We start from the raw sequence: 144,179 nt of genomic DNA, 5'->3' as shown, positions 1-144,179 counted from the left end.
TGTCCTGCTTGTTAATAAAGCCTACAGTGTGATCAGGACCCTGGCAGCAATGAATTCATATTAGCTTCTCCAAGGTAGCCAAGGTGGGTGTATGTGCGCATCATATCTGATACCTAGCACACCTCATACACACGCAGTCACACACACACACACACACACACACACACACACACACACACACACACACACACACACACACGTGCTCACACACATACGTGCACAAACACACACACACACACACACGCACGCGCGCGCACGCACACGCACACACACACACACACACACACACTCACACACACACACACACACACACACACACACACACACACACACACACACACACACACACACACACACACACACACACACACACGTGCACATACACCGCTCAATGCATTACACTCCCGTACCCTGACACTTAGATATCACCTATACTATCTTTATTCCACAGTTAACCGTGCAATCATGCCAACCATGTACAAACCTCCCCATATCTCCAATTGTTCAGCTTTGGCAGACACATTGTCATTGACGTTTAGCCTTCTCTCATTTTCAGGAGGACAAGTACAGATTCATCCCTTCAGCATCCTGTAGGCAGTGGTACATGGAAACATTAGGATCAATGCCACACAGCCAATGGCACTTAGAGCTGCTGACAAACATCAACTGCTGCTTGTTGTACACTATCTACTTGGCCTGCAACCCAAGTCCTGAAAGCTATCATGTGCAGGCCATACAACTCTTGGCATTGATATCAATGAAGAATGTCAATATAGGCTGCATTGATAGTGGCCAGCAATGCTGCTAGATCCTGGCAAGTCTGTCTGGTATCAATTGAGGCAGGCCCTCTATGACCACAATGCAAACCCATCAAATACCAAGACAAGGATGCAAAAATGCCATAAAACATTAGTTCAATCACAACTGCACCAGGGCTTACAGATCCATGGAGAGTCCAGGTAAAATGAAATTGTGCTTCTTAGAGCCAAGGAGGCTAAGGAGAGATTTTATGAAAAATTCAGAATGGCTCTGATAAGACAAAAGAATCAGAACCTGTCTCCAGTAGCTGGAGGATCAGTAAGCAGATGACACAGAATTAAGGCAATTGGCAGAAGACCCCAAAGGCAATGTGAGAAGTAATAATGTTATACAACCTGTTCTTGCAGTCTGGAATGCAGTCCCTGAAGGATGCTGGAGGTAAATTCAACATTCAACATGGGAGTTGGATGAAATCCTGGCAAGGAACATAAAAGTAGGGCATTAGAGAGAGAGCAGGTTAGTGGGTCTGCTCGCATGGCTCTTTTCAATGGACCTTGGGTTAACTGGGTCCTTCAATACTGGGCCATTCCATCATTCAGTGACATGCTGCATTAGTTTAACAAAGGTGTGAATTTGTCGGTAGCACAAATTTATGTGCTTTAGTGCTCTGCGCAAATTAGTGCACCAATAAAGAACATATGCTTAAATAAAAATCTTAATGCATACCTACAGGTAATTGCCTATAAACAAACGTACACTAAGATTAGCTAAGGACCGGAGTTAAAGAACTATGATTAATAAGTTTCAGTTTCAGAATTTCCCACAGCATTCATTGGACTGGGATAAACTGGGATAAACACTAGGCCTGGTAGTTGGTGAGAGAACAATGTATTTAATTTGCTTTGGTTGGGTAGACAGTAATTGTTCCCTTTTTGTTAAACAAAGGCTGTCCATCTAAGTTAGCTGTTAATAAATGGGGAAATAAAACATTTAAGGGGTGGGTATGATAGCCATGTTTTGTGGGTGTGGGTACTTTGGAGTTCACAGATAGTGTGTCACCCCTGCAATGAAGGGGTTCTTTTAGATAAAATTATCCTGAGCACAGTCACACTACAGGGGAAAGCACCTGTTCTGGAAGAGGGTATTGTGACAGTCAGAGAGATGGAAAGAAGGGACTTAGAACAGTTTGAGAAGGAGAACCCATAGATACTGATCCACAGTCCAACAGGTACAGTCGTAGACTCATAGAGACACTGAGTCATACAGAACAGAAACAGACCCTTTGGTTGAACCAGTCTGTGCTGGTCATAATCACCAACTAAACCAGTCCTGCCCACTTGCTCCTGCTCCACATCCCTCCAACAGTGTTCGGACACACTGTCAGGCTAATTAGAATTCGGTCCAAGGTGGGGAAGAGCAGAATAAAAATGCAATAGTGATAAGAAGTTCTCCAGTTGTGAGATAGGCAGCTGTACATGAGAGCACTGAAAAGTGTTTTACCTCACTGATGGCAGTGTGAGGGAAATCTCAAAAGGGATTTAGAGATATTTGGAAAGTGGTGGAAAATCAGTCATTATCTGAGATAACAAGGTGTAGAGCTGGATGAACACAGCAGGCCAAGCAGCATCAGAGGAGCAAGAAAGCTGACGTTTCGGGCCTAGACCCTTCTTCTAGGCCTGAAACGTCAGCTTTCCTGCTCCTATGAAACTGCTTGGCCTGCTGTATTCATCCACCTCTACACCTTGTTATCTCAGATGCTCCAGCATCTGCAGTTCCTACTATCTCTGAAGCCATTATCTGTGGATAGGCAGAAACCAGGATGGCCTACTAAAGCAGTGTCAGAATTTAGGAAATTAAAAAGAAGGGTGTAGTTTTCCAATGTGTTAGACAATAGGAAGTGTGGTTAAAAAGAATCAGTGATTGGACTACTATCATTCAACATTTATACAAACAGTTTGGACTTCAGAATCAAAAGCATTATTTCTAAATCATGTAACACATGAAATTGGAAGATAGTCACCACTGAGGAAGACTGAAACAATTAGTAAGACATTAGTAAACTTGCAAAATGAACATATAATTGGAAAATGCACTTTGACCTTGCTAAGTGCTGTGAGATAACATTGACGGTGGCCTGCAATGCTGCTAGATCGAGGCAAGTCTGTCTGGTACCAATTGAGGCAGGCCCTCTATGACCATATTGTGTTGAGAAAAGAATGGAAGCTTCATGTTACATAGAAAATAAAAGTCTCAGTGGAGCAGAGGAGTAAGGGGATTTAGAAGTAGAAATAATAACGACATTGTTTACTAAAGACACTTTAAAAAAAAAGCAAACTCACCATCAGAGTTTGTCTCTAGAGAAATAGAATTGAAAAGTAGGTAAGTTTTGCTGAACTTGGATTGAACTTTGGTTAAAACACAGTAGGTATACCAGCCACGGTTCTGGTTACCATATTCTGAAGATGATATGGAGGTAATAGAGAAGATGCAAAACAAAATGATTTCAAGGAGTAATGACCAAAATATAAGATCATGTCCATCTTGAAAAGATCAGTTGCTTAGAGTTTTTCTCTCTGAAAAGAGGAATCTGAAGGATAAGCCAGTAGAGGTTTACAAAATGCTGAAAGGTTTGATATGGTGGACAGGGAGAGAATATTTTTACTGGTTAGGGAAGAGCAGGACTAGAAACCATTGGCATAAACTGGGCATGAAGAATACAGCCGGCAATTCGGAGGAAATCTCTTTATCGCAGAGAATAGTGAGAATACGAAACCCACTGCTATAGGGAGTGTTTGAGGAAAATGAGGTAAAGGCATTCAAAAGAAGGCTGGATAAGTTTATGACGGCAATGTGAAGCGAAGGTTATGGAAACAGAGGAGGGATGATGGGAGGAGGCTTGAGTGGAGTATAAATGTCAGTTTCAACTGGAAGGACTGAATGGCTGACTTTTGAGCCATTTGTTTGTCATAATTCCCTTAATAAATCCCATAATAAAATCTTAACTAAGACCTTGGCCTCCAAGAAACAAAGGCAGACACTGCAGGAGAAGCAGCTGTATTACATGCCCACAACTTGAGTAACAACACCATAGGTGGAAACTTACCGAGGTCTGAGTAATGTGCAACAGCATCAGGCACAAAAATCCACGTGGGGCCCATCTCAATGTGAGGAACAACTCGCTGCATCTTTTATGCTTTTCACAAGTGGCAAGGAAACATTCATGTTAGGCATGGGTGAGTTGCCATTTAAAGGGGATTACGGCTTAGTAGAGGCCTTGTTGACGTCACATCTAACCTCGTATTCTGAGATAACACGGTGTAGAGCTGGATGAACACAGCAGGCCCAGCAGCCTCGGAGGAGCAGGAAAGCTGATGTTTTGGGTCTGGACCCTTCTTCAGAAATGGGGGAGGGGAAGGGGGCTCTGAAATAGAGAGCGAGAGAGGGTTCAGCGGATGGAAGGTGGATAAAGGAGCAGATAGATGGAGAGGAGACAGACCGGTCAAAGAGGCAGTGATGGAGCCAATAAAGATGAGTGTAGGTGGGGAGTTACAGTGGGGATAGGTCAGTCCAGGGAGGACGGACAGGTCAAGGAGGCGGGGATGAGTTAGTAGGTAGGAGGTGGGGGGTGGGGTTGAGGTGGGAGGAGGGGATAGGTGGGAGAAAGGATGGGCAGGGTAGGGAGGTGGGGACGAGCTGGGCTGGTTTTGGGACGCGGTTGGGGGAGGGGAGATTTTGAAGTTTGTGAAGTCCACGTTGATACCATTGGGCTGCAGGGTTCCCAAGCGGACTATGAGTTGCTGTTCCTGCAACCTTCGGGTGGCTTCATTGTGGCACTGCAGGAGGCCCAGGATGGACATGTCGTCTAAGGAATGGGAGGGGGAGTTAAAATGGTTCGCAACTGGGAGGTGCAGACGCTTGTCACAAACCGAGCGTAGGTGTTCTGCAAAGCGGTCTCCAAGACTCCGCTTGGTTTCCCCAATGTAGAGGAGGCCACACCGGGTACAGCGGATGCAGGTGAACATCTGCTTGATGTGGAAGGTCTTCTTAGGGCCTGGGATGGGGGTGAGGGAGGGAGGCGTGGGGGCAGGAGTAGCACTTCCTGCGGTTGCAGGGGAAAGTGCCGGGTGTGGTGGGGTTGGAGGAGAGTGGAGTGGACAAGGGAGTCCCGGAGAGAGTGGTCTCCCTGGAAAGCAGATAAGGGTGGGGAAGGAAAAATGTCTTTGGTGGTGGAATCGGATTGCAGATGGCAGTAGTATGAGAGGATGATGCATTGGATCTGGAGGTTGGTGGGATGGTATGCGGGGACGAGGGGGATTCTGTTTTGGTTGTTATTGCAGGGAAGGGGTGTGAGGGATGAGTTGCAGGATATGCCAGAGACACAATCGAGAGTGTTTTCGACCACTGTGGAGGGGAAGTTGCGGTCCTTGAAAAACAAGAACATCTGGGAGTGGAATGCCTCATCTCGAGAGCAGATGCAGTGGAGACAAAGGAATTGTTAATAGGGGTGGCATTTTTGCAGGAAGATGGGTGAGAGGAGGTGTATCCTAGGTAGCTGTGGATGTCTGGCTTGAAATGGCTTTCGGTTTCTAGATGTTTGCCAGAGATGGAGACGGAGAGGCCCAGGAAGGAGAGAGAGGTATCGGAGATGGTCCAGATGAACTTAAGGTTGGGGAGGAAGGTGCTAGTGAAGTGGATGAGTATCCACATCGGGGAAACCAAGCAGAGACTTGGAGACCGCTTTGTGGAACACTTACTCTCGGTTCTCAACAAACGACTACACCTCCCAGTCGCAAACCATTTCAACTCCCCCTCCCACTCCTTGTCCGTTCCATACTCCCCACCTGCCCCACCACACCTGGCACTTTTCCCTGCAATCGCAGGAAGTGCTACACCTGCCCCCACACCTCCTCCCTCACCCCCATTCCAGGCCCTAAGAAAACTTTCCACATCAAATGTTCACCTGCACATCTGCTAATGTGATATACTGTATCCGCTGTACCTGTTGTGGCCTCCACTACATCGGGGAAACCGAGCGGAGGCTTGGGGACTGCTTTGCAGAACACCTGTGCTCGGTTCGCACTAAACAACTGCACCTCCCAGTCGCAAACCATTTTAACTCCCCCTCCCATTCCTCAGACGACATGTCCATCCTGAGCCTCCTGCAGTGCCACAATGATGCCACCCGAAGGTTGCAGGAACAGCACGTTATATTCCATTTGGGAACCCTGCAGCCCAATGGTATCAATGTGGATTTCACCAGCTTCAAAATCTCCCCTCCTCCCAATCAGATCCCAAAACCAGCCCAGCCCGTCCCCGCCTCCCTAACCTGCCCTTCCTCCCACCTGTCCCGTCCCCCCACCTCAAGCCTCAAGCTCCTTCCTATCTATTGCTCTTCTATCCATCTTCTATCTGCTTCCCCCTCTCTCCCTATTTATTTCAGAACCCCCTTCCCCTCCCACATTTCTGAAGAAGGGTCTAGGCCTGAAATATCAGCTTTCCTGCTCCTCTGATGCTGCTTGGCCTGCTGTGTTCATCCAGCTCTACACCTTGTTATCTCAGATTCTCCAACATCTGCAGCTCCTACTATCTCTAACCTCGTATTCTTGAACTTTCTGTCTTCTCAAAGTCACCTGACGAGCTCAATGTCAAAAGATTCAACATGAGAAACCAGAGCAGATACCTGGTGAACTCAGCTCGCTGCTGTTTGGAACATGCCTCACATAGATTACAACCAAGCTGCAGCTCAGGGCACACTCCATTGATGCCAGCATCTGCCAATCCCTTACGCCCATCAAGACACATCTACAGTACTCGTGCAGCGCTCTCTGGAAGTATAGGCTTGCATCGATGGGCGTACCATCCACTAGCATTGGAGCACTGCAGCAGGAACATGCAGCGCATGGCAGGCATGGGTTGGACAAGGCTGCGTAATAGGGCTGCTTGCTTGCACTATTAGCACCTACCTGCATTCACACAGTATCTACACCTTGCCATGTGTTGCCTTGCTCTGCCCGATTTAGCACAGGGACACAGGCAGACAGCTTATCGTGTTGGTTGGCAGTGCCCAGTCAAGGGGGCTGTACTGTTTGCTGTATGGCAGTGTGCCACATCAATCCCACTCCTGCACCATATACCAGCAGCTCAGACAGTAAACTCAATGTGTGTGCAGCAAGCAAGCAGATGGGCTCTTTCCCTAAGGGAAACTCTCACTGATATATCCATGGATTTCCTATAAGTAAGAGGGCCCCAGTAAGTCAAGGACAGTTTCTGGTACCAGGTGTCTGACTGGGATGTTCTCAGTCAGCAGGATGGCAGGAGTGTGCTGTGCCGACACAGAGCAGGGAGTGGGCTGCATTAGTGTTGTGGCTCTGTGGCAGTCAGTCCAGGGGAGGTGTGCCAGGGGCAGGGCTGATGCTGTCAGAGGGGTGCACACCTGTCAGCTGGAGCTGTCCTGCCAGGTAGCCCAAAGGGGCAGTTCGTCAGGTCTGTCCGCTGACAGAAAAGGGATTGGACATGGGGCTTGGCAAATTAACCTTCAGGGCTGGAGGCTGCAGGCTCTGGAGGAGGGAGAATTGCCATGGTTACAGTATCAGTAAGGGGACATACAGTCAAGCGTACCTGTGAAAACGGGGAGTGCAGGTCAGGCAGTAAATGACCATACCTAGCATGGTCACCTCAAGGTGTTGGGGGACTGAATAGCAGTTTGGTGCAGACTCACTTTGGTGCAGATGGGCTGGGTGAATAAGCCTGAGGAAGTCTGAAGGCTTTGGGGTTTATAGGATGGACTACTAGGAGGGAAATGGGGATGTTTAGGGTCTCACCAACACATTCCACTTTCTCTGCACAAGCAATGTAGCCATCGTTAAATGCACTATTTTGTAGATATCAGCATGACTATCTCCCCAATCCAAACTGAGCCAACTACCTCTTCCTGACACATTTCCAAATCTTTATTCACTGTTATGACCAAAGATAAGGTGACCAAACTTGTAGGAATGCGTGACTAAGGTATCTAATAATAATAGAGCAACATTGAAAGATGTGGAAAGAGAGCTTTAATATTGTCACTGTAACAATATACATGAAAACCTCCTCAAGACCATTCACCATGCATGTGTACATGTGAGACCAAGCTTGGATTGCTTGTTCAATAATATACTAGCCTTTGTCCTAGGTGCTAATCAAATGTATATTCAAAGTATCAGCAGATATGAGGTACTTGGAAGGGCTACATATGTATACAACATCCTTAATAGTCTGTCATTAAGGTGAGTTGATGTGAGAGTCACTGAATTTGACATCAAGGCAACGCATGACTAAGTCAATCGAGGATGCCCTCCGGAAAAACTGGACTCAACAGGAATCAAGGGGAAAACTGCCCACTGTTTGGAGTCAGTTGTAGCACAAAAGAAACCTAGAACAAAAATTGTGCTTATCGGAACAAAACAAAAGCCAAAGAGCTGTAGATGCTGGAAATCAGGAACAAAATCAGAAAAACACAGCAGGCCTGGCAGCATCTGGGGAGAGAAAGTAGATTCAACATTTTTGGTCCAATGACCCTCCTTCAGAATTTCTTCAGGTTATCAGAGGTCAGTCACCACAGTTCCATGAGTTTCTCAGGGTAGAGCCCAGGTCCAGGGGGCTGGAAGAACACAGCAGGCCAGGTAGCATCTGGTGGAAAGGAGCAGACAACAGTTCAGATATTAAGGCTTGGACTGATAAGTAGTAGATAACATTTGCACCCTATGAGTGTCATGCAATGCCCATCTCTAACAACAGAAAATCCAACCACCACCCCTTGACTTTCAGTGGCATTACCATCACTAAAATCTGCACTATCAACATCCTGTGGGTCACCTTTGACGAGAAACTGACTGGACCAGCCGTACAAATACTATGGTTACAGAGGCCAGGAGCCATGCAGCAAGTAACTCACCTCCAGACTCCACAAAGCTCCTCCATGATCTACACCATAAAAGTAGGAATGTGGATTTAAGGTTGCAATCAGGTCAGCCATGATCTTATTGAAGGCTACAGCAAGGGTCTATTGAAACACCAAGGGGTCGAATGGCCCACCCTCACAGTTTGTTTGCACGTTTGTATGTTTTTGGATATTCTCCATTGCCTGGATGAATACAGAAGGTTCAAGAAACTTGATGCCATCCGAGACAAAGCAGCTTGCTTAACTGGCACCCCATCCACAATCTTCAACATCCAGTCCCTCCAACATCGATGTGCAATGGCAGCAATGTACGCTGCCTACAAGATTCACCACAGAAATTTGCTGAGGCTCCTTCGACAGCATCTTCCAAATCTGCGACTTCCACCACCATGAAGGTTGAGAGCATCGGATGCGTGTGAACACCACCGTCCGCAAGTTGCCATCCAAACACGCACCATCAAGACTTGGAAATATATTGTCATTCCCCCATAGTGGCTGGATCAAAATCCTGGAGCTCGCTCTCGAGCAGCATTGTATGTGTTCCTATAGCCAAGAACTGCAGCAATTTAAGAAGCCAGCTCACCATCATCTTCTCGAAGGTAGCTGTGGAGAGGCAATAAATGTTGGCCTAGCCAGTGATGCTCACATCCAACAACTGAAGAAAGAGACATGATGAAGATTAGTTCAAATGTTATTGTTTGCGCATGTTGTCATTTCACTGTGGGTCGTCTAAACACAGAATTACCAACATACACCATATTGCAAGGAGGCAACAAATTGTTTCATTTGAAAGATTTATCAGTTATCAATTGGTATCTGAAACACCTTTCAAAAAAGGAATGTAACCCATTTGGATCAATGATACTTTCATTGTTTCCTGTGTATTTTACTGCTGCTGTATATTCCACTTGTAAACGTGTCACCAGGTTAAGACAGTAACCATTAGGTACAGTGGCCCTAGTTGGAAATCCAGCAGGAAGCCTATCAGTGTTCAACTCTGATGGCCTGAGCTTTTCTAGTTGTTTACATCCTAAGAGTGCCACTGCACAACAAAGGGGACCCTAAACTTTCTCTTTACTAATATGTATCTGGGCCTTCCAAATTTGAGTTTGCAGAATTCTTCCCTTCAATCCCTGTGCATTCCACATTATACTGCATATTTCTCGATTGTTCCAAAATGGAGACCTCTAAATGCATCATTAATATTCCGAATTTTGATTACCTGCAAAAACTGTAATCAACAGTATCATTATCATTCTGGGATTAAATAGTCTTAGTCACACACCAAAAATAAATTCCAATAGGATTGCAATTCCACATTTTAAACGAGATCAAGATCATGGTGATTTCACGCTACCCATTGCACACTATAGGTGGTGTCTTTGTCCAGTATCCCGTTTTGTTATCATACAATCCCTAAAGTGTGGAAGCAAGCCATTCACCCCAACAAGTTCAAACTGACCCTTTTAAATCATCCCACTGAACCCACTGCCCAACCCTATCCCCGTAACTCTACATTTCCCGTGGCTAACCCGCCTTGCCTGCACATCCCTGGACACTGTGGGCAATTTAGCCTGGAAAATCTACCTTAACTTGCATATCTCTGGGCTGTAGGAGGAAGCTGGAGCACTCGGAGGAAACCAGAGCACCCAGAGGAATCCAACGCAGAATTGGGAACACTCCACACCAACAGTCACCCAAGAGTAGAATCAAACCCAAATCCCTGGTGCTGTGAAGCAGCAGTGCTCACCACTGAGCCACCATTTGGTGGAAGAGGAGAAGTGGGACATTTCATCAGGATCTATGCGTTAGTATGATTAACTTGTCATTGCTCTCGGTGCAGTGCTATCACTGTGTGCTGAAGTGTTATGAATCATTGATGGTGCCCATCAACTTTGTGAGAAAGATGGAGATTATTTTGTATGACCACAAGTCGGTTTGCTGAAGATTCTGCTTTCTCTGCTTAAGGAGCATGCAACATCTCCTGAACAAAGTGAGCAAGTGAAAGGTTACAAATGCCCTCTACTCAAGTAATGGTGTCTGAAGTCTGAGAAGCCAAATCGTGTTTGGTCCATGATAATTTGGGCCTTGAGTAGCAATAATGTTCATTACACTTAAAACCTATCAGTGCTAGTCGAAGGAACAATCTTCAAAATGTTAGCTCAGTATGAAGTTCACATTGATTATAGACAATAGACAATATGTGCTGGAGTAGGCCATTTGGCCCTTTGAGCCAGCACCACCATTCATTATGATCATGGCTGATCCTCCACAATCAGTATCCTGTTCCTGCCTTATCCCCATAACCCTTCATTCCACTATCTTTAAGTGCTGTGTCTATCTCTTTCTTGAAAGCATCCAGAGACTTGGCCTCCACTGCCTTCTGGGGCCGAGCATCCCATATATCCACCACTCTCTGGGTGAAGAAGTTTTTCCTCAACTCTGTTCTAAATGGCCTACCCCTTATTTTTAAACTGTGTCCTCTGGTCCTGGACTCACCCATCAGCGGAAACATGCTTCCTGCCTCCACAGTGTCCAATCCCTTAATAATCTTATACATCTCAATCGGATCCCCTCTCATCCTTCTAAACTCAAGTCCAGTCGTTTCTATCTTTCAACATATGATAGTCCTGCCATTCTGGGAATTGACCTCGTGAACCTACGCTGCACTCCCTCAAAAGTAACAATGTCCTTCCTTAAATTTGGAGACCGACACTGCACACAATACTCCAGATGCGCTCTCACCAGGGGCCTATGCAGCTGCAGAAGGACTTCTTTGCTCCTATACTCAATTCCTCTTCTTATGAAGGCCAGCATGCCATTAGCTTTCTTCACTGCCTGCTGTACCTGCATGCTTGCTTTCATTGACTGATGTACAAGAACACCCAGATCTCGTTGTACTTCCCCTTTACCTAACTTGACTCCATTTAGATAGTAATCTGCCTTCCTGTTCTTGCCACCAAAGTGGATAATCACACATTTCCCCACATTAAACTGCATCTGCCATGCATCCGTCCACTCACCTGGCCTGCCCAAGTCACCCTGTATTCTCATAACATCCTCCTCACATTTCACACTGCCACCCAGCTTTGTGTCATCAGCAAATTTGCTAATGTTACTTTTTAATGCCTTCATCTATATCATTACTGGTAAAGGAAGGGAGAGCTTTAGATTCATAGGGTGCAGTGCTATTAGAAAAGGAGTTCCAAGGTTTTAACCCAGCAACACTGCAAGAATAGTGATCTAATCCAGGTGAGTATGGTGTGTGACTTGGAGGGGCAAGTTGCAGGTGGTGCTGTTCCTATGCAATAGCTCCCCTTGTCCTACTGGTTAGAGGTAGAGTAGGGGTTACAGCTTTGGAAGTTTCCATGAAAGGGTATTTGGTGATTTGCTGCATTGCACCTCATGAACAATAGTAATATTTCTGCCGCAAGGAGGTGAAGAGAATGAATATTTGAGGTTGTAGAGGAGAGACTACTTTGCCCTCGATGGGGCCGAGCTTCGTGAGTGTTAGAGGTGCACCCATCCGGACAGGTGGAGAGTATTCCATCATGCCCTTGAGTTATGCCATGGAAATGGATAGGCATTAAGCAGACAGGAGGTGGGTTACTACACATAGAATTTTTTGCCTCTGACCTGCTCGTGTAGTCACTGAATTTAAACAACTGGATCAGTTAACTGTCTCGCTGCGAGTAATCCGCAGGATATTGACAATTGAGGATTTAGCAATGGTAATGCCATTGAGCATCAAGGGACGATAGTTAGATTCTCTCTTAGAGATGGTAATTTCTGCAAAAGGAATCTATTTCAGTGTTTGACGAGCCATGAATAGTGCTGAACATTGCGCAATCATCAATGAACATCCCTATTTCTGGACTTAGGGAAGGTCATTGATGAAGCGTCTGAGGGTGTAGGGTGTCACCAATGAGGAGCTTTTGTAGTGACATCCTGGAGCTCCAAACCACCAACAGCCAAAATTGGCTTCCGTGGTTCTAGATGTGACAACAACCAGCTGAGAGCTTTCCCCCTGGGTTTTCATTGACTTGAAATTTACTGGGAGTCTTGGTACAGCACGTCATCTGATGGTGCCTTGTTGTGAAGGCAATCACCTTCATCTCACCAGAAAAAAAACATTGTCAACATAATCAAAATAAAATCTCAAAAGTTCTTTGTCATGTTTCTCCCCTCATTCCTCCCTCCGTTTCTCTGCAGCACAATCCATGACTCTAAGGCCATGCAGGTCCTCTGACTTGTGAACACACATAAATCATCCTGGAGTCTCACATGTTAAATCAGTATTTGAAAAACATCAGAGCGTCGCCCTGGGCATCCTGCAACTGAGACTTGAACATAATAATTTCTGCATGCTTTAACAAAATACAAGGGCTGCTATCAATAGGTGATTATCCCGTCATTGTATCATTCCAGGAAAGCCATTAGTTTGGGATTGCGCATTTGGAGAAAAACAGTGTCAAATATGGTGAAAGACAGTCAACCATACAGTGACATTGTATGCAATTCTGGACAAGTTGAGCAGAATCACAGAAGGCTTATGGAGCAGAAGGAGATCATTCAGCTCCTCATGTCTACATCAGCTCTCCAAATGAGCCTAGAGCCAATCTTCTGCCTTTCTCAATACCCTTACACATTGTTGATATTTAAATAACCATCTAATGCCCTTTTGAATGCTTCAAAATGAATCTGCTTCTATCACTTCTGTAGGCATTACATTCCAGACCCATGTCAGTCATTGTGTGAAAACGATTTTTGTTCTTTTTCTTCTTTTTTTACTTTCTTTTTCTTCTTTTTTTACATTTGTTTCTTTTTTTCTGTCACTTTAAGGCTCTGCCCTATCTCATTCTTGATTTTTTAATGAGTGGGAGCAATATCTCCCAGAAGGTGTCTCAACAACACCAAGGGAATTAGAGATGGTTACATTACACTGGCATTGCGATGGTGCTCCCCTTCAATAAAGGAATGTAAAAGTGAACAGTGGAGGTGAAAATGATCATGCACAGCTCAACAGCCCAATGCTTTGAAATATGTGAACTGTTGTCATCTAAGAGATGATGCACATAGAAAATGGCTACTTTAGGACACTTTGCCTCGTGCAGTAAATACTGTGAGCAAATGCCTTGAAAATTGCCATAAAGTTCTTGCTGTTCATAGTCTAAGAGCAGGTCTCCTTTGCAATGAAGTGCTGGAAGAGGAGTCATGGTGTAATAATCTCTTGGATAATCTTGATCGCTCTGGTGCTGATTCTGAAGAGGAAAGCAAAATATAAGGAAAAGATTTCAATGCGAGAATCTCTTTCCGGAACAGAGAAGTCAGGGCCTGAGAGAGTTTATGCTTGATTGAGTGCAGTAATGTCTTAGGGATTTGGTCAGAGTAGAGGAGGAACTGGTAGGGCACAGATCTGGGGCTACATGCTACGTAATGTCTCTGTGGTTAAGTGGGTCATATTCATATAAGCTGTAAATTGTTGCGATAGCATAATAAACTTCATATTGTTTATGCTTCAAGACTCTTCAAGTTAGACCAGAAAAATGGCTATTCTCATCCACATTTCACCATTCAGATTCGAAGGTAACCCCACACGTAAGACAGACAAGAGTGGATACGTCTAGAGGTATTTTGAAAGAGTTACTCCGCGTACCATCCCAGTATCCACAGCAATTACCTCAGAGATCTGAAGTAATAGACAAACCTCTGTCTAGATTTCTTGTATATCTTAAGGGTCCATACCTAGTCACCAGGAGAGATCCCAGCAGATTTGGATTAACTTTAGTTGATCTTTCACTGATTGGTTGACTATTTCTTTGCTCTTGGTTTATTTCGTTCCTGTAAATCGAAATATAGCAGAGAGGGGAATGAATTTAGCTTGTGAGATTTTGCTTAGCCTGTAACCTGACACTGAAGATGCGAAGAGATAACAAGGTGTAGAGCTGGATGATCACAGCAGGATAAGCAGCATCAAAGAAGCAGGAAGGCTGTCGTTTTGGGTCTGGACCCTTCCATTTCTGAAGAAGGGTCCAGACCTGAAATGCCAGCTTTCCTGCTCCTCTGATGCTGCTTGGCTTGCTGTGTTCATCCAGCTCCACACCATGTTATCTCAGATACTCCAGCGTCGGCAGTTCCCACTATCATCAAAGATGCGAATCTTGGTTTTGTCTTCACGTGACAGCTCCTTTTCCTTCCTAACCAAATGCCTAAATTGGTTGGATTACAATCACTAAAGAAGTCCTAGACATGCCAGTGACACCATTTCAAACTTTAATTTATAATACTTTGTATCCAAACCATTCTGCTGGATAAAGATTAAGCTTTGGGTGGAATGTTCAGAACAGAAGCTAACAACAAAAGCAGAAATCAGAGACACGGCCCAATCGATATCTTCGAACATCCGGTGAAAAATAATGGAAGTAACTTGATGGTACAGAACACAGTATGAATATCTTTATTTATTATGGATTTTATTCCATGCAATACAAGCCAACTCATGATTCAGAACATTGATTAAAATTCTTCAGGCCAAATGTAAACATGTGGGATGTGTTGGCATTTTCTGACACTGTGAGAAGCATCAAAGGAACTGCATAAAGAAACATAGCCTAGCTTGAAGACAATTTGTTTAGTTTGAGTCACTGTTATTCTAGGAGAGATATGAATGCCTACGAGAAATCATTCACATTGCAGCTGGAATGGAGACTAAGTGGTACAAGATTGCCACCAACTGGTATAATATAATATGACATGTAAGGATTATATGACAAATCTTAGATTTGACAGGTTCAGAGCAAGGCATCCAATTCTGTACAGAAACTGTCACCCCAAATGACATCGATATTTCAGCAGTTTTTAGCAATTCTTTTCAGTATTCAGTGCTGAAACCTAACTTGAATTGTGTCTAACCTGATGAATATCTTACTGATAATAACATAGACATTTGGATGCGTGCACTGTTTGTGAATATTAAGATGACCTAGTTCAGTTAATCTACAACATTTGAACTGTGTTATCGGGTTATTTGGACCTATTTCAAGAGCAACACACACTAAACGTACTCAAGACAGAAACTGACTTCAAAAGTAGACAAACAAAAGTGCAGAATTTGAGATAACAAAGTGTGGAGCTGGATGAACACAGCAGGCCGAGCAGCATCTCAGGAGCACAAAAGCTGACGTTTCAGGCCGAGACCCTTCATCAGAGAGGGGGATGGGGAGAGGGAACTGGAATAAATAGGGAGAGAGGGAGAGGCGGACCGAAGAAGGAGAGAAAACAAGATAGGTGGAGAAGAGAGTATAGGTGGGGAGGTAGGGAGGGGATAGGTCAGCCCAGGGAAGACAGACAGGTCAAGGAGGCGGGATGAGGTTAGTAGGTAGGAGATGGAGGTGTGGCTTGGGGTGGGAGGAAGGGATGGGTGAGAGGAAGAACAGGTGAGGGAGGCGGAGACAGGCTGGGCTGGTTTTGGGATGCAGTGGGGGGAAGGGACGAACTGGGCTGGTTTTGGGATGCGGTGGGGGAAGGGGCAATTTTGAAGCTGGTGAAGTCCACATTGATACCATTGGCCTGCAGGGTTCCCAAGCGAAATATGAGTTGCTGTTCCTGCAACCTTCGGGTGGCATCATTGTGGCACTGCAGGAGACCCATGATGGACATGTCATCTAAAGAATGGGAGGGGGAGTTAAAATGGTTCGCGACTGGGAGGTGCAGTTTTGAGGGACGGATAATGTGGCTTCTTGGGTCAAAAACCCTCTGTCAGCATGACGTGACTATAGTGCTTCCCAATATCTTTTCTTACGTAACATATACCACAAAGACTGGGTTCTTATTGAGGTGGATATCTTGAAGCATTCTGGATGTGAGTTTGCTCGCTGAGCTGGAAGGTTCGTTTTCAGACGTTTCGTCACCATTCGAGGTAACATCATCAGTGAGCCTCCGACGAAGCACTGGTGTTACGTCCCGCTTTCTATTTATCTGGTTAGGGTTCTGTGGGTTGGTGATGTCATTTCCTGCATTGGTGATGTCATTTCCTGTTCTTTTTCTCAGAGGATGATAGATTGGCTCCAAATCAATGTATTTGTTGATGGAGTTCCAGTTGGAATGCCATGCTTCTAGGAATTCTCATGTGTGTCTCTGTTTGGCTTGTCCTAGGATGGATGTGTTGTCCCAATCAAAGTGGTGTCCTTCCTTATCTGTATGTAAGGATACGAGTGATAGTGGGTCATGTCGTTTTGTGGCTAGTTGATGTTCATGTATCCTGGTGGCTAGCTTTCTGCCAGTTTGTCCAATGTAGTGTTTGTCACAGTTCTTGCAGGGTATTTTGTAGATGACGTTCATTTTGTTCGTTGTCTGTATAGGGTCTTTTCAGTTCATTAGCTGCTGTTTTAGTGTGTTGGTGGGTTTGTGGGCTACGCTGATGCCAAGGGGTCCGAGTAGTCTGGCAGTCATTTCGGAAATGTCTTTGATGTAGGGGAGAGTGGTTACGGTTTCTGAGCCCGTTTTGTCTGTTTGTTTGGGTTTGTTGCTGACAAATCAGCGGACTGTGTTCATAGGGTACCCATTCTTTTTGAATACGCTGTATAGGTGATTTTCCTCTGCTCTGCGTAGTTCCTTTGTGCTGCAGTATGTGGTGGCTCGTTGGAATAATGTTCTAATGCAGCTTCGTTTGTGGGTGTTGGGATGGTTGCTCCTGTAGTTCAGTATTTGGTCCGTATGTGTTGTTTTCCTGTAGACGCTGGTTTGAAGTTCCCCATTGACTGTCGCTCTACTGTGACATCTAGGAATGGCAGTTTGTTGCTGTTTTCCTCCTCTTTTGTGAATGTTATGCCAGTAAGGGTATTATTGATGGTCTTGAAGGGTTCCTCTAATTTGTTTTGTTTAGTGATGACAAAGGTATCATCCACATAGCGGACCCAAAGTTTGGGTTGGATGATTGGCAGAGCTGTTTGTTCGAGTCTCTGCATTACTGCCTCTGCTTAGAACCCTGATATCGGAGATCCCATGGGTGCACCGTTGGTTTGTCTGTAGGTTTTGTTATTGAAAGTGAAGTGGGTGGTGAGGCATAGGTCCACTAGCTTGATGATGTTGTCCTTGCTGATGAGGTTGGTGGTGTCTGATGTATGTGTCTTTGGTTCTTCTAATAGTGTAGTCAGTGTTTCTTTGGCCAGGTTGATGTTGATGGATGTGAACAGGGCTGTTACGTCAAAGGAGACCATTATTTCATCCTCTTCTATCTTGGTGTCTTTGATGGTGTTCAGGAATTCTTGGGTGGAGCGAATGGAGTGGTGGGAGTCTTCTACTAGGTGTTTTAGTCTTTAATCTTGAAGCATATTAACAACACCATCTATTCTGTTTTGGAACGTCAGACATACATAGTCTTGGCTCTTTGGTAACCATTGCATTACTACATGGCTGTTATAGTACCCATGGGTGACTACACTGCTAAGGGGAGGCAAGGATATTAATACCAGAAAGTTTCTTGCCATGATGTCATCTAACTGCCTTACAGAAACACTGCCCTTCTGGGATCTATACAATAATACAACAACCCCATTTTAAAGAATAAGAATCCTTTTCCATCAAATGCAGTCGGCTTGACATTCTGACATCGACATGCTCTAAAGCCTTTCTGAAATACATCTACAGATATCTAGTTGCAGCAGCGCGAGCGGGAGCTTGGAGCAGGAGCCTGTCGGGAAGCCGGTGAGTCTCTGTTTTTGAATCTTTAAAAAGCTTACCTCGAGGGTCAGTGCCTTCCGTTTCTGGTTGAGCAGCAGTGGATCATTCGGGAGGCAGAGTCAGTGATAGTCAAGAGTTTCAGGGAAGTAGTTACTCCTAAGTGTGAAGAAAGCTGGGTAACTGTTAGAAGGGGGAAAAAGCAGTCAGTGCAGGGATCCCCTGAGGTCGTTCCTCTGAAAAACAAGTAGACCGTTTTGGATACTGTTGGGGGGGACGACTTACCAGGGGCATGCAGTAGGGTGCAGGTCTCTGGCACAGAGTCTGTCCCTCTTGCGCAGAAGGGAAGGGGGGATAGGATGAGAGTGATAGTCATTGGGGACTCAATAGTTAGAGGGACTGATAGAAGGTTTGCTGGGAATGAAAGAGACTCACGATTGGTGTGTTGTCTCCCAGGTTCCAGGGTCCGTGATGTCTCAGATCGTGTCTTTGGGGTCCTGAGGGGAGAGGGTGACCAGCCCCAAGTCGTGGTCCACGTAGGCACCAACGACATAGGTAGAAAGAGGGATAGGGATGTCAGGCAGGATTTGAGGGAGCTAGGGTGGAAGTTGAGAGCTAGAACAAACAGAGTGGTCGTCACTGGTTTGTCACCCATACCACGTGATAGCGAGGCAAAGAACAGGGAGAGATTTTGGCTGAACACGAGGCTGCAGGGAAGGTGCATGAGGGGGGGCTTCAGGTACGTGGAAAATTGGGGCTCATTCTGGGAAAGGTGGAACCTCTACAAACAGGACGGTCTCCACTTGAACCAGAGGGGCACTAATATCCTGGGTGGGAAATTTGCTAGTGCTATTCGGGTGGATTTAAAGTAGCTCAGAAGGGGGATGGGAAACTGAGGTGTAGTCCTAGTACACAGGAGGATGAGTGTAGGGAGGACATGGTCAGGACCTCACTGTCACAGGAGTGTGCTGGCAGACAGCAAGCTGGATTGAAGTGTGTCTACTTTCATGCCAGGAGTATCTGGAATAAGGTAGGTGAGCTTGCAGCTTGGATAGGTACCTGGGACTTCGATGTTGTGGCCATTTCGGAGACATGGATAGAGCAGGGTCAGGAATGGATGTTGCAGGTTCCGGGGTTTAGATCTTTCATTAAGGGCAGGGAAGGTGGTAAAAGCGGGGGAGGTGTGGCTTTGTTGGTCAAGGTCAGTACAACGGCGGCTGAAAGAACCTTTGATGAGGAGTCGTCTACTGAGGTTGCTGCGGAAGGTTTGTCGACTGAGTCAGTATGGGTGGAAGTTAGGAACGGCAAGGGAGCAGTCACCTCACTGGGTGTTTTCTACGGACCCCCAAATAGCAGTAGGGAGATCGAAGAACTCATTGGCCAACAGATTGTTGAAAAGTGCAAACGTAGCAGGGTTGTTGTTATGGGTGACTTCAACTTTCCCAACATAGATTGGAACCTCCTTAGTGCAGATGGTTTGGATGGAGCCATTTTTGTCAGGTGTGTTCAGGAGGGTTTCCTGACTCAGTATGTGAACAGGCCGACGATGGGGGAGGCCATTTTGGATTTGGTGCTCGGCAATGAGCCAGGACAGGTGTCAGATCTCGTGGTGGGAGAATACTTTGGCGACAGTGACCACAACAGCCTCACATTTACCATAGCCATGGAAAGGGAAAGGAGCAGTTACCAGGGGAAGATATTTAACTGAGATAAAGGAAACTATGACGCTATCAGACAGGAGTTGGGAAGTACAGATTGGGAGCAATTGTTCCACAGAAGGGGCACAACAGACATGTGGAGACTGTTTAAGGAGCGGTTGTTGCGAGTGATGCATAAATTTGTTCCTCTGAGACAGGTAAGAAGGGGTAAGATTAAGGAGCCTTGGATGACGGGTACAGAGGTGCTTCTTGTCAAAAAGAAAAAGGCAGCATATGTAAGGTGGAGGAAGCAAGGGTCTAGCACAGCTTTAGAGGATTATAGGCTTGTTCGGAAGGAGCTCAAAAGTGGACTGAGGTGGGCCAGGAGCAGGCACGAAAAAGGCTTGGCAGGATGGATTAGGGAGAACCCAAAGACATTTTACTCATACGTGAGGAATAAGAGAATGATCAGGGAGAAGGTAGGGCCGATCAGGGATAGCGTAGGGAACTTGTGCGTGGAGTCTGAGCAGATAGGGGAAGCCCTAAATGAGTTTTTTGCTTCGGTTTTCACTAAGGAAAGGGACCTTGTTGTGAATGAGAACTTTGAGGAGCAGGAAAACAGGCTTGAACAGATCAAGATTGAGGAAGTTGATGTGCTGGAAATTTTGGCAAACATTAAGATCGATAAGTCCCCAGGGCTAGACCAGATTTATCCGAGGTTGCTCCGGGAAGCGAGTAAGGAGGTTGCTAAGCCGCTGGTGAAAATCTTTGCTCCTCACTCTCCACAGGAGTCGTACCGGAAGATTGGAGGGAGGTAAATGTTGTCCCTCTTTTCAAGAAAGGGAATAGGGAAATCCCTGGAAATTACAGACCAGTCAGTCTTACGTCTGTGGTCAGCAAGGTTTTGGAAAGAATTCTGAGGGATAGGATTTATGACTATTTGGAAAAGCATAGCGTGATTAAAGGGAGTCAGCATGGCTTTGTGAGGGTCAGGTCAAGCCTTACAAATCTTATTGAGTTCTTTGTGGAAGTCACGAGACAGGTTGATGAGGGTCGAGCAGTGGATGTGGTGTACATGGACTTCAGCAAGGCATTTGATAAGCTTCCCCATGGCAGGCTCATTCATAAAGTCAGGAGGTATGGGATACAGGGTGATTTGGCTGTCTGGATTCAGAATTGGTTGGCTAACGGGAGGCAGAGAGTGGTTGTAGATGGTAAGTATTCTGCCTGGAGGTCAGTGCTGAGTGGTGTCCCGCAGGGCTCTGTTCCTGGGCTTCTGATCTTTGTAGTTTTTATAAATGACTGGATGAGGAGGTTGAGGGGTGGGTTAGTATGTTTGCTGATGACACAAAGGTTGGAGGTGCCATTGATAGTATCGAGGGTTATTGCAGGCTTCAGCGAGACATTGACAGAATGCAGAGCTGGGCTGAGAAATGGCAGATGGAGTTCAACTTGGATAAATGCGAAGAGATGCATTTTGGAAGATCGAACTTAAGTACTGAATATAGGATTAAAGGCAGGATTCTCGGCATTGTGGAGGAACAGCGGGATCTTGGTGTTCAAGTGCTTAGCTCCCTCAAAGTTGCTATCCAGGTGGATAAGGTTGTTAAGAAAGCATATGGTGTTTTGGCTTTCATTAACAGGGGGATCGAGTTTAAGAGCCGCGAGGTTATGCTGCAGCTCTACAAAACCCTGGTGAGACCACACTTAGAATATTGTGTCCAGTTCTGGTCACCCTATTGTAGGAGAGATGTGGAGGCTTTGGAGAGGGTACAAAGGAGGTTTACCAGGATGCTGCCTGGACTGGAGGGCTTGTCTTACGAGGAGAGGTTGCCTGAACTCGGATTTTTCTCTCTGGAAGAAGGAGGAAGAGAAGTGACCTGATTGAGGTGTACAAGGTAATGAGAGGCATGGATAGAGTCGATAGCCAGAGACTTTCCCCAGGGCAGGATTGACTGCCACGAGGGGTCATAGTTTTAAGGTGTTGGGAGGAAGGTATAGAGGAGACGTCAGAGGGAGGTTCTTCACCCAGAGAGTTGTGAGCGCATGGAATACTTTGCCAGTGGTAGTTGTGGAAGCGGAGTCATTAGTGACATTTAAGCGACTGCTGGACATGCACATGGACAGCAGTGAATTGAGGGGAACGTAGGTTAGGTTATTTTATTTTTGGATTAGGATTATTCCACAGCACAACATTGTGGGCCGAAGGGCCTGTACTGTGCTGTACTTTTCTATGTTCCATGTTCTATTTCCAATGTGGTAGGCTCAGAGGGTTCATAACATTGAAATACACTCTTGCTGGAATATGAAAATGACCTAGTTCAGTTAATCTACAACATTTGAACTGTGTTATCGGTTTATTTGGACCTATTTTGAGAGCAACACACACTAAATGGAGATTGAAAAATATCCTGACAATTTTCCAGCCATATGCATGGTGCCTTTGCAAACAAGATTTTGAAGAGGAGAGATTTTGCTGTAAAATTCAGAATACGTAGGGACAAAGAGTTCAAGAGGCTAAGTTTTTGTTTAAAAGTAATTTTTGTCTTATGGTGTAGGTATCTTCTGTTTGTCTTCTTTTGTTTATTCATTCGAGAGAGATGGGCATTGCTGGCTGTTCCAGCATTTATTGCCGACTCCCAGTTGCCCTTCAGAAGGGGTTGGAAAATCACTAATGTGACACCCCTGTTTAAAAAGGGAATAAGGCAAAAGACTGAAAATTACAGGCTGATTAGGATAACCTCGATCATTGGTAAGATTTTGGAGTCCACTGTAAAGGATGAGATTTCTGAATATTTGGAAGTGTATACTAAAATAGAACAAAGCCACCTTGGCTTCATCAAAGGGAGGTCATGCCTGACAAATCAGCGAGGTATCTTTGAGGACATAATGAGCAGGGTAGACCAAGGAGAGCCAATGGATGTAATCCACCTGGACTTCAAGAAGGCCTTTAATAAGGTGCAGCATAGGAGGCTGTTGAGTAAGATAAGGGCCAATGGTGTTAGAGGCAAGGTGCTAGTAGAAAGCAGGGTTGGGGATAACGGGGTCTTTCTCAGGATGGCACCACAAGTGATGTTCCACAAGGATCAGCATCGGGACCACAACTTTTCACTTGGTACATTGTTGATCTAGATGAAGGAACTGTGGGCATTCTGGCTAAGTTTGCAGATGATACAAAGATAGTATTGAGGAGGTGGGGAGGCTGCAGAAGGATTTTGACAGGTTAGGAGAGTGGACAAAGAAGTGGCAGATGGAATACAACATGGGAAAGTGTGAGGTCATGCACTTTGGTAAGAAAAACAAAAGCATGGAGTGTTTTCTAAATGGGGAGAAAATGCAGAAGTCTGAAGTGCAAAGAGACTTGGGAGTTCTAGTCCAGGATTATCTCAAAGTAAGCTTGCAGACTGAGTCAGTAGTCAGGAAGGCAAACACAATGTTGGCATTTATTTTGAGAGAACTTGAATATAAAAGCAGGGATGTACTACTGAGGCTTTATAAGGCTCTGGTCAGGCTGGTGCAGGATATTTGGAGTATTGTGTGCAGCTTTGGGCTCCATATCTCAGGAAGGATGTATTGGCCCTGGAGCGGGTACAGAGGAGTTTCACAAGAATGGTCCCAGAAATGGAAAACTTAACATATGAGGAAAGTTTGAGGACTCTGGGACTCTACTCATTGGAGTTTAGATGGATGGGGTGGGACTCTAACTGAAACTTTCAGAATACTGAATGGCCTGGACAGAATGGATGTTGGGAAGATGCTTCCATTGGTATGAGAGACTAGGACCCAAGGGGACCTTAGAGTAAAGGGAAGACCTTTTAGAACAAAGATAGGGAGAAACTCCTCCAGCCAGAGAATGATGAATCTGTCGAATTCACAGTCACAGAAGGCTGTGGAGGCCAAGTCTTTGAGTACGTTTAAGACTGAGATAGGTAGGTTCTTGAATCAATGGTTACGGGGAGAAAGCAGGAGAATGGGGATGAGGAGCTTATCAGCCATGAGGGAAAGGCAGAGCAGACTTGATGGGCCGAATGGCCTAATTTCTGTTCCTTTTCTAATATGCGTGGAATGCCCTGCCTGCAACAGTAGTAGACTGGCCAACTTTAAGGGCATTTAAATGGTCATTGAATAAACATATGGATGATGATGGAATAGTGTCGGCTTGATGGGCTTCAGATTGGATTCTTGAGTCGGCGCAACATCGAGGGTCAAAGGGCCTGTACTGCGCTGCAGTGTTCTCTGTTCTACGTCTTCTAGTCTTATGAGTTGGTAAGCTGCCTTCTTGAACTGCTGCAGTCCACGTCCTGTGGCTGCTTTTGGTTTGAGTCAATTTTCAGATATAGTACTGCTTCGCATTTAAAGTTGCCAGCAACGTCAAACTTGTGCGGATTAAGGTTTGTCTGACCTTTACTAGTTGTGGTCTAGAATCCTTGATGTAGCAGGTTTTGTTACCTGATGGAGTGTAGTAATCTGAAGATCTGTGTATGCCAGCAGACTAGTCATAGCTGGCCCAGCTGCTTCAATGAGATAGAGTCTTTCTGGTGTCTTTTCCTAGGAGCCATACTGACATTTAAAATGGATGATGCTGGTATCAGATTCATGCTCAGATGTTAGGTTATCTTGTGTGGACTGCAGCATACTGTGCCAGTTTCCTGAGTAGATACTCATGCAAGATGTGTAAAGGGATGGTATTTACATTTGTACCCATATCAACCTTGGCATACAGTCCATGTTGCCCACTTCTTTTGAAGCATACCATCTGGATGCAGGGGGAAGCTTTATCTTTTCAGATGGTGCCCATGTGATGTGTCAAATTGACTCACATCTGTAAGGTGTCGTGCAGATACTCTTTTGGAGTTCATCATGTAAAGACCGTATCTTTTTATTTTTTTGCATTTTTGATTGTGGACTGAAATGGGAAAAGGACTGTTTTAAAAGCCTCAGATTGTTGAAGTATTGCTGCACTTTTTAAAAAAAGTATTTAACCTGAAACTCATTGTAAATTATGTTTTCACAGACATTGGTACGAGCAAGGATGAAAATCTCGTTACAGATAAACTGGAGCCAGGGGACTGCGTACCAGTGGAAATACAGCCAGGAACAGGTAGCTGATTGGTCTGTGGACTAGTGACCAGGCCTTCTGCTAGGTGTTTGTCTCCCAGCTAATTGAACAGCTTGGCAGATTGGGTGTTTGGTCTGATGCAATCAGGTTACCAGATGTGAAAAAGCTGTGTTTCGAGTCTACAATAAAAAAAATCTCAAGCTAGTCTACCTGACCTCATCAATTGTCGTAAACTCTGACTTTTAGATTAGTGAGTCAGAGACCTTTCTCAGTGAGAACAGTCACCCTGTGCCTCCTAAAAACAGTATCTGAAGATCAAAGATCAAAGTGCAATATTCTGCTCAGCAAAAAGATTGTTTCAGCGAACCCTATGGGCAGGGATCACTTAACTGGCCCAAATCTTTCTCTTCACCTGTAACACCCACGCTTTTGCATCTGTGTCTGTCTGTATGTGTGTGTAGCAGGGGAGCTTTAGAAGGAATCTTAACTAGTGGCATCATATGCTGATGTAATTGTTTATCTGTAGTTAGAGTCCATTTATTTGTAATGAATAGTAATACGTATTAAATATAATGGGGACTGCAGATGCTGGAGAATCTAAAATAACAGGGTGTGGAGCTGGATGAACACAGCAGGCCAAGCAGCATCCCAGGAGCACAAAAGCTGATGTTTCAGGCCTAGACCCTTCATCAGAAAAGGGTCTAGCCCGAACCATCAGCTTTGTGCTCCTGGGATGCTGCTTGGCCTGCTGTGTTTATCCAGCTACACACTTTGTTATCTCAGTAATACAAATTAAGTACAGAAATCTGGCCCATGACTTCTGACACCCTGAGCATAGAAGACAAGTAAATTGGGGAATTTTGCACATGTTTTAACATCTTCACAAATTCTACGTTGACTCTGGGAATGTTGAAGCTTGATTTCTGGCATGTAACCCCAGTGAGGTGCAATATTGACATGCTTGCGTGCCATGGCCGGAACTCTGGAAAGATCTTTAACAATATTCCTTGGTCAACTCCGCTTCACAAGCCACTGCGCAACATCATACTGGGCTTCTTGGAGGAATTGAATTCTTGCACGCTGTAGCAAAAGCTCCCTCTCAGCTGTGTAGCTCGCATCTGCTCCAACATTCCCTGTACAGCATCAGTGTGCCGACACGGTTTGCAACATTGCCTTCTGCTTCTGGGAATCAGTGCCCACAGGAAGAGAAAAAACTTAGAGTGAACACTGGCTGTAGCCCAATATCCTCTTGAGGGCCAGAGTTTGCATGTGGCAGGAAATGTCAAACACTGTTTTAGTGTTAATCAACATAACCAAACTGAAGCATCCAGAGAGGCTCGCCTCACCATATCATCCGTAAAAAGAAGTGTGAAAAGTGGTATAACGTGCCTCTTCGTGATCCTAGGAATATAAAGGAGTTGTGAAATGAAATAAACTCCTCCCACTCACTCGATAGTCACCAAGTAACTATTTCTTTATCTGACTCTAACAACAAACAAATTAACTGAACTATTAACACAACAAATAAATCCCCTATAACTACCAACTATTCCCGAATAAAGCAAAATTCTAGGTATCTTTAATTCAGATGGAACTTACTCTAACGCTTAGAGAATTCCATGACAGCCAATGATTCTTTCTTTTAGAGCTGAGGGCTATTCTCTTGGCTCTTACACCAATTTTCCAAATGCCCTCATCATTTACACCCTTGATAAAATACCAATTTTTTACAATAGGTTTGGTCCTATGTTGTCAAAACCATCAGATTAATTTAGTTTAGTTGGTTTTTGTAGTGAAGGGCCTGAAATTCAAACTTGTTGTCTTGATAATAATATAAAACTGTCGCTTGGTCTGCTAACTGTATTTTTTTATATACAAATGTTTTAATTCAAGTGCTCTGCACCCCTGCAAACTCACAAGCTGCTGTTGCTCATATACACCCAATTATCTTCTCTCCAAGCCGAGAAAAAAAGCATCATCTTTTAAAGGGATCATGCACCGCTCTCCCTCCTATCATTTTACAAACATCAATAGTTTAAAAACATCAAACTCTAATGCCCCTCATACATAATCTGAATGTTTCGTCAACCTTATTGATTGCTGCATTCATTTATCAAAGTCGATAACTTGAAGTAGCTGCTGACCAAGAACAACTGGTTTGAAATCGAGCCCATCATCAAACAGTATGTCAATTGTATATTCTTTGGGTTTGCCTAGAAGTGTCTTTCTGAAGGATTTAAGGGCTAGAGAGGTAATGACAAGATCCATAAGACTTTCAGCTAAGTTAACTTCGATCATATTCCATATCTTTGCATCGATACCTACTTACAAATTGGTCAATTCTTATGCCAGCTATTACCAGTATGAAATGAACTGTTTATCTTGAAGCTGATTCAAACTTTAAGCTGATTTTCTAAAACCTGGTAACTTTTGTCAGGAGCTTCACATTCTTCATTAGAAATACCTAAGGAATTGATTCTTCTTAATTCTTTATTTCCCAAAACAATGAGAGCTTGATTGCTTGTATTTCCTCATCAGCTACTTGTCTATCCATGAAATGAAGGGTTATTCTTTGTTCAAATAACTTGAACTTTTACAGGATATCAGTGGATTGTCAATCTATGCTCGGGTTTTGGCTTTCCATCTTTATTTCGCAAGTCAATGCATTTTAAAATGTTAGTGTTAAAACATTGACTTGTAGTGTAAAGCTTTTGCAGTTTTTTATTGTCTTATCCTTTTGCTTCTTTCCTATTTTTGCTGCTTTAAAAAGTAGAAGAACAAGCTCTGTATCTAGTGTTTACAATAAAATAGAAACTGGAGTGTCAACAGAGGTGCCTTTTTATAAATTTTGTGTCATTTCTGAGAAACAAGATGGTGAAATTAACTGACCTCTGGACAGAGGTAAAGTAGTGGCATCACAGAGAAAGGTATATCTCAGTGCTTTTACCTAATAATCAATTAACATTGAACTTACCCTTTGTGTAATTCTGGATCTTACAGCAGTATAAATAGTTGCTGTTGTTAATCACCTCAAGACATCCGTGTCAACATGAATCCAGTCAAAAACAGAGGAGAGAAGAATATACTCCTCCCAAATTGTCACGAATCAATGGAATTTACTTTCCCACAGTGTGGTAGATGTTGGGACATTGAGTAAATTTAAGTCAGATGTTTGATTAGTTTAATTAGGGTTATGGAAAGAGGGCAGGAAAGTGGCATTGAGACCAAAATGATTCAACCATCAATGTTTCAGATAGTAGAGCAAGCTAAGTTACCTCTTCCTGCTCCTGGTTCTTATGTTCTTATCTTCAGTCTTCCTAGTAAATATCCCTCCATCTGGGATTCAACAATTCCCCCACCAAACTCAACATCCCTCACCCATCCGACATATCATAAACATTGTTTCATTTATCTGCCCTATTGCCAACTTGCAATGGCCCACCTTACACCCTACGCCCTGGCACGCTACGCCTTACCCACCTAGTACCCTACTTACTTGGTATCTACTGCCAGTGGTTCTGGACATTTAAATTTAACAATATGGCGGTTGACAGTTGTGAAAAAGGGAGTATGATTGACTGTGTTGGTGCATTCTAAGTGATACAAGCCAAACATGGGTGCATTAAATCCAAGGAAATGTGGTAGTCAGCTTTGGATGTAGTAGATTTGGATGTAGGAGTGAAAGGGTGGATTAGTAAGTTTGCGGACGATACGAAGGTGGGTCACGTTGTGGACAGTGCGGAGGGCTGTTCTAGGTTACAAAGGGACATTGATAGGATGCAGAGCTGGGCTGAGAAGTGACAGATGGAGTTTAACCCTGAAAAGTGTGAGGTGATTCACTTTGGAAGGACAAACTTGAAAGCAGGATACAGGGTTAACAGAAAGATTCTTGGCAGTGTCGAGGAGCAGAGGGATCTTAGGGTTCATGTCCACAGTTCCCTGAAATCTGTCACCCAGGTGGATAGAGTTGTTAAGAAGGCAAATGGTGTGTTAGCTTTTATTAATAAAGGGATTGAGTTCAATAGCCGTGAAGTTATGCTCCAGCTATACAAAACCCTGGGGTTCGGCCACATCTGGAATATTGTGTCCAGTTCTGGTCGCCTCATTACAGGAAAGGTTTGGAGGCATTGGAAAATGTGCAGAGGAGATTTGCTAGGATGTTGCCTGGAATGGAGGGAAGATCTTAGGAGGAAAGGTTGAGAGAGCTAGGGCTTTTCTCTTTAGGACAACGAAGGATTAGAGGTGAAATGATAGAGGTGTACAAAATGATCAGAGGTATAGATAGAGTGGACAGCCAGAGGCTTTTTCCTAGGGTGGAAGTAGCTATTACGAGGGAGCATAGTTTTAAAGTGAGTGCAGGTAGATATAGGGGAGACACCAGAGGTAGGTGCTTTACTCAGAGGGAGGTAGGGGCGTGGAATGCATTGCCGGAGAGGGTAGTGAAGTCGGCCTCATTGGGGCATTTAAGCGGCTATTAGATAGGCACATGGATGATAGTATAAGGTTGGGGTGGAGGTTAGATAGACCTTAGGTTTAGGGTAAAGTTCAGCACAACATCGTGGGCCGAAGGGTCTGTACTGTGCTGTACTGTTCTGTGTTCTATGAAACAACTGTGGCATGGAGGATAGAAAATGCTTAGGTTGACCCAGATTTTTATGAGCAGTCAAAGGCTGTGATGAGCCAGCCTGTGTGAGGGCACAGGCAGTGAACAAACAAGAGAGGCCAGTCACCACATATTCGTACCAGATAGCAGGTACAGGCTGAGCTGGGAGGGGCATAAGGCAGAGGCATGCTGTCACCCTCAATGTTCTCAGCAATGTTGGGTGCCAGGGATCCCATCACAGCAGTGCATGCGATCCTGAGTGTGATCTCCTTTTCTGTGGGACTCAGGAGGCACACTTGTCTGTGCACCACCATCAACATCTCTCACCTCTCCAACAGTTCAATTCCACTCTCTTCTTCTGATCGCGACAATGTCCTACACGAGCAGAGTATCGCTGATTGGTGTTGCAATGCGTTCAGGTAATACAATTGTGCTAGTGAATAACTGGGGGATGTGTGGAGCTAGTGGGAGCTGGGCGTGAGGTTGGTAACATTGGAAGGTGGGAGACTGCGAGGTGGAGCTTCTGGATGTGAGTGCTGTTAGGTGAGTGCTGGGGTTACATTGTATCGAGCAGAGTGAGGGCTTGGTGATATGAGGGGTACAAAGCCCTTTGAAGATGTATTCTCTGACCTTGACATTTGTGGTCCTTAAGCTTTTTTGTGGCACTGCTGCATTTCCAGATCCTTAGTTCCTGAAAGCTGGAATTAACTCACCTGAACTTCTGTTCCCATTCTCTTTGGAAGGTGTTCCTAAAGGGTTTCCTGATTCCCAGCAAAAATGTGACGTCCCACCTCTGTCTTCCACCATGACCACAGACTTAAGCATGAACCTAGAACCTGCCTTCTTGGTGCTCCATTTGTGTAGCTCCTACATGCAGTCAATGCCAGGAAGCAACGGCAGTTGCTACTGTTATTGGCTGGACAATCAGCCAATCAGTATCTGCCACACCGCCAGATTGGCCTCTTCGAATGGGATCAGGCCCCAGTGGGAATCTGGGCCTGCATGGCAGCTTTGTGACCATTGATTGGTGGAGCGATCTCCACGTCGTGTGAGCAAAGCCCTGAGCAGCTTTGAGGCAACTTAGATCAGTCGTATCTCTGATACAACTGCTCTACCCAGGCCTAGCTGCAGCATGGGGCTCCCGGGATGTTAAGGGAAACACTTCAGAAATCTCATAAAAGCAGCCCTCAACGGGACAGACATCCCTGCCAACTCCTGAGAGTCCCTGACCTGTGACCAATCAAAATGGAGAAGGTTTATTTGGTTCGTTACTGAACAAAATAAGAAACTTCACTCAGGGACATACAGACATGAAGTTGAGGCACAGATAGACTAATCGTCAATACTTACCCCACATATGGTAGAGTCGACAAATTGCACGTTGAATTTTCATCTCAGAGCCAACTGTCATGGAAACAAATCACGTTTAACAGATTGATATCCAGATGATTTTGATTTTGATTTATTGGCATGTGTACCGAAATACAGTGAAAAGCTTTGTTTAAGAGTGGTACAGGCAGATCACAGCAAGCAAAAGATGTACAGATCAAAAAGACGTAGAGGCATACAGGTTACATTGTAGGGTACTTTATTTGAGGCTAGAGTCCATTCAACAGTCTGATAACAGCAGGAAAGCAGCTGTTCCTGAACCTGCTGGTGCGTTTGTTTAGGCATCTATACCTTCTGCCTGATGGAAGAGGTTGTACAAGATCATTACTGGGGTGAGATGGGTCTTTGATGATGCTGGCCGCCTTTCCTCATCAGCAAGCCATTTCAAATAGAGTGCATGGATGGAAGGTTGGCTCCCGTGATGGTCAGGGCTGTATTTACCACCTTCTGTAGTTTCTTACAGTGCTGGGCAGAGCAGTTGCCAGACCGAGCCGTTTGCACCTGGATAGTTTGCTTTCAAAGGTGCATCTGTAGAAGTTGGTGAGGGACCTTAAGGACATACCAAATTTCCTGAGCCACCTGAGGAAGAAGAACATAGAACATTACAGCACAGTACAGGCCCTTCAGTCCTCCAAGTTGCGCTGGCCTGTGAAACCAATCTGAAGCCCATCTAACCTACACTATTCCATTATCATCCATATGTTTATCCAATGACCATTTAAATTACCTTAAACTTGGCGAGTCTACTACTGTTGCAGGCAAGGCATTCCACCCCTTACTACTCTCTGAGTAAAGAACCTACCTCCGACATCTGTCCTATATCTATCACCCCTCAATTTATAGCTATGTCCTCTCGTGCTAGACATCTCCATCTGAGGAAAAAGGCTCTCACTGTCCACCCTATCTAGTCCTCTGATCATCTTGGATGTCTGTATTAGATCTCCTCTTAACCACCTTCTCTCTAACGAAAACAGCTTCAAATCCCTCAGCCTTTCCCCATAAGACCTTCCCTCCATACCAGGCAAAATCCTGGTAAATCTCCTCTGCACACTTTCCAATGCTTCCACATCCTTCCTATACTGCAGTGACCAGAACTATATGCAATACTCCAATTGTGGCCACACCAGAGTTTTGTACAGCTGCAACATGACCTCATGGCTCCGAAACTCAATCCTTCCACCAATAAAACCTAACACACCGTACGCCTTCCTAACAACCCTATCAACCTGGGTGGCAACTTTCAGGGATCTATGTACATGGACACCGAGATCTCTCTGCTCATCCACACAACCAAGAATCTTACCATTAGCCCAGTACTCTGCATTCCTGTTACTCCCTCCAAAGGGAATCACCTCACACTTTCCTGCATTAAACTCCATTTGCCATCTCTCAGCCCATCTCTGCAGCTTATCTATGTCCATCTGTAACCTGCAACGTCCTTCCGCACTATCCACAACTCCACCGACTTTAGTGTCATTCACAAATTTACTAACCGATCCTCCTACACCCTCATCCAGGTCATTTATAAAAATGACAAACAGCAGTGGCCCCAAAACAGATCCTTGTGGTACACCACTAGTAACACAACTCCAGGATGAACATTTCCCATCAACCACCACCCTCTGTATTCTTACAGCTAGATATTTTCTGATTCAAACCGCTAAATCACCCTCAATCCCATGCCTCCGTATTTTCTGCAATAGCCTACTGTGGGGAACCTTATCAAACACTTTACTGAAATCTATATACACCACATCAACCGCTTTACCCTCATCCACCTGTTTGGTCACCTTCTCAAAGAACTCAAAAAGTTTTGTGAGGCACGACCTACCCTTCACAAAACTGTGTTGACTATCCCTAATCAAATTATTCCTTTCTAGGTGATAATAAATCCCATTCTTTATAATTCTCTCCAACACTTTACCCACAACCGAAGTAAGGCTCACTGATCTGTAATTACCAGGAGTTTGTGCCTTTTTCACCATTGTATTTACGTGGGAAGTCCAGGACAGTTTGTCAGTTATCATCACTCTGAGGTACTTGATGCTTTTCACTCGACCTCAGTTCCATTGATGGAGAAGTCAATGATTAGTTCTTTAGTTTTAGTTTAGTTTTAGTGAGAGATTGTTTTCATTGCACCATGTCACCAAGCCCTCAGACTACCTTCTGTATTTTGACTCATTGTTGTTGAATATCCATCCCACTACTGTAGTGTTGTCAGCGAATTTGTAGATGGTGCTCATTTGGAATTTGGCAACACAGTCATAGGTGTACAGGGAGTACAGTTGGGAGTTGAGGATGTATCCTTGGGGTCTACAGTGTTGAACATTATTGTTGAGGGGTTGCAGCTACCTGTCCTCACTGATTGTGGTCTATGGGTCAGAAAGCTGAGAATCCAGTTGCTCAGGGTGAAGCCGAGACCAAGGTCACACAGCTTTGAGATCAGCCTGGAGGGGATAATGGTGTTGAAGATGGAGCTGTAGTCAATGAGCAGGAGTCTGATGTAGGTGACTTTGTTGGCCAGATGTTCCAGGGGTAAGTGCAGGGCTAGGGATATGGCATCCTCTGTGGAACTGTTATGACAGTAGGCAAGCTGTGGGGGATTGAGGCAGGCTGGGAGGTGAAGTGGATGTGGGCCATGACCAGCCTCTTGGAGCGCTTCATGATTATTCAAGTCAGAGCCGATGGGCAGCTCTCTCTAAGCAAAATAAACCACCGCCAAATTAACAAATCACCCAATACCAAACTGCAAATATTGTGACAAAAACAAAAAAATTCCAAAAGGGGGATAAAAACAAGGTGGGGAGGGGGGGTGGGGTTTGGACCTAATTGAAAATAATATTGAGTGGGGAGGGAAAGGACACAGTCCATTCTCCACAACACCCAACTGTTTTGAAAAGTTTCAAAAGTTACCAGTGGACACTGTGCATTTCCCCTCCAAGGGCATCCTGCTACAAACCCACGAAACAACCAAATGAAGTGACGTAGGAGCCTATTAATCACTTTAACCTACAATTGTACCGAACTGCTGAACGCAACACCCTCACATACAGGCCAGACCAGGCAAGGGCAATAGATTTCCCTTCCTAAAGATCTTTAGTGAACCAGGTGGGTATTTAGGGCAGAGATTTTATAGCCATCGTTAATGGGACTGATTTCAGCCTTATTCACTGAATTCACATTCTACCAGATGCCCCATGGTAGGTTTGAAACTATGCCCCTCAGAATGTTAGTCTGGAAGTTTGGATTTTGAGTACAGTGATGTTATCTCAACTCCACTGTGTCCCGCTAAGAGTCCAGTGTTTTTCTTATCTAAAGTTAACCCCATCACCAATTTCATAAATTAGTAAGCCACTTAAAAAAATATCACTGGCCACCAGTAGAGTAACACAAAAATACAAATCAAAAAGGGGGTGAAACAAGTGGGGGGGGTGGGAATGAAATGATAATGGCTTTGGTGGAGGGAAAGAACCCAACTCTTAAGTACAAGGTCCAATCAGCTTTGCCTGCTCTTAACCAACTTTGAAGCCACTCTGACCCTGAAAGGGAGCTGCATCTTTAATGTTGACGTCGTTGATCCTGCGTAACTGCTTAAGAACAGAAGGGGGTGGTATTTTCTGCATTTTTTTTAAAAAGTCTTTTGAAGTAACTAATATTAAAGTAGAGAATGCCATCCTTTGTCAGCCAGGGTATAGTCCCTGGCTATCTCTGAGATAAAAGATCAGGGTATATTCTGCTATAAGATACTAAAGTATGAGGCTGGATGAACACAGCAGGCCTAGACGCTCCCGAAACGTCAGCTTTTGTGCTTCTGAGATGCTGCTTGGCCTGCTGTGTTCACCCAGCTTCACACTTTATTATCTTGGATTCTCCAGCATCTGCAGTTCCCATTATCTCTAGGGTATATTCTGCTGATCATTTAAGCGCAAGTAATGTATTGTCACAGTGTTTGGCAGTTTGTAAGGATGTGAAGCCCAGAGGATATGTAAACTGTCAAGTTTCAAGTAGCATCACATTTGAGAAGCTCCATTCCATTCAAGCTTGATTGATAGTTCTGTATCTGGAGGTCCCTTAGGCTTGTGATGTATCAGTTAAGCAGATGTCTAATTTGCTTGTTTGAACTATGTGTCTCAGTCACTGTGATGAGATGAAACTCCTTAAGGATTCAAACATCCATCTTATGGATTTCTAAGGCATCATGACATTGGAAAGACATTCCAAAATGTTTGTTCATAGAAATGTTGCAACTTACAGCACAGAAAGAAATACTACCTAACTCATCAATGTTGTTGACGGAGAATGTGAAAGGGTTAATACTGAGGAATGTATTAAGCACTGCTCAATATGACGTCATGTGGGCTTGAACTGGAAAGGGCTGGGCTTTGCAATCGCCAGACATTCCATCAAGTTCTCCCTCACGGTCTCAAGAACAAGGTCTATCATATCTATGTAATTTTTACCAAGCTGATTTCAAGCAATAAAGTACATCTTGTTTAAGGTGTTACAACCAGATAAGTAGCAACAAATCTGCTCCTCCCTTTTAAACACACCATCATTAGTTGCAAAAAATATTGTTAATTTTTTTTAGTCTGCAGCTGTATCATATTTTGTTTAAAATGCAGGACTAGACAAACTGAAGGAGTTAATTACAAAATTGAAGTAAAGAAGAGTTCGGTCACATACTAATCATGACAAAAGGAATGAAACATGGCATCAAACATTTACACCTGAAATTTAGAAAGGGCAAAGCATCAAATACAACAGGAATTTGAAATGATTTTAGAATCATTGAGTGTTAAAGAGTCATAGAGTTGTACAGCACAGAAACAGAACCTTCAGTTCAATGCATCCACACTGACCAGATATCCCAAATTAATCTAGTCCCAAATCCCTCTATGCATGTACCCATCCAGTTGTATTTTAAGTGGCGTAATTGTACCAGCCTCCACAACTTCTTCTGGCAGTCCATTCCATACATGAATTCATCTGTGGGATGTGGGCATCGCTGGCTGGCCAGCATTTCTTGCCCATCCCTAGTTGTCCTTGAGAAGGTGGTGGTGGGCTGCCTTCCAGAACTGCTGCAGTCCACCAGCTGTAGGTTGATCCACGATGCCACAAGGGAGGGAGTTCCCAGATTTTGAACCAGTGACGGTGAAGGAACGGCAATATTTTCCAAGTCAGGATGGTGAGAAGCTTGGAGGTGGTGGTGTTCCCATATGTCTGCTGCCCTTGTCCTTCTAAATGGAAGTGGTCGTGGGTTTAGAAGGTGCTGCCTGAGAATCTTTGGTGAATTTCTGCAGTGCATCCTGTAGACAGAACACACTGCTGCTGCTGAGCATTGGTGGTGGAGGGAGTGAATTTTGTGGATGTGAGTGTAGTGCCAATCAAGTGGCCTCTTTGTCCTGGATGGTGTCGAGCTTCTTGAGTGTTGTTGGGGCTGCACCCATCCAGGCAAGAGGGGAGTATTCCATCCCACTCCTGACTTGTGCCTTGTGGATGGTGGACAGGCTTTGAGGGGTCAGGAGGTGAGTTACTCGCTGCAGGATTCCGAGCCTCTGACTTGCTCTTGTAGACACTGTGTTTATGTGGTGAGTCCAATTGAGTTTCCAATTAATGATAACCCGCAGGATGTTGATAGAAGGGGAATTAGTGATGGTAACACCACTGAATGTCAAGGGGTGGTGGTTAGATTGTTTCTTATTGGTTATGGTCACAGCCTGGCATTTGTGTGGCACGAATGTCACTTACCATTTGTCAGCCCAAGCCTGGATATTGACCAGGTCTTTTGCATTTGAACATGGACTGCTTTAGTGTCTGAGAAGTCACGAATGGTGCTGAACATTGTGCAATCATCAGTAAACATCCCCACTTCTGACCTTATGATGAAGGGAAGGTCATTGATGAAGCAGCTGAAGATGGTTGGGCTGAGGACACTACCCTGAGGAAGCCCTGCAGAGATGTCCTGGAGCTGAGATGATTGACCTCTCACAACCACGACCATCTTCCTATGTGTCCGGTGTGACTCCAACCACCAGAGAGAGTATGCTCCCTTATATCCATTGATTCCAGTTTTGCTAGGGCTCCTTGATGCCACACTCCGTCGAATGTACCCTTGATATCAAGGGCTGTCACTCTCACCTCACCTCAGGAATTCACCCATTTTTTTTTGTCCATGTTTGAACCAAGGCTGTACTGAGGTCAGGAACTGAGTGACCCTGGCAGAACCCAAACTGGGCGTCACTGTGTAGGTTATTGCTGAGCAGGTGCTGTTTGGTAGCACTGCTGATGATACCTTCCATCACTTTACTGATGGTCAATAGAAGACTGACAGGGCAGTAATTGGCCGGGTTGCGATTGTCCTGCTGTGTGTGTATAGGATGCTCGTGGGTAATTTTCCACATTGTTGGGTAGATATCAGTGCTGTAACTGAACTGGAACAGCTTGGCCAGGGGAGCCGCAAGTTCTGGAGCACAAGTCTTCAGTACTATTGCTGGAATGTTGTCAGGTCCCATAGCGTGTGCTCCATCCAGTGTCTCTAACCATTCCTTGCTATCATGTGGAGTGAATCAAGTTGGCTGAAGACTGCTATCTGTAATGCTGGGAATCACTGGGGAAGGCCAAGATGGATCATCCGCTCAGCTCGTCTGGCTGAGGATTGCTGTGAAAGCTTCAGCCTTACCTTTTGCACTGTTGTACTGGGCTCTTCCATCATTGAGGACAGGGATATTTGTAAAGCCTCCTCCTCCACTGATTTGTTTAATTGTCCACCATCATTCACAACCGAATGTGGCAGGTTTGCAGAGTTTAGATCTGATGCATTAGTTGTGGGATTGCTTAGTTCAGTCTAACACTTGCTGCTTTTGCTGTTTGGCGTGCAGGTTAGTCCTGTTTGGTGGCTTCACCAGGTTGATGCCTCATCTTCAGGTATGCCTGGTGCTGTTCCTGGCATACCTTCCTGTACCCTCCATTGAGCCAGGGTTGATCACATCAGCTTCTGTGCTCCTAAGATGCTGCTTGGCCTGCTGTGGTCATCCAGCCCCACACTTTGTTATCCCTTGATCCCCTGGCTTGATAGTATTAGTTGAGTGGGGGATATGCTGGGCTATGAGGTTACAGATTGTGCTGGAGTACAATTCTGCTGCTGTTGATGGCCCAAAGTGCCTCATGGATGCCCAATCTTGAGCTGCTAGATCTGTTCAAAGTCTGTCCCATTTAGTGCAGTGATAGTACCACACAACACAGTGGAGGCTATTCTCAATGTGAAGGCAGGACTTTGTCTCCATAGGACTGTGCGATTGTCACTCTTGCCAATACTGTCATGGACAGATGCAACGGCAGCTGGCGGATTGGTCAGGATGAGGTCAAGTATGTTTTTCCCACTTGCTGGTTCCCTCACCACTTGCCACAGAGCCAATTTAGCAGCTATGTCCTATGATGAGCCAACCAGCTCGATCAGTAGAACTGCTGCTGAGCCACTCTTGGTGGTGGGCATTGAAATCCCCCACTGAGACTACATTTTGTGCCCTTCCCATCCTCAGGTGTTTCCTCCAAGTGTTGTTCAACATGGAGGAATACCGATTTGTCACCTGAGAGAGGATTGTGTGTGGTAATCAGTTAGAGGTTTCCTTGCCCATGTTTAACGTGAAGCCATGACACTGCATCAATCCATAGTCAATGTTGAGGGCTCCTTAAACAGCACCCTCCCAACTGTATACAATTAAGCCACCACCTCTACTGGGTTGGTCTTGCCAGTGGGACAGGTCATGTCCAGGGATGGTATGGTTGGTGCCTGGGGCATTGGCTGTATGGTGCAATTCTGAGAGTGTGACTATGTCAGGCTGTTGATTAACTTGTCTGTGAAACAGCTCTCCCAATTTTGGCACCAACCCCCTGATGTTAGTGAAGAGGACTTTGCAGTGTCGACAGGGCTGTTCCTGTCATTGTCTTTTCCTATGTCTAGATTTGATGCCAGATGAACCTTCTGATTTCATTTCTTTGAGATTTTGTAGCACTTGGTACAGCTGAGAGGATTGCTGGACTATTTCAGAGGCAATTAAGTGTCAACCACATTGCTGTGTATTTTGAGTCACATGTAGGTCAGGCCAGGTGAGGGTGGCAGATTACCTTCCCTGAAGGACATTAGTGAACCAGATAGGTTTTTCTAACAATCAGCAATGATTTCATAGTGACCAGTAGATTCGTAATTCCAGACTTTTTAAAAAAATTATTGAATTTAAATTCCACCATCTGCCATCGTGGGATTCAAACCCAGGTCCCCAGAACATTAGAGATAATGGGAACTGCAGATGCTGGAGATTCCAAGATAATAAAATGTGAGGCTGGATGAAGATCAGAGATAGGGTCTAGGCCCGAAACGTCAGCTTTTGTGCTCCTGAGATGCTGCTTGGCCTGCTGTGTTCATCCAGCCTCACATTTTATTATCCCCAGAACATTAGTTGGGTTTCTGGATTAATAGACTGGCAATAATACCACTAGGCCATTGCCTACCTTAAGTTACCTCTTACGTCCCTTTTAAGTCTTTTCTTCTTGCCTTAACCAATTTTGTCTTGGTTTGGACTCCTCAATCTTGAGAAAAATACCTTGGCTATTCATACTAGCCATGCCTGTCATGATTTTATAAACCCCTGTACCTCAGCGTCCGACGCTCCAGTCCCTCCCTGTAGCTCGAACCCTCCAACCCTCACAACAGAGATAACAAGGTGTAGAGCTGGATGAACACAGCAGGCCAAGCAGCATCAGAGGAGCAGGAAGGCTGACGTTTCAGGCCTAGACCCTTCTTTGCCATTTCTGAAGAATGGCCTAGGCCCAAAACATCAGCTTTCCTGCTCCTCTGATGCTGCTTGGCCTGCTGTGTTCATCCAGCTCTACACCTTGTTATCTCAGATTCTCCAGTATCTGCAGTTCCTACTATCTCGGAAACAATTTTAAGCCTGGCAACATCCTTGTAAACCTTCTCTGAACCTTTTCACGATTCACAACGTCTTGCCTATAGCAGGGAGTCCAGAACTGAACACTGTGTTTCAAAAGTGGCCTAGGCAATGTCCTATATGGCTGCAACATGAGCTCCCAAATCCTTTAGTCAATGTACTGACCAACAAAGGCAAATGTACCAAATACCTTCTTCACTGCCGTGTTTACCTGTGACCCTACTTTCAAGGAACAATGGACCTATACTCCAGGGTTTCTTTGTTCAACAACATTCCCCAGGACCTTACCATTAAGCCTGTAGGTCCTGTCCTGATTTGCCTTTCCAAAATGCAACAGCCTACATTTATCTAAATTAAACTCCATCTGCCACTCCTCAGCCCATTGGCCAATCTGATTAAGGTCTCTGAGATGACCTTCTTCTCTGTCCACTATGCCACCATTCCATCCAAGTGATTTACATAAATGACCAAAAGCAATCCGATAAACAACCCTCCACCATTGCCCTCTGTCTCCAGCTTTCAAGCCAATTTTACCACCATGGCTGGCTCATGCAATCATGCAATCTAACCTTATTGACCAGTCTACCATGCAGAACTTTGCTGACATCTATGTAGATAACATTCTCCCTTCATCTATTTTTGTCACTTCTTCAAAAAACTCAATCAAGTTAGTAATCAAGTTATCATTAAAACTAAAAGCCACAGCTGTTTAAATGAATTTCTTGCTTCCTCAGCAGGAGCGAATTTGTAGAACGTTTGAGTCCTTTGTGAATGGATATTGCTCCTTTTTGACTTATTGTCAGTGCTGGCCTTCAAGATGAAGAAGAGGAAACAGGGAAAGAGGAGATATTTCAGTCCTCCCTCTCATACTTTCACATTTTCTCTCATGTCATTCAATGTACCATTCATTCTGGGTGGCTCCAGCACCAGGTTTTACTGGTTATTAATAGTGACGGTCTCCAGTTTTACATGAGACATCTTCTAGGTCCTTTCTGGCTTCAAGGAGTGTCGACTGTGGTTCAGATGGTAGCATCCTAGCCTCAGAGGTGGAAGGTTGTGGGTTTAAATCCACTCCAGAGACTCAATCAGAAAATCAAGGTTGACAGTCCGTTGGTATTCCCTTCTTGCGTTTCAGCTGAGTCATATAAAGGTGGGAAAGCTTCCTTTGTCCTGACATTCCCTGTCCATGGCCACAAGGATAGAAGAAGGCCCTTAATAAACCGTGAATGAGGGCTGGCTGAACCCTAACTCACCGACCATATGGTGGGGGACAGTTGAAGGATTGTTCAGGACACAATATACTAAGACATGAATGTGCTAATGATGATCATTAATACAATCTTTCAATAACAAAGCAGAGTGAAATATGAGAGCTTTCTAGAGAGAAACATGGAATGGAGCTGGAGTGAAGTGCTGCACTAAACAGCTGTAACCAGTAACATATCAAGGTGTAAATAAAGCAGATTACTGGACTGAACAGCGTACGAGAACCTTACTCTGGGATAGGACAAACTAGAGATGCTAGGACTCAGAGCTCTAGCAGCCTAGTAAATTGGAGCAGGCTCTAAGAGTATGCTGATGCGCCAGAGATGTAAGAGCGCAACATAGGGTAATCACAGTGTGCAAACAGGTAACAATATTCTCCTAAAGCAGGGAAAGAAGTGGATTAGCTGCCTACGTTATTTTAAGTACATGCCCCTTTCTGCCTCCAAATACACTGGTGACGGGAGAGCAGCAAAACTTTTCCCATGAGGGAGAACTGGTGAACTATGAATAGGAACAATAAAGGTAGTTCACTATCTTGTTAATGGTCATACATGAATACTGATGGCACCACAAGAGATCCAGCAGTTTTAGCAATTTAAGATTTGACCTGCAGGCAGTAATATCTCTAGACTAGTAATCCAGAACTGCAGGCTAATGTACTGGGAACTTGAGTTCAAATCCTATTACATAACTACCCAGTGAATCAATTTAAAAATAATCATTGAACGTTCTCGAAGGTTGACTTTCAAAGAGTTGGCCTTAACACTTTTAGGATTACATGTTAATTTCTGAAACAGGGCATTTGAGAAGATGAGATATGGAAGTTCCCTCCAAGCCAATGCTTATTACTGTCCCAAGGCTCACCACCAAACCTAGACATCACTTGTTTCTGAAGCTGAATGTGAGAAAGAGAAATTGATCCAATTTTCTGTTTTAAACACTAAAGAAAGGAAAGCTTACTTTAAATTTAAGAAGAGTATTACAAGTTCATTAAATGCGATACCACCAATTGTTGTGCATCAAGGAAGAATGTTCGTGGTGGTTGGGGGGTGGTGGGAGGGGAGTAAAATTGAACTTTGACAAAATTTGTCCATGTTTTGGGATCATTTTTCAACTTATAAAATAGACTTACGTGTGGTACAATTGAGTTATCTTGGTCAAAAAAATGTTCCTCCAAAATAGTCAATAAACAAACAAATAAACAAAACATCAGTGATAATGGGAACTGCAGATGCTGGAGAATCCAAGATAATAAAATGTGAGGCTGGATGAACACAGCAGGCCCAGCAGCATCTCAGGAGCACAAAAGCTGCTCCTGAGATGCTGCTGGGCCTGCTGTGTTCATCCAGCCTCACATTTTATTATACTAAACAAAACATGTTGATAGCTGTGATCAAGTAGGAAAATTCAATCTGTGACTTTTTTTTAAAGAAGTTCAGCATTGTATTGGACAGTAATGTCTCTCCAGGATTCATGAGTGAGAGAGAGAGGTAATGAGTGGCAATTACTGTAAAATTGAATGCAAGGAAGTGATTGAGGATATGAGATAGAAATTGGGAAAATTATGCGTTCAAATGGGATTTCTTCTAAAATAATTTTCTTTGATGAACTGGAATAAGGCACTTGATGGCAATTCATCAAAAGCTGTCAATCGAGTTTGAATGTACGTTCTGGTGAAAATTAGAAAAGTGAAGCTGTGAATACTAAACAAACAGCATTATCTTGAAAATACTTACATCCTTACCCATACTTTTATTGGAAAAATCCTCTGTTCTAAGGCATCAGGACCACACAAGGGGAGGTAAGATCAGAAATGAAGCAGTGTGGAGCTGGAGGAATACAACAGGCCAGGCAGCATCAAGAGGAGCAGGAAAGCTGATGTTTCAGGTTCAGGACTCTTCTTCAAAAAGCATGCAGTGTCCTCAATCTTTTGATAGTGTGGGTCTGTATGTGTTCTGAAGAATGAGATTCAGACATCTTCCATTGCTTGGTGATAAAACATGAAATGAAATCCATTATGTTGTTCAGGAGGATGGGGCAACCATATTAATCTCTAAGGCATAGAGACAAACACTGTAGATTAAAACTATAAAACAATCAAGATAGAGTTAAACACATTGATACCATAGAAGTCTAAAGTCACAAGATGCCATTCAGCCCCTGTGCCTGTAACAGCTCTTCAAATGAACTTAATTACCTAGTGCCAATCTCATTCATTTTCCCCATACACCTGCACATTATTTTTACCCGTTACTGATCCAAAGCTCTCTTGAAAGTCCTAATAAAAACCTGCCATGTCCATACTTCCAGGCAGTGTCTTCTACACAGTAATTACTTGCTGACGGAAAAAAAATCTCAAATTGCTCTTTTGCTTTGCAAATCACTTTAAATGTATGCCTTCCTGTTTTTGTTGCTTTTACGCGCGAGAGCAGATCCACCCCCCCCCCTCCCCATCTGCTGTCTCCAGCCCACTCATGATTTTGTAAACCCCTGCCAGATTTCCTTCTGGTTTCTTCTCTTCAAGGAGAACAGCCCCAACATCTTCAACCTATCGTCATCACTGCAGTTTTTCATCCCTGGAACCGTTCCTGTAAATCACTTCCGCAAGCTCTCTAATGCTTTCGCATTCTTTCTTTCATGTGGCAGCCATAACTGTACATAATTTTCCAGCTGAGGTCTAACAAGACTCTTGTGCAAGATCAACATCACTACTCCATGCCCCGACTAATAAATCCGAGGACACTGCATGCTTTTCTGAAGAAGAGTCCCGAACCTGAAACATCAGCTTTCCTGCTCCTCTTGATGCTGCCTGGCCTGTTGTATTCCTCCAGCTCCACACTGCTTCATTTCTGACTCCAGCTTCGGCAGATCTTGCTACCTCTGATGCCTTACCTACTGTTCTCTCTCCATCTGTCCTGCCACCTTCAATGATCTGTGTACATATACATCCAAGTGCCTTTGCGTCTGTGTTTTCTCTAAAATTGTACTCCTTATTTTATTGTGATCACAGATAATGGGAACTGCAGATGCTGGAGAATGTCAGCTTTTGTGCTCCTGAGATGCTGCTTGGCCTGCTGTGTTCATTCAGCTACACACTTTATTATCTCCTTATTTTATATTGTCTTTCAATCTTCTTCTTACCAAAATGCATCACCTCATACTTCTCCGCATTAAAATTCTTCTGCCTGGCAAACTAATGTATTTAGGTCCTTTTGGATTTCCACACTGCCTTCATCAGTTTACAACTCTTGCAAGTTTGAGCCATCTGCAAACTTTGAAATTGCCCCTTCATACCAAGATCTAGATTATTAGCACATAGCAGGACTCACAAAGATTCTGATAGCAATCCCTGAGAAACTCCACTATCTCCCTCAAATTTGAAAAATATTCATTGACCACTACTCTCTATGTCCTATCCATGCAGCCCGACCCTCTTATTTCAGGACTGATAACTTTCCTCACAAGTCTGTTGTCTGGCACTATATTAAACACCTTCCAGAAGTTCGTGTATACCACATCAACAGCATTACCCTTAATGAGCCTTTCACTCCTTCTTCAAAAAGCTCCAGCAAGTTAGTTCAACATGATTTCCCCTTTAGGAATCCATGCTGATTCTTCCCAACTGACCCACCTTCTTTTCCATGTGACCATTAATTCCATCCCAAATCATTATTTCTGGAAGGTTCCCCATTGCTGAAACTAAACTGTTTGAGGAATTAAAATTAAGCCGTTATGTCAAACTCGTACTGAGAAATTGAGAGCAAGAGGAAATAACACTTAGGAAAGAAATAGTCAAAAGATGTATCTGGGTAAAGGGAGAGGTAGAGAAGTGGAGTGTTGGAGAATGGCATCAGCGTGTGATTCTTTGCCGAAGTTTACTTGATTCCATGAGACTTCATCTGGTCTGGAGTCAATGTTGAGGACTCTGTCAGTCAACCCTGTAAAGTCCTCCTGGCTAACTGAACAGCTGAGACAGGGCATATTGGATAATGGTGATGGAGGAATATAAGCCTTTAGCCTGGACTTGTAGCCAATGACATCACTTCCGGCACAGCCCCACCAATGCAGCTAGGTGGGCATCCAATCTTGACCACCCTTGCCAACATTTTAATTTTGGAAACCCCTGGATGATCCTGGTAGAGTTCAGCCAATGCCTGGTGTGACTTTTATTTGGTACAATCACTCTTGCTCCCCAGAATAATATGCCGTCCTCTACGGTGAACTGGTCTTGCTGCGTCTGCATACCAGCAGCAACTACAATGGCTTGCCAGCCTGGATCCTGAAGAATATTTTAGCCACAAGGCAGAGGCTTGGCTTTGTTTCAGGGCTTTGCTTTGGGCTAATCTGGGTCCTCTCTGCTCCTGTGTGAGGCTCATTGATTGCTTTACACTCAAGTGGTGTTCCCCAAGCTCAGTTGGACAGGTAAGGACTTCCACTTCCACTGGGACACCCTGTGGTTCACACATTCCACTTGCTACATTTTCTAATGACAAAGCCAGTTGCAATGCCTGTTTGAAGTCCAGTTGGGCTTCAGCTCATAGATATTTCTGTATGGTTACATCATTAGTCCCACATCCCAAACGGTTTCTCAGCACCTCATTCAGGGTTAACCCAAAATCACATATCTCAGTCATTTTAACTTTGTCAAAAATCCCGATATGGATTCCCCTCATTCTCAAACTGCCAAAGAAAACCAATGGCGCCTCAGAAGGAGGAGCTTGGGGTCATAATATTCCTTAACTAAATCCATCAATTCTTGAAGTATCTGGTGCCTTAGGGAAGGCTCTGAATAACCAAAAAAGATGCGGGTCCACAAGCTGTCAGAAGAATTACCCTTTGATTTTCATCTGTTCCAATGTCATTTGCCCGGAAAAAATAATACATTCTTTCCACAAACTGGACACAGTCTTTGATTGCAGGTTCAAATGAGTCAAGCTTCCCAAATAAAGGCATGATGCCAGAAATGCTTAATCAAACTCAAACATGACTTTTAGAGGATATTTTCTTCAGGATTGTACTATTTTCTTTGGATGCTGCTAAAATAATAGCAGAGGCCAGTACCCATCAGGTTATGCTTTATTTGCACATGCAGAGTACATTGACAAGCTAGCTCAGAGCCAGTCCCTAGAGAGAGGAGACATTCTGAATCTCCTGTTTATATCTGTCAAGCAGGGCTGCCTGACTGGCACAGGTCAACAACCCCAATCAGGGATGTCACACTCAACGAAATCCATCAGGCCAACTTCATTCTAATCATTACAGTACCCTTTGCCTACTATCTGATGATGAAGCATGGAGATTAAAGGTAATTGTCATCCTCTGTTTCTCAATCTCAAGTTACATTCTACATTGTAATTTGGAAGCAGATGATTCAACACATTAAAGATCCTCTGAAAATAGAGTTGAGTTGTTGTCTAATGCAAAAATTAAATAGCCAACTTTCAATTGTATGTCTGTGTAATAATATTATGTATATTTATGTACTGTATAACAAAACAGTAGCTTATGAGAACAATACTGGTGCAGAGAAAACTATATTATGAGAAGACTCGATACAGCAGTCATTATGAAATTAATACAAACAAAATCCGTGGTTTTAATAACGCATAGTTGTTCTGACAGGTGATTTGGTGGAAATTGATTCTAGTTCCTCATCTTTGCACAGTTAAGCTTGTTACTGATGGTCAAGATGCTTCTCTAAAATAATGACTTTGAAAATTAAATTATTATTTCCCAGGTTCTAATGTGAGTTTTCTTGTCCTTTTCCACCCACAATACTCCTTGCAGCTTACAGAACTATTGGGAAATCACAAGGGAGCTGTTTGGACTCAGCAGTCAGATGATGTCTATAAACTGATGTAATGTTAGACCAACACTGGCTCCGATATGCTGTGGAATAGTATCGTTATCTTGCTACATGGTCAAATCCAATTCTGGGCAGAGGGAGGTTATTTTATTTTGTGGAATATTGAAATGTGGGATGACTTAAGAATGGAACCTGCACACATTTAGAACTGTTTGCCCCTATTTAGATAGCTCACATGAGCTTTCTCCATCTTCTCTTTCTCTAGAAGCACACTGTGGAGCCTTATTCTTTTGTTCATATAATATGGGTTGTACCTTACCTATATTTTGCTTGGTGGGTATATTCTGTTTGGAACATTATGTATGCATATATAACATACTTCATAAACCTTTAATGTTTGAGATTATGCAGGACTGAAAGCAAGCAACTTCTTGCACTTTTATAATTCCTTTCACAAAACATGGAGGAGTGGGCAGTTCAGATGAAACGGTCTCCTGGAATGCCGAAAGGGGAGGGGAAAACATAGAGGAGTGGGCAGTTCAGATGAAACGGTCTCCTGGAATGCCGAAAGGGGAGGGGAAAACATGGAGGAGTGGGCAGTTCAGATGAAACGGTCTCCTGGAATGCCGAAAGGGGAGGGGAAAACATGGAGGAGTGGGCAGTTCAGATGAAACGGTCTCCTGGAATGCCGAAAGGGGAGGGGAAAACATGGAGGAGTGGGCAGTTCAGATGAAACGGTCTCCTGGAATGCCGAAAGGGGAGGGGAAAACATGGAGGAGTGGGCAGTTCAGATGAAACGGTCTCCTGGAATGCCGAAAGGGGAGGGGAAAACATGAAGGAGTGGGCAGTTCAGATGAAACGGTCTCCTGGAATGCCGAAAGGGGAGGGGAAAACATGGAGGAGTGGGCAGTTCAGATGAAACGGTCTCCTGGAATGCCGAAAGGGGAGGGGAAAACATGTCTGATGGAGGCATCACACCTAAGATGGCAAAAATGGCAAGGCATAATCTGCTCAAAGTGACAGCTGTTGGTATGGAAGATGAAGGCAAAGGAAATTTTCTTGTTAGTTCTAGGACAGACGACCACAGATGACAGCACAAATATGGGAAATGAAAAAGCCACCTACCTGCTGTGCTCTGACTAAGTAAACATTAATGTGTAGCAAAATGCACAGCAATTAACAGAGTGATCATTAACTGTTGCCAACGCTCAAAGTTGCTCCTGGGAATCAACAGAAATAAAACACATAAATTGGGTTAATTTGTTTTATTTCTTAAGTACTTTCTAATTGGCAATTAATTGGTTTTGTGCTGAATTACTCAGATGTGACTATAATTGCATGCTGTGTTAACAGCACCATAATAAAAGCTTCTATTCAAGGAGCAGAGCTGCAGCTGGGCGCAAAACAGAAGGAGTTTCAGACATTCACTTGTTATAGATTGGGAGCTGTCTTCCAGAAAGAATATACCAACTGTCTTCTCAAGTAGCTAAATGGAAACATATGTCCATTCTGGTAACACAGTTTGCGGTGCCTCTGAAAGTCTGAGGATGGACTGTGTTGTGATCATGAGTGTGCCTTTAGAGGTCTGATGTTTACCTAAGTTGTGCTTTAACAGCATTGCTGCAGAGCAACCAGAACAGAACTGAATCAGACAACCACATCTCCCAAGGCTTTGCGGTTACTGTGTTTAACTAGTTAACTTGATTGCTATTAAAATCACCAATTGCCACTCTCTAAAAGTTGCCTTGCACATTTCTTTATTGGGAATAAAAGAATATCAAAGATTTCACAAGTGAGTCTGTAGTCTGTTTTGGACATAGGGACCAATTCTGGGAAGGATGGGATCTGTCTAAGTTGAATGGGTTACACACCAGCTGGATCAGGACCAAAATCCTTGCAGGAGTGTTTGCGAGTACTGTGGGGACGGTTTAAAATAGAGTGATAGTGAGACAAGAGCCTGAGTGGGGAGGCATGGGTGAGGGAAATGAAGATGAATGAAAGAAAAAAGCAAAAGTGGAAGGCAGAGAAAATAAGACTATCAACAAATAGGGCTGGATTACAAAAAGAATATGTATAAATGTCAAAAGGCATGTCTAAAGGTACTGTATCTGAATGCAGAAAACATTCACAACAAAGTGGTTGAATTAATAGTATAAATGGTTGTAAATTGTTACAATATGATTGTACAGGTAAACATTAATATGTAGCAATATAACAAAGTGTGAAGTTGGATGAACACAGCAGGCCAAGCACATCTTAGGAGCACAAAAACTGACGTTTTGGGCCTAGACCCTTCATCAGAAAAGGACTGAAGAGATGACAAGAGAGTTGCAGTGGGAGAGAGATCCCCTGAGGTTGGTCCAGAGGGAGGAGGGTAACTTCTTCAGGTTAGGCATCCCTGGAAGAGGCTTCACAGTGAGGTTAAAATTGTGGTTAAATATAATGGGAACTGCAGATGCTGGAGAATCCAAGATAACAAAGTGTGAAGCCAGATGAAGACAGCAGGCCAAGCAGCATCTTAGGAGCGGGAAAGCTGACGTTTCAGGCCTAGACCCTCCATCAGAAAAACAATATGTCCTGACAGGTACAACATGCCTTCCCACCAGCACTGATTTCTGTGACACTGCACTCCAGCTTGCCAACCTAAAAAAGACTCATTTATACCTACTGTTTCCTGTTAACTAACCAAACCATCTATCCATGCTGATATGATACCACGCTAGTAATTCTGCTGTTACTGCAATACAAACAGCTTTCCCCAAAGGGATTCTCAGAATGCTCTTGTGTAATCTTTGCTCGCTACCATTCCGACTATAGTTGTCAGTATTCAAAAAGATTCCTATTCCCTTCCCGAGCTAATCAGATGAGATTTATTTTCTACAATAGTTCAAGGGATAAGAAAGAATGGGACTCCACTCATGGAACAAACAAGGAGGCATCAAGTTAACTGACCTCTGAGGAAGTTTGTTGAGGTCACAGATAAGGCAGCCATTATATTCAAAGCCAGCTGATGATCCTTCTGACAGATGATGGACATATAGAAATGTTTGCTGAGCATACCTATCATTGAGGAGAAGGGTTATTTGCACAGGTGTTTTCTTTCCTTTTCAACATCCTCTTTTGATACAAGAAGAATGCAAAGGTGAAAGAGTGAGAGGAGAATTAGCTCCTTTTCTTCAACAGTCTTCCCAACATACTTTCAAATGCCTACCACTCTTACTGATGTTGAAGACCTAGCAATATGCATTATAGTCTAAATCACTGCCCAATTGCTTTGGCCCGTTGGAAGATTTTGCATTTGGCAATACACAAATATATTTGAGCAGAAACCTGAAAAAAACTTCTGATAACCAATACAATCTTGAGGGAAATCTGCATTTACAGTGCCAGTTGTGCCTAAAGTGAAAATTCTACCAGAGATGATAAGTAGAAGTATGTTTCTTCCTATCCATAGCATTTTCAGGAGTAAATTCTACTTTTTAATCATTAACAGTTAAACTATATATTACAATTCTGCTGCATAATCACACCTGCAAATTCAATAGAACAGCTCCTGTTTCACCTCTCGCTTCCCAACAGAAAATCAAAGCCAGGTTCACTTTAAAGGCAAAGTGAAATAGAAATGAAGGGCAAATACAGTACACAGCAGCCAACTGACTTTTTCCAAAGTTCAATCATTGCCATTAAGGAGCAATTAAAAAATATATATCTAATGACTGAAGAGATTCTAGCGGCCAAAAAGCATCATATTTGCTTTGAAGGGTGTACAGGAGGGAGGTGAAAGGAATTATTCCAGGCTGCTTTTGATGACATTAAGGAGTCCCCAGTCACCCCCCATTGCGCTCTCTCTGCCCTCCCCCCACTCTGCCTGTCTGGTCTCACCCGTTGCCAGCCATCCATTCTCGCATCACTAGCCACCGCCCCCCCCCCATCCATCCATTCTGTCACCACCAGACTCCTCCAACTCCTCCACTGGTCCATCATGTCCCCTCCAGCCTCATTCACTTCCCATTTCAAGGTCGCACGTGCTCTTTGCACGTGCATGGTGCACACGGTTGCAGATGACACAAAGACCTAAAACATCTGCAACCGTGTGCATGTGCTTTGCTATAGGAACACATAAGTGCAGTCATCCTAAAGTTCAATTGCCCCCACACACTGCCATTATTTTATGCATCAAACATTTGAGTACTTGACTTCAATTATTTAGTAGGTCTCCTACTGTCCAGAGCAAAGATAAATTTCAGAATATTTGTCAGACTAGCTGATTGGAGTGATGGACTGTGGTCAACATGGTTTCCTTAAAGATTTAGAAAGTGTTGTGACCTAGCTAATTCTAAATCTGGGACCCACTGATCACATGAATCTAAAATATCAAATGAGTCTTTTAGTTAGTTAAATCAAGTCGTTATTAAAGTTTACTTAACTTAAGTTGCTGAGATCTTGATATAGGATTTCTCTACCATTGAAGCAACACCATTACAACCATCCCTCAGGCACCCAAATTAAACAAGATGAGGTGATGTACAAATAAGTGTAACACATGAGACCAGGTGTCCTGGGCTTGGTTTTTGAACCAGAGACCTGGAGGATTTTTTTTCCCTTTCATTTCCTGATATAACACAAACAGGCTACCTAAGTTGGTTCAAGAAAACAGAACTAAACACATAGAAAGAAATAACAAGACTTAAGCAAGGTTGGAGATAAGAAATTTGTGCTAACCATTAGTTACTCAAAATAAGAGTAATATATCTGAAGGTGCTTTTTAAATGGTTTTATTCTACACTGAGTGATGAATATTTTTCGGTTTCTATCACTGCTTTCAGACTATTGTACTTGATGTTAATATCCCATTAATTTCATTTTCTTCCTAAGCCACAAATTGCATATGTTATCTATACTACAGGTCAAATTTGAATTAACATAATAAATCTGAGGGCACTTTGGTGCAATTGATACTTCCAGTACAAGTTCAGACCAACATCAATCAGTTTGAAAAGTGCTCTTTTTCTTCCAATGTTTCTACTGAAACTTAGTTATATACAACTGAATATAAAATCTGCCTTGACCCAGCATAACCAGGAGGTGTTTTATAAGGTAACGGAGTGTGAACCTGGTTGAACACAGCAGGCCAGGAGGCATTAGAGAAGCAGGAAAACTGACGCTTTGGGGGGGACCCTTCTTCAGAAATAAGGGTATCAACTCTATTCAGTTCTACTTTTGTCAGTCTCTCCACGTGAATTATAAAGATTACTTAAATCGTGCAGTGTCCTAATCATTTGCAAGTTGGTTGTTCCTCCGGTATCATCTTGTTTCTATGGTGATGTTTGCGATGATGCTGTCATTTTAAGAAGTTATTTTGTCTTGGTCGTAAGGCAGAGGCAATAAGCTGTCTCTTAGAAAGTAAACAATTTGTGAGGCCTTGGGATTTTTTTAAAAGTTGGAACAAAGGAAGCATCCTGGGTGTGGCCTGTTCTTACAGACCAGGCTTTCTAGTGTGTTTTAGTCTTTAGACTTAGTTTTGAGCTGAAGCCTTTGAGGTCTCAAAAGAGTTGGAAGCTTCAATGCATGTCTCCCAGCTGCTATTCTCTCTGAATCTTCTCTTCATGCTTTTTACCTCCTGGATTCTTGTGAGAGTCTGTGTCTGAATTTTCCTTCTTGCCAAGGGGTGCATTTATGGGAATGTTACTATACAGGAACAGTTAATTCGTAAATAATTACTATATCTATTATTTGGTGAAGTTTCCAATCTGTTGTTATTCTAAATTCCTCTTTCTTCGGTTATATTTTAACTATAGTGTTTAAATAAATTGTTTTGCTTAATATTGGGTAGTTTGAGCAGCTGTATTGCATCCGGAACACACTACTTCACATCTACCTTTAAAATAAGAAAAATGTTAGAATCTAAGCTAGCTTTTTAAAACATATTGAGGGAGTCTGGTCTGGCCCACAACATGCTCCTCCTCTAGGGAGCGTCAGTCTCTTGTAACTGTTATTGCAGATCCATTTCTGTTGATTCAGTCTTAAGTGGACCTCTGGGACTGATGGTCATTCTATATTTTGCACAGGTAATGAGACCACTTCTTCCTGTTCCACTGCCTGCAGGGAAAGCACAGCTTCTCTACTTGTATATAGATGTCCAGGATTGTGATAATATATCTGGCTGTTCACATTTACTGTGAATGATAAAGGTAATAACAGGTTAACACAGGTGCCAAGTTGTTACTTGGACTTACTCTTTTAGAGAGCATTAAGCATTTGCACTCTGACTAGCACTCCAATAACCCAGATCTGGCAATGACTTGGCAGCTTTATCAATGTGAAATTTAGCTTTCTGTTGTTTCACCTTGATCACTCATGCCTGTTATTACTTTTGGCTTCTGTAGTTTCTTTCACTAATGGAAAAGTAGTTTGAGTACAGTTACAGTAGTCTTTGGACTGGACTATTTTCCATGCCTTCAGTGTTGTCTACTTCTGCACAGTCGTGCTTGATTTGATTAGCTCCTTAGGCAATTTTCACTGTTGCCAAAGCCACTTCATTTGACTGTAAATAGTGTCGACATAATATATAGTTTTGAATTTCCCAACTCTCTATAAAGCATCTTCATCTTTTTCTCGTGAATTGAAGGGCATTGATGTTCATCGCAATGTCTGAATTGTCATAACAGCCGGTGTGTGCTTTTAATCTTTTTAATATTTTAGAAATTCTATGATTTATTTTTTATTCTGTCCAATCATCTGACCTGTCAACCATATTTACACATTTACTTATCTTTCCAAACACAATGATGACCATCAACATCAGCTAGTGCACCTGCTAGTAGTCAGAATAATAGCCAAAAGTGACAATATTATCAGTCTCTATGAGCATGAAGACATCTACTTCAAACTTCAGCATGATCTGTTGGGATATCATCCATCGCAAGCAGCTCTTTAACTTGCTTAAAGATAGAACAAACTGCCAATGCTGGAGTCAGAGATAACAGTGCGGAGCTGGAGGAACACAGCAGGCCAGGCAGCATCAAAGGTGCAGGAAAGCTGACATTTCAGGTTGGGACCCGAATTTCTGAAGAAGGGTCCCGACCCGAAACGTCAGCTTTCCTGCTCTCCTGATGTTGCCTGGCCTGCTGTGTTCCTCCAGCTCCACAGTGTGTTAGCTTTAACTTGCTTGCCTTGGTATTTGTCACAAGTACTGCACTGGTTATACAATCAGAGGGTCCAAAAACTTGGAAACAGACCCTTCATTCCAACTTGTCTATTCTGATCAGGCATCCTAAACTGACCTAGGCCTATTAGCCAGCATTTGGCCTATAACCCTCTAAATCCTTCCTACTCATACACCCATCCAGATGCCTTTTAAATCTTGTAGTTGTACCCGTCTCCACCACAACGTCTGGCTGCTCAGTCCGTACATCCACCACCTTCTGCGTGAAAAAGGTACGCCACAGCTCCTTTTTAAATCTTTCTCTTCTTACTTTAAACCAATGCCCTCTATGTTTGGACACCATCACCTGAGGAAAAAGACTGTTGTTGGTTCTTAATCTCATTGATCATGTTTGGACAATGGAACATTTCTTTTGTCTTCCTTAGACCATAATCAATGACAAAAGATGGCAATAGATAGGTTCTTTTGATGTATTCAAGGAAACCTTTCATCACTAGTTCCTAAAGTACTAGGAGAGTTGCATGTTGATGTGTAGCTTGCTTGATTTGACCAAGATGCTTGTCCTTCAGATTCAAGGCTGTCTCTGCCAGGTTGACAACAACCATGGCATCGTGAGTTATTACTTTTAATTGAATCTGAAAGATCTAACCCCCTGTCTTAGGATCCTCAACCTTTTCACAGCGAGAGGGCTGCTCTCGACAGCTTGAATACAATTTGCATCTGCATCCTTAACTTGTATGCAGTCATCCAGACGATATCTCTCCAGATGAATTACATACTTTGCGGGTGATTTGTAGCAGACAATGTTTTGGGGACAATTTCTTCTAATGACATATTCTGGCATCAGGTAGAAAATAGCCTATACTAGGTCATTGACTTTGAATTAATTGAAGCCTCATAGTGAGGCCACCTCTAGGCATCATATTGTGGTTGAAGTTTACTTACAATTTAAGCGGGAGATGAGTCAATATAAAACTAATAGTTTAAGCTTAAATAAGGGCACAGAAGCAAAACTAGCTAAAGTGAACTGGCAACATTAGTTTAAGTATAGGGAAGCAGAGACACAATAGCAGATATTTAAGGCATTATTTCAGAATGTACAGAATAAATACAATCTGATGACAAAGTAAAATTCCTAGAGGTAAACTCACTACTCACAATTAATGAAAAAGTTAAAGATTTCATTAAGCTCAAATAAAAGTAAATAAGTCTGTCAATATGGGTGGCAGGTCAGCAGATTGGAAACAATACAAAATAAATCAAATATGTACAAAATTTAAAAATGGGGAAAAATAGAATAAACAAAATCTAAAATAATTGTCAAGTTTTAAGTATTTCTAAAGTTATTTTAAAAGAATTCACTAAGTAAGCATTGCTTTGTTAAAAATAGCCTGGGGAACAAACTGGAAAATAAGTAGATGGCAGATGAATTAACCCTTTATTTATTCATTCATAGGATGTGAGCATTGTTGGCTAGGTTAGGCTTAGGGTTAGTATTTATCTATTGCCCATCCCCAAATGCCCACTTTGTCAGGTTTCAGCCCGAAACATTGACTTTCCTGCTCCTCTGATACACTCTGACCTGCTGTGCTTTTCCAGCCTCACACGTATAGACTCTGCCTTCCAGCATCTGCAGTCCTTGCTGCCTCCAGAAGGTAGTGGTGAGTTATCTTCTTGAAATGTTTGCAGCCCATTTGGTGTAGGTGCACCCACAATGCTGTTAGGGCGGGAGTGACACTGAAGGTACAGCAACATATTTCCAAATCAGGATGTTAAGTAGTTTAGAGAGGAACCTGCAAATGTGGTCTTCAAATGTATCTGTTAACTGTCTTTTTAGGTGGTAGCGGCCATTGATTTGGAAGATGCTGAGACGTTTTAGCGAACTTCATTTTTGATTTGATTTGTGTACAAAGGTATAGTGAAGTGTTTTCTTACATGCTTTACAAACAAATTGTACTATAGAAGTGCATCAGGGTAACAGAGCAGAATGTGAGATACAATTTTTAGATGGTACACATTGCTGCTACTGAGCATCAGTGTGGTTGTGCTACTAAACAAGTGACCTGCTACGTACTGAATTGTGTCAAGCTTCTTGCATGTTGTTGGAGCTGCACTCATTCAGGCAAGTGGACACTATTCCATCACTCTGGATGTGCACGTTTTGGTTGGTGGGCAGACTTTGGGGAGCCAGGAGGTGAGCTACCCAATGCAGGATTCCTAATCTCTTACCAGATCTTGTAGTTAAAGTATTTATATGACTTGCCTCAAAGGATATAAATAATGTCTGACACACAACTGTCGGTCAAGAATTAGAAGGGAGGTACTCAAAGAAAATTACAATTGACAGAGAGTGGTATTCAGCAAACTAGCAATTAGAACTACTGTCTGACAACTCCCTGAAACCTGATGGGTTTCCTCCTAAGGTTTTAAAAGAAGTGGCTAGTGTGATAGTCGTAATTTCTAAAAAATTCTCTAGATTCAGCAAAGTTTCAATTAGATTGGAAAATCGCTAATATAACTCCTTTAGTTAGAAAGGGTGACAGAAAGCAGGAAACTATAGGCCAATTTGCTTAACATTTGTCATAGGGAAAATGTTAAAAGCCATTATTATAAAAATTCAAAGTAATCACGTATGGATATGAGAGGGGGAAATTACTTTGAACTGATTTATTAAAGATCTATGAAGAAGTAACATGTAGATAAAGAGGAAGCAGTGGGTGCACTGTACTTAGATTATTTTAGAAGGCAGTTGATAAAGTGCCACAATAAAGGTTATTGTAGAAAATAGTAGCTCATGGTGTAGGAGTCAACATATTGACCGGATAGAATATTAGCTAGCTAACACAAAACTAGACAGTCTGCATAAATGGATTAATTTTCTAGTTGGCAAGACTTAATGAATAGTGTGCCACAGGGATCAGTGCTGAGCCCTCAGCTCTTTACAATTTACTTAAATTATTTGGATGAAGAGATCAAAGGTACAGTAGCTAAATTTGCTAATTATACTAAACTAGATAGGAAAGTAAGTTGTGAATAAGACACAAGGAGACTCCAACAGGATACAGTCAGGTTAGGTGAGTGGGCAAGTATCTATCAAATAGAATATAGTGAGAGCAAATACAGAATTGTCCATTTCAGCAGGAAGAATAAAAATGAAGCATAAGTATCTAAACAGTGAGACATTGTGTAGTTCTGAAATAAAGAAACATCTAGCATTCCAAGTAGATAAATAACAAAAGGTTAGTATGCAGGTGCAGCAAATAATTAGAAAAGACTGATAGAGTTCTAATGTTTATTCCAAAAAGAACTAATACAAAAGTAACAAGGTTATGATTTAGTTAAACAAAGCATTGGTGAGACCATATCTCGAATAATGCATATCATATTGGTCTCCCTCTTTCATGAAGGATATAAATGCAAGCAGTTCCAGGAGAGCTTACTAGACTGGAATGGGAGAGTTCTTTTATGGACAGGCTCGGCTTGTAACCACTGGAGTTCAGAAGATTGAGAGGTGACTCGATCAAAGCATACAAGATCCTGAGGGGACCTGACAGAATGGATGTGGAAAGGATGTTTCCTCTGGTGCGAGAATCAAGAATTAGGAGCCATGGCAAATCTCTTCCAGAACGTGTTACTAGTTCAAGCCTTAGAGTAGCTTCAGCTAAATTGAAAATATTTAGCCTAATGTTAACAATTTGGAATCTTCATTCTTCAACTGCCTTACGTTCTCAGCTTCATTTGTCATATTCCATGAGCACTGTTTATCATACAGCCTCAACCTCATGAAAGAGTTTGATTTGTGGGTCACCATCTTGAGGCACATTACAAAGCTTACATTACATGAAGAACCAGTGCCTATTTAATATTTCATATTTACTTTATGCTCTTCTGCAATCATTGTTCTAATGGTCACATTTATTCTATTCTCAGAAGCACTTTCTCAAAATTGGAACAGAGTTTAGCCCTCAATTCAGCTCCACATTTATCCTGACTGACCCTGCTCCTCAGGTAAAAACTAAAAGAACTGCGGATGCTGTAAATCAGGATCAAAAACAAAGTTGCTGTAAAAGCTCAGCAGGTCTGTCAGCATCTGTGGAGGAGAAAATAGAGTTAACGTTTCAGGTCTGGTGACCCTGCCTCAGAACAGTTCTGAGGAAGAGTCACTGGACCCGAAACGTTCTCTGTTTTCTCCTCCATAGATGCTGACAGACCTGCTGAGCTTTTCCAACAACTTTGTTTTTGTTCCTGCTCCTCACTGCCAGGTTGCTTTCCTTTGCTCTGTAGCTGCTGTTGCTACTCAGACTGACCCTGCTCCAGGTCCCGCTCCTTGGGTATTTACTCTGCTGCTGTTCACCTCCAAGCTCACTCTCCTTCACTCTGTTGCTGCTGCTGTCTCTGCTTACACTGATCAAGTCATACATCCATGGGAATAATGATAAACAAGACTAAAGACCAAATAGGAAATCACCTAAGGAAGGAGGAAACACATCACTTCCCTTTTACTTTTGTCCAACAAGCTAAATAGTTCAACTATTAGATTTTGATCCTTTGTCATCATTCCTGAAATTTTAAAAAATGTATCCTTATTATCACCTTGAATAAACACAAGAGATCTAATGGTATTGTTTAACAATTTGCATGTATAACATGTTTGATGTGATAAAATCCCCAAACCAAAATTGCTCTTTCATTATGCAGTATAAAATCTTGGAAATTTTGTATTAATCAAAGCTTTAAAGTGTAACCTGAAAGACATATTGAAATGGGAAAGGGCAAAGCCATGAAAATATTGAAAGACGAGGATGAAAATTTTACATTTGCAGGATTGGACAGCTGAAAAGGCAGTGATAAATGAGCACATTTTGGTGCAGGATGGGATACACACAATGGAGCTTTCGATGAAATGTGGGAGGTGAGGTTACATACACATAAATTAGGAGTAAGACACTGAGCCACATGAGGCTAATCCCCATCCAATAAAATCTCATTATTCCACATAATTAACACTGATATTCTTTCACTCCTGCTGTTCAGAGGATCGGTGCGAACTTACCAGGCCAACCATCCTCTTTCTGCACTGTACAGATTCTATGATCTTTCTATGATCCACCCTGTTAAGAGCCGTCAGGATCTTATGCTCTAAGAAAATTGCTTCCTACTCTTCTAAACTCCAGCAAGTATAACCTAGCCCTCAAAAGACAAGCCAGGTATTGCTCTATAAACCATCTCTGAACTACCTTCAATGCATTTACATCTGTCCTTAAATGAAGAAGCCAATATGATACATAGTACTCCAGAACTAATACTGTATATAAATGAAGCATAATCTCCCTACTTTTGTACTAGCTTCCCTCACTGTAAACGTTAGCATTCAATTAGCTTTCCTGATTACTTGCTGGGCCAACCTACCTACTCATGACTGGATGTGCCAGAATTGAAGGGTTAGATCCATTACTCATGAACTTACCCTTACTTAGAATCACAGAATCGTACAATCCCTACAGTTTGGAAGCACACTATTCTGCCCATCGACTCCACAGTGACCCTCCCCCCACCCTATATCTGTAACCCTACATTTCCCATGGCTAATCCAGCTGGCTTGCATATCTCTGGACACGATGGGTAATTTATCATGGCCAATCCACCTAACCTGCACAACTTTGGTCTGTAGGAGGAAACCGGAGTACCTAGAGGAAACCCATGTTGATGCGAGGTGAATGTGATCACCTCTTACTGCCAATGCATGTTGTGATTCATGAACTAGAACGAGTACATCTCAGAGCTTTGGATTCAATCAAATTCAGATAACATGCTTTTTATTCTTCCTACCAAAATGGACAATTTCACATTTTTCCACATTACACTCCATTTGTCAGATCTTTGTCCCACGCAGTTGTAACTATATCCCTTTGTAGGTTCCTTATGTCCTCTTCAAAGCTTACTTTCCTACCTATCTTTGTCTCATCAGAAAACACAAAAACCAACCTTCAGTACTTTCATGAAAGTCATTTTATATAAAGTATAAAAAAAATTGAGACACCGGCACTAATCATGATGACACACCATACATTCATCATGCGTTGCCGACTGGAAAAATAACCTATTTCTGTCTACTATCTAGTTTCCTGTTAGGCAATCAATCTTCTGTTCATGCCAATATGCTGGCCTCTATATCATGAGCTTTTATTTTCCGCAATACCTTTTGGTATGGCACCATATCAGATGCCTTCTGGATGTACAAGTACAACCACAGGTTCCCCGTTATTCACAGTTTTGCTACATCCTCAAAGAACTCCAAAAAATTGGTTACACATGATTTTCATTTCACAAAATCATGCATACGCTACCCGATTACCTTAAAGTGCTCTGCTATAACACCTTTAATTAAGATTCTGACATTTTCCCTGTGATAGATGTTCAGCCAGCTGGCCTGTAGATTCGTGTTTACCATCTCCTTCCCTTTTTGAAGAAAGGAGTTATATTTCAATGGACCTTTCCCAAATTTAAGGCATTTTGGAAAATTAGAACCAATGCATCAACTATCTCACTAGAGACATCTTTTAAACTCCTAGGATGAAGTTCATCAGACCCTGGAGACAAAATAGCCCACAGCTCCAACAGTTTGTTCAGTACACTGCCTGAATGATTGTAATTTTCTTGAGTTCTTCCCTCCCTTCAATTTCTTAACTTATAGATTATCTCCGACATTATATTTCAGAATAAAGTACACATTAAAAATTTTGTATGTTTCAGTCTGAACAGATTAGTAATAATCCTCATCAAAAATTCCACTTACCAAGCAAGTTCTCACTGGAAGTATATTTTATTATTAACTACAATAACAAGATTTTCAAGATACATATTTAAATGTTTCAACTATAGCCTATAAGGCTTAAACATATTACAGAATCACCTTGCTACATATGCAAGGGTGGAATTTAATGTGCGTGTTTCTTTTAATGAGCTAATTTTTGATTTGTGGTTTACCATGTCAAATAAAATATAGCAGCAAACACTTCTGAACAAAACTTTCTGTTGTAGAAAGGACTGTGTTCCCTCCAATCAATATGATTAACTCATTCATTACTTCAAGTTTGAATTCATTGCTTTATGGACATGGAGTGACTTGGTTATGCATTTACGAATAATAGATTCACTTGTGGTGAGATGCATGTTGCAGTGGAGGAATACGTAAAGGTTAGAGGATAGTAATTAATGAATTAGTAACTGGTCCATAAAATGCTTTCCCATAAAACATCCAGTGCTTTTCAAATGAGAGCATAGACATACTTAATGGTGCAACAAACTGAAAAGCGCAAAGCTCTTTGTTGAAAGCTAGGTTACAAAAATTATCAGACCAATTGAAATTAAGTGCTCAGTCACTCAATATGTTGCAGGATCTACCAACACAACAGTGCTCAATGGATTTAAACAGCCAGGTAACATACATTCAAACATTAAATAATTGATAGGTGATATTTAAAAAAAACTGGATTACATCCAAACCCTGCCTCTTCCTGAATATTTGGAGATGTAACATTTAACAAAATATCTGTGAACGCCATGCTAACAAGTCAACATCACATTTTGTGCAGTATTGTAACATGAGTAATATAGCCTCTTCAAAAAGAGAAAGGAAAAGCAAAAAACCATTTTAAGAGTATACCGCAATTGTGAATATCAAATGAAATTATTTCTTCAACGCATGTCTCAAATTGGCAGCTGGAAATTGACATCCACCTGAGCTTCCTTTGCCAGTGACACAATTTCTGAAAGTTTTACAACCTGGAAGCAAAGAAAAATATAACATGAGCACCTAGTCAGTAAACTAAAAGTACAGTGGCAAAATTAACTTGAATCTAAAAGAATAAATCTCACGCGGAAATCATTGAGAGTTTGCCTCCAGCAGGTAGTTTAACCTGATACTGAAATACTATAACAATAAGCTAGACATGGATATCATGTTATTGAAAAATCCAAAAGACTGATTACAACTAACTTATGTACAAACATTAGATTTCTTAGGTATGTGAGTGTCTCGGTTAGTACTAAGCTACTGGGTTACAGTACTGGGTTACAGGTTCCTGAGATGCTGCTTGGCCTGCTGTGTTCATCCAGCCTCACATTTTATTATCTTGGAACTCCTGAGATGCTGCTTGGCCTGCTGTGTTCATCCAGCCTCACATTTTATTATCTGGGTTACAGTAGTGTTAGGTTTCAAGTGATTTGAAGCAAGATAGTACAGGACCTTTAAACTCAAATAAAATGCTATGATACAGTGGTGCTGTCATTCACATGCTTGTCAAAACCATTGTGATATTCTGATCAAGACACAAAGTAACAGAAAAGTGTATGTCACAAGTTGATTAATACACATATTAAAAACTATTTAATGCAATAACAAATAAAATACAGACATTAACATGATGTGATGTATCTACTCATTAGCCTATTATCTTTTGATTGGTTTGAAATAAAAACTGTCAGCGTCAGGAACCCAATCAAAATTCAATTTTGGGAAAAGATTTATGTCTCCAAAATGGAGGATGAGAACGAGTTGTTTAACATTTGCAATTCCAACAATAAAATTGGGCAGAAAGAAAAGTTTAACTAGATTTTAGAAGGAAGAATTAGAGAATGACGAAAATGGGGGGGGGGAAAAGGCATTGGTGGTGGGTGGGAGGGAAAGTGCCATGGCAAGTATGATGAAAATGTATTAATTTTAGAAAAAACCTTGGTGTTAAAAGATAGATAATACTACAGTAAAAGCTGCCCCCCATATTTGAGAACTTTGATTATTGTAATATTCATTTGATCTCAATGAGACAGAACGCATACTGAAAATTTATATTAGCCAGTTCGTGAAGTGGTTATGATCCTACATAACAGTTGGATGATGTCTGTAAAGAAAATCTAATAGGAAGTACATTTCTCTAAATTGATACATTTCACTAATTTCTGGGCTTGGTATGCAAGGTTTCCAAGCAACCTCTTCCTTACCATTTTTGCAGCTTCGTCCAAGTCATCACAACCCAGGATTTTGAGACTACTGGCAGCAATCAGTGCTTTAGCATCATCAACTTTAGAACCTGTGGGTAAAAAAAAACAGACACAGAATTCAGCAAAGATAATAAAACGTGAGGCTGGATGAACACAGCAGGCCAAGCAGCATCTCAGGAGCACAAAAGCTGACGTTTCGGGCCTAGACCCTTCATCAGAGAGGGGGATGGGGAGAGGGAACTGGAATAAATAGGGAGAGAGGGGGAGGCGGACCGAAGATGGAGAGTAAAGAAGATAGGTGGACAGAGTATAGATGGGGAGGTAGGGAGGAGATAGGTCAGTCCAGGGAAGACGGACAGGTCAAGGAGGTGGGATGAGGTTAGTAGGTAGATGGGGATGCGGCTTGGGGTGGGAGGAAGGGATGGGTGAGAGGAAGAACCGGTTAGGGAGGCAGAGACCGGTTGGACTGGTTTTGGGATGCAGTGGGTGGGGGGGGAAGAGCTGGGCTGGTTGTGTGGTGCAGTGGGGGGGAGGGGATGAACTGGGCTGGTTTAGGGATGCAGTAGGGGAAGGGGAGATTTTGAAACTGGTGAAGTCCACATTGATACCATTAAGCTGCAGGGTTTCCAGGCGGAATATGAGTTGCTGTTCCTGCAACCTTCGGGTGGCATCATTGTGGCACTGCAGGAGGCCCATGATGGACATGTCATCTAAAGAATGGGGGGGGGAGTGGAAATGGTTGCGACTGGGAGGTGAAACAACTGCACCTCCCAGTCGCAAACCATTTCCACTCCCCCTCCCATTCTTTAGATGACATGTCCATCGTGGGCCTCCTGCAGTGCCACAAGGATGCCACCCGAAGGTTGCAGGAACAGCAACTCATATTCCGCTTGGGAACCCTGCAGCCCAATGGTATCAATGTGGGCTTCAACAGCTTCAAAATCTCCCCTTCTCCCACCGCATCCCAAAACCAGCCCAGTTCGTCCCCTCCCCCCACTGCACCACACAACCAGCCCAGCTCTTCCCCTCCACCCACTGCATCCCAAAACCAGTCCAACCTGTCTCTGCCTCCCTAACCTGTTCTTCCTCTCACCCATCCCTTCCTCCCACCGCAAGCCGCACCTCCATCTCCTACCTACTAACCTCATCCCACCTCCTTGACCCGTCCGTCTTCCCTGGACTGACCTATCCCCTCCCTACGTCCCCACCTATACTCTCTCCACCTATCTTCTTTACTCTCCATCTTCAGTCCGCCTCCCCCTCTCCCTATTTATTCCAGTTCCCTCTCCCCAATCCCCTCTCTGATGAAGGGTCTAGACCCGAAACGTCAGCTTTTGTGCTCCTGAGATGCTGCTTGGCCTGCTGTGTTCATCCAGCCTCACATTTTATTATCTTGGAATTCCCCAGCATCTGCAGTTCCCATTATCACAGAATTCAGCAAACTCATCTGAGCTTCCCCCAACACTTGCTTTTATATAGTGCTTAGCATTGGACATCCAACGTACTTTTGGAGTATAATCACTGTTGTAATGAAGAGAACACAGCAGCCAATTTGTACACCAGAAGCTGCTAAGGACCAGATAATCTGATTTTAATCATGTTTGCTAATGAGTAAATAATGATCAGGGTACCTCATGGAGTTTGCATGCTCTTCCTTAAAATGCTGCCATGTGATTGTTAAAAAATAACATCCACAGAAGTGCAGCACAGCATTGCTTTGATATCTTATGTGAAGCACTCACTGTATTAAAGCATCATCTATTTGTGCGTGACAAAATCTAGGATTTTGTGCTCATAACCATCCAGAGTGGGGGAAAAGCCACAACTTGCTGACACAAGAAGTGAGATCTAAAGGGAGTGGCTGAACTCATGTGTAGGAAGAAATTGATCCAGTTACAAGTACAGTAGCACAGTGGGAAGATGGGGTGATTCAGAGCTCTAAATGCCAGCTGTAAATCCATACATGGACATGAATGGCTTGATTTTCATGCCTGGAAACTTTTAAAAATGGTAGGTGGGACCTGGTTATGGAAGTCATACCGTTTTTGACAGATTCCGTTTTTCTGCAGTAGGGGTAATAGTAGGCGGCCTAATTCACACAGTAGGGAAATCAGAAATCAGTAATACCACGAGGTAAGACAGACAATTTTGGATAGAGTACGGCAGTAGATCTAAATGCTTTCAAAGGGTGGATAAAACTTTTTAACTGTCCACAATCTTAGGTTTTTGAACGTCCCTAGCTATACCCTAAGTTATAAAAATGCCATCTGGTACACTGCCATGACTATTACATTAGATGGTGTAGCATCTGATTGAGCAGTTTCAATAGTTATTTACTAAATAAAAGCCAGAAGATCTGCAGATGCCAGAGCAAAAACAGAAGTTGCTAGAAAATCTCAACAGGTCTGGCAGCATCTGTGGAAAAAAAAATCAGAGTTAATGTTTCAGGTCTGGTGACCATTGCTCAGAACTGATGGTAGCTGGGAAAATGTTAGTTTAAATGCAGAGGATTGGATAGGGGGAGGCGGTAAGGAGTAAATGATGGGTGGGGATTTGAGCCCAAAGAGAGACGAAAGCAGTTGGTCAGGCAAAGGAGTTGATAATGTTCTGCGTAAGAGGGTGAACAGCTGTTAATGGGGACTACGAGATAACAAAGTGTGAACACAGCAGGCCAAGCAGCATCTTAGGAGCACAAAAGCTGACGATTCGGGCCTAGACCCTTCATCAGAAAAGGGGTGAGAGGGGGAGGTGGCCCAAAGATGGATAGAGGAGAAGTTAGGTGGAGAGGAGAGTATGGGTGGGGAGGTCGGGAGGGGATACGTCAGTCTGGGGAGGACGGACAGGTCAAGGGGATGGGCTGAGGTTAGTAAGTAGGAAATGGAGGTGTGGCTTGAGGTGGGAGGAGCAGATAGGTGAGAGGAAGAACAGGTTAGGCAGGCGGGGACAAGCTGAGCTGGTTTTGGGATGCAGTGGGGGGGAGGGGAGATTTTGAAGCTGGTGAAATCCACATTGTACCATTGGGCTGCAGGGTCCCCAAGCGGATTATGAGTTGCTGTTCCTGCAACCTTCGGGTGGCATCATAATGGCACTGCAGGAGGCCCATGATAGACATGTCATCTAAAGAATGGGAGGGGGAGTTAAAATGGTTCGTGACTGGGAGGTGCAGTTGTTTGTTGCGAACCGAGTGGAGGTGTTCTGCAAAGCGGTCCCCAAGCCGCCGCTCGGTTTCCCCAATGTAGAGGAAGCCACACCGGGTACAGCGGACACAGTATACCACATTGGCGCATGTGCAATTGAATGTCTGCTTGATGTGGAAAGTCATCTTGGGGCCTGGGATGGGGGTGAGGGAGGAGGTGTGGGGACAAGTGTAGCACTTCCTGCTGTTGCAGGGCAAAGTGCCGGGTGTGGTGGGGTTGGACGGGAGTGTGGAGCGGTCAAGGGAGTAGCGGAGAGAGTGGTCTCTTCGGAAGGCAGACAAGGGTGGGGATGAAAAATTGTCTTGGGTGGAGGGGGCTGGATTGTAGATGGCAGAAGTGTCGGAGGATGATGCGTTGTATCCGGAGGTTGGTGGGGTGGTATGTGAGGACTAGGGGGATTCTCTTTTGGCCGTTATTGCGGGGGCAGGGTGTGAGGGATGAGTTGCAGGAAATGCGGGAAACACGGTCGAGGACGTTCTCAACCACCGTGGTGGGGGGGGGGGGGGGGGAGGGGGAGGAGTTGCGGTCCTTGAAGAACGAGGACATCTGGGACGTACAGGAGTGGAATGCCTCATCCTGGGAGCAGATGCGGCAAAGGTGAAGGAATTGGGAATAGGGGATGGAATTTTTGCAGCAAGTTGGGTGGGAGGAGGTGCATTCCAGGTAGCTGTGGGAATCAGTGGGCTTGAAATGGACATCAGTTTCTAGGTGGTTGCCTGAGATGGAGACAGAGAGGTCCAGGAAGGTGAGGGATGTGTTGGGAATGGTCCAGGTAAACTTAAGGTTGGGGTGGAAGGTGTTGATGAAGTGGATGAACTGTTCGAGCTCCTCTTGGGAGCACGAGGCGGCACCAATACAGTCATCAATGTAACAGAGGAAGAGGTGGGGTTTAGGGCCAGTGTAGGTACGGAAGAGGGACTGTTCCACGTAACCTACAAAGAGGCAGGCATAGCTTGGACCCATGGGGGTACCTATGGCCACCTCCTTTGTCTGTAGGAGGTGGGAGGAATCGAAAGAGAAATTGTTGAGGGTGAGGACAAGTTCAGCTAGGCGGATGAGTGTGTCGGTGGAGGGAGACTGGTTAGGCCTGCGGAACAGGAAGAAGCAGAGGGCCTTTAGGCTATCTGCATGGGGAATGCAGGTGTATAGGGACTGGACGTCCATGGTGAAAATGAGGCATTGGGGACTGGGGAATTGGAAGTTCTGGAGGAGGTGGAGAGCGTGGGTGGTGTCGCGGACGTAGATAGGGAGTTCCTGGACCAAGGGGAAGTAAATGGAGTCCAGATAGCTGGAGATGATTTTGGTGGGGCAGGAGCAGGCGGAGACAATGGGTCAACTAGGACAGGCGGGTTTGTGGATTTTGGGAAGGAGATAGAAGCGGGCGGTGCAGGGTTGGGGAACAAGGAGGTTGGAGGCTGTGGGTGGGAGGTCACCTGAGGTGATGGGGTTGTGAATGGTTTGGGAGATGATGGTTTGGTGCTCGGGGACTGTTAATAACTAACAACAGGTAGCGCGTTATGGCAGGCTATGTGATAACAAGGCCTGGGGTGTGGGGTAGGGGGCTAGGACATGGTAAAGTTTAGACCCTAAAATTATTGATCTCGATATTGAGTCTGGAGGGCTGCAAGGTCTCCAAGAGGAAAATGAGGTGTTGTTCTTCTTGTGATAATAGGAACTGCAGATGCTAGAGAATCCAAGACAATAAAATGTGAGGCTGGATGAACTCAGCAGGCCCAGCAGCATCTCAGGAGCACAAAAGCTTCATCTCTGAAGAAGGGTCTAGGCCCGAAACGTCAGCTTTTGTGCTCCTGAGATGCTGCTGGGCCTGCTGTGTTCATCCAGCCTCACATTTTATTGTGCTGTTCTTCTTGTGTTGGGCTTCGTTGGAACACTGCCGCAAGCCAGAGACAGAGATGATGACCAGGGAGCAGGGTGGTGTGCTAAAGTGGCAGGCAACTGTAAGCTTAGGGTCTTTTTTGTGAGCAGAACGTACATGTTCTGCAAAGCAGTTACCCAGTCTACACTTCGTTTCCCAGTGTACAGCATTGATTGCATTGTGAGCAGTGAATGCAGTAGACTAGATTCTGCGAAGTGAAGGTAAATTGTTGCTTCACTTGGGAGGTATGTTTTGTCCCTTGGATAATGGGGAGTGAGGAAGTGAATGGGCAGGTGTTGCACCTTTGCTGGTTGCAGGGCAATGTGCTGTGGTGGTGGTGGTGGCGGGGGTGGGGGGGGGGGGGTGCGTTGAGAGTGAAAGGTGTCCTGAAGGGAATGGTCCCTGCAGAAAGCAGACAAGGGAGGGGAGGGGAATGTGTCTGGTGGTGGCATCTCGCTGGAGGTGGCAGAAATGGCACTTGATGATCTTTTAACTTTTCTCATTTTTTTCAGGTCAGATGGGTTGCTATGGGTACCTACAAGAGGCCCCAGTTATACCTGTCTCATGGGGTATGTGGAACATTCCTTGTTCCAGTCCTACTCCCGACCCCACCTACAACTCTTTCTCCCATATACCGATGATATCATTGGTGCTGCTTCCCCCTCTCATCCGCATTGACTATCCACTAATATCCACTATAAACCCACTGACTCCCACAGCTACCTGGATTATATATCCTCGCACCCTGCTTCCTGTGAAGACTCCATTCCATTCTGCCAGCTCCTGTCTCCATCACATACATTCAGATAAGGCCAACTTCGAGAAGAGAGCCTCCAAAATGTCCATCTTCCTCAACAGGGTCTGACCCATCTTCAACACTTCTGCCCTCATCCTTTGTCTTCCCTCCCACAACAGTGATAGGGTTCCCCTTATCCTTACCTACTATCCCACCAGCATCCACATCCAGAAGATAGTGAGATGCCACCACCAGACACATATTCCCCACCCCTACCTTGACCACCTTCTGCAGGACTGTTTCCGTCAGTACACCCTGGGCCACTCTTCCTTCACTCCTAACAACCTCACCGCCACAACGCCCAAGGCACCTTCCCCTATAACCACCAAAGGTGCAACACCTGCACATTTACCTCCTCCCTCCCCACTATCCAAGGGCCCTAACATATCTTCCAGGTGAAAGCAACACTTTGTCTGCACTTCCCACAATCTAGTCCACTGCATTCACTGCTCACTACGTGGTCTCCTTGACATTTGGGAAATGAAGCATAGACTCGGTGACCGCTTTGCAGAACATCTACTTTCTGCCTGCAAAAGAGACCATGAGCTTACAGCTGCCTGCCACTTTAACACATCACCCTGTTTCCCGAGCATCATTTGTGTCTCAGGCTTGCTGTAGTGTTCCAATGAAACACAGTGGAAGCTGGAAGAACAACACCTCATTTTCCACTTGGGGACCCTGTTGCCTGCCGGACTTGATATTGAGTTCAATGATTTTAGGGCCTAAACTCTCCCACGTCCCAGCCCCCAACCCCACACACCAGGCATTGTTATCACATAGTCTGCCATTGCACACTATCTATAGTTGGTCACTAACAGTCCCCATTTAACAGCTATTCACCCTCCTAGCCTTTATCAACTCCTTTGTCTATTCAACTGCTGTTCTCTCTCTTTGGGCTCTATCCCCACCTATAATTTACTCTTTAACCCCTCCTCCTACCTTTTCTTCTACATATAAACTGATATTTTCCCAGCTACCATCAATTCTGAGGAAGATCACTGAACCCAGAACATTAACTCTGATTTTTCTTCACTGATGCTGCCAGACCAGCTGAGCTATTCCAGCAACTTTTGTTTTTGTTCAATAGTTATTTGTTGATCTTTCCTCATGGGCTTTTTGTGAAGTGTTGGCTGACTTTCAAAACCTACAATTATCTCAGCAGGGATTCTTAGTTTGCAATGTTATAGTTTTCAACAGGTTAGAGACCTATTGAAGGATTAGCCATCTATGATTTGGGTTATGTGCAGAATAAGAATTGATTTTATAAGAAACTGAACACTCAGTCATACAGTCATAGAATCATGCAGCATAGAAACAGACCCTTCAGTCTGACTTGCCCATGCCAACCAAGTTTCCCAAACTAAACTAAACCCTTTGCCTGCATTTTTCCCATATTTCTCTAAACCTTTCGTGTAACTGTCCAAATGTCTTTCAAATGTTGCAACTGTATCTGCATACATCACTTCCTCTGACGGTTCATCCCATGTATGAATCACCCTTTGTGGGAAATTAAAAACTATGAATGGGGTCTCATATGGAATATTCTTAAAATGAAGTTGTGTACTGAAATCTGTATTAAGTGTTGACAACTTTGTTTTGGTTTTATCTCATGAGCCCCCATGTTTGTCTTTCATGGAAACTAAGTTTAGTTAGCATGGTGGATACGTGGAACTTTAAAGATATTTGGAAGTCATGAATTTTCATAGGGGCCATAAGCGGCAACGGGTTACAGGGACATAGGTGAATGGTATAATTAGCATGAGAACTAGAAGGGGCCATGTAGTTAGTAGAAGGCATAAGATGGCATAGGGCTGGGTGGGGGAAGCACACGTTGGCTTTGGAATTATAGGGTCCATAGGGAGGTGCACAGAGGCATCCTTCGGTGGGGGGCATATGGGGGCCACTGAAGTCACATGAGCTGATGAGTTCGAATGGTTGGTGCAGGAGATGAGAGCTAGAGAGCTTAAAATCATATAACATAACACCTCGTAAATAAAAGTGAACTGTTGCAGATACTGGAGTTCTGAAATATTAGATTCAAAACATTAACCAGCTGGCCTCAACACTTCACATGCCAGGCTTTTTGGTTGATTTAAAACCCCTGGAATAAAGGAGGCATTAGCGGCAGGATGTAACGTGGGCTGAGTACAGGTGAAAGAGGGTGGTGGTGAACAGTTAGTTCTTAGAGTGGAAAACAGCATATAGTGGAAATCCCCAGGGGTCAGTATTAGACCTCTGCTTTCCTTGATTGATCTTAAAGACCTTGATTTACATGTGCAAGGCACAATTTCAAAATATGCAAATGACATAACATGGGAGTCAACTGTGAGGACACTTCAAAAGGCTGGTGGAAATGATGTGAAATGTGGCAATCCACAGCTTCAGATCATGATGAAGGCAAAACCAGTGGTATTTAAAAGGGGGAAAACAAAGGGAGAGTGGTAACAGCCAAATTGCTCTTGCAAAGTGCAAAGATGTGGCAGGCTAAATGACCGCACCTGTGATGTTACCATAGAACGTTTCTATCTACAAGATGAACTGCAGCAGCTCTACAAGACTCCTGCAATAATGCCTTTCAAAAAAGACACATCTACCACTGTTAATAAAATGTGAGGCTGGATGAACACAGCAGGCCAAGCAGCATCTCAGGAGCACAAAAGCTGACGTTTCGGGTCTAGACCCTTCATCAGAGAGGGGGATGGGGAGAGGGAACTGGAATAAATAGGGAGAGAGGGGGAGGCGGACCGAAGATGGAGAGTAAAGAAGATAGGTGGAGAGAGTGTAGGTGGGGAGGTAGGGAGGGGATAGGTCAGTCTAGGGAAGACGGACAGGTCAAGGAGGTGGGATGAGGTTAGTAGGTAGCTGGGGGTGCGGCTTGGGGTGGGAGGAAGGGATGGGTGAGAGGAAGAACCGGTTTAGGAGGCAGAGACAGGTTGGACTGGTTTTGGGATGCAGTGGGTGGGGGGGAACAGCTGGGCTGGTTGTGTGGTGCAGTGGGGGGAGGGGATGAACTGGGCTGGTTTTGGGATGCAGTAGGGGAAGGGGAGATTTTGAAACTGGTGAAGTCCACATTGATACCATTAGGCTGCAGGGTTCCCAGGCAGAATATGAGTTGCTGTTCCTGCAACCTTCGGGTGGCATCATTGTGGCACTGCAGGAGGCCCATGATGGACATGTCATCAAGAGAATGGGAGGGGGAGTGGAAATGGTTTGCGACTGGGAGGTGCAGTTGTTTGTTGCGAATCGAGCGGAGGTGTTCTGCAAAGCGGTCCCCAAGCCTCCGCTTTGTTTCCCCAATGTAGAGGAAGACGCACCAGGTACAGTGGATGCAGTATACCACATTGGCAGATGTGCAGGTGAACCTCTGCTTAATGTGGAATGTCATCTTGGAGCCTGGGATAGGGGTGAGGGAGGAGGTGTGGGGGCAAGTGTAGCATTTCCTGCGGTTGCAGGGGAAGGTGCCGGGTGTGGTGGGGTTGGAGGGCAGTGTGGAGCGAACAAGGGAGTCACGGAGAGAGTGGTCTCTCTACCACTGTGAAGGGTGGTACACCTATCACCAACAAGTTCCCCTCTAAGTCACACGCTGTTCTTACTTGGAACTGATAATCACCATTCCTTCACTGTGACTGAGTAAAATCCTGAAACTCCCTCCCTAACGAGGTGGGTATACCTACACCAGATATGTACCTTGCCACTGCTTCCGCAAGAGCAATCAGTGATGGGCAATAAATGTTAATGACGCTCACACGTAAAAATCTACTTCTTTGAAAAAGCTCTTAGCCATCAGCCATGTTGTCCATATCTACCTTATCCAGTAATTTTTCTTTATACTGCTCCTATGAAGCACTTAGAAATAAGTGCTTTATTATGTCATAGGCACTATACAAATACAAATATTTGTTGCTGATAACAGCATTCCACTAAACAGCAATCACCAGCTTCAAAAAAACTGCTGCAACATCCAGCAATGACTATGGGCTGTGAAACATAGAGTAGGGAAAATATGATTGCAATTAAATGTACTGGGAACACATTTACTACATGAACTTCTAACGGTGATCACTCATTGATGCAACAGTGCAGTGATGCAATGAAGTGCAGCTCTCCTTGTTAGAGAGAGGTTAAGTGAAAGCAACAGAGCAAAGGCAAACACCTTTCCATAGTTCAGTTAATGGAACCCACCATGCTCACCTTGCAATCTCACAACTACTGGAATCTTCAAATCCAAGTTCTCCACAGCCAGAATAATACCTTTAGCAATTACATCGCAGCGCATGATGCCACCAAATATATTTACCAGAACAGCAAGTACCTAGAGAAAGAAGGGTCCATTTTAAAGTAACAATATAACTGCCTAGGTAAAGAGCAAAATCAGTGTAATTAAATCAAAAGTACTTCCTTATTTACTTATCAATAAGATCAATTACACTGCATGAATTGGCAATGCCTTCCAGCACTAAGGTTTGTCTTCTTGTATATAGCATATCAGAAATAAGGGCATTTCCATCCCAGAAGGGCATATTCTCTTACTGGAAGCACAAAACTATACAACTACCTCCAGAAGAGATAATGGGAACTGCAGATGCTGGAGAATCCAAGATAATAAAATGTGAGGCTGGATGAACACAGCAGGCCCAGCAGCATCTCAGGAGCACAAAAGCTGACGTTTCGGGTCTAGACCCTTCATCAGAGAGGGGGATGGGGTGAGGGTTCTGGAATAAATAGGGAGAGAGGGGGAGGCGGACCGAAGATGGAGAGAAAAGAAGATAGGTGGAGAGGACAGTATAGGTGGGGAGGTAGGGAGGGGATAGGTCAGTCCAGGGAAGACAGGCAGGTCAAGGAGGTGGGATGAGGTTGGTAGGTAGGAAATGGAGGTGCGGCATGGGGTGGGAGGAAGGGATGGGTGAGAGGAAGAACAGGTTAGGGAGGCAGCGACAGGCTGGGCTGGTTTTGGGATGCAGTGGGGGGAGGGGACGAACTGGGCTGGTTCTGGGATGCGGTGGGGGAAGGGGAGATTTTGAAGCTGGTGAAGTCCACATTGATACCATTGGACTGACCTATCCCCTCCCTACCTCCCCACCTATACTCTCCTCTCCACCTATCTTGTTTTCTCTCCATCTTCGGTCCGCCTCCCCCCGCCTCCCTATTTATTTCAGAACCCTCACCCCATGCCCCTCTCTGATGAAGGGTCTAGGCCTGAAACGTCAGCTTTTGTGCTCCTCAGATGCTGCTTGGCCTGCTGTGTTCATCCAACTACCTCTATAAAATCAGTTGAAAATACAGGTGGGGATGACCTGATTGAGATTGTCTATTATTTGATTCTAGTTTACTAAATTTCAAGCTGTAGTTGCTATATTCATTTTGTCCGGATTATGGTTAAATAAATCATGTCTTTTTCCATGGTATTTAAACACTGCTGCTTGACCGAGTGTGTGTTTACGGCGTATCCTGTTTTAAATTCAGATTTATAGAACCTACTCATTGTAGGGAACTAATTGTCATTTCAATTAACATTAATACAAATAAATACAGAATAGTTTCTATAATGAGAGGCAATCCATAATGCCAAGTATAAACCCACAGGAAGTCAAAAACTTGGCCCATTTGTGTTATTGTCAAAACTGCCACTGGCCATTCAAGACAAAATAAAAGTTCTATGCTTTGAAGTAAATAGGGTCAATATGTGTCCATCACAACAAAGGGCTGTCCTTTACAGTTTTAAACTGAATGCATTACACAGAGATTAGTCATCTCGCCCAAATGATCTGTGCTGGAGTTTACTCATCATGTAACACTGTCTGATCCACTTTCATCTAACCCTAATAATTTCTTTCCATTATTTTCACCTCCCGTTGTTAACCAGCTTTCCTCAAAACCATCTGTGCGATTCATGTCAATGGCTACTCGTGGTAACAAGTTTCATACTTTAACTATTCTTTGGATAAACATGTTTCTCTCCCAAATTTCTTAATGGATTTGTTAGTGACCATCTTTATTTATGGATCCTAATTCTGGTTTCAAAAATGGAATCATCTCTGTACCTAGTCTATAAAATCCCTTCATACCTTTAAAGGTATCCAGTAACTGCTGTTTACTTACAAACACAAACTGTTTAAATTTCAAGGAAATAATTTATATTTTAAATCTTGTGAAGGGAAAGAAAACATGTGATACTAACATTCACATTAGGCATGTCTCATCAAATCCAACTAACAGTGTGAGAAGCACCACCCTGAATGAGTGACTGATTATTTTCACAAAATTGGGATCAAAAATATGTCTACCTATGAAGTATAAGTGTATTTCCTGAAACTGCTTATCCTACAGTACCATTGCATTGCTATTAACTATGAAATATAAAATATTGAGGTGTTTGGTCTGTTGAATTCTTAAAAGGAATGCACATGGGAACCCTGATCATCTCCCTTACTGCTGGGGATTTCTGTCTTCTTCAAATACTTGACTATTGAAGCTGCAGAAAAGGTGAAAGGTCCATTACCTACAACAAAGTAAAAGGTAGGAAGCATTTATTGAAACCACACATAGCAGAATTCATCCAGGGAAAAAGTAGAAACCAATGGAAATTATAAATATCATCTCAGACCGTGAGCATTGTCTGGGGAAATCCGCCAGAAGAATCTATAAGCTACAAAGATCAGGACTCATTCTGTAAAGCCATTAAGAGAACAAGAGTCATTTAATAAAGCCGCAGGCAGGAGATTCACTCAGTAAAGTAGTAAGGAATGAGGAATTTTTTTATTAAGGCTGTGTTTAGAAGGATTCATCTGGAGAAGCCACAAAAAAAAGAAAAAAAATCAGCTATTTCACTTGAAGGTAGGAATCCTCCACTTTACATGCAGAGCACAAGAATCATTTTTGGTTGCAAAAAGCATGGTTAAAGCTTTCAGTATACTGTAACAGCATTGTTATCAGGCAGAATTAAGAGCCTTCAAAGAAAGAAAAATAAATATTTGGAAGAGATAGCAACAGTAGTAATATTACCAGGAAGATTCAGTTTCAGAAATAGGCCAAATAAACGTTGAATAGGACATTTAGAGAAAGCATTTCTCAAGGTACAGAATTGCATCAAAACTGATATTAAATCAGAATCACAAGTAAAAACAGAGATAATGGGGACTGCCGATGCTGGAGAGTCCAAGATAATAAAGTGTGAAGCTGGATGAACACAGCAGGCCAAGCAGCATCTCAGGAGCACAAAAGCTGACGTTTCGGGCCTAGACCCTGATGAAGCTTTTGTGCTCCTGAGATGCTGCTTGGCCTGCTGTGTTCATCCAGCTTCACACTTTGTTATCACAAGTAAAAACAGATCATTTTGATGAACTCTGTTAGCCTTTGCAAAATACCTTAAATGTCAGAATAAACAAAATTCTTGAAAGACTAAGATTTAATAGAAGTGTTCAGCATCCAGGGGAATCCAAGGATGATTTCATTTATGATCTCTAAGATTGGTAGAAAAATGTGATTTATGGAGATTTAAAGTCAGAGTTTTTAACACATTAAAATTGTTCTTGGAATTGTTAAAAAATTTTTTAAAGGTTGTAAGGTCTCCAGTCTCCACTGCCTTCCCGAGCAGTGCATTCCAGGTTCCCACCACTCACTGAATGTGGAAGGTTTTTCCCAAATCCTCTCCGAATCTCTTGCCCATTATCCTAAAACTATGCCCTCTCATTACTGATCACCCAAACAAGGGGACGAGCTTCTCTCTATTCATCTTGTCCATACCCCTCATTAGCTTTCAGTCATGTCCGCCCTCAGTCTTCTCTGCTTCAAAGAAAACAATTGAAGCCTATCAAGTCTCTTCTTTTAGCTCAATTTCTCTATCCCAGGCAACATCTTGGCGAACCTCCTCTGTGCTCCCGCTAGTGCTATCACATCCTTCCTGTAGTGAGGCAACCAGAACTGTACGCAGTACTCCAGTCTTGGCCTGAACAATGCTCTTCACAACTCCAACATTACCTCCTAGCTTCCATTCTACACCACGACTGATGAAAGTAAGTGTCCTATATGCCTTCTTAATTACCCTAACCACATGCTCTGCCGACACAGGGATCTGTGAATAATTACCCCAAGAACCCTCTGTTCCTCTAAGTTCCTCCCAGTGTCCTGTCATTCATTAAATACTCCCTCATTTCGTTTCTCCTTCCAAAGCGCATCACTGCACACTCATCAGGGTTAAATACCATCTGCCATGAGTCGAGCCATCTGACCAATACATCTATATTTTCTTGTAATATATAGCCATCCTTTTTGTTTTTAACCATTCTGTCAAACTTGGTGTCATCTGTAGATTTGCTTATCATTCCCCTCACATTTTCGTGTATATCATTTATGTATATATCAGGAAGAGTCCTAGTATTGATCTTTGTCGTACACTGCAGGACACCAGCCTCCAATCAGTCAAACAACTTTCCACCATTATCCTTTCTTATTAAGTTTCCCTCAATTCCATGTGCTTTAATCTTCTCGATCTGCCACACGGGACCTTGTCAAAAGTTTTGCTAAAATCCATATAAACTACATCAACTGAATTTCCCTCATCCACACACTTGACCACACTTCCAGAAAATTCTAACGAAGTTGTTAGACATGACCTCCCACTGACGAAGCCATGCTGACTTTTCCTAATTGACCCATGCCTTTTCAAATGGGTATTAATTTGCTCTTTTGGAATTTTCTCCAATAGTTTCCCTACTTCTGATGTGAGACTCACCAGTCTGTAATCTCTGGTTCATCTCCAGCATTCCCCTTAAATTGGAACCACATTAGCTGTCCTCCAATACTCTGGCACTTCCCTTGTGGCCAGAGAGGAATTAAAAATTTGTTATCAGAGCCCCTGCAATTTCCTGCCTTGCCTCCCACAGCATCCTAGGATGCAATTAATCTATACCAGGGAATTGGTCTGTTTTAAGCCCATCAGGCCTCCCATTTCCTATATGGAACTTTGCAAATTCCTCACAGTTCCTTTTTCTGAATTCTATACCTATATTCTCCTTTTCCAAAGTAAAGACCAAAGAGGAGAATCCATTCTTTCCAATATCCTGCAGCTTCACACAGAAGTTGCACCCTTTGATCCCTAATGGACCCTACTGTTTCCCTGGTTAACCTCTTCCATTTAACGTATTTACAAAATATCTTAGAATTCTCTCTAATACTGCTTGCAAGTCCTTTTTCATTCCCCCTTTTTGCTCTTCTAGGTGCTTTCTTTAAGTTCCCGCCTGCACTTTTAGTATTCCTCTAGGGCTGTAGCTGAATTGCTTCCTTTAGACTCACTAAAACCCCTACACCTTTTCTTTATCCAGTCCTGAATTGTTCTGGATATCTCTGAACTAATTGGTCTTATATTTCCCTCTAAAGGGTACATATCGGAACTGTACTCTCCCCAGCCCCTTTGACTGCCCCCCACTGCTCTGCTGTAGACTTGCCCGCAAGGAGCTCTTCCCAGTCTACTGTGGCCAGATCCTGCTTTATTTGAATAAAATCTGCTTTCCCTCAGAGCAAGGCTGTCTTTTGCAGGTCATCTTTATCCTTGTCCAGAACAAATTAGAACCATACTGTGCTGTATTCAGTACTGCCTAAATGCTGCCCCACCACCACATCAAACATTTGTCCGGCTTCTTTCTCTAGGACCAGATCCAGAACTGTGCCATCCCTTGTTGGTCTTCAATGTATTAATAATAAAACCTCCCCAGCTCCATGTCAAGAAATCCATGCCATCTAAACCATTAATACAATGACTTTCCCAATTTATGTTGGGAAAGTTGAAATCCCCTAATTACCTCATTATTACTCTTACACACCTCTATGAACTGTTTACTTACTTGCTCCTCTATTTCCTGCTGACTCTTTGGGGACCAATACATTCACTCCCAAAAATGTAGCTGCCCCTTTAACATTCCTAATTTCTCCCAACAGCCTCGTTTGAGGACCCTTCCAAGATAACATCTCTCTTTATTACAGTGATTGACTCCTTAATTAATAGTGCTACATAACCACCCTCCTCTGTCTTGCCCAAAGATTCTACAGCCTGGAATGCTGAGTTGACAGTCCAGCTCTTCCCTCAACCATGTTTCTGTGATGGCAGCACTATCATATTTCCATGTATCAATCCATGCCATTAATTCATCAGTCTTGCCTGTTATACTCCTGGTTTTATAATAAAAACCATCCAGCCTTGCCTTACTCTCATGACACCCAACAAAGCTGAACTAAGCGTGACTTACTTCCTTTGCTGTCACATGATGTGTCTCTGTTCATTGATATTCTATGTTCCCTCCTCCTGCCAGATTCTGACCTGGATTTCTGACAAGATATTTGTAATTTGAGCATCTTACTAATTTTAACCTTGACACAGTAATGAGTGTCACTATATTGTCAAATAGAGTGTACCACGGTTGGAAAAACTCTTTATGGCCTTGTGTTTCAAAACATAGCTTGCATTAAGCACTTTCTTTGTTTATGGGTGATAAAATGTCATATAATTAGAGGTGTACCTATTAATTCTTCCCATACATTGCTAATTTATTAATATTAGGAGATGATCAAGTGGAACTCTTTATTTTTGTTGAATGGATTATTCCATTTATGATTCATTCCTTTTGAAAAGAAGGTCTGACTTATCTTGCCTGATACTCCTTTTCCATTTTTGGAAAATCCAGTTCCATCTGTTCCCTCAGTCCTGAAGCACAGTATGATATCTGTTTGAATAATTGTTTTTGATGTCTCAGAAGAGCCCCGTTATCCTAATACATTATTCAAATATAGTTAGGATATTACTTATTTTATATAACCAAATGAAGAACATAAAGATTCAAAACATTTTAATAGGAACAGGTCATTAAAATCTATAGGTAATGGCAAGATTAAAGGAATAGAATCAGATTTATTGATATATCCATAGCATGATTGAATATGACAAAAGGTCACGTGCGCCTCAACTACAATTTTGCAATAAATTTAACCTAACTACCAATAACTGATTACCTACATTAAATAGACTCCTATGACCTAAATGCAGAATTCAACAAAAATAAGATAAGAATAGCCATGAAATACTGAATTAAAATGGTAAATTAACAGATTTTTCTATTTTCACTTTTTTGAGGTGGACGTAAAGAGTGACTTTTTTTAAGGAAAATAAAGAATTTCAATGAAGTACTATTCACACTAAGAACTCAAGTCCAGTACATAATCTGTAAATCAGGTGAAATATTGTATTACAAATGAAATAGTGTTACACACTTTTTTTGAGTCTGCTGCCAAGTTAGAGCTATGCAATTATGGTCTGTCTTCTTGCAGGGCATAAAACCTAACACTAAACACTGCCCAGAATCAATCAGTTCAATTACTGTTTGTTGACGAAGAATTAACGTCTGTCATCTCCATGCGCTTTCAAATGCCTGAAGATCGGCAGGTGCTAAAGAATTTTAGGTGGTCTGTTGTTTAAAACAGAACTGCTGCTGGTGCGTCTGCTTTGAACGTAATCTACAACTAAATAAAATACATTATAAGCATTTTACCTCTGCGCCTCAACGGTGCAAGCTAATTTCACTGTACTTCATGATGAGGCGTTTTGGTTCCATTCACATGGAACATAAGAACCTAGGAACACGAAGAAGCAATTCAGCCCCTTGTGCCGGCTCCGCAATTCGATAAGATCATGTCTGATCTTATCTCACCTCAACTCTACTTTACTGCCTGCTCTACCGCAGGGACCATTCCCTCCGGGACACTCTGGTTCACACTTCCTCAACCCCCAACAGCACCCCACAGCCCCAAGGCACTTTTCCCTACAATTGCCAAAGGTGTAACACCTGCCCATTCACCTCTGCCCTCACTAGTATCCAAAGGTTCAAACATACTTTCCAGGTGAAGCAGCACTTTATCTGCACTTCCCATAATCTGGTCTAATGCATTTGCTGCTCACAATGTGGTCTCCTCTACATTTGCGAAACAAAGCGTAGATTGGTTGACATCTATGTTTTGCCTGCAAAAAAAGATCCTGAGCTTCAAGTTGCCTGCCACTAACACACCACCCTGTTCCCTGGCCAATATCTCTGTCTCAGGCTTGCTTCAGTGTTCCAGTGAAGCTCAGCACAAGCTGGAAGAACAACACCTCGTTTTCCGCTTGGGGATCCAGCAGCCCTCCGGACTCAATATCGAGTTCAATAGCTTTAGGGCATGAACTCTCCCATGTCCTAACCCTTTGCCTGCAGACCAAACCTTGTTATCACATAGTCTATTGTTAGCCGCTAACAGTCTCCATTCACAGCTATTCATGCTCCTAGCCAGATCATTATCCACTCCCTTGTCTGTCCAACTGTTCTTCTTCTCTCTTTGGGGTCTGTGCGCATCAAATATTTACTCCTTGCTGCCTGCCCCCATCCTATTTTCTACATATAAACTGACATTTTCCTAGCTACCATCATTTGAGGAGCAGTCACTGGATCTGAAACGTTAACTCTGATTTTTCTTCAAAGATGTTGCCAGACCTGCTGAGCTTTTCCAGCAACTTCTGTATTTGGTCTCCATAAACCTTCAAATTATTAAAGATCTGTCCAAGCCTTCCTTAAATTTACTCAGTGTACCAGCATCCACAGCACTCTGCTATAGTGAAATTCATAGATTCAGTACCTTTCCAGAGGTGTAAATCCTCCTTATCTCTGATTTAAATCTGATATGCCTTATCCTCAAGTTATAACCTTTAGGATTTCCCCTCAAGTAGCTGTTCCAGTCTACTTTGGCCAGATCCTGCCTTTAACAATATCTGCCTACACCCTCCAATCCAAAACCCCTCTTTGCGGATCATTTTCCTTTTTCATAACAAACTTAAAAAGTACAGCATTGTGGTCACTATCACTAAAATGCTCTCCCATTGCCCTCAACAACTGTCCAGCCTCACTCCCCAAATTCAGTTCAGCACTGCACCAATCTTTGTAGGTCCATCTACATGCATTCAAAACAGAACTGCAGAGTGTACAGGACCAATTTATTCAGGGTGAAATGGAGAAGCAACAAGACCAGAGAAGCCTGGATGTCTAGGAACATTCAGAACTCGATAAAAAGGAAAAGAAATGTGTATAATGGATACAAAAGGAGCAAATCAATACAGGCCACAGTGGAGGACAGAATGTGCATGGGGGAGTTAAGAAAGCAATGAGAAGAGTAAAGAGGGGCATGAAAAAGCACCAGCAGACAAGATTCGGGAGATTTGCAAGATATTCTACAAGCATATCAAGGAGAAAAGAAATAACCAGGGAAAGAGCTGGGACCATTAGGGACCAAAGGGGAAATCTGGGTATAGAGCCAGAGGACACTGGTGAAGTGTCAAACAAGTATTTCACATCTATCTTCACGCAGGAGGAGGATGATTAAAGTAAAGGAATCAGGAAACTGGGCTGTGAGGTTCTTCAGCATACTGTTCTAAGGGGTGAGGAGGGTACTGAGGTTTTGGCTTAATTGTGGACAAATACCCAGGTCCACATCAGCTGTATCCCCAGGTGCTGTGGGAGACTAGGGAGATATTACCAGGGCCCTGATTCAAATATTTAATTTCTCTCTAGTCACAAATTTGATGGCAGAGGACTGGAGGACAGCTAACATGTCTGAACTTATCAAGAAGGGTGGTAGAGATAAAACTTACAGAGCAGCAAGTCTCACATCAGTGCTAAGGAAACTATTGAAGAAATCTCCATTCAGTGAGGCAACATTTGATCAGGATTAGTCAGAATAGCTTTGGTTGATGCCATGCCTAACAAATATGGTTGAATTTTTTGAGGCAGTGATGGCACATGTAAATGCTGGTACTGCAGTTGTGGTCATTTATATGGATTTCAACGAGGCCTCTGACAAGGTCACACGTCAGAGACCGGTAAAGAAGTCAAAATCGCTTGGGATCCAGGATGACCTGGCAAGTTGGATCCAAAATTAGTTTAATGGCTGGGGCCAGATGATGGTAGTAGAAGGCTGTTTGTGTGACTGGAGGTCAGTGTCCAGTAGCACACCACAGGGATCAACGCTGGTCCCTTATTGTTTGCGCTAAATATAAACAATGTAGTTGGGACTGTAGGGGGGCACAATAAATAAGTTTGTGGTGATGCGAAGATTGGCCTTGTGGTTGACAGTGACGAAGAAGGTCTTAGGCTACAGGGAATATAAAAAGATTGGTCAGCTGGGCAGATTAGTGACAGATGGAATTTAACCGGGATAAATATGAGGTGATTCACTTTGGAAGAAGTAACATGACAAGGGAGAACTCAATCAATGATAGGACACTAGGAAGCTTAGAAGAACAGAGGGATCTTGGGGTGCTTGTCAACAAATCCCTGAAAGTGGCAGGGCAGGTTAGTAGGGTAATTAAAACAATATACAGGACATTTGCCTTCATCATAGATTATTACAGCAGGAAGCTTATGATGCAGCTGTATAGAACTTTGATTAAGACAGCTGGAGTACTGTACGCAGTTCTGGTCACCACACTGTAGGAAGGATGTGTTTGCACCGGAGGGGGTGCAGATGAGCAATGTCGCGATGTTGCCTTAGAAACAGCAGTTTAGCAATGAAGACAGGCTGGATAAGCCCAGGTTGTTTTCTTTGGGGCAGAGAAGGTCGAGAAGTGAGTTGAAGAGATACATAGGATTATGACAGGCCATGGACTGGGTGGTTAAGAAGCAGATGAAGAGTAAATAACAAAGGGGCACACTTTTAAGTTGAAAGGCAGGAGATAATAGGGTATTTGAGGACATTTCTCCACACAGAGGGTGCGGGTTCTAGAAGGCGCTGCCCGAGAAAAACCTCAAAATCTTGGACCAGCACTCGAAATGTCGTAACACTCGACGGCTTTGGGTCAAGTGCTGGAAAGAGGGGCTATTGTAGATTTAAACTGCTTGATGCGGAAAGTCTAGTTTTGAGGCAGTGATGGCACGTGTAAATGCTGGTACTGCAGTTGCGGTCATTTATACGGATTTCAACGAGGCCTCTGACAAGGTCACACGTCAGAGACCGGTAAAGAAGTCAAAATCGCTTGGGATCCAGGATATCCTGGCAAGTTGGATCCAAAATTGATTTAATGGCTGGAGCCAGATGATGGTGGTAGAATGCTGTTTGTGTGACTGGAGGTCAGTGTCCAGTAGTTTTGTAATACTTAATTCCATGTTCTGGAGTTTAGAAGCACAAGAAGCATTTTTAAAAAAACTTACAGCGATCAACACAATGGATGCAGGACACATATCTGCCTTACTGGGAAACAGGAGGCACAGTCTCAGTGACAATAAAGTGTAGAGTGGATGAAGGCAGCAGGCCAAGCAGCATCTTAGGAGCCTAGACCATTCATCAGAAAAGGGGGATGGGGAGAGGGTTCTGAAATAAATAGGGAGAGAAGGGGAGGCGGATCAAAGATGGATAGAGGAGATAGGTGGAGAGGAGACAGACAAGTTAGAGAGACGGGGACGGAGCCAGTAGAGGTGAGTGTAGGTGGGGGAGGGGGGGGGGAAGGGAGAGGATAGGTCAGTCTGGGGAGGATGGACAGGTCAAGGAGGCGGGATGAGATTAGTGGAAAGAAAATGGGGGTGCGGCTTGAGGTGGGAGGAGGGGATAGGTGAGAGGAAGAACAGGTTAGGGAGGCAGGGACGAGCTGGGCTGGTTTTGGGATGCAGTAGGGAGAGGGGAGATTTTGAAGCTTGTGAAATCCACATTGATACCATTGGGCTGCAGGGTTCCCAAGCGTAATGACAGTTGCTGTTCCTGCAACCTTTGGCTGGCATCGTTATGGCACTGTAGGAGGCCCAGGATGGACATGTCGTCAATGGAATGGGAGGGGGAGTTGAAATGGTTTGTAACTGGGAGGTGCAGATGTGAATTGCGAACCGAGCGTAGGTGGTCTGCAAAGCAGTCCCCAAGCCTCCACTTGGTTTCCCCAATGTACAGGAGGCCACAACGGGTACGGCAGATGCAGTATACCACATTGGCAGATGTGCAGGTGAACATCTGCTTGATGTGGAAAGTCATCTTGGGGCCTGGGGTGGGGGTGAGGGAGGTGATGTGGGGGCAGGTGTAGCACTTCCTGCGGTTGCAGAGGCAAGTGCTGGGTGTGGTGGGGCTGGAGGAGAGTGTGGAGCAGACAAGGGAGTCACAGAGAGAGTATTTCCTCCAGAAAGCAGACAAAGGTGGGGAGGGAAAAATGTCTTTGGTGGTGGGGACGGATTGCAGATGGCAGAAGTGTCGGAGGATGATGCCTTGCATCCAGAGGTTGGTGGGGTGGTATGTGAGGATATGGGGGATTTTCTTTTGACGGTTATTGTGGGGACTGGGTGTGAGGGATGAGTTGCGGGAAATGTGGAAGACGTGGTCGAGGGCGTTCTAGACCACTGCGGGAGGACGTTGTGGTCCTTGAAAAATGAGGACATCTGAGATATACGGGAGCGGAATGCCTCATCCTGGGAGATGTGGCGGAGGTGAAGGAATTGGGATTACGGGATAGCAGTCTCAGTATAAGGGGTAGGCCATTTTAGGATTGGGAAAAGGAGAAATTTCTTCACTGACGGTGGTGAATCTTTGGAAAATCACAATCTTCTGGAACTGAGAATATGTTCAACATCGAGATTGATAGATTTCTATATTAAAAATATTAAGGGATAGTGTTGCAAAGTTGTGTTCAAGCAGAGAATCAGTCAAGATCTCACTGAAATGCACAGCAGGTTCAATGGGCATTGTAGTCTACTCCTATTGTTATAATCCTATTTGTTATGTTATTATGAAAAAGTTTGATTTGAATTTGAGACACAGGTACAAAATGATCATTGCTGTGGACTGAAAGTCATAATCGCAGTTCGTTAGTAAAAGAATATGGTGTAATGTAGGCAGCCGTACCAAAATTTACAACGAACATCGGGATTCTGTTTTGAAAAGGGGCAGAAAGGGAGATTGAAAAGTGACATGAAATACATTGGGCCAGAAGTCTTTTCTGTATTTACATCATATCTCTTCAGAGGTATTTGTAGTAAACAGGCATGGAGCAGTTTTCTCAAATAAAAGACAGATAGAGACATTGCTGAGAAAATCCAAACATCAAGGCCCAGTAAAGCACCTCTGAACTTTGGTAACTGTTGTACAATGAAGAAACCTGGCACCTAATTTGGCAAAGCAAGATTCCACAAACAATAAAATATAATTCCCTAAAATAAAACAAAGTACCATGGATGAAGATCTGAAACAAAAACAGAAACTGCTGGAGCAACTCAGCTGGTCTGGCAGCGTCAGTGGGAAGGAAGCAGGGTTAACATTTCAAGTCTAAAGAGACTTCATCAGAAGATAATGCCCTATCTGGTTTTGATGATGTTGGTTGAACTTTCGCTATTTGTATGTGCAAGGTTCGATGAGCAAAATTTAATATCACTCACCCCAAGACCTATGGAAAGATAAAAATGTAAGCATTCCTTTAGTCAGCAGTTAAAGAGGGTTTAACAATGTTCCATGTATGTATTTGTCAGGATATGGACAAAGCAATGCTTTCAGCAACAAGGAATTGGGATTAGGGGATAAATATTCCAACACTGAAAACAGATTCAACAAACAGGCATGTTTTTAAATATTTATTGAAAATTTCACCCTGCATACAAATGGCACCAATAGCAACAACTGCAGCAAAGAGTTTCTGAGGTGTATTTAATTTGGTGGAGATATTGCTGGAAGAATTAGAGTAACAGAATAGTGGGCAAAAAAAAGCCTGTTTGATTGATGCATATCTATTTAATCTCTTATCAGCTGCAGCTACTGCATGCTGGATGTCTGACGTTAGCTGCAGAATCAAACTTGTGACCCTGCCTAAAATGCGAGGGGATGGGTTGCAGAAGGTTATGCGAAATCCAACACAGATTGATCCTGCATTCCTATTAACATGGGTTAAAAATGGCTCTTGACACCTTTCTGCTCTCTGGTACTGAATGCTTACATATAATGGATAAAGCTCACAAGAATGTCTTCATCCTCACTTATTTTTGTACAATCCAGAGAATTGCAACATTGGCATTCTCTCTCTCTTTCTTTGTACAAAAAAGGAGTTGCAATGAACATGCAACTCAATAAAAACTGAAACTTCCATTCACAGAAAGACCAGGTTGTATTCAACACTAATTGCTCAGAGAATTCAGCCTTTTCTAATTAATAAAGTTGAAAGCCAAGTAGACTTTTACAATGAACAAACTTATAGCAGAAAGCACACGGCTTACTATGGCCTACCACCCACATTTTGACACTTGTTAAATTGCAGACTTCACAACACATCCCATGGATGTTCCTGGGTGCTGCACTTTACTTAGATCAACCTGTAAATTGTTACAAAGCAGTTTGACATTACTAATATTCCAGATTTCAGAAGGGAATGGGATACGTGTATGAAATGAATCTCATACATCTATGAGCATTGGCAGTTTGGGTTACACAGGCACCCTGTCCAATCTTGTTTGCTCAGTGACTTGTGTACTGGAAAAGTGCATGAAAAAAATAGAACTACTTAGATGGCTAAAGGAATGGAAGAGCAATTAGAATCACAATTCAACACCACTCACATTTCTGTTTGAGGTTATAAGTTTAAAGGCTTCTTTTACTTGATGGGTTGTTGCTCCACCACCTACATCCAGAAAGTTGGCAGGGTTTCCTCCATGAAGCTTTATGATATCCATTGTAGCCATAGCTAGCCCTGCACCATTGACTGAAAAATAAAACACCCACCAGTAATACGGCTAAGACTTATAATAAATCAAAATAAGCTTGTAAATTAGCAAGAAACAAAATTAGATTGTAAAAGTTTCTACAGATTTTTTAAAAAATTAATTCATGAGATGTGGGCTTTATTGTTTGGGTCAGGACTTGTAACCCATTCCTGGTTGCTCCTGACAAGGTGGGAGCAAGCTGCTCTTGAACTGCTGCAGTTTTTCTGATGTAGGTCCACGACCACTAATACTACTAACACTATTACTGGAGGAAAGGAGATCTATTTCCAGGTCAGAATGGTGAATATCTTGGAGAGCAATTTGCAACTGGTGGTGTTCCCATATCTTACCGCCCTTGTCCTTCCAGATGGTCACGGTTGTGGATTTGAAAGATGCTATCTGAGGAGCATGGAAATGTTACAATGCAACTTGTACAACCATGCGATTAGAAATGGATGAGCAGTGCTAACCGAGCCAGAGAAGCCCACACCCAATGAATATGTAAAAAAACATTAACAAAGACAAATATGGTTCTATTACGGGCAGAGACAGGATACTTTATAATAAAAAACAAAGAAATGGCAGACAAGCTAAATAAGTAATGTGTCTCTGTCTTCAGAGGGAAACACAAGAATCCGCTGTATATAATTCAGATCAAGGGGACTGGAAGATTGTGGAACTTAAAGAAATTAGTAAAAAAGAAAGTCATATTGGAGAAGTTATCAGGACTGGAAGTTGATATATCCCAAGGACTAGAGATATTCACATTAGAGTATTGAAAGAGATGGCTATACAGACAGTAGGTGGATTAGTGATTATCTTTCAAAATTCTATTAATTTGCATCAGTGCCTATATTGTTTAAGAACAGGAAAGGAGAAAAAGAGGGACAACAGACTTGTTAGACTGATGTTGATAATAGAGAAAATCCAGAAGCTATTATAAAGGACGTGATTCCAGGATATTTAGAAAGTGTTTTCTGAGTTAGACAAAGTCAATATGGATTTGTGAAAGATAAATAATGTTTAACAAACCCACAAGAGTTATTTAGATGTTACTGGAGAATTGTTAAAGAGGAAGCTAGTGGACATCATATATTTGGATTTTTGCGAGGTTTTCGATAAACTCGCATACAGAGGTTAGTGAAAAAAATGAAAGTGTGTGGGATCGGGGGTAACATACTAACATGATTTTAAGGATTGATTAACAAGGCTGACTCAGAGATTAGGGAAAAATTGGTCATTCTTGGGCTGACATGCTGTGCTGCAAGGTTCAGTGCTTGGAACCCAGTTGTTCAAAATCTACATCAAAAATTTGTATATGGGTGCAAACTGTAACATTTAAGTTTGGCAGATGATACAAAACTTAGTGGAAATGTGAACTGTGAAGAGGATAGGGCTTCAAGGGATTTTAGACAGGCTGAATAAGTGGTCAAGAAAATGGCAGATGAAATATAATGCGAATAAGTGTAGGTTATTGTGGAAGGAGTGAAGGTGCAGAGTAGTCTAAAATGATGAGACCACCCATGGGGTATTGTGTGCAGTTCTAATCACCTTGCCTAAAATAAAATCTATTTGCTATAGAGGGTGTGCAATGAAGGTTCACTAGACAGATTCCTGAGATTGTGGAATAGGGCCTATATTATTGAGTTTAGAAGAATGAAAGGAGATGACATAGAAAGCTACAAATTTTTTAAAGGGTGGGCAAAGTAAACGCAGAAAGGAGCTTTCACCTGTCTAAACCAAGGTGCACAGTTTCAGCATAAAAGGCAAACCATTCAGGACTGAGATGAGGACGAACCACCTCAGTCACAATTTTGTACCTCAGCTGTGGAAGCTCAGTCACTAAGTAAGTTTGAAACAGTGATTGAAAAATTTTTAGTTACTAGTGACATCAAGAGATGTGGGGATAATGCCGGAATATGGCATTGAGGTCAATGATCAGCCATGATCTAGAATTGTGGGTTAGGGTCTCAAGGAGCTAAATGACCTACTCCAGCTCTTCAAGCTTCCAGTGGTATTAATGTTTAGTAGCTGGGTTATTTTTAACTGTGATTTTTTTGTTTTCCATCAAGGAAACAATAAATCCTGCAATACCTAAAAGGCCATCTGGAAGACTGGCATGAGCTGCATCAGAAAAGAGCACAAACTTCATATCTTCTGGGTCACCCAAGGCTAGAAACTGGAGTGTGGATTCTTTCTGTATTTAATTTCATTAATATTTTATTTGCCATTAAGACAGCCTCAAAATTAGCATGTTTCATCATAGTACTCCGTTCCAATGAGTCATAACTAGCATCAGGTCTAGTCCAAGTACACAGCCAGTTAAGATTTCTGATTGGACAATTAAACAGATGTTTTTCTTTCCTGGAAGCAAATATCATCTTTTTTTGAGGACCTAGCCTAATATATTGGGATGCAATTAACACTTCAATTAACTTAAATTCCAGGAGAATGTTGCTAAAATAGCTAAGAAGATCCTCAAGATCACTTAACCTGCATAAAAGAATCCACTCTAACACCCTGATCAACACACTTATCTTTTAAACGCTGCACCCTTAGCTTGCTTTTAGCCCTATATCCCATCAGAGAGCACCTTTTCTGTGTGTATCTATCAGTTTGAAAGGCTAGTTGTCCCCCAGCATCTGTGTATACACCAAACTCTATCCAGCTATTCGACTGCTTTTGTTTGGCACTTTCACCAATTTATCTGCTGATTTGTTTGTAACCACAAAAAACTTCTCAATTCTAAGAAGTTCTGTTTCTCATGATACTCCCAATCCATGCTGTAGTCCTTGTTCTCAACAAACTACAATCCCTACTCCCACTCCTATTTCATTCCGGACCATCACAACAAGACTGTGACTCTGCTGTGACTAGAATTTCATTTGCAAGTTTACAATCTTTTCCCAGGGCCATATTCACTTCTAGGTCCACCTTCAGGAGTTGCATTGCTTTTGGCCTTTCACATCTTTACCTCATTTTGCCATACCATAGGTCTTTCCTCATATCCATCATGTTGCACATTCAGCTCATATTTGTGCTTCCCAATAATAATGCTATTCATTATTCATTAACTATTCTCTATTCATTAGCTAACATATATGTTAGTTTTGGTGTTGACCTCTGTGGCAAAAAAGCTTGTCCTGTATTTCTGTATCATTTTGTCCATTCAGTTGCCAAAATCTGATCCTTTTAGTTGTCATTCATTACATCTGCCCATAGATTTTCCATGGGGTATAATGCAATGATTTGCTGTTAGTGGGCATTCAAAAAGCACCTTCAACCTGCACGAACAGGGCAAGCAAATGTGTACGTTCTTAAACAGGTTGAAAAATTGTTAATGAGACATATAGTCTGAACACGAAATGTAAGGTAGGAAAGTGAACTATATGTCAATTTAGGTACAGCGCAAATTAGAAACATATATAGAATCAGGAGTAGGTCATTCAGCCCTTCGAAACTGACCATGGCTGATCATCTAACTCAGTACATATTCCTGCCGTCACCCCATATCCTTTGATCCCTTTAGGCCTACGAAACATATCCATCTCCTTCTTGAAAACATTCATTGTTTTAGCCTCAATCACTTCTTGTGGCAGAGAATTCCACAGGCTCACCAGTCTCTGGATGAAGAAATTTCTCATCTCAGTCCTAAAAGGCTTTTATCCCGAGACTGTGGCCCCTGACTCTGGACTCCCCAGCCAATAAGAATATCATTCCCACATTTACCCCAACTAATCCTGCTAGACTAAGTTTCTATGAGATCCCGCCTCATTCTCCTAAACAAGTGAATTTAATCCTAACCAATCCAGTTCCACCATCCCAGGAATTAATCTGGTAAACCTCCCTTGCACTCCTTCATTAGCCATTAAACCCTTCCTCAGACAAGGAGATCAAAACTGAACACAATACGCCAGATGTGATCTCACCAAAGTTTGTCTAGCAAGACATCCTCGCTCCCGTACTCAAATTCTCTCACTATGAAAGCCAACATACCATTTATCTTCTTTAACCCTGCATGACTAATGCATTCATTTTTGGCAAATGCATTAAGGTACATGGCCTTAAGGCTTGCCTTTTCAGCTTTCTACTCCTATTCACTGTGGCCCTGCTCAATTCCAGCCCTTGAATTCCCTGTTTATCACCTTTCTTATTTCCCCATTATGTCTTTTGTTTAATTCCTTATTTCCATCAAATGTGTCTTCCTGCAGAGGTTCACATCCCCCTGCCATCTTAGCTTAAACCCTTGCAACCTCATTCACATCCCTTAGGACATCAATTCCGGTCCTACCCAGTGCCATTGTCCTGTGTGTACTCCCCCAAAGTTTGACCCAATACCCTAGCAATCTGAAGCCCTCCCTCTTGCACCGTCTCTTCAAGCCATGTGTTCGTCTAATATATCCTGTTTATTCTACTCTAACTACCTTGTGCCACTTATTAGTTCCCTTGACTGTAGAGGATCCATATTTGTCTTTACTAATGTTTTTCTTTTCCCATGCCTGGAAGCTTTTACTATCATTTTGTATGTTTCCTGCAAGGCCACTCTCATACTCTATTTTCCTCCTTTTAGTCAGTCTCCATGTCTAATATTGCTCCTAATCCTCAGGTCTGTGCCAATTTGTATGCTTTTCCTTGAAATTAATATTATCCCTAATTTCCCTTATTAGTGATGTTTCCCATTTTATTTTTGTGCCAGAACGATATTAATAATTTTCACAGTACCTTTATCTTTGTCATCGCCTATCTACCATCATCATTTTTTAAGAGAATAGGAGTGAAAGTGTGTTTGGGGTAAGAGACTGCAAAAAGGAACAAAGATCACAATTGAAATTTGAAGATATAATTTTCAGAAGCATATAGAGGTGATTTGAAGTAATTGCCACTTATCAACTATATAGAAGTATATCTTGACTGGAATGGCTAAGCCCTAATAGTGGTGGCACGGTGGCTCAGTGCAGCCTCACAGCACCAGGGGCCCAGGTTTGATTCCACCCTCAGGCGACTGTCTTTGTGGAGTTTGCACATTCTCCCTGTGTCTGCATGGGTTTTCTCTGGGTGCTCCGGTTTCTTCCCACAGTCCAAAGATGTGCAGGCTAGGTGGATTGGCCATACTAAATTGCCCATAGTGTTCAGGGGTGTGTGGGTTATAGGGGGGTGGGTCTGGGTCTGGGTGGGATGTTTCAAGGGGCAGTGTGGACTTAATGGGCCGGAGGGCCTGTTTCACACTGTAGGGAATCTAATCTAATCATACCGTTGGTGCAATTACAGGCATCACACATTTTAATGCTTTTAAATGGCACTAAGCCAGGCAGTGAATGCTATTCTTGCAAAGTTGATGGGGAAGTAGTACACCTTGGACCGCAACTTCCAGATTTACCTGCATACATCTACTTGATCTGTGCTCTAAAAACAGTGAGAACTTTATCATTATTTTCTGGGCTATTAAATCAACTTGTCTTTTCACTTGGGAACTAATTGATAATCAGTGATAGAGCTCTTCTTTCTCTCATGGCCTTCCAGCAACAGCAGCAGTCAGCAAAAAAATATAATGCACAATTTGTGACTGCATTTATTTGGATTTTAGAGTTAAATATTGATCACGTAGATGCCATTAGATTGCCAAAGGAAGCTGATCATTTGTATGCACAAATATTTGAAATAAAAATTAAGAAGTTTGCATAAAATGGGTTCAATAATAAAATAAATTTTAAAACATAATTTGGCTTTTCTTTTCATTTGATTCTATAACTTGATCGGTGATGGATTCAAGCCTCATCTCTTACCCAAACAACCAATGTTTCCATCCAATCCAATGTAATTGAGACCAAACTCAGCTGCTTGCTTGTCTTGTTCATCTTCTTGACTCCAATCCTGCTGGGCAAAAATATCCTTCTGTCGATAGGCAGCATTAGAATCAAAATTGATCTTTGCATCCATGCACATCACTACAAATGAAAGGAAATTGCATCTGAAAAATGAATTAGTAATACATAGGTAATTTTAATAAATGGTTGTCAACAGTTAATAATTGCTTGCATTGTAGAGTTGTCAACTGCCAAATGATAGGCAATTAGTTTAGGCCAATCCATAAAAATTTAATGAGGTTCAATGACGCAAAAGCATCATGGGAACCGCATTAGCTCTCATGCAGAGGAAAGCAGTGGTAAAACAGTAACATCATTTTACTGTCAATTTGAATGTATTGTGTGCACTTGTAGTCATTACCAGCACTCATTAGAACTCAATTATATTTCCCTGAATGTTACTTGAATAGTGGAAAGTATAAACAGTGGATGTACCCAGGATACTTGGCCTTTTTATCTTAAAAATGGGATATGTGGTAATGAAAACACTGTATTAAAGGATAGGGAGACAATTGAAAAAATGGATTTAAATTGACTTGTTTTTTCTAATACATCAATATCACACAACTAAAAAGTACACTGCAAAAAGAATAGCTAAGGTTACATTTGGTGTTGTGCATATTTTGCTACAAACATGTCCACAGTTCATCAACATAAACGATATGAATCATTAATTGTCATTTACCATCAAGATTAAATCAGAGATAGATACAAGTTGTAAACTGTTTCCCAATCTATCAAAACACATCTCCAATGGCTTCTTTAATGGACGATCATGTTAAATGTACAGAAATGATTGATAGAAGGACTTTGTCGAATTTGGTTGTAAAGGCATTGGTTCTTGGCTCATGATATTACTTTGCTGGAGGCTCTTCCATTTAAAATTGATGAAATTACCAACTGTGTGCAATGCAAATACAGAACAAATCAGAATAACTGTGAGCATCTAATTACATGTTTAGAAAACCTCAGCATATCAACTCCTTACGTATGTTCCTTTAAGTCTCTGAAGATCCAGTCAATATGACATTGGTCTAGTTTTTTCTGGTAATTTGCATCATTATGTCACAGGAGCAGTTCCACTATGGAAAAGTGTTCCTGGAGGTTTAGTAGCAACATCAGACCATTAAAACTGGGCTACTTGTTGAAAAAAATCTATTTTAGATCATTATAATATTGAGTACATTTCAAAAACACTGTTGTATTAGATACAAAATTGCACCTAGAAACTACAGCATTCCATAACTTCTCAGGATCTTCACAGTACTCCACTATTTCTCTCACACAGACACTGGAGAAGAATTCAGAAAAGACCAGTTTGAAGGAACAACCAAGCCTTCTAGGCATAAACATCCAATTCGTAAATATTAGTAGGCAAATTTGAAATCAAAACAGGTTTATTGTACATTACCGATCCCAGAGGCATCCTCCACCATGGGATTAATCTCAACCATACTGGCATCGTATCTGATAAACAGCTCATATAACTTGATCATATTCTCTGCTGCATCTTCTATCACGTTATCTGGAAATCCCATTTTCTGTGCAAGCTGGAAAAATAATGTTAACTGTGAAATTAATATTGAATTAATGAACATTTTAAAACAACCTTTGCCAAAAACTGGAGTAGCTGTCTGGTTCTGTGTATCCCATGTGATTTTAGTATTTTACAGTAGGTTAAAAACTTAACTTTAAAATGACTCAAGTTGGAGGGCAAAGAGCTCATGTTCCAAAGCAACCAATTCAGAAAATACTGAAAAAGCAAAGGATACTTTCTATCAATATGAAGGGTTCTTGTGGTGCAGTGATAGTGAGCCTCAGGACCAGTAGGCCCCCAAGTCCCACCTGCTCCAGAAGTGTGTAATAACATCTCTGAACAGGTTGATCAGTAACTAACTAAATAATCCTAAATTGTTTGTTGAATTGCTTCTGGGATAACATTTCCTTCTGAACCAGAAGTTTGTCTGCTCAAATTTCATACCAGAGGACTTTGTCACCTAACCGTTTTAGCGTAGCACTGTGAGCTGACATCTTTTAGCGAAGTTAAAACAAAAGTCTTACCTATCCCCTCAGATAGATATAAAAATTTCCACAGCACTAATCTAACAGTAGTAGCAATGTTCTCTTAGTAACCTGATAAGCATTTATTCTTCAGTCAACAGACAAACAAAAAAGATTATCTTGTAATTTTAGTGTCATTTGTGATCTTAGAAAGGGTGTGGAAAATTGGCCAAAAGAATATTTTCAAAATTGAGCTGTTTTGAAAAGAGTAGAGAAAGGTTATTAAAAGTTGGCTAGTCAGTCAATAACCAGAGGACATATATTTACAGTTATTGACAAAAACTTCACCCCCACCACTCGAAATAGAAATAGCATGTTTTTTGATTCCAATACAACACCATCAATGTCAAGCCCTTCACTGACTTGGTGATGCAGCTTGACGCCAAAACACACAATGAATAATTTCACAGGATCATAAAAAAGTACCCCACCGATCACCCTCTCTCTCTCTCTCTCTCTCTCTCTCTCTGCATTCTGTAACCCACCAGTGGAGGATTGTAATGTTCTACAGCCCTGCCAGCAAAATGTAATCTCAGATTATTTTCTGTTTAGAGATAGTAGGAACTGCCGATGCTGGAGAATGAGAGATGACAAGGTGTAGAGATGGATTAACACAGCAGGCCAAGCAGCATCAGAGGAGCAGGAAAGCTGATGTTCTGGGTCTGACCCGTTCTTCTTCTTCATTTTCTGAAGAAGGGTCCTAACCAGAAATATCAGCTTTCCTGCTCCTCTGATGCTCCTTGGCTTGCTCCATTCATCCAGCTCTACACCTTGTTACATCTTATTTTCTATTTGTCAGATTTCCCAGTTAATTACCTTCCCAATGTCCTTATCCACTGTGGGGCATGTCCAAATTCTGAAACTTTCCACTTTGCAAGCTGTAAATGGGTTAGGTGCGTATTATAGAGACATAATGACTAGCAAATCCAATTCAGGAGCAAGATCTAATGCAAATTGAACAAGGGTAGGGAGCTTTAAGGCAGCTCAACAGTATCTGAGATACTGGTGGAGCAGGGTCAGCAACTCTAGTTGAAAGTTTTCATGGAGACTTAGTAGCAACATCAGAACATTAAAACTGGGTTATTTGATTTTTATAAACCTAATTTAGATCTTTATAATACTGACTGCATTTCACAAACATTTGTTATATTAATACAAAACTGCACCTTGAAACCACAAACATTTGCAAATTGGAAACAATGATTGGCCTTCAAAGCACCTAGTCCATTTACAACACAAAACTTCAAAGTGCTCAGTAATAGAGGCAGAAGAAGCTGCTGCATCTATCTGAACATTTGAAATTCCCAGTGAAGTGTCTTTCTTCGAAGATATCACCGTATATGAAACATGCTGTAATATAATTAGTGGTTTCAAAATGCAAATAAATCTTATTCAAATTTCAGATTTGGAATCTGTATAATACCTTGACAGCTTGCTCTTTTTTGATGCCCTCCATTATATCAATGGGTTCCATGACAATTGCTTCAGGGTTTGCAGCTGCTACATCCTCAATATTAACTCCTCCCTCTGAACTGCCTATTAATACTGGCCCCTAAAAAAGAAAAAAAATTAATTGACATAAGACATTGTCAATACTAAGTAAAAACAACTGTACAAACAATCACTTTAGAAGAATACAGAAGTACTCTTGGACTGGACATAAAGCACCACTCAAGATACATCATGGCATAACCCCAAAGTCAAACAAAAAACAACACTGCAGATACTGAAAATCTGAAACAAAAACAGGAATAGCTGGAGAAATTGGGGTTTGGCAGCATCTGTGGAGAGAATGTAGAGTCAATATTCAGAATTCAGTTCTGAAGAAGGGACACTGAACCTGAAATGTTGACTCTGCTTTCTCTCCATAGATGCTGCCAATTGTACTCAATTTCCCCAAAGTCAAACAGTTCGGCAATTAGCTGCTGATCAATATTGATTTTATTTATTGAGTCTCTTCAAACTGCATTCAAGAGAAGATCAGAATGTGGGCATCACTTAATGCTCACATTCATTGCCTATTCCCAGTTGCCCTTACTGCTTGATCCACTGCAGTTCATGTGATTGTCTTGCTGTTGCTGAAAAACAGGTAACTATAGGCCAGTTAGCCTAATATCTGTGATAACAAAGTGTGGAGTATTTGAGTCTGCAATGAAGGATGTATTTTTAAGAGTACTTAGAAATACACAAGCTATTAAGTACAGTCAGCATGGCTTCATGAAGGGGAAATCACGCCTTACAAATTTACTAGAATTCTCTGAGGAGGATACAAGCTGGATACATAAAGGGGAAGCAGTAGATGTAATCAATTTTGATAATCAGAAGGTATTTGATAAGGTATGACCCATTAGTCTACTTAATAAGAATCCATGGCACTGAGGTAGTATATTAGCACGGATAGAGGATAGGCTAACTAACTGAAGACAGAGAGTTGGAATATGGGGGGGGCGGGGGCATTTTCAGGATGGCAACCTGTAACTAGTGGTCTACTTCAAAAGGTCAATGTTGGGGCCACTGTTATTTACAATATATATTACTGACTTGGATGAGAAAACTGAATGTGCTACAGCCAAGTTTGTGAATGACAAAAAAATAGGTGGGATGGGACAAGGTAAGGATTACACAGAATCTGCAGGAGGATATAGACAGGGCAAGCAAGCAGGCAGAAGCTTGGCAGATGGAATATAATTTGAGGAAATACTAGGTTCTATACTTTGGCAGGAAGAATACAGGAGCTGAATATTATTTAAATGGAAAAAGACTTCAGAAACTTATGGAATAAAGGGATTTGAAAGTCCTCCATCATGAATCAAACAGAGCTAGCATCCAAGTTCAGTGGGTAATAAGGAAGGCAAATGGGATGTCAGTCTTTATTTCAAAGGGAATGGAATATAAAAGTAGGGAAATTTTGCTAAAACTACACCAGACACTACTTAAACAGTATCGGGTTCCTTATCTAAGGAAATATAAACTATCATTTAAGGCACTCCAAAGGAGGTTCACTAGGCTGATACCAGATATGGAGGCGACTGTCCTGTGAAGAGAGGTTGACTTGACTGGGCCCAGAGGAATGAGAAGCAACTTTATTGAAGCATACAACCTTGATAGGGTAGAAGTGCAAAAGCTGTTTCCTTTTCTGAGAGTGGGAATAAATTCAGTGAAAGAGTTCATACATTTTAGATAGAAATGAGGTGGAATTTCTTCTCACAGAGTGAAACAGTAAAAATCTTCAGCAGAGAGGGCTACAGCAGTGGGTCATCAAGTATATTCAAGGCTGAGATAGCCAGACTTTTTAATCAGTAAGGGAATCAGAAGTTATAGGGAAAAGATAGGAAACTGGAGTTGACGATTTTCCGGACAGCCATGATCTCAATGAATGACAGAGCAGACACTATGGGCTGATTGGCCTACTTCTGCACCTATGTCTTACTGTATTTGCTTTTCAGCAGGATATATGTGAATCTGTTAGGTTTATAACCATAATTCATTAGTTAAGAAAACTGAATTTAAATTCTTAATCTGCCCTCACAAGATTTCAAATTATCAGCTTTTACGTAAAAATACCATAACAATATATTACATTTTAGTCTGTTTGCAAGATTATCCATATTCATGCAAAATTAGTGGTTGTTTTACTGGAACAAATGCAACGCCAGTGAGTTATTTGGGTTGTTTAAATGGAACGCATGATAATGCTGTGGTTTTCAGCTTTACCTTTTGCTATTTGTACACACAAAAGAATGTTGTAAAAATCAGTGGTGGGTAACCAGCCAGCTGTTTCGTTGAAAATACTTCTTTCACCACCCGAGACTTTTTTAAGCAGAGGGTGCCAGCAAGAATACAATATAAATTACCAGTCTCAACCTAAACTACTCACAGCTAATTGTCATTGCCAAGGAAGCTGATAAGTGTGGTGGCTTAATTTCAAAGTGTTTTAAAATACTCCATTCCTTTCTATTCTGTCTCAGAATTCAATCAATCTTTATGTTTTTGCTTCTGTTTAACATTGAGTTCGGCCTGTCTAATTTTCAGTTCGGGTCTTGTTGTTTGACTTAGAATGCCCTGTTCACTGTCTTAGCTCCCAGTCATCCAGTAGTAGCCTGCATTTTCAACAATTTGCAAATAAATGGAAAAAACCCAATGGTGCAATGGCAAATCTAACATATTGTCATAGTTACAGAGTCATACAGATTGGAAACAGACCCAGTCAATGGCAAACATAATCCCAAACTAAACTAGTCCCACTTGCCAGCTTCTGGCCTATATCACTCCAAACCTTATTCATGTATTTATTTAAGTGTCTTTTAAATGTTGTAACTGTATCTGCATCTACCACTTCCTCAAGAAGCCATTTCACACGCAAATCACCCACTGTATGAAAAAATTTGCCTTTCATCTGCTTTTTAAATCTCTCTCCTCTAACCTTAAAAATGTCCCCTCATTTTGAACAACTGACAGGTCCTTTTGGATGACCTGCTCCAGCAGCAAATTATAATCCAATGAGCGGACATTGTACTGTCATACTTCATTTCAAGACTGAGCAATCAAAACAGACAAGGATCCAAATTTCTTTTGAACAAACACTTAATTAACTTTAGGTTGCTTCTTTAGATTAAAAAAGGGCCACGGGTGGATTTGTGATTGCTCAAAATAAATACTCCTCTTTAAGCTAAACCATAAAAATGTTGGCAATATGTATTAAATTTATTCAGGACCTCCAAACTATTTAAAAATAAACAAAAAATTGCAGACGCATAAAGATACCTTGCTTCAACTGTATAAAGTCTTGGTGGGGATGCACCAAGAGTATTGTGTACAGTTTTGGTCTCCTTATCTCAGCAAAGATATCTTTGTCATGAAGGATTCCAACAAAGGCTCACCAGGCTGATTTCTGAGATTCTCTCATGAGGAGAGATTGAGGAAACTGGGCAATTATTATTGAGTTTTGAAGATTGAGAGCCAATCTCAGTAAAATACACAAAATTGTTACAGGGCTGGAGATGCAGAAAGGATGGTGATGGTGGGGGTGGAGGTGGGGGAGGGGTATGTCCAGAACCAGGAGACAGAATCTCAAAATAAGAGGTAAACCAATTAGAATTGAAGTAAGGAGAAATTTCTTCACTTAGAGGATGATCTATAGAATTCACTACCTCAGAGAGCTGTGAAGGCTCTGTCATTGAATGTATTCACGTTCCAGATTGATAGACTTCCGATAATAAAGTCATTAAGGGATACAGAGACAGTGCAGGAAAATGGTGTTGGGACAGAAGAGAAGCCATGATCTAAGTGAATGGTAGAGTATGTGTTAAGGGCTGAAAGGCCTACTCCCGTTTCTATTTTCTGTGCTCTGATATTCCTTCAAGGTTCTAGCTGCCCACCACCTTCACTTGAGCACTATTCACTCTTGCAAGGAACAGAAGGTGGAACACAGAAGTCCAGCTGGTAAGGAACAAGTTAAACACCAGATTAATGGTCCAACTACAAATGTTTAAATAGTCATCCGGTGCAATTTTTGGTCAGGAAAAATTGGATTTTAAATGGCAACTGGATTACAATAACTTGAGGTTGTTTGCATATGCCTCATTAAGACCAGAAAACTGAACAAGTTAGAGATAATGGGAACTGCAGATGCTGGAGAATCTGAGATAACAAAGTGTAGGGCTGGATGAACACAGCAGGCCAAGCAGCATCTTAGCAAGTTACTTCTGTCTAAACAAGGAGCTTCAAATATCACTAGCCTGGAGATAAGATGTTAGCCCTAGAACAAGCTTAATTTTAATCATCTTTTCCCCTTTTTAATGGGCTCTTTCTAGACTGCGGTGTTCAACAGTTACTTAATTTGCTTGTAATTTGGCAGGATGACTGCATGCAGGAAAACAACTTCACATTTTCAAGTATAAATTGTACGTTTCTTGTTTAAAGTACTGTGCTGCTACCTAGTGGTAAATGACAGGAAAACCACCATCAACTTGAGATAATAAAATGTGAGGCTGGATGAACACAGCAGGCCAAGCAGCATCTCAGGAGCACAAAAGCTGACGTTTCGGGCCTAGACCCTTCATCAGAGAGGGGGATGGGGTGAGGGTTCTGGAATAAATAGGGAGAGAGGGGGAGGCGGAACGAAGATGGAGAGAAAAGAAGATAGGTGGAGAGAGTACAGGTGGGGAGGTAGGGAGGGGATAGGTCAGTCCAGGGAAGACGGACAGGTCAAGGAGGTGGGATGAGGTTAGTAGGTAGATGGGGGTGCGGCTTGAGGTGGGAGGAAGGGATGGGTGAGAGGAAGAACAGGTTAGGGAGGCGGAGACAGGTTGGACTGGTTTTGGGATGCACTGGGTGGAGGGGAAGAGCTGGGCTGGTTGTGTGGTGCAGTGGGGGGAGGGGACGAACTGGGCTGGTTTAGGGATGCAGTAGGGGAAGGGGAGATTTTGAAACTGGTGAAGTCCACATTGATACCATTAGGCTGCAGGGTTCCCAGGCAGAATATGAGTTGCTGTTCCTGCAACCTTTGGGTGACATCATTGTGGCACTGCAGGAGGCCCATGATGGACATGTCATCTAAAGAATGGGAGGGGTAGTGGAAATGGTTTGCGACTGGGAGGTGCAGTTGTTTGTTGCGAACTGAGCAGAGGTGTTCTGCAAAGCGGTCCCCAACCCTGCATCCCAAAACCAGTCCAACCTATCTCTGCCTCCCTAACCTGTTCTTCCTCTCACCCATCCGTTCCTCCCACCCCAAGCCGCACCCCCATCTACCTACTAACCTCATCCCACCTCCTTGACCTGTCCATCTTCCCTGGACTGACCTATCCCCTCCCTACCTCCCCACCTATACTCTCTCCACCTATCTTCTTTACTCTCCATCTTCGGTCCGCCTCCCCCTCTCTCCCTATTTATTCCAGTTCCCTCTCCCCATCCCCCTCTCTGATGAAGGGTCTAGGCCCGAAATGTCAGCTTTTGTGCTCCTGAGATGCTGCTTGGCCTGCTGTGTTCATCCAGCCTCACATTTTATTATCTCAGCTCTATACTTTGTCATGTCAGACTCCAGCATAGGCAGTTCCTACTATCTCTGAGTTGTAACCCCATCATCAACTTGAACAATTTTTTTCTTTCCCAGTGTCTATAATGACATTTTTCTGAGTGATAATTGGCAAAGTGCTATCTTATGGCACAGCTGGCTCAACATCAGGTCGACGGCAGGACATTCTACAGGAAGTAAACCAACCTTTCATTTCACAAGGAGACAGTAAGGGCTCCAGATGCTGGAAGCTGGAGTCCATAAATGTGAAGCTGGAAAAGCATAGCAAGTCAGTCAGCATCCGAGGAGCAGGAAAGTGGGGACAGCCCAGACATAAATAGCGGGAAAGGGTAGGGCTGGGCAGAGGTAGGTGAGATGGAGATTGGTGTATGCAAGTAGGGAGTTATTGCGGCTGGTCAGTGGGAAGGGTGGAGGGAATAGGTGAATAGGAAGATGGACAGGTTGGGGGTGGAGAGATGAAGTCAACATTTAAGCCATTGGGCTATAAGCTCCTCCTCCAGTTTACATTTAGCCTCATTCTGACAGGAGGGGGCCAAGGATGCACATGTCACTATGGCAGTTGGGGGAGGGGGGTGGGGTGGGGGCAGTTAAAGTGGATGGCAACTGGAAGGTTGGATTGGTTGGCACGTACAGATCACAGATACTCCGCAAACCGGTCCCCGAGTCTGGGTTTGGTCTCCCCAATATAGAGACGATCACATCAGGAGCAACAGATACAGTAGATAAGGTTAGGTGACTCCATGCTGGATTTCAAAGGATTGGCTGGGGCCTTGGGCAGAGGTGAGAGGGAAGGTGTAGGGGCAGGTTTAGCACCTCATGCAGTGGCAAGGAAAGGTACCAGGTGTGGTGGAGGGGTTGGCGGGATTGGTGGGGAGTGTGGAGCTGACGATGGAGTCATGGAGTGGAAAGCAGACGGCATTGGGAGGAAAATCTCTTTTTGGTGTATGTTGAATGTAGGTGGCAGAAACGTCAGAGGATGATGTGTTGTATTCGGAGGTTGGTGGGGTGATATGTGAGGTCTAAAGGGACTCTATCCTTATTGTTGTTGGGGGAAGTGCAGTTTGGGCATCTTTAATCAGAAATGCGGGGAAACTTTGGCCTCTAAAGTGGAAGGATATCTGGGAAGTCAGAGAGTAGAACGCCTCATTCTGGGAGTAGATGCAGTGAAGGTGGAGGAATTGAATATGAGGTAGAATATTTGCAGGAGGGTGGGTAAGAGGACGCAGTGCCAAGATAATTGTGGGAGCAAGTGGGTTTGAAATGAACGTCAGTGGTGAGTCGGTTACCGGAGATGGATAGGGGGAGGTCCAGGAAGGAGAGGGAGGTGTCAGAAATGATCCAAGTGAATTTGACGGCAGGGTGGAAGGTGTTGGCGAAGTTGATGAACTGTTTGAGCTCCTCACAGGGAGCACGAGGCAGCCTCATTCATGAGTCATGTTAACGAGTTGTGACTTTAAACTGAGGCACTCATTCAGCTGACATTAGCATTAATTGAATAAGAATAGAGAAATTCAGATCCAGTCATTAAGACTGCCAGAAATAGAATAACTGGTCATTTGTTTTAACTGTTTGTGGGACCAGCTTATGGTCTATGCCAACATAAGTACAATGACTACAATTTCAGTAAGGTAATCACTGACAATGACATCCTTTAAGACATCCTGAGAATATGAACAGCACATAAATGCAAATTATTTCCTGGTCAATGCACCAATTCTGCACTCCGTTCCCATCCCACTATTCTGATCTCCCTTCATTCTGCTGTCTAAGTTTCAAATTACCCACATGCAACGTCACATAGAATACTATTATATTCTATGAACTCTGGCCAAAATGTAAAATCTGTAGCATTATGGAAAGCTTCACTAATTTAGGAGAAGGATATTTAAAACCCAATTTAAATGTGTCCAACGTTGGGGTCTGCTGCTACCAAGCTTTTACAAAAGAGGAGTGGAACACAATAATCAGAGAGGGAGCAGGAAATGCTGTCACAAGCTTGTTTGATGCCAATATGAACATGGTTATAAATCACAATTTTTGCAGACTCAAAACAAAAACAGAATTTGCTGGAAAAGCTCGGTATGTCTGGCAGCATCTGTGAAGAGAAAATCAGGGTTAACGTTTGAGGTCTGGTTCTGACGAAAGGTCGCCAGACCTGAAACATCAACTTTGATTTTTCTTCACAGATGATGCCAGGCCTGCTGAGCTTTTCCAGCAACTTCTGTTTATGAGCCAGAATGTTACACTGTCTTCTCTTCAGGAACAATTCAAAGACTGGTCAATGCTGTACTTTAATTTTTAAACTTTTATCGTTTTAGATCCAGCCCTTATTTCTAAGTTGTGTCAGCGTTGCTTTACTATTTCTTCTTGCATTCAGGAATTAATAAATACTGACTTAACAGGTAGCACATAATCCCAAATAAGGATTTTTTTAAAAATCAACAATTTAATAGCATCTTGGCCCACCCCCAGTCTGTACACCCAATGAAGCAGTTTTCAATAGTGATGTGGGTTGACTACATTATTTGAAGGATGGAGGCTTTACCTGGTAAGTATCATTGGTCTTCTTCAATCCAAATGCCAAAGTAGTACAGATTTAACAGGAGGCTCCTAAGGTACAATACCACCAGAACTTCTCCTTCCTCCATTGCAACGCTCCTCAAAATCTTCATCTTTTATCAACATGCTTAATATAGTGCCTTATAAAGTTCAATTCTAATGACAATCCTTTGAAACACCTTAGAACACTTTACAATGGCAAACGTGCTAAATAAATACAAGATGTTGCCACTCCTATTGTTTGAGGATATAGCTACAATCAAGACTATTATTAATAAGAGTCATGGACATTATTTTAATCTACGCTAATGTATTTCAATGAAGACCAAAATGCATAAAACTTTAAACCTGTCTGAACTTACCTGTTCCAACCAAAATACATATTTTAGGGACCTTTCATGGGAATATAAGGATATAATAAAAATGAATTTTATTTTTGTTTGAACAACAGTATACAAAAATGAGCTACACACCACAGTAAAACAATTTTTTTACATCAGTCTTGCTTGTTTACTCACCTGAAATGTTCCTTCCAGTGTTATTGCAAAGTAATACTCTCTTCTAGAGTACCTTCGCTCACAAATAAACACTTGGTTGCATATCCGTCCTTTCTCACCTGTCTGCTTAGTAAATAATTTCTTTCCAATCATTTTTGAAGAAATATCCCGGGCTTCCTCTGGACTGTAAACAAAATACGTTGTCAACCAAATGTGCTTTTTATTTCAAATCTTGTAGGAAGATTTCACAAAATGAAACTGAACATAAATGGGTAATCTTCAGAACTACTCAGTATGTGATAGAAACCTTTAAAATCTAACTTTTCAGATACAGAGCATAAAGCCATGATTTTTCCTCGACATACCTGAAACTAAGGTTTGATATTTACATGAAGACAAGGAGGAAAACTTGGAATCTCAGAGCTGCAGATGGCCTGACAAATTTAACAGTAGTCCCTTGTAGTGATTTGACGCAGGTAGATCTTATTGACTATGAATCCTTGACTGGGATGGCTAATCTGGGCCAATCAAGGAGCCCCGGCTGACAGATATAAACAGAGGATTCGGTCTCCTGACTCCAAGCTGGCTGGTCGCTGCCAGTGTACTGTGAACACGCAAATAAATGGGAGACTTGGTGACAAGATACTGCCTCTGTGCAGTTATTTCATCCCTCCTTATCATTTTGTTATTCTGTTTCCCATCTGGCAGCCAGTCATTTGGCTTGCATGATTGATTCCTGGGACGAAGTGGTTAGCTTGAGGTTGGGCCTGCAGTCGTTACAGTATAGAAGAATGACAGGTGACTTCATTCAATCACAATTTCCTGAGGGGATTAAGGGTGGATGATGACAGGATGTTTCCATTTGTGAGGAAGCCTAGAACTTCGGAACACAACTTAAAAATTAAATGTTTTCCCACTTAAGACTGAAACAATAGAGATTTTTTCCTCTCAGAGGGCTGTTAGTCTGTAGAATTCTCTTCCTATGAAAGCAATGGGGCTTAGATCATTCAATGTATTCAAGGCTGGCTTAGATTTTTGATTGAGAAAAGAGTAAAAGGTTAGTTGAGCAGAAGATGGTTGGGGGAAGGCGGGGAGGGAGGGAGAGTGCAGAGTGCAATCAGATCACTCCAGTTCCCCTCTCTCCACTTTGGTTGGGACTTCCTTGAAAAACTCTCATAAATTAATTCAACACGATTTCCTCTTCATGACATCATGCTGGCTCAGCTTTATTAGATTATAATTTTCCGAATGTGCTGCTAACACTTCTTTGATAATCTGGCATTCGTGTATAGCCCAACTGTTGGAAACAGAGGCTCCTTTCAAAAGGTGTGCTCACTCAGTATTCCACATTTGGTCTTTCCCACGTAGCATGAAACCTCATTTAACGGTTTCACTTTAGAAACTAGTCTTCCACAAGCATAAAAAAGAATTATTGAGCACCACGCTATCCTACAATCAGTGTGTTGTTTTTAAAAATACCAAGGAATTGGTTCTTAGAAAGAATAGTAAACTAATCCTCAGATGGCAAGGGGATGATGATCATCCAATGCCATGAGTAGCTCTCCCATGGCCACTGGCCAGTAGGATTTAGATGACGGAGCGATAGAGAGAAGATTCCTGGTCCTAGAAATGGAACAGTTTAATAAAAGTGCAGGGACAGAGATAAGGTCCTCAGATGGGCTAGAGGAAAAGGAGACCCAGGGAAGAATCTCCTAACACCTTGGCTAGACAGCAAGGGGCTGGCCCCCACAACTTTACTAAGACCAATACATCCATGCCAACAGTGTGTTTGTTCTTTGGTATTAGTGAATCATCTCAAATTGTCACGCCTGTATACTTTCTTTTTCTAATTAAAGAATCTAGCATACCTAAACTGCTTAATAATATCAATAGGTTATCAAAAAATTGCTAGAAATCGCTGACTGCCTATATTATGTAACTGTGATCAAGAACCTCCTAAAATCCACACAATATGCAAGATATTCAACACCCAGAGCAATGAGGTTGACTCTTATTTGCAGTCTGGACAATTAGGGAAGGGCAATAAATGTTGATCTAGCCAGCAACGCCCACAACCCATGAATGAATTTAAAAAACATGGGAAGAAACACTGCTGGGAAATAAAATTGAGCAGATACAAGAAGCCAGCAAGAGAGAACACAAAGAGTAATGATCACAATAAGGTTTTATATAATGACTGCACAATTTATATCCCTCTCAAAGACAAATGTCATATACTGGAGAAACAGCAATGATGAGGGAATGAGGACAGTGTTAAAGAGAAGTAAATTGGAAAAAGATATTGACAGAGCCTCAGAAGTCATTAGAGAGTCAATAAAATTCAGATAAACATATTCCAACTGAATAGAAGAACAAATTAACAAGAATGGGACACTAGGGAAATAAAGAATTGTAATAAAATTGAAAGTGCAATTCATGGTGAAATGCAGTATTTAGATTGAATATTATTAATGCATTTAAAAGTTGTTGAGGGAGAAGGTTTGTGAAGGAGAAAGAGGTAATTAGAATTGGATGCTCACATAAATGCTGTAGGCTGGGTTCAATGGCATTTTTTGCACTGCAGCTTCTACGAACTCCATCTACCCAGGAAATACAATGTATTTCAAATATGAAGGCTTAAAAAGCATACCTTGTGGGGCAACTCTACGAATTCAATAAATTATTTTACAGCATAGCAGTTCCCTTCTCAGTAACCTCCTCTAGCCCAACAAAGCATGACCCATTCACCTTTCTTCACTTCACTTTGTTATGCCTCAGTCAACTAGACAGTCAATTTTAGAAACATCTTCCTAAATTCCCTTACACCTCACTTGGCAAAATTACTTTGTTTGCATTTTAGGTCACTTCTTTTCATTCTTTTATACATTGCGTTAAGGAAGTACTTTCAAACATTTTCTCCATTAATGGCTGAACGTAAATAAAAACTGTTGTAACTTTCAAAACTATTACTGACAAAAAGTAAATGTAGTTCATTTATATTTGTGTTTTCAGAAAGCTTTCACATTTGCGATCAACAGAGTAGTCAGAACTCTCAGAATAACATAATGTTACAGCAACTGAATTAAAAAGATGAGTAAAGAAGAATGAATCAAGATACTTCATGTTGTAGAAGACAGTTAATATTTGAAAGCATTAACTGACATTACAAAATTAGTTCTGGTGATCAAGATATGAAGGATTATTCCTGGGAGGAGCTAACCAGTGGTTCTTAACCCATCTGTTTCTATAGTGAGAGAATATTTTAGTAACTGTAAATACAAACTTACTCTTAGGTTGAGCATGATATCTCACAAGACCATAAGACGACCATTAGAAATAGGAACAGGAGTAGGCCACTCGGCTCCTTGAGCATTCTCTGCCATTCAATGGCATCATGGCTGACACAACATTCCTCACAGCCACATTCGTGCCTTTTATCCATTACCCATGCTTCCCCAACAAGAGACAACCATGTACCCTAGATGTAATGTAAGTGGCTATTATGTAAGAAACTTATTTACTGTTTATCAAGATTCAGCCTATATACTGACCAGGACATTATGTCGGTATCATTTCCTACATCAGTAGTCTGGATTAATATAGGACAGAAGAATTAGTGGTTGCAAATCTACTCAAGGATGCTGAAGGCAGTGAGGACTTTATTTATTAAAAGACTTCAGTAATCAATCTTATGAATGGTCATTTTAATTTATAGCAATGGTTGAAGAAGGTATTCGAAGCAAGGTCTGCAGTTATACAGATAGCATCAAAATAGAGGAAAATATTATTAACTAACAATGCAACAAAATGATGCATATCTCAGTTAGTAGGTGATAGAACTATTCAAAATGTCTGTACACAAAATACTTAGAATAGGGAAGTATACAGTGTAGAAAATCTAATCAAGAAACAAGGATGGAGATTATAATTGTTAAATTTATGAAGCTATCAGCAGTGTTTAATTTCAGTTTAAAAAATGGCAGCTAAAGTATTATGTTTTGTTGGTATTATTTGACCCAAGCTAATAGCTAAAAACATCTCACTTTATCTGAAGATGTAAAATTTTAAGTGCATGTTTACATTAAGTAAAACTATTAAATCTCTATTTAAATATCTGAATAGTGATGAAGCATTCACTAGCTCCTCACAGATTTTAAAACACATTGCTTCGAGGATTAGGGCCATTGTTATGCAACTAATCTCTCAAACATTATATTCCAGCTACACTGTGCCACTCCTGATGTCACACAAGAAAAATTCTTTAAGTGGGCTTGGACTGGCCTTCATTGTTTTCAATCAAATATGTTTTGTGCAATCATTCCTCCAGCATTCATGGCAGGAAGAAACACATTATAAGCATCTAAAGTTTGTATGTTTCATGGAAGGATTAAAAATCGGTTTATCTTATAGTACTCACGAATAAACAATTCTGACTCCCCCTTTCAGTCCGCCTTCAAATACTCCTTTTCCTCTGCCACCAGCTAGCACTTGTGCTTTTACAACAAGGTCCTTCGAACCTGTAGTGCAAGACAAACATTATAGTGTATATACCTTCAACAGTCTGCCAGTATTTAGAATCTGCTTGCATGTTCAATACAAAATGCTAACACCCATCAAAATATATAACGATTGTTCATCAGAGCAGGCAAAAAGCTTGCCTGATCTTTCCTAATAGTTCTAAAACAAAATACATACAGAGTTATAATATTTCAGGATGACATGGACACAAATAGATGCACAACACTCAACTAAGTGAAACAAGCAGTCAGTACAGTCCACAAACAGCACCAACCTGGAGTTCCAGAGATACCAGGGAATCTAATGTCTCTTATAAAAACTACATTACCTCGGCACCATTCCAGCACCACTTCAGAAACCAAAACCTCTTCATAATGCACGATTCTGATCCTGATGCACTTTCTTAATAGACAGAACCCTTGATACGGTTATAAACAGGTGAGGATTAGTCACATTAACTCCCCCTTTTCTTTCAAATCTTCTTGGGCAGTCACAAGAACACATTTTTCTTATTTATTTTTTAAAAAGCACATTGCTGTTACAGTTCAGTTAAACTTAGCTAACTGGATCAAAAATGAAAGCCAATTGCAAGATTGAGTAAAAGAATGTGGAATTTTATTACCAAAAAACACATAACAATTTTACACACAGATACAGGTTATGAACTTAGAAAGAAAGAAGTTGAAGAGCTGTACTTGATACAAACAGGAAAGTAAAGTCAGTTGTATTTTAATTTAAAAAAAACAGAAGTTAAGCTGCAGCTATACATTTTTTGTTAACTAACGGTGTAAAGGGATAGAGCCAAGACTCTGAAGTTAGATTATGGATCAGCCATGAACTTATTGAAGGCAGAACTAGCTAGTGGGACTCAATTTCCACCTCCTGTTCGTAGGTTTCTATAATTTAACAATTTGAGACTTTAAAGAGTCTGTGATTTAGATAAAGGTACAGACATTTCCATAACAAGAAAAGGAAAGGCACCCAAGCTCGATCTCCCTGCTTGACTATAAGACATAGGAGCAGAAGTAGGCCTTCAGCCCATCAAGTCTGCTTCACTATTCAATGAGATCATGGCCCATCTGCCAATCCTCAATTCCACTAATAAAAACTGAAAGTACTGCGGATGCTGTAAATTAGGAACAAAAACAAAGTTGTTGGAAAAGCTCAGGTCTGACATCATTTGTGAGGGGGAAAAACAGAGCTCTGATGAAGGGTCACTAGACCCACAACGTTAACTCTGTTTCTCCCTTTACAGATGCTGCCAGGCCTGCTCAGCTTTTCCAGCAACTTTATTTTTGTTCCTCAACTCCATTTTGCTGCCTTTTCCCCATAGCCCTTGATTCTCTTACTAACTAAAGACTATCTTAATCTTGTATACTTAACAACCCAACCTCTTCAGCAGTCTGCATTGAAAATTTCCACAGATTCTGACTAATGACAGAGTCTAAATAAGACAGAAAACAAAGGCTAATAGCAATTGTAAGTTTAATAATACAGTACTGAATCCCTGAATATAGAAAATACACGCAAGATCTTAAAAACTGTAATTACAGCAACAAAGAAAGAGTACATGGCTAGATTAGTAGCTTCAGGAAATGCAAAGTTCTTATGTAAACACATTAACAGTAAAAGGGTAGTCAAAGGAAGAGTGGAACTGATTACAAAAAGATCTGCTTGTAAAGGTAGAGTACTTGGCAAAATACTAAATGTGTACTTTGTATCCATCATCACTAGAGAAGAGGGTGCTGCTAACCTAACAGTATAGTGGGAGGTCATAGCTAACCAGGTTAATATATAAATAATAAAAGGATCCTTAAAACAGAAAAATCAGCCAATGCATCCTAAGTTACTGAAGGAAATAAAAGCAGAAGCTATGAAGGTTTAAGTCACAATTTTCCTTAGATGAAGGGATATTTCCAGACAAGTGAACAATCCTAATTGCCACACTTCTGTTTAAAAATTTAAAGAAGCGTTAATCAGACAAGGTACATCCCTTAATGCTGTTACGTGAGATCTCCCGAGGTTTTGACCCAGCTATGAAGGCAGGCAACATGTTTTCAAGTTGAGCTGCTGCATTTCTTAGAGGGAAGATTATAGGTGATGCTGTTTCCTCAGTGTCACCTTCATTTTGCTAAGTGCTGGAAACACAGGTTTCGGAGGCCTTGTTGAAGAAGCTTTGGTGAGTAGTTGAAATATATTTTGGAAATAGCGCACAGTGCAGAAAAAGTCATTGATGACAGTGAATGTTTAAGGTGATGGATGGAGTGCCAGTCCTAGACATTGTCAGCTTAAGTGCTCCTACAGCTGCAGAGGTTTTTGTTTGAAGGACTACTTTTCAAATGGGTTAATCATGGAGATCTCTTCATCAGAAAGATATTACTAATTCCTGGCACATATGTGTTTCTGAAACAGGTTCAGCAATATGCCAACTAAACACTCGATTGTTCCACTTTACCTGCTTTACCAGGAATAGAATTATAGGAACATAGGAAAGGGAAGTAAGCCATACAGCCCTTCAAGTTAATCACCGTTCAATGAGATCATGGCTAATCTATGACCTAACTTCATATACCTGCCTTTGGCACATATTGCTCAAGACACTTGCTTACAAAATTTAACTGTTTCAGATTTAAAATTAACAACTGTTTCAGCATCCATTGCTATTTGTGGAAGAAGGTTCCAAATATCTATCACCCATTGGGTGTAGAAGTACTTCTTAATATCTCTCCTGACTATGTCCTCTTGTTCTAGAATCCCCAACCAGTGAAAATAGTTTATCTTTATGTACCTTGTCTTTTGGTGTTAATATCTTGAACACTTCAATCAGATCACCCCTTAACCTTATAAATTCTAGAGAAAACAGGCCTAATTTGTATAATCTCTCCTCATAACAGAACCACTGAAATCCAGATAGCATTCTTGCAAACCTGCACTGTGCCCTCACCAAAGCCAATCTATCCTTCCTCGGGTGTGGTACCCAGATCTGCTCACAGTACTCCATGTGGGATCTAACCACGTCTTTGTATAACCACAGCATAAGTTGTACATCTTGTATTCCAGTTGTCGAAATATAGAGGCCAGCATTCCATTAGTTTTCTTGATTATTTGTGATATATTAAAGATTATGCACCAGAACCCCAAAAGATTAGGCTTGGTGGCTCATGGCAGGAATACCAACATCAGTAGAACTGCTGCTGAGCCACTCTGTTGTGTCCTTCCCATCCTCAGTGTTTCCTCCAAGTGTTGTTCAACATGGAGGAATACCGATTTGTCACCTGAGAGAGGACTGTGTGTGGTAATCAGTTAGAGGTTTCCTTGCCCATGTTTAACGTGAAGCCATGACACTGCATCAATCCATAGTCAATGTTGAGGGCTCCTTAAACAGCACCCTCCCAACTGTATACAATTAAGCCACCACCTCTACTGGGTTGGTCTTGCCAGTGGGACAGGTCATGTCCAGGGATGGTATGGTTGGTGCCTGGGGCATTGGCTGTATGGTGCAATTCTGAGAGTGTGACTATGTCAGGCTGTTGATTAACTTGTCTGTGAAACAGCTCTCCCAATTTTGGCACCAACCCCCTGATGTTAGTGAAGAGGACTTTGCAGTGTCGACAGGGCTGTTCCTGTCATTGTCTTTTCCTATGTCTAGATTTGATGCCAGATGAACCTTCTGATTTCATTTCTTTGAGACTTTGTAGCAATTGGTACAACTGAGAGGATTGCTGGGCCATTTCAGAGGGCAATTAAGTGTCAACCACATTGCTGTGTGTCTGGAGTCACATGTAGGCCAGGTCAGGTGAGGGTGGCAGATTTCCTTCCCTGAAGGACATAAGTGTACAGTTGGATAAGTCAGTTCTGAAGTTAAGGGAAACATTGGGGGAATTTTCTGGAGGAGGCTGCAAAAGATAGAGTGCGGGCTGGAGAATGGTATATGAAGGAGTGGGTTTTTGCGACAATAGCAATGATTTCATAGTGATCAGTAGATTCGTAATTCCAGACTTTTGTTTTTAAATCATTGAATTCAAATTCCACCATCTGCCATCGTGGGATTTGAACCTGGGTCCCCAGAACATCAAGATGATAAAATGTGAGGCTGGATGAACACAGCAGGGCAAGCAGCATCTTAGGAGCACAAAAGCTGATGTTTCGGGCCTAGACCCTTCATCAGAGAGCGGGATGGGGAGAGGGAACTGGAATAAATAGGGAGAGAGGGGGAGGTCCAGTTCCCTCTTCCCATCCCCCTCTCTGAAGGGTCTAGGCCCGAAACGTCAGCTTTTGTGCTCCTGAGATGCTGCTTGGCCTGCTGTGTTCATCCTGCCTCACATTTTATCATCTTGGAATTCTCCAGCATCTGCAGTTCCCACTATCTCTCCCCAGAACATCAGCTGGGTTTCTGGATAAATAGTACAGTGATAATGCTACTAGGCCATTGCCTATCCTTACCACTACTCGAGGCCTGGTTGCCTGCTGAAATCCATTTTCCAAAAAAGTGCACAACTCCTGAAATTGAAGATGCCATTCATGGGAAACACATTTAATCATGCACAGTAAAAGTTCTAGTCTATTGTGCATTCTGAAAGGCAAAAGATATTGATGGAAAAATACAATTTGGTGTCAATGGCATCTCTGTTATGCTGAAATCCATCAAGGGGACACAAATTTCAGAACCTTTGTGCTCTACAGACATATGTTATAAACTTCCAAATATTCCTAATTTGCGGCCAGATTGAATAACATCACTTCAGTCTTGAAATACGTCTATCAAAGTGGCTATGGTTTCTTCTATTTGAAAGGGGCAAGCCCAATTTCAAAACTTTCTAGGAAACAAAAGTATACAGCAGAATAAGATTTCTACTACATTATTTTTAAGTCGCAACAACCTTCCCTTAATTTGAACCCCAAGCCACATCACAGTGCTTTGTGATCTTACTAGGGTATTGCACAAATTGGCTGTTATCCGCAATGAAGAAAAACCTTTTTTAATGCTAATTTTAATATTTTGGGTTAAATCAAGTCCCAAATCAACCATAACACACTTCCCCAAGCTGCACACTCCATGATCCTAATGCCCAAGCACCTCCCCACCTCAGTCCCTAAACTCCTCACTTCTCCTGCCCAACCCTCTCACCCCATCACATCCCCTCTTGCAGCTTACTCCTCCTTCATCCAATACCCCTCTCCATTACACTCCTTCATATACCATTCTCCAGCCCGCACTCTATCTTTTGCAGCCTCCTCCAAAAAATTCCCCCAAACTTCAGAACTGACTTATCCAACTGTACACAGTTCCTCCAATCACAGGCTGTTTCTCCTGATAGACTTTCTAGTAACTTGCAACTTTTCTCTGAATGCTTGCCCATGAGAGTGCATTTCCTCCAGAGCTCTGGGGACTTTTGCTGGCATGTACTTTAAAAACATTAGCACCAAGTGTTCAAATCCAGAAATCCAATTAGTGAAGTGTTAAAGTGAAATCATATCCATTTAGAATTGCAGAATAAAAGCATAGCTATAGCCCCAAAAACAGTTTAGATGTGTGTCTAGTTATAGGGACTCAAGTAAATTCCATTGTTAATGTTTACCACCTGCATTGATAAATAACAGGTTCTCAATCTTCTTGAATTAAAAGCATTATAGATAACATACAATTTTTGTCCATACTTATTATTTTCGTTTAAAGTCTGGCACATGTGGCACAGTCACAGAGCTGTGGAAGCAGTCTGAGTCACTGGGTTCCTGGCGGTGAGGAGTGAGTTTGGCCTTCAAGACACAGTATGGAGGATATAAAGAATGGAATGAGGATTATGGCATGAGAAAGATTTAGCAGACCTAGACTAGACTGATACTTGATCATTTGGACCTTGTCATTTTTATTTTCAGATTTCCACTCTCTCCAGTATTTTATTCAAATCAGCAAGATTCTCATTCCAATTTTATTTATAAAGGTGCACATTGCCTCACAATGATTGAATATTTCTAAATCATATAGTGCAGTATATATTCTAAGAAATCAGACTTTTAATAAATGATCATTTTCAAAATAAGTACAGAATTTGTTGTGTAATTGGTAGGCTTAGTATAAGGCTACATTGTTCGAGAAATTGTTTTCATCTGCACTCTGGAAAAACAAAGCCACTAGAAATGTCAAGGTCTCTTGGTTCAGGCTTCTGTGTTGACATTCTTAAGTCTCTAGGATAGCACCTTACATACCTTTTCATTAATACATATGCCTAGTAAGAGCTACCAAACAGGTGTAAGCATGAGGTAAAATAAAAAGTAGCTCCTAAAAGCCAGGAAATTACTGACCAGTTGACCTAATATCAGTGGTGGGAAAATCACCACAGTCTATAATCAAGGATAGGTTACCTGAAATGTTGAAAATATTCAGTAAATCAGGAAGAGCAGCACGAATTCATGGCAGGTAGGTCATGTCTGTGTCCAATTTTGGGGCCCACACCTCAGGAAGGACATACTAGCCCTGGAGCATGTCCAGCAGAGATTCACACGGATGATCCCTGGAATGGTAGGTTTAACGTATGATGAACGGCTAAGGATCCTGGAATTGTACTCATTAGAGTTTGGAAGGTTGAAGGGAGATCTAATAGAAACTTACAAGATAATGTATGGCTTAGAAGGGGTGGACACTGGGAAGTTCTTTCCATTAGGCGGAGAGACCAGGACCCGTGGGCACAGCCTTAAAATTAGAGGGGGTAAATTTAAAACGGAAATGAGATGACATTTCTTCAGCCAGAGAGTGGTGGGCATGTGGAATTCATTGCCACGGAGTGCAGTGGAGCTGGGACGTTAGATGCTTTCAAGGCAGAGATCGACAAATTCTTGATCTCAAGGAATCAAGGGCTACGGGGAGAGTGCAGTGAAGTGGAGTTGAAATGACCATCAGCCATGATTTAAATGGCGGAGTGGACTTGATGGGCTGAATGGCCTTACTTCCACTCCTATGTCTTATGGTCTGGCAAACCTTAATGAACTTTATGAAGAGGTCACTAAGGTGATCGACAGGGGAATGTCTAAGGATATTGTTTATATGGACTTCCATTCATCTTTTAGGGCGGCTTTATTGTTGTACACAACTCTCAAGGCATCAAAACTAGCGTCTGGTCTAGTCCGAGTGCCCAATCTGTGAACTGACATCAACAAAATTGGTCTATCTCTCCTTTAAATATGAGACCATCTTTGATATTCAAATTAACCAGAATAATTGTAACACATTCATCAAGATCATTGATTTAAAGTTATTCCACCCCTACTCTGTTTAATTGAACTTTCTACATTTTAAAGCCCCACAAGGTTGACTACATTTCCTAAATTCTGTAGTACCATCATGAAAGGAGGTATCAATGTGCATTATGAAGATGCCTGAAAGCTTTTGTTTATAATACCAATAAAACATCGGCTTTAAAAGAATACAATCCATTTTCAGCAAAACCATAATTCAGTGCACAGGTACGATTCTCATTCTGCATCTGTTGTATGTTTTGCATACAACAAAAGTATTTCTGAAACCATCCAGGGTATCACCTTGCTGAAAGATTCTCCTGAATGTAGCTGAAACAACAAGCAAGATCACTTTCTCAGTTTTGGGAGAGTCCAGTATAAATTCTAAATCACCCAATCCCTTTTACAAAAGAAACCCTAACAACTAGCCTCATTTTGGCCTTAACTCACATCAAAAGGACTCTTCCAAGTAAATCCATCTAGGTGACAAAGCTGGCTGCTGTTCATCTCTCACCTTGAACTCCAAACTCTATAACCATCTAACCCTCTTTTCTGTGTTGCCTCTCATTAGTTTATCAATATCATCGAATTTTCATGATCATGAAGATGTCTGCTCTTAGTTCCCTGAGTTGATCATATAATCAGGAAACTCTATAGCTGTACTTGAAAATACTATCCTATTTGGAAGCCTTGCCTTAGGAAAGAAAACCTTTAAGGGCATAGAAGTTACTAAACTCGGCAAGAAGAGTATTTGATGAGTTGATCTTACTTAAAAAAGATCTGCTTTAAGACTTTTGGCAAAAGTATAGAGTTTCTTGAACCAGGAGGATTAATGATGATCATCCATGTGTCAGTATTACTGTTGAATTTGTTCAGTGAAAAGGCTACAATCATTCAACATGATAGACAAAAATAACTCTTGAATTCAGTAGTGCCATTTTCCGTAAGAACCTTTAATAGAAATTGATGTACGGACAAGATTATGTGGGGACGCATTAACATCATTTTAATTAAGCTGGAATAATGTTTAAAAATATTTTAATTAAAAAGTTAAAAATAACTTTCTCCCCTATTGTTATTTCTTCATATAATGTTTTTTTTAAAAAATCCGTTAAGTACCTGATGTACTTATAAGTGGAATTTTCAGTTTTATGTCTAATACTTTCATAGCTTCTAACCTTTCCTTTAAGGCAACCATCCTCTACTGCTCACCAGATCCAGAAATCCAACTAGTCAAGGGTAGAACTGGACGCAAAGTAAATAAATATTTAAGTGCACAAACAAATTTACATATAATATATACCTCTTAAAACTCAACAACCAGTTTTAGTGTATGTCTATTTTTGAAGATTAAGACAATTCTCCTTTTAGCAATATTAACTTTGTCCATTTAACTTTGTATGATTCACAATAGCTGCCTGCTTTGCACTTTTATGACTCACTGAGGTAGCGTCCTGGAGATCCAGAGTTGTCACAAAAGTTATTAAGTTTGAAAAAGAAAAGTGCAAAATCCCCACACTACCCGATTTTCAGAACCTGTCTAAAAGAAAGCATGAGATAATGACCCTTCTTCATTTCGGCCCGAAACGTCAGGTTTCCAGCTCCTATGATGCTGCTTGGCCTGTGTTCATCCAGCTCTACACCTTGTTATCTCAGATTCTCCAGCATCTGCAGTTCCTACTATCCCTGATAGAAAGCATAACCAGGTTCCTATTCTTAACAATAATCACTACTTATTACAGCTAGTCAGATTTTAACTACAGATTAAACAATTAAACAAAATTAAGTAAACCGTACAAATTACAACACTCAGCCCCTTATACACTCAATCCTACACACAAAGATAAACAGAAACAAAAATGTGTGGGGGTGGAGGGGGAACAGGAAAAACAGCTCTTGTTCACAGTACCTGTTGGGTTGGTTCTTACTGATCCAAAGATTTCATTTTGACCTTCCTTTTTCCAAATGCTCTTATTGGTTTCCAAAAGATAGAAAGTGGCTGGTTCACCAGTGAAAGTTCTTTGACTTATCCAATTCAAAGTCACAATTTGAATTAACTGCTGAAGGAAAGATAAGCTGGTTTTCTTCAGGTTTAAAGTTACCTGCTGCAGAGAACTGAGGAAGTGATTTTAGCCACTGCAGAGCTGCTGGTTTCTAATCTTGATGTGAACTAGCTTCTTCCAGTCTTGCTCAAAGTCCAAGTTGTTCATCTAAATGACTACCAATCACCTAATTGGCAGGCAGGGAACTTTTGACATTGGTTTGTGAACTAGGGACAAATTATCAAATCAACTTCACCTATAAACAATCCCTCAGTTCAAGTTCATATTATACTTTGCTGGAATCCACAATCTCGTAAACTAGGTTCACAAAGGTATCAAAATTCCTTATGTTTAAAACATGTAGCCACCCTTTTAAGTCCCTACGTTTCAGAACAGTTCATTTTTATTTCAGTCCACAGTTTTAAAAAGCACAAAAATAAACATACGTGGTCTTACACCACGATAATATGAGCAGACCAAAATGCTGGGGACAATAGTATCCACATGCATTTGGATGCAAGGAAATAATACTTTTATTGTCAGCAAGTTTAAAGAAATCCGACCGCATCTGCAAAACAAAAATCAATGAATGAACTTTGTGGAGTGGATGCCTCTTAATAGCCAATACTGGGATTGCTTCAAGGTTCAATTGACATTTACTACTTCTTAACCTCTACTTTCCTCGTTTGATTCCCCCAAGAGCTTCCCGCTTGGAAAGATTTGAATTTCCAAATAATGAAGGAATATTTTAAGTCAGTTTTGACTTGTCAATCAGGCACTTTATTACTCTTTCTCGGTTTCTCATTTCATGTAAGGCTACAATTTGAATTGTTCCCATTCCTTAAGTATTTCCAAATCAGCAAAACAGATTTTGATCTACTGCTTTTTTAAAATCCAAAGCATACTCTTGATCCATTCTAGATTTTCTTGAACATTGGGTATCCTCAGCATTCTTCTAAACCAACTTGCTTCACCTATTACATTTTTATTTGTTAATCTTTCTCCTGTTTCAACATTCAAAACGATAAATGAATGGAGACAATCAACACAAAAATTTACCTTTAATTTTATCTCAGGTTTCCATGTTTCTTAATAATCAAAGGTCAGAAGCATTATCCTTCATTTGATGTCTTTTTAACGACTTCCATTTTACAGAAAGTCTACAATCTTTACAAGTGTTCTCACCTGTGCAATCATATCCCTTCTAATTTGTACTATTTATATTTTCCAAACATGGCACTTTCTTTATTAAAACACGCAAACATCCTTGTTTGCAATCTTGATAACTTTAATCATAATGTTCAAAGTGGTGGTAAATAGCTGGTAATTAGGAAGTGGTCATTAGATTGACACTGTTTTTAGATGATAATACTGTTTTGCAAGTCACTCAAAATATTTCCAACTAATTTACTCCCAGGAGGCACTATGCCATTCAGTTCAAACACAAGTGCCCAGTGGGTTTCAATAAGTCGATATTTTGTTGGTAATTCTACTTGATTGAGCAATACTTATTAATTTCTTTGGCTCAGTCCATCTTCAAAGAACTTTGAAGTATGTTACCAGCTAAAGTTTATGAATAGTGCTTCAAGACCATTTTTACATGGCAGTGGCAGCACGTTAAAGTTTTTTTTAAACATTCTTCTACATTTTGTGGATAATTACAGAGTATGTAATTCCTCAAAGTCTGCTCCTTAACCTGGAGGCCATTTACTCACTGCTGTGAAAATAAATCTGTCCACTGACCACAGCCCAAGCCATAAGCTGATGGAGTCTTTATTTTAACATTTTCTGAACAGAGGTTCAGATGATAACAACTGTTGGATGCCCTGCTTACCCAGGTAATGGTCACTCTGGTCCAAACATGAGCTTATGAAAACAGCTGTTAAAATGTTCAGAAGAAAGGCATTCTCTTAAAAGCAAACTAAGTTAAATGATGAAGAAAGGTCATCAGCCTAAAAATGCTTATATCTTAGACTTCTAAACATGTCTTAGGACCATAAGACATAAGAGTGGAAGTAAGGCCATTCGGGCCCATCAAGTCCACTCCACCATTTAATCATGGCTGATGGGGATTTCAACTCCACTTACCCGCACTCTCCCTGTAGCCCTTAATTCCTTGCGAGATCAAGGATTTATCAATGTCTGCCTTGGAGACATTTAATGTCCTGGCCTCCACTGCACTCTGTGGCAATGAATTCCACAGGCCCACCACTGTGTGTGTGAAAAAATGTCTCCTTATTTCTATTCTAAATTGACCCCCTCTAATTCTAAGGCTGTGCTCACAGGTCCAAGTCTCCCCGTCTAACAGAAACAACTTCTCAACGTCCACCCTTTCTAAGCCATGCATTATTTTTTAAGTTTCTACTAGATCTCCCCTCAACCTTCTAAATTCTAATGAACACAATCCCAGGATCCTCAGCCGTTCATCGTATGTTAGGCCTACCATTCCAGGGATCATCCGGGTGAATTGAGTCTTGAACGATATGCCAACTCTTATTTTCTAGCCACATTAATGGGCCTTTCCTTTTCTAGTAACTCAACAATAAGTCTTGAATCAGACGCACTCAACAATTGAAGGCATCCAGCTGGGCAACTATTATACAATTTAAAAAACTGATTCAGAATCGAGCATATTTCTAACTTTTAGCACAGTGGCTCAGTGATTAGCACTGCAGTCTCACAGTGCCAGGGACGCAGGTTCGATTCCAGCCTAGGACGACTGCCTGTGTGAAGTTTGCACGTTTGCCCCATGTCTGCGTGGGTTTCCTCCGGTTTCCTCCTACAGTCCAAAGATGTGCTGACGAGGTGGATTGGCCATGCTAAATTGTCCATAGCGTTCAGGGGTGTGTGGGTTATAGGGGAATAGGTCTGGGTGGGGTGCTTCAAGGGGCGGTGAAGACTTGTAGGGCCAAAGGGCCTGTTTCCACACTGCAGGGAATCTAATCTAATCTAAAACTCAGTCTTTGTAACTTTGGAAACTATTTCAGCAGTTTACTAAAAAAAAAATTAGAAGATAAAAACAGTTAGTTATTTACATCAGACAATTCTATAAATAAGGAGAAACTCTGTAGTTGTAAATTATGAAAAGGAAAGTAAACAGTTGGACTATGGGTGAAAGGCTGCAATAATCTGATAGTTCTTTCAAAGAACCGGCACAGGCTTAATGGACCAAATGGCTTTCTTCAGTGATCATTCCTCAGAATGGACCCGAAATGTTAACTCTGATTTTTTTTTTCTTCACAGATGCTGCCAGGCCTGCTGAGCTTTTCCAGCAACTTCTGTTTCTGTTCCTGATTTACAGCTTCGGCAGTTCTTTCGGCTTCCTTCAGTGTTGTATGACTCAATGATATTGATATATTTTCCCAGCATTTTTGGGCGAGTGTGTTTTTCTTCCAACATTTTTTCAAAAATTGACAAAATTCCACAGTTTCATATTAGCCATTATTGAAAATTCAATACATGTTCTTTCTATACAATCATTCACATCTACCATTTCCTTTATTTTTGGAACTTTGAGGATTTACAGATCTGCTTGGCAGTCTTGTGGCTACAATGCCTTTTAAGAACATAAGAAATAAGAGCAGCAGTAGAACATTTAGCACTTGGGTCCCACTCTGCTAATCAATTACAACATGGTTAATTTTTGACTTCAACACAATTTTCCTACACTATCTCCATCATCCTTGATGTTTTGAATTTATCAATCTCAGTACTGAACATACTAAACAATGGAGCCTCAACAGCCCGATGGAAGGGTGAATTCCAAAGACATCACCGTCATTCAAGCCCAAATGATTTATCCCTTATTCTGAGATTGGTTCTAGATACCGCAGGAAGGGGCAAGTATTCATTCTGAACCTGTTGTTCCCATAAGTATTTTGCATGTTTGAAGGAGATCACCTCTCATTTTTACAAACTCCACAGATCATTGGCCCAACAGTCCCCATATTATCTAGAAATCTGTACATCATGTCCCTGCAGGTGGAGTTCATTTTTGATCTTCCTGACATTCATACGTTTACTTTAGTGATGGAAAGGGATAGGTGTATACCACTGGGCAAGAGCTATAGCTAGGGGAAAGGCAATTACGATGAGATTAGGCAAGATTTAGGGAGCATAGGATGGGGAAGGAAACTGCAAGGGGATGGGCACATTAGAAATGTGAAGCTTATTCAAGAAAAAGCTCCTGTGTGTCCTAGATAAGTATGTACCCGTCAGGCAGGGAGGAAGCTGTAGAGCGCGGGAGCCATGGTTTACAAAGGAGGTGGAATCTCTGGTCAAGAGGAAGAAGAAGGCTTATGTTACGATGAGATGTGAAGGATCAGTTAGGGCGCTTGAGGGCTACAAGGTAGCCAGGAAAGACCTAGAGAGAGGCTTCAGAAGAGCCAGGAGGAGACATCAGAAGTTGTTGGTGGATAGGATCAGGGTAAACCCTAAGGCTTTCTATAGGTTTTTAAGGAATAAAAGAATGACGAAAGTAAGATTAGGGCCAATCAAGGATAGTAGTGGTAAGTTGTGTGTGGAGTCAGAGGAGATAGGGGAAGCACTAAATGAATATTTTTCAACAGTATTCACTCTAGAAAACGACAATGTTGTCGAGGAGAATACTGAGGTACAGGCTACTAGACTAGGTGAGATTGAGGTTCACAAGGAAGAGGTATTAGAAATCCTACAGAGGGTGAAGATGGATAAGTCCCCTGGGCCAGATGGGATTTATCCTAGGAGCCTCTGAGAAGCCAAGGAGGAGATTGCTGAGCCTTTGGCATTGATCTTAAACTCGTCATTGTCTACAGGAATAGTGCCACGAGACTGGAGGATAGCAAATGTGGTTCCCCTGTTCAAGAAGGGGAGTAGAGACAACCCTGGTAATTATTGACCAGTGAGCCTTACCTCAGTTGTTGGTAAAGTGTTGTAAAAGGTTATAAGGGATGGGATTTGTAATCATCTAGAAAAGAATAAATTGATTAGGGATAGTCAGCACGGTTTTGTGAAGGGAAGGTCGTGCCTCACAAACCTTATCAAATTCTTTGACAAGGTGACCAAACAGGTAGATGAGAGTAAACCAGTTGATGTGGTGCATATGGATTTCAGCAAGGCTTTCAATAAGGTTCCCCACAGTAGGCTATTGTACAAAATGCGGAGGAATGGAATTGTGGAAGATATAGCAATTTGGATTGGAAATTGGCTTGCTGAAAGAAGACAGAGGGTGGTAGTTGATGGGAAATGTTCATCCTGGAGACCAGTTACTAGTGGTGTACCGCACGGGTCGGTGTTGGGTCCACTGCTGTTTGTCATTTTTATAAATGACCTGGATGAGGGCGTAGAAGGATGAGTTAGTAAATTTGCAGACGACACTAAGGTCAGTGGAGTTGTGGATAGTGACGAAGGATGCTGTAGGTTGCAGAGAGACATAGATAAGCTGCAGAGCTGGGCTGAGAGGTGGCAAATGGAGTTTAATGCAGACAAGTGTGAGGTGATGCACTTTGGTACGAGTAACTGGAAGGCAAAGTACTGGGCTAATGGTAAGATTCTTGGTAGTGTAGATGAGCAGAGAGATCTTTGTGTACATGTACACAGATCCTTGAAAGTTGCCACCCAGGTTGACAGGGCTGTTAAGAAGGCATACAGTGTTTTAGCTTTTATTAATAGAGGGATCGAGTTCCGGAACCAAGAGGTTACGCTGCAGCTGTACAAAACTCTGGTGCGGCCGCACTTGGAGTATTGTGTACAGTTCTGGTCACCGCATTATAAGAAGGATGTGGAAGCTTTGGAAAGGGTGCAGAGGAGATTTACTAGGATGTTGCCTGGTATGGAGGGAAGGTCTTACGAGGAAAGGCTGAGGGACTTGAGGACGTTTTCATTAGAGAGAAGAAGGTTGAGAGGTGACTTAATTGAAACGTATAAAATAATCAGAGGGTTAGATAGGGTGGATAGGGAGAGCCTTTTTCCTAGGATGGTGATGGCGAGCACGAGGGGGCATAGCTTTAAATTGAGGGGTGAAAGATATAGGACAGATGTCAGAGGTAGTTTCTTTACTCAGTGAGTAGTAAGGGAATGGAACGCTTTGCCTGCAACGGTAGTAGATTCGCCAACTTTAGGTACATTTAAGTCGTCATTGGATGAGCATATGGACGTATATGGAATAGTGTAGGTTAGATGGGCTTCAGATCGGTATGACAGGTCGGCACAACATCGAGGGCCGAAGGGCCTGTACTGTGCTGTAATGTTCTATGTTCTAGATGGACAGCACAGAAAAAGACCATTTGGTCCAACTCGTTCATGTCAACCAGATATCCTAAATGAGTTTATTCCTACTTGCCAGCAACTGGCCCTCTAAACCTTTCCTAATTATACACCCACCCAGATGTCACTTAAATGTTGTAGTTATACCAGCCTCCACCACTTCCTCCGACAGTTCATTCCATATACCTACCAATCTCTGCATGAAGAAGTTGTCCCTTAGATCCCTTTTATATCTTTCCTCTCTCACCTAAAACCTATGCCCTCTAGCTTTGGACTCCCCGGCCCTGCAAAAAAGATCTTGGCTATTTAACTTATCCGTGCCTTTCATGATTTATATAAACCTCTATAAGGCCATCCTTCAGACTTCTATGCCCCAGCCTATTCAGCCTCTCTCTATAGTTCAAACTCTCCAATCCCAGCAACATCCTTGTAAATCTTTTCTACACCCTTTCAAGTTTAACAACATCTTTCCTAATACTGGGAGACCAGAACTGAATGCAGTATCCCAAAAGCAAGTGATAGCTCCTGAGATCTCAATAGTGCAATTAATGAGGTGTAGGTCAGATCTAATCTATTTTCAATACTAGATTACCTTGCAAATGATAATCAGGATGTCACCTGCAAAGGAGAAAATGTCACTCCCACATACCCGGTTTTTTGGAATCACCAGGGCTACAATGTTACTTCCAGGTTTTGGTAAACACCCATCCTGGCAAATGTTATAATCTACATTCCCATCATCTTCCGATTTGAGAGGGACTAGAGATTTGTAAACTACTTTGAAAAAAGATATAATCATTGGGGTGCCTTTTCCAAAAATCAATATGAATTATATCATAGAGTACCGAAGACATAAGAGTACTTACCCGTATATTAAAGCATTAGTCCGTTTATTTACTTCATAAAGTTTACTATAATGAACATTTACATAAATTACAAGGTTAAAGATTGACTGAAGCAAATACAAAATAACGGTTTTGGGTGTAGTTATATACAATTTGTCAGACCTTGAAAGAATTACTAAATTGCATTTAGGCTTGAGCACTTCAACTGATTCATGGAAACAGACAGAAGAAAATTTTGTCAAAGTTTCAATCACATTGAAAAGTTATGAAAGAAACCTATTCAAGAAATTCAGTTGATTTGATTCTTCATGAATGTTAGACTTTTTCAGGCAAGTGACATCAGTTATAGGGCGAAAACTTTGAATCACTGATGATCTACAGCATAATCATGGCAGCACTCAGAGGATATTCTTGAGGGGCCATCCAGTGAGGCTACATGAGAGGAACTGAGAAGCAAGAAGGGGATGATCACTTAGATGGGATACCATAGGCCAAACAATGGACAGCATGAATATGAGGAGTAACTACAGTAAGTCCTCCGTTATCTGTGACATCATAAACAGCGGATTCACCTACCCGTGCCAAAAAAAACTAACAAAAATCAGCATCCGTGGGCAGAAATCGCATATCTGACAGTACAAGAGTGTAACAGTTGATCAAGTGGGCCAGTGGGGCAAGAAATGGCAGATGGAGTTTAATTCAGATAAATTCAAACTGTTGCATTTAGGTACGACAAACCAGAGCAGGACTTATACAATTAATGGTAATGTCCAGTTGAACAGAGAGAACTCGAGGTGTAGATACACAGTTTCTTGAAAGTGGCGTCACAGGTGGACGGGGTGGTGAAGGCGGCTTTGGCACTCTTGCATTCATTGGTCAGAGCAATGAGTACAGGAGTTGCAATGTTATGGTATGGCTCTACAAGAGATTGATAAGGCCATATTTGCAGTACTGAAAACAATTCTAGCAGACCAGCTATAGGAAGGATAAAATTAAACTGGAAAGTGTGCAAACAAGATTTACAAGGATATTACTGAGACTGGAAGGTTTGAGTTATAATCAGAGGGCGGATAGGCTGGGACCTTTTTCTCTGGAGCATAAAAAGCTGAGGGTGACCTTACAGAGGTTTACAAAATTATGAGGGGCACAGATAAGATGAATAGCCAAGTCTTTTGCCCCAGGGTAAGGGAGCCCAAAACTACAGAGGGTAGTGGATACTCTAAATCAGCTGCCAGAGGAAGTGAGAGAGGCAGGTACAATTACAACATTAAAAGACGTTTGGTCAAGTACATGGATAGGAAAGATTTAGAGGGATATGGGTCAAACACAGGCAAATGGGACTAGTTCAGTTCCGGAAACCTGGCTGGCATGGATAGGTTGGGCTGTAGGGCCTGTTTCCGTGTTGAGTGGCTCTGCAATTCTACACCCAATAAGCAATATAATGCACTTTTTTCTCAATTTATTGTGAGCTACTGAACTATTTCAACATTATTAATGCAACACATGACTTCAGCTTATATAAAAATTTCAACCTAAGTATTCAAAAGTCTTCTGTAAAGACTCAAACATGGACTTCAATTTAAACGGAACCTTTCAAAAATTCAGGACTTTCCAAGATGCCTTACAGCCAATGACATGCATTTCAGTAGTGCATTTAAATGTAAGTAATGCATTCAAAATAGTGTCATGGATTTTTAAAAAAAAAACCATCTACCTGAAAATGGGCAAAGAAACGAAAAAGGAAGATTTGAATTTTAAGATTCTTGGATAATCAGTTTTGTTTTCTTACCAATAAAAATTATATTCTATAAAGAATTTTGATAACAGTTGGCATCAGTCAAAGTACTGAACATTTATCACACTAAAAAGAGCAAAACAGTGTTCAGTAGAACCTAAGCTAAGACCAATACCTTGCAAATCCAACAGGATTTTGTAGTCTGCAAAATGATTTTCAGCAAATGCTAATCGGTTTCAGACGAAGTAAAAGGACTGTCCTAGCACCTTAATTTCCCCATTTACAAACATCACTGAAAATAACTATCTAACTTAATTCAGGTGTTTCAATAATAGCAGAGTTCTCTGTGCTCAATTACTTATCCCTTAACCAATAGAGGAATAGAGAGGAAAGTGATGTTATCTAGAATTTGAGTTTGAACTAGAATTTCTGCATTGCTTAAAATAACTCAGCCAGTAAACAAGCGCTGGCGATGTATAACACAAAGGGAAACTTCAAATTCAAAGCAACAGCCTTCACTCAACGTAATCTTTAAAGGCATTAACATAGCTCTAGCCTTTAAGATAAATTCCCACAGTTGGGCTCAATTTCGAGATAATTGAATAAGACAGGATTTTCTTTTTAACAAAAGATCAACTTCTAATAGTTGAATCGGTCATCATTTCAAGACGCGCACATTCAAATCTTGGCTGTTCATAACACAGAGAGAAGACATTGAAGGGAAACAGGCAATCATAGATCACCATACCTATCTCAAATAATGAAAGTAATCATCACACTGACAGAAAGCCTCTCATGCTCTCAGGATATTCAAAAGTGCTTTAAAGCTCAATAGATTTCACTGAAGTATAGTCACTTCTGTCACGCAAACCAGTTTGAGCATACCAAAATAATTGTTATTAACACTGGTTGAGGATTGTATTGATCAGGATAATGGGAAGAATTCCTTTAATGGTCTTCAAAATGGATGCAATGGAATATTCCCTGTCCACCTGAGGAAGGAAGTCAGAACTTCGTTTCAAATCTCATCCAACAAAAAGTTGTCTCAACAATACAGCTTGACCCCCTAACCCACACCTCATCCCACACCCAGCAACCTCCCAATGCACACACGCGCGCACACACACACACCCACCCCCAGGGAAGAAAATGTGCTACCAGCAGCAGTGGCATTGGAGATGTAAATATAAACAAATGGAATAAATCAAAAAAGAAAAATAGAAAAAGGAAAGAAAAAGCTGTTATGATCCAAGTTGAGGTTACAACTGGAACAGTCAAATTCCTGGCTGAAATAAGACCAGATCAAATTATCTTTTTCCAAAATTTAACCTGATTTCTTTCACTGAAAACACTGCATGCAAATGTTGCCATTTTGGTTTTCTTAAAATAAATAATAAAATAGAACGAAATTATTTACATATAATTCAATTTGAAAGATTTCAAAACACAAAATACTATTCCATCTCTTTTCAACACCATTACTTTACAGAGAAAGTTCCTTTTTCTGTTACATCTACAGGTTTAACTTAACTGTTCATTTTAATTCCCAGTCTTCAGAAATTGATAGCCTCTTCCTTTATAATTCACACAACTGAATTTAAACTTTCTTAGCTACAAGTAACTGCTTCAGGGTTCTAAGCAATCTTCTCTTGAGGCTGCACGTGCGCAAAGCCGCTCAAACGTTTTGCTCACAGTGACCAGCATGCTGAAATGGATCGCAGCACTTAGTTCTGGTTCTGGAAGTCACTGCTGAGTGCAATTCTCATACATCCATGTAGAAGTTTAAAAAAAATTGAGGGATTATTGTTTCTAAACAAACACTATGGTCTGGAATTTTCAAATTAAAACACATACACTGAGGTAACGTATTTCCTAACTGTTATGAATTAACTGCTTTAGCAGGAGAAACAGTTCTTGTATCTGACCTCAGTCAGGTCTTCTGTGAACACTGGATTACTAATCTCAGGTTAATGTTATGAGGCCTTGGGTTCTACCATGTCACCATTGTCAATTGTTATAAAAACCCATTTGGTTCATGAACGTCCTTTGGGGAAGGAAATCTGCTATCCTTACCTGGTCTGGGCCAAATGTGGCTCTGCATCCACAGCAATGAGGCTGCCGCTTAACTGCAACTGAGAATCAGCAATAAATGCTGGCTGAGCCATAGAAGTCCACATCCCATGAACGAAAGAAAAATCCATCTGGAGGCAACCTCTAATTATGTGACTACAGAATTCATTGCAGCTGCCGAATCCATGTTCAAGTTTTCAACAACTTCATTTCAGAAAGAGAATCTCCAAGCAAGCCTTCTTCAATAGTAGAGAGTAACTTAATTTTCATCTTCATATGTAACACTTATCCTTATTTTAAAGCTTTGCATTTTAGCTAGTAATTGTCATTTTTTTAAAAACTTAGGCAGCTCTCAGAATTAATTGAAAATTAGTTTATTTTGAAATCTTGTTAAATCAAAATTGCACTACTGGTTAAAATGAAACATTTATCAAAGCAAGGCGACATACAAGTTTAGACAAATCCTTCAGACATGCCTGGTGTGCAGCCCTGACACTTTCAAAAGTCTTTCCTGATTTGTCTTACCAAATGGGTTAGTGCGCTAACAAACAGGTCACGCCTGCATGAGTCATAGATCATACAGGTTGGAGACAGACCCTTTGGTCAAACTAATCTACGCCAACCATGCTCCCACACTAAAGTAGTCCCACCTACTTGCATTTGGCCCATATCCTTCCAATCCTATTCTAATCATGTACTTATCCAAATGTCTTTTAAATGTATTACTGTACCTGCATCCACCACTAGCTCTGGCAGTTCATTCCACACACAAACTACTCTCTGTAAAAAAAAGTTATCCATCATGTCCTTTTTTAAAATTTTCTCCTCTCAACTTCAAAATATACCCCACCCTAGAGAAAAGACATTTGCTATTCAACTTATCAATACCCCTAACAATTTTATAAACCTCAATGTTACCCCTCAATTCCCTACATTCCAGTGAAATAAGTCTCAGCCTATCCAGTGATAACGGGAACTGCAGATGCTGGAGAATCCAAGATAACAAAGTGTGAAGCTGGATGAACACAGCAGGCCAAGAAACATCTCAGGAGCACAAAAGCTGACGTTTCGGGCCTAGACCCTTCATCAAAGCCTATCCAGCCTATTTTTCATGATTCAAACCCTCAAATCCTGGCAACATCCTTGTAAATCTTTTCTGAACCCACTCCAATTTAATAATATCCTTGTTATTAGCAGGGTGACCAGAACTGCACACAGTCCTTCAGAAGAGGCCTACTTAACATCCTATACAATGTCAACATAACTTCCCAACTCCTATACTCAAAAGTCTGAACAATGAAGGCAAGTGTGCTAAATACATTCTTAACTCACATCTACCTGAACTTCTAGGTATCGCTTTTTTACAACATATCCAGGGCCCTACCATTAACTGTATAAGTCCTGCCCTGGTTTGCTTTAGTAAATTGCAATACCTCACATTTATCCAAATTAAACTCCAACTGCAACTCCTCAGCCTATTGAAGCAATTGATCAATATCTCCGTAATCTTAAAGGGAAGAAGTTTGCTCTGAGATAAATAAGCACTGAGCATCAAAATCTCTATCAGGCCAAGATTTATCAAGGACAGGATCTATTGAAAATCCTTCCACTATCATCCCGAGAAAAATTAATACACATCCTTAAATTGAACATTCAATCTAGGGTTTCATATCTGTTTCAAATCAAAATTTTCATCTGACATCTGTCAACTTAAAAGCCCCCTAAAGACTCTAAGCATTAAACATCTGAAGAACATGACATAACCATCCAAAAATGTCAACAACTCTTCAATGGACAAATCTGCCTACCCCTCATTATCCCTGGGAAATGAAGCAATAATTTCGGCCAACCATTTTCTCTGACATCTAACAGTCAAGTAACCATGCTGAAAAAATAGCCATGCGATTCCATGTGGAATGTGGCCTTCTCTGAATCAACCAAGTAAGTTGCCCTCCAAAACAGTGACAGACAATTAAAAGCCACCAAGCACTAAAACAGTAAGTTCATCGGTACAGTCTTAAGTAAATTCAATATACTTCCAGAGGACCATAGGGCTGATTTCTCTTCATGCTAGTGGTTTAGCCTGAGTCACCATGCCTCATGGCGAGTGGAAGGCCGAGACAAAGATCTCCACGGTAACCTCAGCTGGGGTGCGAATCGACCCAGTCATCCAGCCAACTGACCCCGACAGTCTGATCCAGGTAAAAATCATTGGTATTAACTATCCATATGTCCATTAGAGACTGAACAAGCTATAGCAATCATACCTCGTGTCAATGCACCGCAACTGAAGAACAATCAAAACTTGATTTTAAGTAGCCACTACTTAAACTAACCCAGATATGAAAGGCAGGGCAGGACAGAAATAACCCTGCACCCACAAGTAATACTTATTTAGAGAATAATTTCCCCAACTAAGTTTGTTGAGAGTTTGTTCATAATTTGTAGTAAAAAGCAGTACCAAAATGTCATCTCCTAAACTGCCAACATTTAAAACTATATTGTGACAGTAAATCATAATTATACCATTATAATTGTTCAATCAAATAAAATTTCCTCTTAGAGTCTTATGGGCCAATAGTAGTGTCCCTACCTCTACGGCAGAAGGTAAGTGCTCAAGTCCCACCTGAGGATGTCATGGCCATGGAGTTGTATTATATAATACTCAAACAAATTGATTAACATAACTCCAGGAAGTTAAAATTTTATACATGCGAAACGTTTGTATGGGCTATTGCACTTGATCCCCTGCCAAGCCATGCATCAACATCAAGAGTGGGGAGAGGGAGCAAGTGTCCCACTTCTGACTCCAAGTAGCTGATTATGGCCACTGGTGTGCACACTTCAGGTTCTTGACTAAACAGTCATATAAGACTAAATGTGGGGCCATAGCATCAGCTGATGTGGGGGAAGGGAAGATGCCCCACCAAGTTCAAGAAGACTGGGAACACAATGTGCAGATGATCATAACTAGTAAGCAGAGCAATGGCAAAAAGACACAGATCAGCGAGGTGCGTGACAGACACTGTACAGTCATATGCATAGTAAAACAGGTGACAAGTCACCCGTGAAGAGTCTGGGATCTCACTGCATAAACTACATAGTTAGTCATGACATAGCAGGACAGATTTCCAACTGGAGTAGCTGCAGCTATAGCAGCATAGAAATTTTAATACAAGTAGAATCCAATGTAAAACATTTCCTATAGGCTGCGCAGCCACTCGGAGGTTCCACACCAATTGGCATGTGAATGCATTGACTTCCAGTTTGAGAGTTCACTACCTCACAGACCTCGGAGATCCATGCACCAAAAAAAATTACATAGCATCACTTGTGCATCTTGATGTGTGATCAAAAGAAATTTTGCCACTGGACAATTATTGTACATAAAGTCCTGCCAATACCCCTATTTGTGACCTTAAGTCAACTTTTATTTTGAAAATTCACAAATTACAAGAATTCAACATCATAGTAAACCTAGCACAATCAATGACGTACAAATATAACTGCATTGTGGCAGAAACCTAAAATAAACCACATTAAGTTGGAAATAACACAGGTCAGTTGGGTTTGTAAAATACAACAGATTTCACTGCCTAAGGTCATTGCAATGCACTTCATAAGCAACTGAAGTGTAGTCATTGCTGCAATGGAGGGAAACAAGGCAGCCAATCTGTGTACAGCAAGATCCCATAAGTGAGATCACTGACCAAATAACTGATATTTCTCATGACGTTCGTTGACAGATGAATGTTGCCTTGAAACCTGCAAGACTTCCCTGCTCTTCAAGTAGTAGCACGAGATCTTGTACATCCACCTGAGGAAGCAGACAGGGCTTCAGTTTAACATCTCATTTGAAAGACAGGACCTGTTCAATACCGCATAATTCTTGGGTATGACTACATTTGCCATTCACTGGAATGGATGCCACATTTTTCTAGCTCAACAAAAAAATTGCAACCATTAAGCCAAGTCTTTTTTCTGTCCAGTGTCAACCAAATTCTAACTTTTTAAGATGCCTACCCTTCAATGCAATAAAATTAAACATGTTAGACAGTACACAATATCACTGGGATTGCTGTAACATGCAAAGTACACATTAATCTAAAACCCATTTTTTAATCACACTTTATGCTCATTGGGATTAGATGAATGGCGTAATATCAACAGAAAATAAAATGCAAGGTCATTCACACCAAGCGCATGATTTCACTGTCAGAGCTGCAACTGCACTACAAGCAAACTATATGCAAATTCAAAATAATGATGACTCGAAGTCATCATTTTAAAAATTAAGTGATTTATTCTACATGTTGAAAACATACTGAATACACGTGGTGTGTAGCAAAAAGCTAATCTATTTTGTCTAAAATATAGTGAAGCAGGTAAGAGCTTTCATTTATATCGTAACCTCCCACATCAAGATATGCCAAAGCCCTCTGCGATCAATGGATTACACTTGAAATGTTACACAGCTAATTTTAGTCCAGCAAGCTTCCACAAACAGTAACTACAAGATGAGGTGGTGAGATATTGGATAAGGACAGAATACTGGCTTGAACACTAAGTTAAGATTTTCAACATTTTGTGTGGAAAATTTATTTCCTCCGGTATGGGAGTCAGCAATAATGTATGAAAAAGGGTTAGTAGAAAACTATATTGTATGTTGATGAAGAGAGAAACTTTTTCCAAAGCTTTTCTCCTTTCAGCCATCAGGACAAATTTTAGAATGCCAAATTTCTAATTATCGCAGGAATTTATACAACAGGAGAAAAGGGTGCTGATTGGTTGGCAACTCAACTCTATTTTACCAAGGTATTACCAAAGAGAAAAGTGGGGACGAGAGACTCTCCAAGCTCCCTGACAGTTCAAAAAAGGTGTAAGATTTTAACATATTCCTTTTATTTACAGCCAACAGGTCCCTACATATGAAGGTTTGTTGTTTCTATGGAAAAAAAATGAACTATGTTACAAACTTGATTGATTTATATTAAATCTTTTTTGGGGGGTATTAAGCCACTCGCTTTGCACTGAAATTCATAACTATGTTGTTCAATTGCATTGTTTTGCACTGACAGCATCCTGTTATTGGAAACTGTACGTAGGCAGTATACAAAAGGGTGGAATGACTTGCTTAACCTGAGATACTTGTCCTTTCCAGGGTATTGAAGTATACAGAGCACTTATCAGGTCCAAACATGACAGCCTTTGGCCCGTTCACTAGGCAAAATAGGGAACTAGCTATTTGTTCACCTCAGTAAGAAATACACAGAACTATAGCACATCAAAGTGATCTTGCGGAACACTGCTATGTGGTTTCCTTTACACTGGGGAAACAAAGCACAGACTTGGCGATTGCTTCGCAGAATACTTACATTCCAATTGCTTGGCAGTTCAACACATCGCCTTGTTCTTTGGCCAACATCTCTGTCTCAGGCTGGCTGCAGTCCTCCAGTGAGGCTCAGCGCAAGATGGAAGAACATCTCATTTCCACTTGGGAACACTGTAACCTTCTGGATTTAGTTTCGAGTTCAGCAATTTTAGGGCTTCAGCACCTTTTCCCATGCTTTCCCCTCCATCTCTGCACCAGGCCTTGTCATCACATGGGCTGCTAACACACACAACCCATTGTCAGCCACGAGCAGACCCCGTTAGCAGCTATTCATGCCCCAAGGCTGACTTTTAACAACTATTTTATCTGTCCAACTGCTTTTCCCTTTCTAATGCTCTATCTGCACCTATCATTTGCTCTACCCCATCTTCCGTTTAAAAGAAAAATGTCCTTTTCCAAGCTGCTATCAGTTCTGAAGATGGGTCACTAGACCTGAAACCATGATTAACCGTGATTTCTGTCCACAGACGCTACCAGACCTGCTGAGATTTTACGGCAATTTCTGTTTTTGTTTTTTTGTCTGATGATATCATTGCTTGCTTTTGTAGTGCACAAACCTGCTTGCCTTTCACTCTAGTTTAAAGGAATTAGGTGTATTCAGGAACTTGCCATTTAAAGAAACTCATGAAACAGTTATGCCCTATCAAGTTCCCAAAAAAAGTGCTGGATCTACAAAGTTCAGGCAGCATCCTCATAGATAATGGCCACGCCAATATTTTTGGCATTTAGATTTCATTAAAACTGATAACTAAAGGTTAAGAAAGCCTCACAGAAAAGTTGGGAACAAAGAAAAGTTGTGATTAAGGCATCAATTTTCATCCTTTACTTCTGTATCTTCCCAAACTGAAAAGCTTGTTTATCATTAATTTTCAGTTACCGAGAGCTCATCCCAAAACAAACTACAGCCATGAATTATTGTCCTGTCAGGATTATTCATTTTCCATCACAATATTGACTTTGTGGCTGTTGTCAGACTTCATTCACATTTGAGGTAAAAATGAATCTAAAATTTTCATTGTTTTAATTCACAAGTAATAAAGTAATTTCAATTTAATTGCCATCATACCAATTGCTTTGGCGGCAAAATATGCTTCATCTGGTGTAGAAACAGCTTTCCCATTGGGTACAGAGATGCCGGCATTCTTTAGCAATCCAATACTTATGTATTCATGCAAGGAAAGGTTCCTCTGCTGTCGCTGAACGTTTTGTATACCATGGACTGAAAGCAAGCCAGAAGCCATGCCAAACACCTAAAGAATTTAAAAGAAATAAATCTTACAGGTGAATTAAAATCATTCATAACTTCTATTAACTAAAAATTCCAACTGAAGAAAATTATGGGGAGATGGTAGTGTAGTGGACTGGCCTAATAATCGAAAACCCAGGCAAATGCTCTGGGGACACAAGTTCAAGTGGCATCACAATAGCTGGTGTAATTTAAAATTCAATCAATAATTGTGGAAAATAAAAATAGTCTCAGTAATGGTGCCCATTAGAATTATTGATTGTCCTGAAAACCTTTGTTTCACAAAGAAGTTCTCTGGGAAAGGAAAAATGCCAGACTCACAGCAATGTGCATGATCCTAAAATGCCTTCTGAAAGTATCTAGCAAGCCACTCAAATCAAAGGGAATTATGTGGATGGGCAACAAATGTTGGCCTTGCCTGCAGCACCCACGTCCAAAAATAGCAACATATTAATGATCAATGGATCATTAGTGAGGGCAGCCTACAGCTCAAAGGACTTTGAAGGTCATTGCAGCAGTCTCACCTAAGCACTACACACATGTAAGAGATATTTAAAAAACTTGTCTGTTGTTCTCTCATGACAAAGCATTTGCAAGTTATTTTCAAGAGCTGCTTCCATTCTGCTTCTTTCCAGAGTTTTTAAAAAAGAGAAAAGTCAACCTCCCAATACCACTTTTCACAAGGCTGCAACTGACTCAAAGTTAATAGCTGAAGGCAACCGAGGGAAATGCTGACCACGTACCATTTTCAACTACTCCAGCATTTTCTTTTGATGTGCAAATAAATCCTCAACCTTAAATCTTAACCCTGGGTGGCATTGGAATTATAATGAGTTTAATTTAACAAGAAAAATGACCAAACCATACATTCCAAAGTTTTGGTTTCAAAACTGAACATTCTATATTTTTCATTGTTACAAAGATGAAATTACAGAGGTTTATTTTAGACAGCAAAACTAAATCTCTGCAATTTCATCTTTGTAACAATAAAAAATATAGAATGTTAAATCTTGAAGACAAAACTTTGGAATGTATGCTGTGGTCTGGTCATTTTTCTTGCTAAGTTAAACGACAATTGATATATTATATGCACACATTTTGAGCAGAACAATTCGTTATAAATTTTGAATCTAGAACCTGACATTTTTAAAAATGGCTGGGAAAACTCAGCACCTGCTGAGTGTGAAATAGTGTTCATGTTTCAGGGTGATGAACTTTCACAAAAACTTGATTTCAGGTGAAAGGTCATCAAACTGAAATATTGGTTTGAATTTTACTCTGGTCACATTTGTGAAAGCCAATGTTCATGTCATTACTCCATTTAAACTGAAAACAACCTCCGAAATCCAGAAATTCACAATGTGTTGTGTGAATAATTCAGTTTGATTGGTTGCCTACCTGTCCACCAACATCACCACTGCTGCACACCAAATCAACCATATGACCTGGTACGAGATTTAAAGTGCCATGATAAAATATGATGTGGAGGTACCAGTGGGGAGTCAAGATAAAATAGCAAAACAACCCCACAAGAGATCACAGTATTTTCTCAGTTTCTTTGTTAGAATTCAGCAGCCCCCGTTTAGCACTGAATGTAAAATCCAGGTCATCCACTCCATTTTTCTCCAGGGATGCTGCCAGACTGCTATGCAGTTCCATCAATTTTGGATTTCATCTTCCCAGCACTCTCAGAGTTTTGCTCTGACATCTGAAAGACATTTTTTTCTGCAAACTCTTCCAGATCTGCTGAGTTTCTCCAGCAATTTGTTTTTGTTTCAGATCTTCAGTGCCTGCAGTTCTTTGTTTTATCTTACTTAGGATATCCATTTGATCCAAACAGCTTGTGCCACTGTTCCTGTTCCACTCAAGCCTCCTCCTAACTTTCCTCATTGAAATCTACCATGGTAATCCTCTATCCACTTCATGTATGTGTGAATTCCCCTTCAATCATTTGTGCTACACATTTCAATAACTCTATATGGCAGTGGCTGCCATATGGCCGTCATCATCCTATCTGTGAGGTAGTTTCTTATAAATTCATGACGGGATTTCTTAGTGACTATTACATTGTTGGCCTCCATTTATTCTTCATAAGAGAAAACATTTCTCCCGTATTCATTCATATTAAAATTTCAAGAAGAGACTTGAATAGGGAAGAAATTCAAAATCTTCAGGCCTAGGCAACAGAAGGAATGGTCAGTAATGGTGCAGTAAAGCAACTGAGGAGATGGGCATGTGAAAGAGATAAGAGTTCAAAGAACAGTTCTCAAGGGTTGTATGAGTGGATTTTTTAAAATTCATTTGTGAGATGTGGGCATCACTGGCTGGCCAGCATTTCTTGCCCTTGAAATAGTGGTGGTGAGCTGCCAGCTTGAACCGCTGTAGACCTCCTGCTGTGGGTTGACCCACAATGCCAATAAGGAAGGAATTCCAGGATTTTGACCCAGTGACAGTGAAGGAACAGCGATATATTTCCAAGTTAGGATGGTGAGTGACTTGGAGGTGTTGGTGTTCCCATATATCTGGTCCCCTTGTCCTTCTAGACAGAAGAAGTGATTGTGGGTTTGGAAGGTACTGTCTGAGGATCTTTGGTGAATTTCTGCATTGCAGTGTAGATAGTACACACTGCTGCAACGGAGCATTGGTGGTGGAGGGAATGAATGCTTGTGGATGTTGTGCCAATCAAGCGGACTGCTTTGTCCTGAATGGTGTCAAGCTTGAGTGTTGCTAGGGCTACACTCATCCAGGCAAGTAGGGAGTATTCCATCACACTCCTGACTTGTGCCTTGTAGATGGTGGGCAGGCTCTGAGGAGCCAGGAGGTGAATTACTCACTGCAATATTCCCAGCTTCTGGCCTGCTCTTGTAGCTACTCTGTTAATGTGGGGAGTCCAGTTGAGTGTCTGGTCAATGGTAACCCCCAGGATGTTGATAGTGGGGGATACAGTGATGGTAACACCATTGAATGTGAAGGGGAGTTGGTTAGATTATCTCTTATTGGTGATGGTCATAACCTGGCAATTTTGGCACTAACCCCCAGCTGTCAGTGAGGAGGACTTTGCATGGTCGACAGGGCAGTTTCTACTGTTGCCTTTTCCAGCACCTAGATGCCTGGTGATCCATCTAGTTTCATTTCTTTGAGTCTCTGTAGGGGCAATTGGTATATCTGAGTGGATTGCTGTGGGTCTGGAGTCACATGTAGGCCAGACCAGGTGAGGGTGGCAGATTTCCTTCCCTGAAGGGCATCAGTGAACTATATGGGTTTTTCCAACAATCGACAATGATTTCATGGTGATCAGTAGATTCATAATTCCAATGCCACCATCTGCCATGGTGGGATTTGAACCCAGGTCCCCAGAACATCAGCTGGGTTTCTGGATTAATAGTCTGGCGATAATACCACAAGGTCATCACCTACCTGATAAGGTTACAAAAATTAAGAGCAGCAAGCCCATTGAGGAACTTTAATGCAAAAAGATGAAATTATTACGTTTTTGCTGAAACAGAAGCCAATTCAGGTCAGCAAACAGTTAAGATTGATCAATAAAGGAATGAGAGTTCGAATACCAGATTTTGCCTAATTTCAAATTCACAACGGAGTGGAAGTTGGGAGTTGGCATAAGACATCAAAACAATCAAATGTGCACATCAGGACTTTGAAATCGTAAATAATGTCGTGCCCACTTTGCTTAAACCGACCTGCCTAATTTATTTTGCAGCGGTGGAGTTTAAAGGGTCGCTGTGACAGCTCACGTCCCGGCTCAGCTAGCGGCACCGACTGCAGTTTTGACGAACAGGTCTGGGAAGTCTGTGAGCACCGAAAACCTTCTAAACAGAAAGCTGAACCTGAGGGCTAGCGAGGCAAACGGGAACACGGGGTAGACCAGGTTGTATGTACCATTCAAGAGAAACCCGAGGGTCACAGTGACACGTGGGGCGGGGCCAGCGCTGTCACGCGCAGCCCCTTTCAAAGTGACCGCGAGCTCCCTTTGAATCGCCAGCGCCGACATCCCAAGTTTTAGGCCCGACAGCGGACAAACTCCTCAGTCAGCACCTCCTCCCCTTTAATTCACTTTCACTTCCCGGGACTCACCGTGTCCCCGCCGCAGGGGCGACTAACCCTAAAGCTGCAGCAACAGCCTCGCCGAGCCACAAACAAGCAGACCGTCACCGCCGCCATCGTCCGCTCCTCCTCCGGTATCGGGAATGCGCATGCGTAGGCCAGGAGACCGCAAATCAACCAATCAGGACCCGAAGCTGGGGGACTCGATGACCATAAGAACTCGTCATGGTTCCCTGTAAGGACAGGTCTGATGCTGGACACCTGAAATAAAGGCTGAAAATGCTGCAAGTCATCGGCCGGCCTGGCAGGAAAGAGAAATAGACACCTCAGTAACAAGACGTCCCCGTGTACACCCCCAAATTGCCTCCAGGATCGCAAATAAACCCGAAAGAACAGCGGGTGCTGTAAATCAGGAACAAAAACCCAGAAGTTGCTGGAAAAGCTCAGCAGGTGTGGCAGCATCTGTGAAGAAATAAAAATCAGAATTTACGTTTCGGGTCTGCAACCCTTCCTCGGAACAGAAGGGTCACCGGATCACAGATGCTGCCAGCCCTGCCGAGCCTTTCCAGCAACTTGTGTGTTTGTAATTTTTGTTGTTTGGCATCCTCAATTAACTTTATTCTAGTCTGTTCAGAGCCACTAAGTCTTCCCAACTGAAATAACTCCCTACAGCTGGCTATCACGTCAGCAAGGCACCCTTTATTTACAGGCGGAGAGACCTTATCGCTGGTCCTGCTGCCTCAGAGGTAGAGAGAACAGGATGTCTGACACATCTATACCACGGCTCCCTTATTCGACCAGATTAACAGGCCCAATCAGGGAACTCATATTCTAAGAGGTCCACCTGACTGACCTCGTTACAATCACACTCACCCCTTCTGACTCTGAGGACATAGGCCATTTCCTTCTTTTCATAACTCCTCTTGAGGTGTTTTAGCACTGGTTCAGGTTCCTCATACTCTGCCTCTGATAATGCACAGTACCTCACCTTTTACTCAGGCCATAAAGGGATCAAGGCTTCTCCCTCAAGTTCCAAGATATCTTCATTGCTTGATGGAGAGAGAGGACCCATTGGTTCTGGAACAGTTGAAAAGGCTTTCAAGGAGCCAGGCACCTTTTGATCCTGCAACATTTGTGACTTTGCAGCTTTCATTTGGTCCTCCTGCTTGTTCAGGACTGTTGCAGTTGCTCAAACTTTATATGTCACTGGACCTGACCTCTCAACTAACATGCCCCTCACCCATGCAGGCCCATTCTCATGGTTCCCAAGCCAAATTTCAACCTCTGAAGTAAACTGTATCTCTCAGTGGAGTCTGCTGTCCAGCGTTGGCATTCCTGATGTAGTTTCATTCTCACCACAAGGTCAGGGAAGATCAGATTTAACCTGGTGTGGAGTCTTCTCCCCATCAGCAACTCTGCTGGAGCCATTCCAGTAGTTACATGAGGGGCGATCCTATGATTAAATAGGAATCGGGGCAGTTCAGTATCGAGTGAAGCTGCAGGCTGTTTCTTTAAGACTGCCTTCAAAGTTTGGATTACTCTTTCTGCCAGACCATTGGATGATGGATGGCATGGAACTGTCCTCATGTTGAGTCATAAAGATGTATAGCGTGGAAAGAGACCCTTCAGACTAACTGATCCGTGCCAACCAGATACCCTAGATAAATCTGGTCCATATCCCTCTAAATATTTCCTATTCATATACCCATCCAGATGCCTTTTAAATGTTGTAATCGAACCAGCCTCCACCACTTCCTCTGGCAACTTATCCTGTACATGTAAAATCCTGCGTAAAAAAAGTTGCCCATTAGGTGCCTTTTAAATCTTTCTCCTCTCACCATAAAGTTACGTCCTCTAGTTTTTGACTTCCCCCACCCTGGAGAAAAGACCATGTCTATTTACCCTGTCCATGCCCCTTATGATCTTACTAACCTGTATAAGGCCACCCTGCCTTTGACGCTTCAGGGAAAATAGCCCCAGCCTATTCAGCCTCTCCCTATAGCTTAAACCCTCCAACCCTAGCAACATCTTTGTAAATCTTTCCTGAACAATTTGGCTTTAGGAAATAATCAAATTCCCTGAGGGTAAATGATGGCTCATAATCTGTGATTAACACTTCTGGGAGTCCTTGAATTGCAAAACATGCGCACCGTTTTACAATCGTCGTCCCCGTGTTTGACAAATAAACTTTATGCACTTCCAGCAACTTTGAGTGGGCATCCACAATGACTAAGAACATTGGGCCCATGAAATGCCTTGCATATTCGATGTGAAACCGAGTTCAGGGTTTACCAAGCATTCCCCTGAATGGGGGAGCTGCTGGCCGTATGTTTTGTCCTTCTTGGCACGCTGGATATTGCTCCACCAGGGAGGCTATGTCTGCGTTCAATCCTAATAACACATAACTTCTCACCAACATCTTCATTTTGGACAGCCCTAAATAAATCTAGTGGAGTTCAGCCAGAATCTGGTGGCAACTTTAGTCAGAGATAATCACTCTTACTCCCCATAATAAATTGCCATCCTCTACAGTGATGGTCTCGTTGGGTCCAGAAAGGTTTCAGTTTTGGTTGTGATGATTTTTTGGTTTCTCCTGTCACACCCGCTGTTTTAGTTTTGCCAGGACTGGATTTTTTGCATCCACAGTCTGATAATAACAGCCCCAATCAGGGAACTTGTACTCTATGAGGTTCACCTGGCTGACATTGTTACAATCACTACACCTATCACAGGGGCTTCTGCTCCTGTTAGTATTCCTGGCTTATATTATTTTCCTTGTTCTTGTTAAACTAAGCACTCTGTCCTATCTTCTATCTCTTTCTAGAATGCTGCAGTTTGATCTTCCCTCCTTTTAATAGGAGTTACTTTCAACCATTCATGATCACTTTCTAGGGGCATGTCCACTCCTAGACCCACTGTTTGACCATACACTG

The 144,179-nt window shown here is 42.0% G+C and overlaps 1 protein-coding gene across 1 annotated transcript; it reads right to left on the bottom strand.

Moving 5' to 3' along the window:
- Window positions 1-59,805: 59,805 nt before the first annotated feature.
- On the bottom strand, window positions 59,806-141,369 carry LOC125457151 (succinate--CoA ligase [ADP-forming] subunit beta, mitochondrial-like). The gene is made up of 11 exons (XM_059650431.1): window positions 141,277-141,369; window positions 137,005-137,188; window positions 110,278-110,377; window positions 105,882-106,044; window positions 97,195-97,323; window positions 95,122-95,260; window positions 93,630-93,791; window positions 87,703-87,845; window positions 73,313-73,433; window positions 63,253-63,341; window positions 59,806-62,037 (listed from the first exon to the last, which is right to left on the bottom strand). Exons 1-11 carry the CDS (start codon window positions 141,361-141,363, stop codon window positions 61,963-61,965), a joined length of 1,392 nt encoding a protein of 463 aa, XP_059506414.1. The 5' UTR covers window positions 141,364-141,369; the 3' UTR covers window positions 59,806-61,962.
- Between the last annotated feature and the right edge of the window lie 2,810 nt (window positions 141,370-144,179).

Source organism: Stegostoma tigrinum, chromosome 12, assembly GCF_030684315.1.
Source record: "Stegostoma tigrinum isolate sSteTig4 chromosome 12, sSteTig4.hap1, whole genome shotgun sequence".
NCBI lineage: Eukaryota > Metazoa > Chordata > Chondrichthyes > Orectolobiformes > Stegostomatidae > Stegostoma > Stegostoma tigrinum.
This window is presented reverse-complemented; position numbering and strand designations above follow the sequence as displayed.

What these genes read in the sequence shown, in the direction of transcription:
- LOC125457151 (XM_059650431.1), bottom strand. Translation starts at nt 141,363, where the DNA reads ATGGCGGCGGTGACGGTCTGCTTGTTTGTGGCTCGGCGAGGCTGTTGC. An exon ending in CACTGGAAGGAACATTTCAG is followed by an intron (nt 97,324 to 105,881) that starts GTGAGTAAACAA and finishes TTTCTTTTTTAG; the next exon opens with GGGCCAGTATTAATAGGCAG. An exon ending in GGAGGATGCCTCTGGGATCG is followed by an intron (nt 93,792 to 95,121) that starts GTAATGTACAAT and finishes TTTCATTTGTAG; the next exon opens with TGATGTGCATGGATGCAAAG.